The 121,148-nt window shown below is 42.8% G+C and overlaps 9 protein-coding genes and 1 long non-coding RNA gene across 15 annotated transcripts; 5 read left to right on the top strand and 5 right to left on the bottom strand.

Moving 5' to 3' along the window:
* Positions 1-10,303: 10,303 nt before the first annotated feature.
* slc16a2 (solute carrier family 16 member 2) lies at positions 10,304-32,980 on the bottom strand. The gene is made up of 7 exons (XM_048231930.1): positions 31,333-32,980; positions 25,181-25,325; positions 22,559-23,036; positions 18,962-19,105; positions 17,278-17,506; positions 14,743-14,989; positions 10,304-14,296 (listed from the first exon to the last, which is right to left on the bottom strand). The coding sequence occupies exons 1-6, from the start codon at positions 31,832-31,834 to the stop codon at positions 14,766-14,768; spliced, it is 1,722 nt and encodes a 573-aa protein (XP_048087887.1). The 5' UTR covers positions 31,835-32,980; the 3' UTR covers positions 10,304-14,296; positions 14,743-14,765.
* A 2,384-nt stretch (positions 32,981-35,364) lies between these two features.
* si:ch1073-303k11.2 (LRRN4 C-terminal-like protein) lies at positions 35,365-38,456 on the top strand. Its single transcript, XM_048231737.1, has 2 exons — positions 35,365-35,501; positions 36,932-38,456. Exon 2 carries the CDS (start codon positions 36,940-36,942, stop codon positions 37,657-37,659), a length of 720 nt encoding a protein of 239 aa, XP_048087694.1. The 5' UTR covers positions 35,365-35,501; positions 36,932-36,939; the 3' UTR covers positions 37,660-38,456.
* Positions 38,457-41,457: 3,001 nt separating this feature from the next.
* On the top strand, positions 41,458-63,705 carry sec24b (SEC24 homolog B, COPII coat complex component). Of its 6 annotated transcripts, none has more exons than XM_048231669.1 (24): positions 41,458-41,727; positions 42,910-43,551; positions 43,904-44,062; positions 44,770-44,895; positions 46,802-46,885; positions 47,405-47,562; positions 48,467-48,648; positions 49,372-49,474; positions 50,759-50,882; positions 51,598-51,707; positions 52,208-52,320; positions 52,859-52,977; positions 53,144-53,199; positions 53,468-53,674; positions 53,937-54,060; positions 54,606-54,764; positions 55,064-55,237; positions 55,382-55,492; positions 57,361-57,536; positions 58,310-58,447; positions 60,646-60,750; positions 61,193-61,285; positions 61,902-62,005; positions 62,248-63,705. In XM_048231669.1, the coding sequence occupies exons 1-24, from the start codon at positions 41,634-41,636 to the stop codon at positions 62,360-62,362; spliced, it is 3,576 nt and encodes a 1,191-aa protein (XP_048087626.1). In that variant the 5' UTR covers positions 41,458-41,633; the 3' UTR covers positions 62,363-63,705. The 6 variants fall into 6 exon arrangements, with proteins under 6 accessions (XP_048087626.1, XP_048087623.1, XP_048087625.1 ...); XM_048231666.1 differs by having other exon boundaries at positions 49,372-49,483; XM_048231668.1 differs by having other exon boundaries at positions 41,459-41,727; positions 50,756-50,882.
* Positions 63,706-70,453: 6,748 nt separating this feature from the next.
* On the top strand, positions 70,454-74,390 carry hopx (HOP homeobox). The gene is made up of 2 exons (XM_048232054.1): positions 70,454-70,862; positions 74,045-74,390. Exons 1-2 carry the CDS (start codon positions 70,719-70,721, stop codon positions 74,120-74,122), a joined length of 222 nt encoding a protein of 73 aa, XP_048088011.1. The 5' UTR covers positions 70,454-70,718; the 3' UTR covers positions 74,123-74,390.
* A 2,908-nt stretch (positions 74,391-77,298) lies between these two features.
* Positions 77,299-80,475, bottom strand: LOC125286781 (testicular haploid expressed gene protein-like). Its single transcript, XM_048232053.1, has 7 exons — positions 80,442-80,475; positions 80,029-80,123; positions 79,773-79,910; positions 78,911-79,036; positions 78,034-78,175; positions 77,715-77,849; positions 77,299-77,525 (listed from the first exon to the last, which is right to left on the bottom strand). The coding sequence occupies exons 2-7, from the start codon at positions 80,100-80,102 to the stop codon at positions 77,412-77,414; spliced, it is 729 nt and encodes a 242-aa protein (XP_048088010.1). The 5' UTR covers positions 80,103-80,123; positions 80,442-80,475; the 3' UTR covers positions 77,299-77,411.
* Positions 80,476-81,556: 1,081 nt separating this feature from the next.
* Positions 81,557-85,520, bottom strand: arl9 (ADP-ribosylation factor-like 9). Its single transcript, XM_048231501.1, has 4 exons — positions 85,079-85,520; positions 83,050-83,227; positions 82,773-82,948; positions 81,557-82,323 (listed from the first exon to the last, which is right to left on the bottom strand). The coding sequence occupies exons 1-4, from the start codon at positions 85,283-85,285 to the stop codon at positions 82,147-82,149; spliced, it is 738 nt and encodes a 245-aa protein (XP_048087458.1). The 5' UTR covers positions 85,286-85,520; the 3' UTR covers positions 81,557-82,146.
* A 384-nt stretch (positions 85,521-85,904) lies between these two features.
* On the bottom strand, positions 85,905-94,861 carry srp72 (signal recognition particle 72). The gene is made up of 19 exons (XM_048231968.1): positions 94,714-94,861; positions 94,028-94,148; positions 93,782-93,905; positions 93,473-93,616; positions 93,093-93,204; positions 92,456-92,487; positions 92,165-92,289; positions 91,920-91,977; positions 91,694-91,825; positions 91,278-91,406; positions 90,893-90,965; positions 90,737-90,801; positions 90,533-90,628; positions 90,155-90,258; positions 89,966-90,043; positions 89,641-89,778; positions 88,975-89,012; positions 88,375-88,534; positions 85,905-86,649 (listed from the first exon to the last, which is right to left on the bottom strand). The coding sequence occupies exons 1-19, from the start codon at positions 94,811-94,813 to the stop codon at positions 86,475-86,477; spliced, it is 2,004 nt and encodes a 667-aa protein (XP_048087925.1). The 5' UTR covers positions 94,814-94,861; the 3' UTR covers positions 85,905-86,474.
* Positions 94,862-95,392: 531 nt separating this feature from the next.
* On the top strand, positions 95,393-99,260 carry leprotl1 (leptin receptor overlapping transcript like 1). The gene is made up of 4 exons (XM_048232278.1): positions 95,393-95,528; positions 96,653-96,728; positions 96,843-97,029; positions 97,233-99,260. The coding sequence occupies exons 1-4, from the start codon at positions 95,513-95,515 to the stop codon at positions 97,347-97,349; spliced, it is 396 nt and encodes a 131-aa protein (XP_048088235.1). The 5' UTR covers positions 95,393-95,512; the 3' UTR covers positions 97,350-99,260.
* A 1,737-nt stretch (positions 99,261-100,997) lies between these two features.
* On the top strand, positions 100,998-110,948 carry LOC125286509 (hyaluronan mediated motility receptor). The gene is made up of 7 exons (XM_048231656.1): positions 100,998-101,101; positions 102,107-102,264; positions 102,943-103,157; positions 104,976-105,176; positions 105,576-105,716; positions 109,108-109,210; positions 110,227-110,948. The coding sequence occupies exons 1-7, from the start codon at positions 101,011-101,013 to the stop codon at positions 110,263-110,265; spliced, it is 948 nt and encodes a 315-aa protein (XP_048087613.1). The 5' UTR covers positions 100,998-101,010; the 3' UTR covers positions 110,266-110,948.
* Positions 106,381-107,609, bottom strand: LOC125286510. Its single transcript, XR_007192191.1, has 3 exons — positions 107,544-107,609; positions 106,878-107,133; positions 106,381-106,751 (listed from the first exon to the last, which is right to left on the bottom strand). It is a non-coding gene; the product is annotated as an uncharacterized LOC125286510 (long non-coding RNA).
* Positions 110,949-121,148: the final 10,200 nt, after the last annotated feature.

Genomic DNA, 121,148 nt, shown 5'->3' with positions numbered 1-121,148 from the left:
GCCCTGGACGCTGGTTGCCCAGCTCATGGTTCAGGATACCGCTATACGGTCAATGTTAACTGCCTGATCCCGGACTTCGACGCAAGTTAACCTTACACAAGGGTACACATCCTTGTGTACACATCCCTACGCAAAGAATGGTAAAAAAATGTAGTTGTTACAAGCTGTGGCCAATGTTCCACTTACCATTGTGTGACCGTCTACATGAACTATTTATTGGTGTAGGGGTGTATTTATAAAACCATCAACTGTGCATAAGGTAAGACAACAAGGCTGAAATGACTAAAAGAGGAATACAATAATCTGTTGGAAATTTATCTTAATGCCTCAATTAAAAAATGAGGAAAAAATCCAACCTTTAAACACACCAATATTCTTTGTGAATGAACCAGGTATCGTAAATTAATAAATGTTATTCCTTAAAATACAGGAGGCATAAGTAAGGAACCCCCTATGTTAAAATCCCATAGAGGCAGGCAGATTTTTATTTTTAAAGGCCAGTTATTGAATGGACTCAGGATACTATGCATCCTGATAAAGTTTCCTTGGCCTTTGTAATTAAAAGATAGATACAGTAGATAGCCCCACATCACATACCCTTCACCATACCTAGATATATCATGGTTTTATTTCAGTTAGGCTAATAGCTGGTTTGATTTGCATGCTACAGATTCTATTAATTGCTAAAGAAATGTTGACTGGTAAGTTATTCATGACCGCAGATGCTGACTTGCCTATCTCTCGATCCCTTGACCGCAGCAACGCTACTTTCCTAGTTTACCTGGGTTACAAGAATGCCCTTTCACTCCTGTTACAATATGTAATTTATAGCAGGTTAAACAAAAGTGAGAACATATTGTGGGGAAAAATATACTTACCATTTTGGTACGCTGTTTGTTCAGCAATTTGATCTGATGGTCTAGCGTAGAAGCTAGTCTTCCAATTTTTTAAGAAGCTGCCGGCCTCTTTTCAGTGGAATTGAGCTGGAACCAGTGGCAATAACGTTAGCTTCGTCATCTTGACTGACATCCCAAAGACATTTTAAAATTCCGTGCATTTTGGCTACAGCATGGCTTAACACCATTCAAAACATACAGACTAAAGCTGTATAAGGCAAAGTAAGCTAGCAACGTTAAATTGTCTAACGTTAGCTTTATACAAGCGGCACAGTCAGTCTTACAAGTAGCTAACATTAACTAGCTAGCTAACTTTATGTGCTGCTTCGTCAGGTTGTTCAATGATGTATTGAGTCTAAAAATATGCAAGAACGTTAACAAATTACCAAAATGTTAATGTACCTTCTCTGAGTTTTCGTGGTGGCAAGTTCTGCACAATCCTTCATACCCACACACCGTTTCACTTGGTTTCACTGGGCGCCAAATCTAGACTGCATTTTCTGGTAGGAGTCTTCTGCATGCGAGTTTGTCACGTCCGACCATCATAGACCTCTGGAGTCTTACTTGATTTCTCTAACTTGCTAACAAGTCGCAAGTTAGCTCTGGGGTAGCAAAAATCAAAGTGTGCCGCCTTCACGAACCATTGATTATAATATCTACTCAAAGGTTGAAGATAAAAGTGCGTTCAGGAAAACGTCGGCGTCTCCGATTTCCTCGTCTCCCTGCGCGGAAATTTAACAGGTGATTAATCTGCTCCTTATATGGGCATAGATGGTAGCTTTTTTGTAGGCGAACTTCAGAGGTCTGTCAGAGCATCGTCATGTGTGGTGGTCACATCACATGGTTAGGCCTACTGTTTGCAAATGTGAACTTGAAAATATGTGCAATTAAAACAAATAAACCAATGAAAATCATTTGAGAATTGTTGTACAACAGCTAGAGCTCTTACAGATCAGACTAATTTATAAAACAAATAGGTCTGGATGAGCATTACTTTAGTTCACTTAGAGTGCTCTCTGATGGATAAGCCTGAGTAAAATATGAGATATATAAATTGAGCAAGTCTGAGTATTGTATAAGCCTTTGCTGAGCTCTCTTTTGTAAATCAAAAAAGGACTAAACTGAGATGACTAGAATGAGAATGGTTCAAGCTTGTGAAGAGATCTCTTTTACAGAACTGATGGAGCCTAATCTGAGATTTACCAAAAAAGATCTGAAATGAGAATTGCATGAGTTTACAGAGAGAGCTCTCTGGTGGATCAGCCTGAGTAAAATATGAGATGTATAAATTAGACAACACTGAGCATTATTTAAAATATTGATGAGATCTCATGAAAGGAGTCAACACTGAGAACTTAACTCTTTTGCTCCAGAGACAAACCTGAGAAGCGGGAGACAAAAGCAATAATCTCATTTTTATATCACTGTGATCTCATTATTGTCTAGGAGAAACAATTGAGAAAGAGAGGAGCTCTCATTTTAACATTTTCTTTCCTCTGGGCATAAACACAAAAAAAAACACAAAATAATCAGTACTACCTAGCTAGTACTACCTAGAGTTGCTGCAGCCAACAGCCAGGGATATACATGTCTGATACATAAAATAAAAATTTGTATTTTATTTAGTTGGGATAAAATGGCATCATATTTTGTATCAAAATACTTTATAGGTGTGCAGTTTAAAAATACTGCCAAATACATTTGGTAAAACCAATAACCTACTTTTGGTGATGTGATTATAAAAGTGCAAAACAATGAATGCAGCATGAATGTAGAATAAAATGGATTATATTTTAATGTCCCCATGATGGAATTTGTTTTAGCACAGCATAGCCCAGGAACAGACAACTTAGATAATTAACTTTAATATGTATGTCAAATTCAAATACAAAGAAATTCTATGTGAGTAAGGTATTTGTGTTTTTTTTTTTTTTATGAGTATGGTTTTTGTGTCTGGTTTCCCTAATGTATTTGTGCTAATTTCACATCTTGAGCCTGTTTCTGTTTATCTGCATGTTTTGCCTCATGCCACCCTTGAATTAATCAGTGCCTCACTAGTGCCACCCTTGTTAAAAATGTCTAGAATCGCCACTGGTCATTCCATAGCTCTCTGCCTGTCTGACATCTCTAGAATTGAGTCAATCATGACTCTTAACGGCCATACAACATTTGCCATGTCATCATTTTGTGAGTCTATTGGGAAGTCTGATGCAGTAGGCTAACATCATATTAATGTGTGATGGACTTTCTTTGGTATCCTCCAGCACCTTAGAAGTGACCATATCTTTCCATAGCTCTCAGTTTTGCAGACATCTCTGTAACTGACTCACACACATTACTCTTAACGGTCATAAATTTACCATGTCCTCATTTTTGAGTCCACCATGGGAAGTCTGATGCATTACACGTGTGCATGAACTAGAAACTTTTGTAACTTGTTCAGAGATGTTAAACCCGACTTCAGAACATAAAAGCCCTTACAGTGTTGGTTCCTTTCATTCATTAAACCAGCTGTTTCTAATTACTGTAACTCTTCAGGTTGATAAGTAAGTAAGTGACATCGGTAACACCTTATTTTAAGGGGTCCTTTTCTGTGCGAAAGTAGAACCAATACACACTTCTGTCACAGTTACGAATGATACATCAACGTGAGGGGAAACGTCTGACATTTGTTTAGAGACAGACTATCGCAGCAGAGCTGACAGGGTCGTTCAGCGTGACAGATGGTATGTGGATGGCGCTCATCACAGGCCCAGTCACCCAGTGGTATTATTGCTGGAGGGTCCCTCAGAGGAAGGAAGTAGGCGTAATCTCCCCCATGGCAAGCGTCTCTGCTGTCCTTTCTTAATGTGGCATTACATCACTCCCAGGACTGGTAGGAGAGCAGCCAGGATAATACACACACTCAGACAATGGGGCTCTGGCAGGACGACTGGACCATTGGAGGGGGTGTGATTGCTTCAGCTTACTGAAGTGATGGATGGAATGAAAGTCTTTGGGTTACGTTTCCTGAAAACATCTCTAACGGGTCTCTTAAGCCCTCTTAAGGCTAATTACATGTTTCTGGCATCAATTATTGTCATTCATGTAGTTTTCAGCATGCTTGAGACTAGTTTGATGGGCATAACAGTGCACTGATCATAACATCAACACGAAATATGCAAGTCAAAATTGAATAATTTATCAAATATGAGGTGTGTAGGCAACCTAAGCTCTACCTCAAGGTTTTGACATGTACTCAGAAACGTTTGTATCCATGTATACCTTCAAATGCATGGATCAAATATCATTCTCATTGCTGGGCAAATATACATATTTAAAGGCACACTATGCAGGTTTTTTTTAGCTTAATATGCAAGTTTTTTAGCTTAATTTACCTTCATTTAACAGCTTCAGAGTCATTGGAATGGTTATATGACTTTTTTCGGGTTGAATGGTGGCCGTCTCGCTTCCCCCTAGCGCCTGTGAGCGGAAAAACCACCCTTGCAACTGTGGGCTGGCGGGCCGATGGTCTCAGTGTCAGGAAGTAACGAGTGTAACGAATTGCTTTACTGCATTCAAATACACATACACACCAGGCACCGGCTAGAAAAAGGTAGCGATGGAGTTTCTCAGACATTCGTCATGACAGAGCCAGCAAAAAAGAAGCAAAAATCGAGACAGTAAACAGTAGTATACATACGTTTAAATACAAACACACACACACACAAACACGTGCGCACGCGCACACACGCACACACACACACTCGTTCATTCATTCATTCAACCTTTATTTAGGTTCATTGAGAGTATTCAATTCAATTCAATTCAAATTACTTTATTCTTCCCCAGGGGGGAGTAGTTCTCATTTTCAGTGAAGCCGAGATTACAGTTTTTGTTTTGACACTTAAGACTTCAAATAAGCAAATATGTGCTTATATACAGTATACATTGACACAGCATAATTATTTAAACATATTACTTTACAAGAATAGTAATAAAAGTGAAAAAGTAAGAAAGTAATAAAAAGGCTGCTAAGTATAGTATAAGTATATATACTCTTTTGATCCCGTGAGGGAAATTTGGTCTCTGCATTTATCCCAATCCGTGAATTAGTGAAACACACTGCACACAGTGAACACACAGTGAGGTGAAGAAAACACTAATCGGTGCCTTGCTCAAGGGCACTTCAGCCATGGCCTACTGGTCGGGGTTCGAACCGGCAACCCTCCGGTTACAAGTATAACCAGTAGGCCACGGCTGCCCCTATAACCATTCAATTACATCTCCCCTAAAGCATTGCAAAATTGTAAGCACAGCTCAAAGACTGTCTGATTCATGGACCACATTAGACACATTTACACATGTTTTTCTCCAGGGCAAATACTTGGACTTGGACTTCCATTCTAAGATGCACTGTTCGTGTATCTAGTAGTCACATCACAAGTGTCCTCAGTGACTAACAGCGGCAAACACTTGGGACTTAGTCTGGAAAGGGAAGGAGGGGAAAGTCTGATGGCTGACAAGGGCTTCTTCAGAAAATGATTACACTGGAAAAGCATTCATGATATTCTGGAGATGGAGACAGGCCATAAGGCTTCTTCAGGCAGAAATACAAGTCAGTGTATTTTTTTTAGAAAGTGCACTCTAGTTTATAGTTTTGTAATAATTCCCACAGGCATTAACGAAATGGAATGTTCTGCAAGCATTAACTGGCTCTACCTCTCTGTCAGATGTTTGTAAAAACCTGATCTCAACAATGACTCAGGCGTCACATAAGATCGTTTATGGGGGCACTTCCTGAGGACTGTGATTCAGCAGGAGGCCACAGAGAATTTCCAAGCTTAGGAGAACTCTACACACTCATGCCTAACCACAAGCTGTAAATAGAGTTGGTGTGTGTGTGTAAAGGGTTTAGTGCATGAATCAGACCTGTCTATTCAAATGCTTCTGTTCATGCCACTGCAAGTCACTTGTTTTACAGAAGACTTGGCCTCTTGGATTCAATTACAAGTTCTATACTTGTGTCCAACATAGAGGTCAATATTAGATGTACTGTAACTGCTAATTATCATTATGTGTCAAGGAGAAAAAATAGCTAAACACCATACAGTACCTAGTCAGGGCATTTTTATGAAGAGGTTCATGTGAGATATTTCTCTATGTTGCCATTTCTTAACCTCAATAATGTTCATATGCATATAAATGTGGTTTACAAAAGAAATGTTGGTATGCCAGGTGATAAGGAATCTGAACCTGTTCCATTCAGGAGAATTATTATACTGTACATGATATTCCCCATTCATTTATTTGTTCTTTCCCTGTCAGTTTTTTTTTTCACCTTTCCCCAAACATTTCCCCCCATGTAGAACATGCCAAGAGTCCAAGGCCTGAGCCCTTGGGTGACAGTTGGCACAAACCCAATGCCATCCTCTGATTGGCTCATAAGGCTGCACTGTGGCTGTGTCATCAGACCCAGACAGACAGTTTATGTAACTCCTGGCCATCAAAGTGAGAGAGAGAGCGAGATAGAGAGAGCGAGAGAGAGAGACAGAGTAAGAGAGAGAACTAGAGATCTGGCTCCATCTATTGAACGTGCCCTGCCCCTACAACCCCCTGGCTTAGGCTAATGCATGCTCACAGCATACTGGCCAGTGGCCTCGTCATGATGTCACTGGGGAGGGGGGGGGGGGTTGGCTTGCTGAGTTGCCAATATACATTAACATCATAATGTCATTACGAGGTTGTTTTTCATGCTTCTGTCTCCAGCCAGGGCATTTATTTGAAATAACAAAAGAGATGATAGAAACCCTCCGTAAAAACAAATGTTGTCTATATTGATTTTGCCATGCAGTAAGGTAATGTGACACGCTATGCTTAGTGAAAATCATACCTCATGATTCCTTGCTTAAGTGATGTGTTCTCTGTGTGCTCATGAGCATGTAATGCTGTTTTGTGTGTGCAAGGTGCAGTGGTTGGTAAGATTGAGAGAAAGAGAAAGGGAGATAGGAAGAGAGAGAGCGAGAATTAAAGTTTAAATATATAATGAGGCTTTTTAAATTGTCTTGATTCGACATGGAAAATAGTCCTCAGAACTAATAAAAAAATACATAGCAATGCATATGCTGACAGAACATATTAAAATGTTCACATTCGCATATGTCAAATAAGCATGTTCACAAAACATGCTTATTACCCCTCTCCCTCTTTGGGAGGCCCAGTGAATCGGCCCAGCGAATGTATGGAACAGTATGGGGAGCACCATGCTGGCAAAGCATGGTCATTGTAAAACTGGGTCATTCTTCCCTAAGCATACATCGGGTTTGTGCGTCGTCAGAAGTAGGTCAAACGACGTAATCACACCGGGGGCTAAACTGACCCGACAGCAGTCCGCCACAGCCAGTGTTGGAGGTCTGGGTTCGTCTCATGGCTGGGGAGAAGCATGTGTTCATAAACAAACAAACACACACACACACACACGCATATATATACTGTATGTATGTATATATTTATACATATATACTAGGGCTGTCAATCGATTAAAAAATGTATCTAATTAATTACATACTCTGTGATTAATTAATCTAAATTAATCGCATATATAATTTTTGCTGTGAAAGTATTTTAAATATTTAAATTCAAATGAATCATTAAATAATCAGCATTAGTGACATTAAATTTCAAAAATACTTTTATTATTACTTTCACTGTTCAAATAATGGCCATAATAATCTATGATATGACCTAATATGCTGAGGAAATAAATTCAAAAGTGCTTCAGGAAGAAGTTTTTTTTTAACATACAAGGCATTTCAGGCCACAGATATAACCTAGGGGACACAATGAAAATAAATGAACACTCCCCTCAATGTCAACACTATTTCTTTGCATTGATGTGCAACTTTCGAGTTGACGAACACCGGTGATATGCAAATTCCTTGCTGCAGACATTGTAGAGGACTTTATTTGTGTTTGAATGTGTTTTTTACCTTGGATTTTGGCACAAGGGATTATAAAACCTAATCCTGTGTATTAATGTAAAGTTACCTGTGAGTACTGTTACGATCAGAAGACGGCTATGTGAAGCAAAGTTATCAGCTAGAAGCCCCCGCAAAGTCCCATTGCTGAAAAAAAGATATGTACTGAATAAGTTGAAATTTACCAAAGGACACATTGACTGGCTCAAGGAGAAATGGTGCAACATTTTGTGGACCCCCTTTTTTTAGGGGGTCTAGGGGCCGCAAGCAGTTCGTCCGACGACCCCCATGCACTTAATTCAAGCCACACTGTGAAGACAGTAAAGCATGGTTATGGTAAATCGTGTTATGGGGATGCTTCTCATACTGTGGTGTTGGGCCTATTTAACGCATACCAGGGATCATGGATCAGTTCCAATGCATCAAAATACTTGTAGAGGTCATGTTGCCTTATGCTAAAGAGAAAATGCCTTTGAAATGGGTGTTTCAACAAGACAATGACCCAAAACACACTACTAAGTGAGTAAAGTCTTGGATCCAGACGAACAAGATTGACATTACGGAGTGGCCAGCCCAATCCCCAGAAATCAATCCCATAGAAAACTTGTGGGGCGACCTCAAAAATGCTGTTTCTGAGGTAAAACCCAGAAATGCAGAGGAATTGTGGAATGTAATTCAATCGTCCTGGGCTGGAATACCTATTCACAGGTGCCAGAAGTTGGTTGACTCCATGCAACACAGATGTGAAGCAGTTCTATGAAATAATGGTTGTGCAACTAAATATTAGTTCGATTAGTTAGAGTTTGTGAAGAAACATGCAAACACTGCTATTTTTTGAACAGCCTAATATTCCTTTTTCTTCACTTTGTGTGTGTGTCCTTAGAAAAGCATTTAATTCCATAATATCAATATCAATTGCATTGCACATTCAATTACAAATCAAAACATAACCAAAATTGATCAAGTTTGTCTTATACCTTTACAGACACACACACACACACACACACACACACACACACACACACACACAACACACCACATTTATTCGCAACATATTCGAAAAAAGGATGGTTCTGTCCAACTAGATGGCTGTCTTTTTGAAGCCACAGCTTTGTTCCTATATGACAGAATTTTACCTTTGGAGATATATGTACAGCACTGTGCAAAGGTCCACAGCGATTTTTGCTTCACAAAACAACATTAACGTAACTGCTCTTTTCTATATCAGAAACAGAATCATTCATTCGCCAATAGGCCTACTGGAAGTACAGGGAATTTCTTTTGATACAGGTGTCAACATTTCAGCAAGGCCGTAATCATAATATATACAATGGTGACTTTATTGCCACGGCCTTGGTTTACAGACAGTAAAGGAATGGTTGAAAGGTCTTTGTCAGGAGGATTATGGACTGAAAGAAGCTAGAGGTAAAAAATACTTTTATGTTGCATTAGGATATTTCACCACAATAACATGTGTTTTATTAACATGGCCAGGATAAATCGATTGTCAATCTTTATGAAGCTTTATGAATGTGTTGATAAAGCTTTATGGAGTTCACAGAACGTGTTATATGATAAAAAAATATCTGCAATAAAATGTCTGATTGAGAAAATATCCTGAAAATGTGAGACTTTTTGGATGCACTGTACTTGCATGTAGTGCATACCTGTCAACACTCCCTTTTTTCCCGGGTTCCCCCGTATTTCAAGGTCATCTCCCAGCACCCTCCCGTTTTGTTATTTCTCCCGGAAAACTCCCGTAATTTGCATGGTCATCAAACTAAAATCATTGATCCATTAATTTTTTCTATTAGTCTGACATCTCTCAAGTTGCCAAATTGTTTATGAAATACACCCTACACATACACGATCACTTAGTTTAAATTTAACCGTTTTGTCATAGGCTAAAACCTGGCAACCCAAAACCCAAATAAGGAAGCGGGTGCCGACTGCGCAGCCTGAGTCTCGTCGTAAGCAAGCGGGCTAGTTAAATGGCCTACTCCAGAACTAGCTGCTGTGAAATTGTTGGGAATTTAATTGATTAACACATCACATAAACTGTTATTGAGTGTTGTTGATACACTGAACTTGTGCCCTCGAAACCAAATCTGACAGCAAGCAGCTTTGGAGTTTTGGAAGTAGGCTGCAGGCAGGCAGCTGGTGGATACATAACTGGCATGCGTAAGGTAATGGTAAGGTAAAAGCAACGACCGAAATGCAGTGTTGAAACCATAGGTTGAAACACGTGTATGAAACGTATTAAATATGCAAACACAGATCCGGCATAAAACACCCCCCCAAAAAAAAAAAAAAAAAATCTCCCGTTTTTGGAAAGCTAAATGTTGACAGGTATGATGTAGTGCTGTGTTTTGCATGTAGTGCTAACCTTTAAATAAAAAGTCAAACGTAAACAACACAGTCGATGCAACAAAAGAGTCAAAAGCCACATCATCCGCTTATTGTTGGTTTATTAGAAAAAAGATGTATACTATTGAGGATCAAAAACTATTCACATAAACACAAAATTACTCATCCCTAGCAGCAGAACGTCTTTGAGCGTAGGCTTCCTTCTTTTTGTTGTGATGGGGTGCAAAAACCAAAAGTGGTATCAAAACCAAATGATATCAAAAGATTGAGGTTTGGAGAAGAGGTGCCCAAGTTGCACAGACAATACACAGCGATAGCACTCGGTCAGAGAGAATCCCCAAACAAAAGTAAACTCGTGCACTCTGGTTCACAGAGAACCACAGCCCAAGTCTTGGTAGAAAAGCCTTCTTTGAGTTAGAGGACTGTTATCAACGTTCCGTTCCAAATACTCAGTCTGTCAAGAAAGGCTTGGCCCTAAAACAGTATTTTAAAAATGTAATTTTACATCTGCATTTAAAAGATGTTTAATTTGACAAGCAGAACATGAAGAGAACATGTTTCATCAGATTAAAAGCAACAGCCTCTAGGAGGATAGTTACAATATACATACTTAAAGAAAGCTTTAGATTTATATTTATATATATGATGCATATATGAGCTGTGCTCCACAGAGGATTCTATAAAGATTATGTAAACTGTTATATGTTCATTTGTGTGTTACAAAACATTTATCTTCTGTAGAATTAATACAGCATATATTTTCTATGCAGGCACTGCACTGTCATAAAATATTTAATTTCTTGACAGGAGAAAAAGAAATCAGTTTACAAATTAGTCACAAAAAATTGACATTGATACAAACACACTGCCTTGGCAAAAAAAAAAAAGAATAAAAATAAATCCTAATTCGGCAGATTTAAACTGTAAGTGACTAAGTCACTAGAGAAATAAAAAGATAACACCCAGAACATCATCAAATCTGCATGTTACTGTGGATATGATATATCCATTATGTGGAATAAAATTGCTGTGATTTCAGTCATTTATCGATTGGGTCCTATTCCAAGGTAATGCCATGGCAACTCCCTGCAAATACAGGGAGGAATTTCAACAGTTTCTGAGGTAATAGCTGTGAGATAATTTTGTGTTTTCCCTATAAACTGACAGTAACATTTTTGAATGCTGGAGATTTGCAAACTTAAAAAAAAAAAGCAAGTGGAGGCCATAGAGAGGCATCGAGAGGGAGTGGTTTCTACGGAACGGAAACATAGACTCCACAGGGCTCAGAAATGCTCTCTTCCTTTGCTCTCTCCCTGCGTCCTGCTCGCACTGAAACAGTGCAACCACACACACACATACACAAACGCAAACCACACACACACACACACACACAAACCACACACAGACAAAAAAACACACACACACACACACACACACACACACAGCCACACACACACGCAGAAACACACACACGCACACACAGCCTGCGTTACATTTGGTAAAAACATAAACCATGTCATGGAAGACCGTCTATCACCGATTTGGGAAGTGCGGAAGAAATACGCTCGAGCTACACAAAGCAAAGAATGTGGACAGCTGAACTCAATTAATGGCACATGTATGCTGTTTTCGCAAAGCCTGACTTAAAAAAAAAAGAACAGAAAAAGCAGCATACAGTTGATTTTTTGTGGTCTTAGATTGTACAGTGTCTCTACACCAACACCGCAAGAAAGCAGCAGGCTCTGTTTCCTATTGTGTATTTGTTCTGACCCCATAGGGCGGAAAAATGCTACAGCAAGCACAGGAGAAAGTGACCTGAAGAGAGAGAAGGTAACAGAGCATCTGGAACTATCCAACAAGCAGTCCCTGAGTTCCTGAGACATTCTACGAAGTGAGACGAAACACAAAATCTGAATCTCAAATGCACAACCCCCTCCCCACTCTCTTAAAAGTCTGACTGAAACATGCATTCTGCCTTTTGTGGGAGATAGAGATAAGTGCAACGGCATTTCAGAAAAAAGAGAGAGAGAGAGTGTGTGTGTGTGTGAGATATATATATATATATATATATATATATATATGTATATATATATTTTTTTTTTTTTTTTTTATCTTGACTTTACCTAGAGGAGAGGGCAGTTGAGGTATGTTCTGACCTTGGCACACTCCTACACACACCTATTCAAGGTACTATCACAGAAAACAGGAAGTAGTGAAACCAGTTATCAGGAGAGGTACATGATCCATATGGTAAGGGAACAGTGCTGAATTACTGTCTAAAAAGGGATCCCTAAGCACTGATCCAAGTGAGGCGATATTGTTTATACTATACTGACTCCAAAGGAAAAGCATGTCCAATATAAAAACATATAAAGCTCAGAAGATGTCAATTAGAAAGCTACTGTAGTCGCCTACTTCTTTTGACGGAGGTCAATGAATCAAGCAAAAGACGATTTGTTCACAGATACTTTAACTGGCACAAGCTTAATTTTGGGAGAACTAGGCAAGGGGTTGCTGTTGTTGTCCTTTGACAACATGACGGAATTACAACAATGATCCTAAACTGACGTTTCACTGAAAAATGAAGGGGACACATGCTACACTGTTTGTTTCTCATATCATAGCGACATACCATAATATGGTGCTGAGAATGTCAGTGGTATGCATGCGTGCCAATCCTTCAAAAACAACTCTGATTAGTCTTAATGTCAAGCCAATGCTTAGTGTTCAATTAATGTTTGTCAGGAGGTACTTCTTCAACCAGAAGATAACAAGCAGTGCACTGACCGTTTTGTCAAATAAACAAAAGAAAACAACCAAACAAACAAACGGATTTAAAAGGGACGTTTTCACACAACCACACACCATCTCAATATCTGATCTTTGCTCCATCTCATTAGCATTGCTTGCTATGATTCACACAGAGGACCTTGGAGCCATTTTTCACACAGAACAAGGAAAATAAAATCATTCTACGAGTCAGTGTTCTACATGCATATCAAGAAAATCAATACAAATCTGAAGCCAAAAATCATTATGCAAATCATATGAGGTGAGATGTTTCCTATCAGACACTGCCAAATGAATGCAATATAATGGGGGAGAGATGTAGCACTTATACAGAGGGAATTAAGGCTCTACATAGTCCATTGAGACTATGTATTTTTTCCAACATAGTAATCTAATGTTTATGTAGCCAATGGCACAGACTGCAAAACTACTGCATATTAATGTGTGCATAGTGGCATACGTAGGATTTGAGACTGGTTTTGTAAGTAATTAAAGATGTATTAAAACTAACTTATGCATATATAAAAACATGTGTTGCTTTTCTCGATTTGTCACCAAAATATTGTTATACAAAATAAATTTGAAGCATATTACAAATTTAACTTGGTAGATAACAGACAGAAAAAATAGAACATAAATGAAAACACATTTTTAAAAAAGGCTTTTTTACAAGGAAGTAATCAGTTATGGAGTAGTCCTTCAATAACTTCCAGCTGGATCTTACCCACAACATTATATCATATTTTGCATATGCAGAAAACAACACCCAGTTCCTGTTAAAAGGCATCTACTCCAGTCCACTGTATTTTCAACCAAACAAACCATTTGTTCTTTGACTGGGGAGAATCTATGCTATGAGTACATTAAACAAAATGACAGGGTATGACTGAACACCATCATGCCAACATTTGTTGACCCCCTCTGGGTCTCTATCATATATCCTACCTTTAGTCCTACCTCCGCTACACACACACACAAACGCACTCACGCACGCACGCACGCACGCACACACACACACACACACACACACACAATATCATCAAACTTTCTCTTTCAGTTAATATGTCACATCATATGGGACACGGGTTGTGTAGGGATGTGTGAAGGCATTCTCAAGGACTATGGAGGGCTTTGAAGCAACAACATTTCTTCTCCTATGAACATGTCCTGGATTCTAGTAACTTTGTTGACAGTTCTGTGACAAACTATGAATGCATAGTTGCCATGGTTTCGGAGACTCTTACAGGTCACAGTTGAGTATGTGCTGGTGAACAGAATCCCTCTGGACTGAAAAGGTGAAAAGTCAAACAATAGAAGGACATCGTTATGCTATTTGACAGACGTGTTTGACCGAAGTGACTTATAAAACAAACAGTATATTTTAAAAAAAGAATATTAGCACCATCCAAAAATAAAGCATTATGCACAATACAAGATTTTCTAAAGAATACGGATTATCAGATTACAGTAAAAATAACAACTATTACTACAACAACAATAATGGATGGCCCTTGAAATAATGCAGCAAGAGTCTCCAAAACCTCTCAACTCCTGGTTCTTAACATGTTGGGACCAGGCCCAACTAAGCACAACCAGGCTAGGCAGGGAGCATGGAAGTACTGCCAAAGAACATATCTGAACAAGTCACATCTTTGCCCATGACTATGATGCAATATGAATGATGTTGCATGAAGGGCTTTGTTTACGGATCTAGAGAACTGTAAGACGGGTACCTTTGCATGGCAGGCAGGAGCTCTCAGATGTGGGTCTCCATGTCGGTGAAGCCGGGGAGCATGTCTCCGTTGGAGCAGTTCTTTAGCATCCTGTCGGCGCTGGGGTCCTCCGGCTCCTTCTTCTGTGCCCTGGCCATGCGCTGGTAGACCAGGGGCACGCAGAACAGTACCATCCCGCCAACGATGGGCGGCACGCCAGCTAGGTAGAACGCCACGTCATAGTTGCCAAAATAGTCGTGCAGGAGACCTGGAGGAGAGGTGGAGATTTGTTGGTGAGCAAAGGATGCAGAAAAAAACAACGCCCAGTTCCTGTTAAAAGACATCTACTCCAGTCCACTGTATCTTTCACAAGTATTTTCAACCAAACAAACCATTTGTTTTTTGACTGGGGAGAATCTATGCTATGAGTTCATTAAACAAAATTGACTGGGTATGATTGAGCACCATCATGCCAACATTTGTTGACTCCTTCTGGGTCTATCATATATCCTACCTTTAGTCCTACCCTAGGTTAGGCGGGCTTAACAGAATGATTGATGGCAGAGTTGCAACGGTTTGGCTTGAATTCCCTGCTACTTGAAAACAAAGACGTTGGATGTTGCAGTTGGCCAACAGTGTGACACGAGTTAAGCTTGTTTTAAGTTGGCAAAAGTTTGAACTAGCCAACTAGCTCCGCTGGTGGGGAAACGCATGGGATTCAGCGCTGTCCTATTGCATGCAGAGGGAATTTGAAAGACAACCGATTATCCCGCCCTTCGGACTAGAGCACTGTGAACGGTGAGTGCCCAGACCCTACATTTTAATGTGGGTCTGGCTCGTCAGGCTAGTTGGTGCCTGCACCAAGGGCTTGTGTTTTGTCTGGTATGTTGCTGGATCATAAATGGCCACAGCAACAAAGAGGATTGGCCAAATATTTTAATTGAATGGAAATTTGTTGCCATTTGTTAGTATTTGTTGGTATTTCTTGGTGCCTGCATCAAGGGCTTGTATTTTGGACTCAAGGGTTTTGTATAAAGGCATTTGCGGTTATGCATAGCCTACAGATACTTTATTCCCACACAACAAAGTTGGTGGTATTTTTGTTACAGAAGGATTTAGCTCAATCCAGCGAAGACGAAAAGAAAGAAATACAAAGAAAAAGACAAAAAATAAAGAGAGAAATTTGATTTTATTCCGATTGAGCCATTATTCCATTTCTAATCGGATTAAAAGTGTCCATGTAAACATGGCTATTGTGGGCGAGAGTTAATGTACCATTTGCACAAATTTCAGTGGGTTATTCACATCTATTGCTGACTTTTCCATGATTGTGATTTCCAAAGCAATCGAAATATGATTACATAGATACAGTATTAAGGTATTGACTAGCCTTCCTTATAAAGAGGAGCTTACTGTATCTGTTAAAGAGGCCCCCTGACATCATGAATGTCTCCATTCAAACATCTATTTAGTCACAACAAGGTAGGTAAGTGCACAAAATAGGCCAGTGACAGGGGCTGAGTAAAAAGCTCTTTTGTGGGATGAGCTACGCTGTTATTGGCTGTGACCTTGAAGGGTGATCCAGGTAAAGGAGATCTACTTGAGTGGCATTGATGGTGTCAACATTCCATGTGTGAAAACCTTTTGCTTGGGGAAGGCTGTGTCCCCAGCATACACACACACACACACACACACACACACACACACACACACACTACACATCTCAAGCATATCCACCTACATGGCAAGCTGGGGAAGCACTTACTGTGAGCTGTGTGTGTGTATGTGTGTGTGTGTGTGTGTGTGTGTGTGTGTGTGTGTGTGTGTGTGTGTGCGTGCTCACATGTGTGTACCCTGGCTCAAAGAATTGAGAAAAATAGGGGGGGCCATGAAAATTAATTTATTTTTTCATTTTTGCACTGAATGAGTTGAAGGTGGCGGGAAATCCTGTCTAATAAATTTGATTAGAGACTTCATGCTCCCATAATGGATCTTCCTGTTATGTCCGTAGGAGGAACACAGAGAGAGTCCAGATGTTTGCATGATGTAACAGAAAAGGCTGCGTCAAAAGACTCTAACAATTATCATGTTCAGCATCAGTCTGAGTGTTTGCATTGTATTTGAACAATGCTTATTGTGTACTACTATTTCAATTCATTAAGACACCTGCCATCCGGCCCATTTGTAATATTGCTTTAACATCACACAAGATATGTGGCTCTCCACTGGACAAACTACAATTCTACATCTCAAACAACCTTCTTCAAATCAGTGAGCGACAACATCTGTTGTGTTTTATAACTCAATAACAATACAGAGTAGAGGCTGAAGGCCAAAACATCTTTCTCTTCTCTACTCTTCTCACCCAGACAAAATATCCATCTATGAGCATAATGAACAGTAAGCTTAATGGAGTTCAGAGTGCTTATTCAAACAAACCACACTGTCACTGGTCAGTACTAAGCGACCCTGGGTGTCTTGAAAGGCGCTTTATAAATAAAATATATTATTATCATTAATATTATTATTATTATTATTATTATTATTATTACTCACCGGCTATGGGAGGGCCAGCAGTCATGGGGATAGCCATGAGTCCGAGCAGATAGCCAATGGCCTGCGAGGCCTGCATGGGCCCCACGAGCTCGAAGGCGATGGGCGCCATGATGGTGATGAAGCAGCCGTCACAGAGCCCCAGGAACACACACACCACCACCAGGCCCTCAAACACACGGCACTGGGGGATCATCATGGACATCAGGCCCAGCACCATGAAGGACGCCACCTAGGGGACGACAATAACATGACATGACACAGACAGATGAAGGAGGTAAGCAAAGTAGGCTTAATGACACGGCAACAGTGAAAGCTATTTCTATAGCTAATGAAATTGTACTACTACGACGTCATCTACAAGTCAATAGATGAACATATAATTTACTGTTAAATAAATAAATAAATAATACATACTTAAGCAATATGGCAAGAGTGGGAGTCACATTGCTACTCTGGATGACTCATGGAATGCTTCTCATCCAATCAGAAATTAATACATATTTATACCTGTTGTATAAATACATACAGTTAGGCTCATAAGTTTTTGAACCCATGCTAAAGTTGACTAAAAAGAGGAATATAAAATTATCTTTTGCAAATTGATCTTAATCCCTTAAGTAAAAAAATGAGGAAATATCCAACCTTTAAGGACACCAATTTTCTTTGTGCATGAATAATATATCGTAAATAAATACAGGAGTCATACATATTCACACCCCTTATTAAATTCCCATAGAGGCAGGCAGATATTTATTTTTAAAGGCCAATTTTTTTCATGGATCCAGGATACTTTGCATCCTGATAAAGTTCCCTTGGCCTTTGGAATTAAAATAGCCCCACATCATCACATACCCTTCACCATACCTAGAGACTGGCATGGTGTTATTTCAGTTAGCCTATTAGCTGGTCTGATGTTCATTGAGCTCAATGCAAATCAAACCAGCTAATAGGCTAACTGAAATAACATCATGCCATGTCCATTTGACTTCAAACAGAATGTCAGCCTGTCCATTTGACTTCAAACAGATGTCACATGTCAAGACTTTGAAAAATGTAAGCATAGATTTATAATTATAATTTTCTATAGTGTTGTGTGTCTATTGCATTAAAATTAAGAGATACATCTGAATTAACTTTCATTACATCGTAATTAACAGGTCAGACCTAGAGCATATCATGTCTATGGCAGCCCAAGCCTATAGTAGCCCGTCATGATTGCTTATTGCCTTATAATAACATCATCATCCAGTTTTGAAAGCAGGCCTACCTGCGGGCATGTAATCGGGCTACAGGTTTTCTACAGGAATAGCATGTTTGAACGGGCACTGCACCAGTGTTAAAAACTATCAAATGAGCTTTGGACATACAAAGGGAAGTCAAAAGTAGCCTAGCACTCACAAAAGCTACCCCTCCTCTGTAGACCCTTGATCAACCTTATATAAGGTCGTTTCCATAACAACTTGCCATCATGCTAAGCCTAAACTGTTGCATTATATCACATAGTTTATTATTACAGTGGATTTCTGACCGCTTTGACCCTCAGACCCAGCCCAGAGTTTATGTGGAAAATTTCACTCTGGGCCAAAAACATCTTGGCAGAGAGCATGTTTGGCTCAGAAGTAGCTATTTGTGGGCCGCTAGTGTAAGCAGTACATGATGTATGCTGACATCTTGATGGATGTACCTGCATGTATATCTTCTTTACCCCTGGAATGAGGTCTCCCACTTTCCCAAAGATGAGTCGTCCAACTCCCGACGAGGCACCGATGCATACCAGTAGAATCCAGTCTTTCTCCGACTTCGGGAACTGCTCCTCCACAAACTCTATCTGTGAAAGGGCAGAGTAATAAGATAATAAAGTAAGCACACATCCCCACACACACAGCACACCAAGACATTTACATTTTCAGAGCACAGCGAGACATCATTCACGCATCACTGCTGCCAATATAATTTTGAAATTTTAATTTACAGATCATCTCCCACTCAGCTTTAATTAGTGATCGTGCAACGGCTCAGTTAACCTTTCATTTCGCACAAGCGTCAGCTCAGTGTCACAAATTCAAAAGAGCTCAGCACATTAACTGTAATAATGGTGATTTTATTTTGCAGCAAACCAGGCTACTGCCCTGAGTAGCTGAATAAATGCTTGTGAAGGGACAGCTTTTGGGGGGTCCATCTTTCCCTACCAAACGTTCCATAAAACTAGGCAATTCTCAAGACAGGGCTGCTTTAAGTTAAAGAATGCCGGTCTCTGTCCACTCCCTCTAACCCACCCTCAATACAGAGAAGAACAACAGCAAAATAATTCTAATAATAATAATACTTCCTGACCCCAAGGCCTCCGGCCTAGAGGAATATTTTCCCTGCTTTGAAACCTCCCCACATGGACACATGGTACAATAACATCAATGGCCATAGGGTCTCCATGTTTAGGGGCGACTATAGAGCAGGTCCCCTTCCTGCGGCGTTGGAGTGGATCGCGGCGTACTTCTCTGTTGGAACCACGACACGGTCTACAACAAAGGCCGGGAGTATTGTTTACATCTAAGCCACGGCCTGAAAAAACAGCACTGCAAAGGGATTGTCGATATCTGACAATTTCACAGCTCCGTGACACACCTCCTTTGCCCCTGGGTTCCTTCTGTATGTCAGGCTAGAAAAGAAAAAAAACACCTGCACTAGGGCGTGGGGGAAAGCTCCCATCCGTAATGCATAAGCGAGAGAGAGAGACAGAGAGACAGAGAGACAGAGAGTCATAGAGAGAGTAAGACAGAAACAGAGAGAGAGAGAGAGAGAGAGAGAGAGAGAGAGAGAGAGAGAGAGAGAGAGAGAGAGAGAGAGAGAGAGAGTAATAGTAATTTCATTAGATAGTAATTTCATTCCATCAACATGCAAAAAAGAGCCCTCAAATTCTGGATGCATCTCCAAAGAAGACATTAATAACTTCTCTCAGACAAGTGCTCCTTTCAAACTGAACACCAATAAGATCATTCAAGAATCTAAAGAAAAATATTTGGAACATTGGCAAAAGAAGACAAAAAAACAAAGCAAATTAGAATGTTACCGGTCCATAAAATCTGAATACCAATTGGAGGAATATCTCTTTACTGTTAGAGATATAAAGCAGAAAGATCCTGACCAAATACAGACTCAGTGCCCACAGTCTAGCCATAGAAAAAGGCAGACTAAGAATATCCTGGTTGCCAAGAGAGCAAAGAATATGTGGTCAGTGCATAAGAGGTGAGGTTAAGACTGAGGTGCACTTTCTTCTTCACTGTGAGAAATATGTAAGGGATAATGCATAGAACGCCGGTCATTACTGGGAAAATAAGTCGCGCAGCGCAGCGGAGGGGTCTTGTTCCGCCCTGAAGGGACTTATTTTCACAGTAATGACCGGCGTTCTATACATTATCCCGCTTTATTATACGGCTACTTGCCAAAACAAAATAATAAACTCCCCACGATATGACTTTAGCCTACATAACCTAGCCTATTTGTTACCGTTCATCGTGGCATTTGCTGAGAAACAAATAGTTCGCAACAACACACGCTGCTGAACTTGAATCAAACATTCTTTAGAACACAGCTGATCAACCGTCTGCTTTCACGTTTGAATGAAGTTCCAGTCCTTGCGTAGTGATATGAAAGACATTAATCAGAAGCACAAAACCCGTTGCCATTGACAGCGGTGATTAAATGCTTTGCCGGTGATTTATGTAGATTTAACATAGGCCCGAATGTTGGGAAGGCCCATTCATGTGAATGGAACTTTCTGCAGCACTCTGAAGAGCCGTGTAATAAAGAACTATACGGAAGTCATACTTTGACAGGCTGTGATGGAGTACCGTCACTAAAGTTGAGTATGCGCTCTGACTGCTATACTAACGGGCCTGGTTCTTTGGCGTTGCAAGTTGGTCAAGCTGCAGGTTTAGTGCCCCAGAGACCCGGGTTCAAGACCAGGTGGGGTCACTGCTCTCTCCCTTCGCTACATATGGTGTCAGAAGTGGGATGGTTTGCCGTGAGGTCACCCGAATTGGTTGACCCCAGTGTGAGGGACCCCAGAGATGGGTGAAGCAGGTGTGTGGGGCAGCCTGGGATGGGAGAAGTACAACTGGTGTTTGCGCGAGGGACGCCAGTGTGTGTGAAATGCATGGACAAGCTTCCCGAAGGGGAGGGCAGTGTGACGGACAGTTGAGTATGCGCTCTGACTGCCATACTAACTGGCTCTTTGGCATTGCGTTCAAGACCGTGTGGGGTCACTGCTCTCTCCCTTCGCTACACAGGCTAATCCCAGGGTTCCGGAATCTAGAAGAACAAGAAATAATGGCAGTACTTGGACAGCAGGGACAGACAGCAGGTCTTGCTGCCAAATACGTCACTGAATGCCATAAGGCAAAAGACAGTGGTTAAATAATTATTACTTTTATACGGCACCTATTGGTTAAATAATTATTACTTTTATACGGCACCTATCCGTATAATTACACACACACACACACACACACACACACACACACATACACATTCACCAGTTTGTTAATCTGGGATGCATATCTATTTGCCATGTACTGTATTCCAAGCATTCTTTATGTAAATGTATGTGTAAATGTATGCATGTTCTGCTTTGGCAATGCAAAAATATTTGTCATGCTAATAAAGCTCGCTTGAATTGAATTGATAGAGAGAGAGAGAGAGACTGAAACAGAGAGAGAGAGAGACAGAAACAGAAACAGAGAGATAGAGAGAGAGAGATCCCTGCTATTCCTATTTGAATGTCAGGCTACTCAAAGAAATTTTTAAAATGTCTAGATGTATTGACATGATCTTCATCAGAGTTGTCCTCATTACATCAATCAATATGAAGAGAAAATTCTGGCCCATTCTGGTTGTGTAAAAACAAAAGCACATCTGTTTTCTCTATTCCGAAAGGTTAAATTAGGATGCGTTTCGCTGACCACCCCAAAGAGTTTCAAAGGAGCGTGCGTCTCAATAATTAACCTCAGACATCCTATAATGATCAGCAGTGGTGTACATATACAGTAGATAGCATGGCCTCACCTCACTCGCTCGCTTCAATGTTTAATGCTATGCTCTGCTCCATGCTTAGGCATTATGTATAGAATGAATTAAGATGTAAGTACTTTCATCACCCCCTCACATCCCTCCTCCAGACCTTGACAGTTAGCTTCCATTCAATTCTTCACATTTTTGCTTCACTTTACACAGTTGGAGGATTTTCAAACTCAAAAGGTAGTCATGAGGGAGACGGGAGGCTCACCAGATGAACGTATGGCACGAAGTAGCCGAGCACTGCCGTGGCGACGCCGAACGCCCACACGCGGTACGTGACGATGCGGAACACTCGCAGGTTGAAGAAGGCCTTCACCGCGGAGACTCCTCGCCGCCACCGGCTTCCGCCACCCCCGGCCTCCAATGCCGCGCTTCCGGGCGACCCCATCGGCCCACTGCCCCGGCAGGGCAGGAGCGGGCGGAAGGTCAGGGCCAGGAGGGCCTGCACCAGCATGAAGATGCTGAGGATCTGGAAGGTGGCGCTCAGGCCCAGAGGCTCGGCCACCTTCTTCAGGAGCACCGGCAGACCCATGGAGAAGAGGCTGCTGCAGCCCGTCACCACGCCGTTGGCCAGGCCCAGCCGCCGGCGGAAGTAGTGGCCGAGGATGACCAGCGACGGCTGGAAGGCGAAGGACGAGCCGCAGCCAAAGAGGATCCCGTAGGTGAAGTAGCGGAGGACGAGGGAGCTGGAGAGAGAGAGAGAGAGAGAGAGTAATTCTAAAATAAACCTTCTATAGTTCTATACTGTATGTTCAAGACTTTGGCAACACGATATCCTTTTCAAGGGCCTTGCCGATAAAGTGTACTGAATTGAACTGAGAGTGTGTGAGAGAGAGAGAAAGAGAGAGAAAGAAAGAAAGAAAGAGAGAGAGAGAGAGAAGGACGGATGGAAGAGTGAAAGAGGATGAAAGAAGTGACGGCGGTGATAGCCTGGAACACACTAAACATGAAAACAGTAAAAAAAAATAATGTGCTTCATTTTAGCACACTTTCCATAACATGTGTTGCTCACATCAAGAAAACAGTCATTTGCCGGGTGATTAACTAGCCGTGCTCTTTAATTTACACAAAATAAATTAAGATGCTTAGCAAAATAGGAGGATGAGCAATATAAAAAAAGGACACAAAACTAAAGCTTAGCCTGCAGATGACTACATCAAAACACATTCCATATCTAGTTCATTAATTCTGCTGCTGATTCCCTCCACCCCCCCTCCACCCGACCCACAACCCCTGCCTCCACAGCTCATGATGAGATATCGGCATCATTTTTTTTGTTTCACTCTGCTTCTTCTGTTTAATCTCCACGCTGAAACTGGAGACTCTCGACACCACGGGGGGCTCGAGGAGACAAGCTTGTACTGGCAGGAGGCTCTGATCAAAGCCTAAAGGTGGGCTCAGGCTCTGCAGGGTGAACCGAGGTGGTGTGTGTGTGTGTTTGTGTGTGTGTTCCTGCATGTGCATGAATGTCTATGTATGTCTGTATGTGCATGTACAGACTTACAGATACAGTATGTGTGTGTGTGTGTGTGCGTGCGTGCGTGCGTGCGTGCGTGCGTGCATGCATATCTATGTGTATGTATGCTCTGCATGCAAGTGCCTACGTGCAGGCATGTATGTATATGTGTGTGTGTTTCTTTTATGTGTATGTTTGCTCTGCAGGCATATGCCTATGTGCGTGCATGTACTGTATGTGTGTGTGTGTGTGTGCGTGTGTGTGTGTGTGCGTGTATGTGTGTGTGTGTGTGTGTGTGTGTGTGTGTGTGCGCGCCTGTGTGTGTGTGTGTGTGTGTGTAAGTTAGAGAGAGAGAGAGAGAGAGAGACAGACTGTGCTCGAGGGCCATGTGTGGATGGACGAACTCCAGAGACGGCAATAAACCATCTCTCTGCACATCGTGGTGTCAGTGCCTCCTCAGCACAGCAGCCAGGCCTGGGAAAATTAACAGCCATTTTCCACTCAGCAGTCCACCCTACAGAAGAACAGTCCTAATGCTTCACACAGAGAGAGAGAGGGGCAGAACGAGAGAGGAGTGTGTGTGTGTGTGTGTGGTGGGGGGTTCTTCGTGCAGAAAACTGCTTCGAAAGTACCCCTGCAGGAAGTCAGTGAGAGCAATTCAGTGAGTTTAGATGTGCAAGTCGCCATGGAAAGGCTACGGAAAAAAAAGAGAGGCTAAATGAACGAGAGAGAGAGAGAAAGAGAAACAGAGGCAGAGGGAGAGACTAAAATAAACAAATAACGAGAGAGCAAATGAAAAGAGTGGACAGCCGTGCCAAGAGACTCATTACTGGAGCCAGGAGTGCCGAGGAATTTGATTGTGAGAGCTCTTTTGCTTAAACACATCAATTGGCCAGATCTGTGAACCACAATGTGTCTCTTGATGGTTTTCTATGAACAGATACTTTAGACCTTCTCTGCATACTGTTCTGGTTACATAAACAAAAAAGGCCTTTCAAAGGGTCCTCTATGTTTTTTTTTTTTCTTTTTTTATGTTGAGCAGAGGCTCGGCGAGACATACATTCACAATGTAAATGGATCCATTAATTCAGAGACTGCAGGGAAGGTTTGCTATCACTTTATAAACATGTCAACTCTACCAAAAGCCTTGCTATGCAACCAGCCGAGTCACCCTCGACTTTTTTTCCCCCATCATGTCCTGGAGGCAGAGTGTTCCTGGATGAACTCAACCAGAGGGTAGGAGGGGAAGCAGGGAACAGAATAATTAATGATTAGCTCCTATAATGTTACCAAAGAAAGAGAGGGAAAGAAAGACAGGGAGCAAGACAGAGAAAGAGAGAGAGGAGATATAGAGAGAGAGATAGAGCTGTTTACCTTGCAAATGAAGTGGCCAGCAACCCAAGGAAGGCCACAAACGCACCCCCCACCGCTGTCTTCCTGCAGCCAAAGTGGTCTGTGAACATGCTCACGACAGGAGAGCAGAAGAAGATCATTCCCATGGCCAGCGCGCCGACCCATGCTAGGGAAGGGAGGGTGGAAAGAAAGAAAGAAAGAAAGAAAGAAAGATAAATAAATAAATAAATAAATAAATAAATAATCAGGGCCTTACAACAAATGTGCTGATAACAACAGAGAGGTGATGTATTTTTCCACAACTCGTACATCACTTTTTCTCCACAGTGAACACATATAATTGCGGATAAGAGCGAAAACAACATAATATGTCGGATACAGGGCCTCATCTCACAGGTGGTAATTGGATAATGCCGTGGCAACAACACATCATGTTTTCGAACATTGAAGGCACACACTCCAGTAAACGACCTGATAAAGTACACAGACTGACAATAAATGTGTTTTTTTTTTTTCATGAAGAGTCAGACAGACATGGTGTTATTTCATGGTCCAAAGGTAGCTTTATGTCTGCAGCCCAGGCTAAAGTCAATGACAGTTGAGCACTCTGGTTAAACATTTGGGGGTGACACTGGGTCGAAGTTGTGGAGTGGTACGGCTGTTGTGCATCTTGGCAATAATTCAGATGTGTCGTTGCCCCCTCCCAAGCCTAGCCACCCACCCACGCAAAAGGAGTGCTAGGCAAACATACACAACAAATGGATGTTTACACACATTTCTTTTTTTTTGGAGGGAAGTGGGAGGTCAAGGTTTACATAAAGACAAACTGTACAATGACTTTGGCCTCAATGGGATGCCAGTTCATTTCACATGTACAGCCCCTATGCATTTGAACCCCTCTTGATTGTTTGTGCATACATTGGACTTTGTAGATATTCAATTTTGTTTAATGTTCTTTTCATGATGTTATTGTTTTCCAGGGTATGAAGAAAGAAAACATCCACCTAAAAAAAATCACATGCTAACCTACATATTGCTATGTCCTGTGACCGAGAACCCATTGTTGAATTATCAAATCAATTTCAGATGTAGACCTCTTTGAAAACTAGAATAGGAGCCACACATGTGGGTCTCTGGCATACATACATCAAAAGGGGAAGGGTTTGGTAAGGCACAGATTGTACGATATCAAGGAATCCTGGATAAGCTTTTTAGACCATTAAACCCAACAGGCTGCAGACATTCCTGTGAATATTAACAGCAGGATTAGTTGACCACTCTGTGTCGAAATTAAGAGTAGACACAAAGATCGAATGGCTCAGAGGTCTAACATACTTGTCTGTACATACTTGAATGCTCCAAGGTCACACTTAATCGTGACATTTGAACCATTTTGTCATGGTCATTTGTACCTTGCCTGTGACTGTCTGAATTTACAAGCATCATTCTCCCCTGATATGTAGTGGTGCATATCAATGACTAAAATGAACAATACAATGTATAAACACATCAGTATATGAGTAGTTTATCTAGTGGCAATTAATGCATAAGCTTTGAGAGATTTTCAAAGGATCTATAAAATTATAAAAATTATGAATGCATTAAAAAAAAAAAATCAGGAATACAGTCAAATAAACAGTGGCAGTGACAACAAGCCTGAAACAGTACTGAAACAGTAGTGGAAGTATCAAAGGCCCGACTGTGTGGGTCGGTTGGCAGGTCTAGGCTGGAAGTGGAAGCAGCAACAAACAACACATCAAACTAGTCATTCAGGTCATTAACGAGCAAAGAGTCAAAACGTTGCCCTTCGTTGTGCACCAGTGCCCCCGACTACCAGCAGCATGTTCATAGCTTTTTGGTCTGTCCCTTTTTGTTTATTTCATGGAGAAGCATGGTTTTGCCTCTTGTTTTATACAGTGAACTGCCTACATTCTTGACTTTCAGACCCAATTTTCTTGTTGGGCAAGAGTATTAAAGCATCAACACGAAACTCATTAAGTGGAATTAGGTCTGAACGCCTCATAACAAAGAAGCAAGAGAGAGAAAGAGTGAGAGTGAGATAGGGAGAGGGGGAGTGAGGGAGGGAGGAGGGGGAGAAGTGGAGAAAAAAAAGAGAATAAGAGAGAGAGCAGGCTCTCTTCTAGGAGTGCGACCCACTAACAGTGACAGATGTACTCTGACAGGTTTTGGGAAGAGTTGGGTCAGCCCCAGGGAGTGAGAGATTGAACAGTCCCACCCCCCCACCCCCTTTTTTTCCTCCCGTCTATGCTGCATATTGCGGCGACGGCTTCATCTCTGTCGTCAGAGATGCCTTACAAAGCACACACAAACCAACCAACTATCAAAAACCTAGAACAATCTCAGTGAAAAAAATTACACTTTTCTCTTGCCCTAAATGATTTATTGATTTCCTAAAGATCATTCTGTTTGAGGTTCCCACAGAGACAGGAACAGTATGGAGTAGGCTACGACCTATTTCAGTTTCCCGGGAGGACTTAGGTATGAATTAAGAACACATGTCGAATCCAAAAGACAAAGGAAGCAAGCCAAAAACACTCTATGAACCTATATCCTCCTATTTTTCGAGTTTTAGTCCCTGTGTGCAATGCCCCACAATGACAGTTACCACAAATGCATGAGGCAATTATAGAACCCCCACCCCCCTCCCCCCCCCTCCCAAGCAACCCTGTGGTCTATCATCAAAGTCATCTCGAGCTTAATGAAAAACCCAACTAAAGCTCCTGACAGAGTACATACAAAAGCATTTTCAGCACTTAATTTCAGCCAGAATTGAGCTCTGCTGGATCAGAGCCACATAACACACACAGTGCCAGAGAGCCGACTCGGGGTGGCAGAAAGAAGGATGCAAGACAAAGAACCATAATCCGATTGAACACATTTCAAAAGTTTTTTTTTTTAAATGTTTTTTTTTAAAACCCAGTGTGTGTCGATGATAAAAAAAAAAATCAGATCAGAAAAGGCAACGTTCGGATCTGTGTGTTTAAGAAACCACCTGGCTGTTTTGGCAACACGACAACATGACATTTTTCTGCTGCCGTGTTTTCTGGTCCGGACAAGAACATCTAAGCTCTCATCCATGACAAAGATTAAGGACCAGATTCTCCCAGGCACTTGAGTAAAAAAGAAAAAAAAAAGTGTGCAACTACAGTACACTACGTACATTTCAGCCTCCACATATTCTACCCTTGATTTAAGTCACTTATGCACTTTGGGAGAAGCAACTTTGAAATATGGACATTTCTTATGTAAACTGCTCTTACATGTATTCTTGATCTGACTTTAGTGCTTTTCCTGCTTTGCACTTCTGAGGGCTGTATCAAGTCAAGCACCACTACAAGGTGAAACACCATATTGCATTTTGCATATCCCAAAGCCATGGATCTCATTATTTTTCAAACCCATGGCTATGGCCATGAGCACAAGAACCTTATTTTGAATTCCTCTATTGTCAACTTTTCCCACAATGTCTCTATCTCCATGCTCCACCAGCGCAGCCTGATACAGCTGTGGCAAGTAGCACAGGCTATATCCTCTAGTGATTGTAGTTAGCCAATGACATTTTAGAAAGTAGCTATTACTTTAATTTAAGCATTTAAGTGATATTTCCCTAATATGTGCACACTATATATGCACATTTTTTCCAGCCCACTTACAAATTATCTGAATTAATCATATTTTTGTTTGACTCTTAACCTCAGGTGATAGGTCTGTCTGGTATTGTTATGCCCATTGTCTCATAGCCTACTGTAATCTATTCAAAACCACAGGTGACGTGTCAGTCTACAGAGTCGTGGGCAAGCAAGAAATAACTTGATATCCTAACAAGAAGCTACTCTCATTTGACTGAGAGAGTTCCAGTAAATACAGTGTCTACCTCCCATGCGGTATTACTGAAAAAAATACAACAGAGTGACAGTATGTAAACCATGAAATTCAATGGCCTATAATGTTCAGATGTTTTTTTCCATTGGGGTGGACTTTGACTCTGCTTAGAGAAAACACATGCAACTAAGCAAAACAGGCTTTAGATTTGACAGAAGTCAGACATGTTTTTTTTATCATTAATAGTACAGCAGGCTTAAAAAGCTCAGCTATAACAATCTAGTGAATTTGTGTTTATAATATCCATGCTATAAAGCAACCACCACAATCAGAGAAACGATATTCTCACATTATATGAATTAACACACTAATAACAAATTCAAAGAGGTGCAGTCTGTAGTTTGTTAATTAGTAATAGAGTGGCACACCATATCATATTAACTTTTCTGCCTCGTTTCAAAATCAATCTTCTTTTTCAGATTGATATTTGATTTGTGAAAGAAAAACAGAGAACAATTAGCCAAGATTAAGCAAACAAGCAATACCAGCAATTTGATGATGATTGAATTATTGTTTCTTGGCCACTTAAACTGCAGCAATATCTTTAACTATAGCAATAACTATATAGATAGGATACACTGTAATTACTCTAGTCAATTACTTGCATGGTCTAGCGGCATGGTTTTATGAGTTATAAATCCCACCAGAAAGCACAACCATGTTGTAAAAAACATTATCTTAACCTTAACAACATTTTGCCGATGCACTTTCAGATAAAGAAAACTGCAATACTGTTATGCTCCAAGCTGCTTTCAAAACTATATGCAGAGCTCAACTTGTAAGATCATCGATACAGACAGACTTCAACAAGGTAATGCCCACACAAGCACAGAACAAGTAGAGACTTTAGGTATTCTCGAAAGCACTTTTCTCAGTCCACTTGTACGATAGAGGGGGCGTTCACATACAGTATATTCTTCAGTTCAAAGAGGATATTCAAAGAGGCATTTCTGTGTGTCAGGCGGCCCTTGAACAGGCACAATGGAAAGTTCCTTATTTTAATTGCAACTTATTGCATTGTCTTCATAGACATCTAAAATGCCCTTATCACAAAATGTTGACATTTTCTTAAGATTGTCTTATAACAAAAGACTCATGTCTTCAATACTAACACAGTATTTAGAGATACTGTCTAAATGGAAAGTGTTTATTATTGTATTATTATTTTCTCAAACGATACATATTTTTAGCAAGAGCATTATGAACGTGGGCGTTTCCCTGACAACTCACACTATGATCAAACAGTGCTGTTTCCGACCTCGCGGACTGAGCGCGACACTGAGTGGGCAGTGAAAAATGTGCCTGCCCCCTTTAAGGCCTCTTTTTGCCTCCCTTTCTCCTTTCCCATCTCAATCTCTCCCTCTCTATCACTCTCCCTCTCTCTCTCTCTGGGATGGATGTGTCCCCAACCAGTCCAGTTACTGCACACCCCCTTTGATAGAGGAACATTACAGGCTAGTGTGCAGCCATTTCACTCTTCAGATTAAAAAAAAAAAAATGTGTGGAAAAGCTGAATAAACTAAATAAATAAACTAACAAGAAACAATGGAAAGTCCTTTCCACCTATTCCCTGCAAGGTCACTGTAAGAGTTAGTCATGCCATAGTCTTTCTCATGGCAGGGACTAGGACTACATGTGCACAGGAATCTCCATTAGACAGATTATCTTATTCCTTCAACAGAAAGTACTTTGGACTTTGCACTAAAAAGCATATCATAGGAGTGATTATAGAATATGGCCTATGTATCGCTTTATGTTTAGATTTGGGGGTACAGCCTAGCTACAGGACTAATCCACATCATGTGGAAGGACCCAAGAACATTCTCTGCAGTCTTAATGCACACACAGCAATTCACAAGGTCCGAAGATGCTGGTCAGTAGGTGCACCAAGCAAACTGTCAGAGACATCTGAATTCAAGATGCTCCATATGGCACACACATGGCCTAACCTGCTCCATGCTCCATGCTCCAGGCTGAGGCTGAGATTGAGTCTATGGTTTTGTAAATGTAAGAAAGGTGTCAGGTATGAGCAACTGTTGCTTAAATGCAAAACCTTTCGGAAACCCTTCTGTGGTAATTATAGGTATTATAGGGCATGTCAAATGGAATGCAACTCTTGAATGAAGTGCGTGAACTTATTAAGTGTAAGAATTGTGACTCACACCTATGCTATGACTCACTTGTTTGTTTGTACTTGCGACTTACCTGTTTATTACACCATCAATACCGTGAAATAGTAAACTTCCAACAGGTGCACCAGAACAACTCACCTACTTTAAACTGCGATGCTTTGTCGTCAGGGTCCACGTGCGCTTTTACCAACATAGAGTGGAGAATGCCAAAGGAGTTTTGTATGCCGAAGATGGACCCGTTGCACCAGGTAGCGGCGAAGACCACCAACCAGCCGAATCCACCCTCGGGGGGCACGAAGTCCGAGCCATGCATGGCGCTTGGCGCCTGACCTGTCTGTGGCGAGAGTGGCCTTTTCTCGGTACATCCCGTTTCGATGAGTTGTGCCGTGCTATCCTCCGGGGCATTTTTACTCTCGCTCCCCTCACAGCACTGATTCGCCTCCTCGAGTTTGTCTGGGACATGGACTGCCTCTTTATGCTCCATCGTATTCTGAGCAGACTGATCTCGCTGTCCAGTCTGCAGTTCGCAATTTGATACCTCTGCCTGGTCCAGTCCGTTCACCTCAGCCCTCTCGTGGGCAGGACCACCGGCGCCTGTTGGCACATTCTCAGACGAGTTACTGTTGTTTTCTGGGTGCATCCTTTGCAGAAAGGATGCAGTTGCCGACTCACGCGTACAAAAATAGCTTGATATGTGGCTGCCTTTTCATCCGTGGTAAATTTGAGCGGAACAACAAGCTTCAAGGTCCAAATTTCACTACTGCAAAGGAAACTTGTGTCCCAAATATGATTTAAAGGAACCCTAATTAAAATGTAGTAAAAAATATTGTGACAGGTCTCGAGTCGTATCTGTCATGTTGTGCCTCCTAACTACGAGGAGATAATAGCTTTTCAAGACCAAGAATCTCAGCCTATGTTGAGTTTCCTTGCGCGGTGCAAAAAATCAACTTGCGCAAGGTCTGGCGGCGTTTAGTCCCATCTCCAAGTGGCTCCGGTCCCCTTTGTAAATGCGCCCTGCATCCCTTTATCCATAAACAAACGACAAACGACTCCTCCTCTTTCATTTGTTTAATATTTATATATACTAGGCTACACAGAGATACTCCCCGTTAAATTAGTCATGGTTGGATCTCATAGATCAATGTCCACACGTAAAGTAACCAAACAACCCAATTCAACAGATTTGCCCTCCGCCTCCGCTCACTCACAGCTCCTATGGCAGGTTGGAAAGCGGATTTAAAATTCCTCCATCAGCACAGGATTAGGGAAAGAATCGGATGTCAGAGACCAGACCGGCCCCTCTTTCTCTCAGCACTCATTCTATTGGCTTCGTACAAGGAAGCGAAGCGCCAAGCAAATGGATGACGTTAGTAGCGTGAGCCACAAATGACCTCCTCGTTCATCGTTCGAGCCTGAGGTACTATCACCTTAAACATACACTATCATCTACACAGTGACCAAAGAAATATGTCCAATATGTTTTTCACTCCCATCCACTTTACACCATGCATGCAACGAACAACCTGGCCAGATTATGCGCCACTCACAGCAAACAACTTCCCCATGTAATAATTCACGGCAAATGCACACTACTGTGTTAGAAATGCGTTTCTGTGTCCATGTAGTACTCTTGACTTCATAATTTCGCAAAGATTATGTCAAAATTAGTTGCGCGCAGAGATGGGCGCAGTCCCGCGCCCACGTTGCTGGCATATCCCCTTTAAAATGCGATGAACAGACGGGGTCGCGGAGTTGACGTATAGGGAAATGTCCATGGAAGGGAAGCCATATAGCCTAGTTGCGAGGGGGTAACACGAAAGGTTTCAGGTTCTTGTTCAGTGGAAGAAGGCATGGGTATGTTTAGCAAGTTCGCATATTTCACGCTCGTCTAGCCCTATGTCTTTCAAATCTGATAGGAATTAAACACAAATGAAAGCTAAACAAACATTTTCCTCATACTTTCAGCATCGTAGTTTAGGCAAAACACATTTAATAACAGTGTTAAGAAACCACTTAGAAGCTTTGGAAACTACCAATTACACTCTATATATCTATCACTTATCTATCTAAAGCTAGGCTACTTGGTAAAGTGCAAATTACTCTCTTTAAAATTACATGATCATATTTGGTAATCCACATGTAAACACTTAAAGACTTAAACAACAGTCCTGCATATTAAATGCAAGTAATTCCTCAAAAGCTGCAGTTTGACATGAATGCATACATCTTAAATACTGTAGCAAAATGTCGTTTAACTGTTACTTTAGCCTTCTACCCTGGTAATGAATCTCTTCCAGTATGTCAGCTTTGATGTAGCCTAGGTTTAGGTTTGATGTATGGTATTCCCACATGCCATATCTAGGTGGCAGGCCTACCCCCCTTGCACTCATCTTCCACTGGCATATCCTGTAAGAATTGTGATGAGCAAACTGCAGGAGCGATACACTGACTAATTATATAACTAAACAAAACTCTATGAAGTCAAGTCATTCCGATAAACACTAGGCTAACAGACATGTTGTCCAACACCATAAACTAAAGCAAAATCTGGTTAATGACATCATTAGAAGTGGGTCTGTGGGACACTAATGAATTTAAATGTAGCATTTCTTTCTTGGGTGGAAGAAATGCTGTGATGTTGCAGGTGCACACTAAATACACTAGATGGCGCAGTAACCATCCCAATAAGCAGCTTGCCAATCAATTTGGACAATGAATTCAGAGGATCATTCTCTTTCTCTCTCCCTCTCTCTCTCTTTCCATCTGTTCTTTAGTTTTTCTTTTAGTTTGATTCAGATCTATTTGAATTTCCTCAATCCTTTAGAGTTAGCCTTATCAGCCTCTTTCTTTATTGCCCACTCTTAGAGCATACCATATCTGTTATTTTAGCAAGCCTTTATAGTGTCAAAGGTAAAGAAGTTGCATGCCCCCCTCCCCAGTGGCTCAGATTCCTTTAATCTCAAAAGACATTGGAGTGGGTGTGAAGGGTGAGTGACAGAAGTGGTGGGTGGAATGACTCACCTACTGTAACATATATGTGAGGTGGGAAAGAAATGGGGAAGATGTGGGTGACAGGATGTCCAGACAGCTCTTTTTAGTCCCACTTATTCACTGTGTCTGCATTTTTTAGTACGATGGATTGAGACAACACAGGGACATAGATAGGGGCGATCTTACTCATGCCTGGCGTGCTTGAACTTGAACTATCAGAGGGACTGTTTGCTCAGTGTATAGGCAACCAGCTCCCACCATTCATGGCAGCACTGTTTTGTCTATGGCTTTTTGGAATTGTTCCAGACATGTAAACCAAAGTCAGGTTTTTTGTCTTCAGATCTACATGGTTTCTATGTCCTGTGTACCAGCATATTTGGAAAAAAATGATCAGTTTACACACTACTGCACATGTACATAAGTCACCCACCCACCAACCCGACACCACTTCCACATTCATTGTTGTCGTGAGTTGCCTGTTTCGACAAGTGATGAAGCGTATAAATCTGATGGGATTATTTGTGCCACATTGTATTTTGAACACGAATTAAGGATGATCTAATGAAAATATATCAGGACAGGGGCACTATACATGCTCTACCAGTGAGGTATATGCTATGAACTACTGAACTGTTTAATTTTTTAAACACATATATAAGGAGAGGGGTCTATTCTCTTACCCTTCTGTGTGGAAGGGGGTAGAAATAGCCCCTTCCCCCCACATCAGTACTCAATCAGAACCAACCTTTTTGCTCCAATGCACACACACACACACACTCACACACTCTTTCTTTGTAATACTTGCATAATTCCTGTTGGAATGTGTTTGACTGTGCTCCATGCTGTTTGGATGGACTCGTTCCATTGGATGCCCTCCATTTCCGTGCCTTGACTCTTAAAAACAGGACAAAAAAAAAAATCCTCACCTAGCATTTACAATAACAAGTTTCGACTGGCCTGTGATGTGCCTAAGAGGAACTTTTACTGTTACAGAGAGAGAAAGTAGTGCCCAGGGAATCATAAACATTTCAGCAGCAAATACATCCCTTCCAAACAATGCCTAAAAGGGATAAAGGAAGAGTGTGTGAGAGAGGGAGGGAGGAAGGTAGAGAGAGAGAGAGAGAGAGAAGGAGGGGGATGTGCATCAAGTGACATGAGGGGGTGTTGGAAGGGAGGAGAAACTTTTGGTGGGAAGAAAAAAAAAGTGTGTGCTTGAAATGAGCACGTCAGTCTGAGAGATAAAAGGCAATTCTTGAGGACGACATCTTTCACTGGCAGAGTAAAGAGGAAGTCATAGGGGGAACTTACATTTTCAGGTAGGTTATGGTGGACAATACTCCACAATGGTTACCTTTTGTTCTGCATTTGGTTGATTGCTATGACAGTGAGAGGAACTACTAGCTAGACTGACAATGTGGTCAAATAATCTCCTTTTACAATGTCTTGTGAGTCTTTGTGAGTAACATCTTTATGTAGTAACTAGTAAAACAAGACACTGTGTTTTTGATTGATATGGGAAAGTTATTAATTGTGCTTTTAAACGGATGCCATTACATTCCCATAGAAACATTGGCTCCAAGCCATTCAATTCGTTGTTACTCACAGGCGGGTGCAAAGTAACTTGAGAAGCCAGACTTCACAATTTTTACAGCTGGGGCTTGTCAGCTGTGCGGTTTGTGGTTTCATCTGACTGTCCATTTTCCTGTGTTTTGATGTGAAGAAGTAGCCTACTTATTGTCAGAGGTGGACACAAATTCATCAAAAACTATTTTGTTACAAACTACAAATACTGGCTCATAAAATGTAACATAAAATGAAAATATGAAAAAAAATACCCACACAATAATCATGGTATACCAACTACAAGGCATATTATTGAAAACGTAGCCCCAAGAGACAAGAAATATTGGCTGGCAGAGGGTTATTAATTCTGTACATTGGGCTCCTATAAAGTAGATCTGGTAAAAAAAAAAAATGTAATCAGCGTCCCATATCAATGTAAACGATGATTGAACTGACAAGAAGCAGACTTCAATATGGGAATCAACTGTAACATAACAATATCCACTATCATTTCCGTAACCAATGAATGTAGTACGACAAATTTAACAGGTCAGCCTCTTTTTAATCTGAACTGCATTTCCCTTTATGTGCTATATAAATGCATGCCTATTGCCTACATACATGACTGGCAACATGGGGGACAAACAGAATAACATCCTGTAAGGTGTCCGAATATACAGAATTAATTAACTTGGTGGAGAAAACTCTTTTCGCATCGTGGAGGTCTTTGCGTGGAGGTCATGTCAAATCCATTAAGTGGTTTTAATAGTGTCCTGTAATGAGAATTAACATAAGGTCTGATTACTCGTTGAACCGAGTTTTGTTCTGTTGATGGAAAAATAAAAGTGAGTTATATGTAAATAACAATCTCTACTGTTTGAGTATTAGTGCCATGGTGTTTACATTTACATTATCTAGGATATTGTATAAGGACTTTTTAAAAGGTAAAACTGAGCTAAGAATGTACTTGTCTCTAACAAGTCTCTAGATTTGTGATACCTTTGTGTGGGTGGAAAAGCAGAATTTATTTCTCCTCAATCAAAAAAGACACAAAACAGGAATCACAAACAAAGATTAAATTGCTATTAAAACAACATTGTTATTTCATGTTACTTCTTGTTGTGAAACGGGCAAGGTTCTCGTATTGGAATGTTCATCGTTCTGTTCTGTTCTGTTTCCATAGAAGCAACCATGATCATTTGGAATCCCACCTTGCTGTTGCTGAGGCTTCCAGTCCTTCTCATCTGTCTGATAGAGAGCTCATCAGCCTCTGACGGTCCAATTCATCTGGTGTTTGATGATTATGAAGAGACAACAACAACGCCACCCGACAACAAATATCCAGATGTCACCAAAAGTGCTGGCGATTACAAGATATGTGACTACGACCTGTGTGTGGCCCAAGAGGAAAGTTGCCAGGACATTGCAGCCAAAATGGGATGCCTGTGTCCAGGGATCACACCCCAGACGGAGCCTCCCCACACGCCCCAGGTCACAGGTGTAAGTCCGGCAGAATCTGGACAGGTCACTGTCCATTGGTGTGCCCCCTTCTCCTTCGTGTCCCAGTATCGGGTCACTGTAGAGGGCAAGGAGGGGCAATCCCATGTATTTGAAGGGATGTCCCGCAACGTAACTCTTGCAGGCATAAAGGTGGGCCAGAGAGTCTGTGTGCAGGCCATGAACAGTGCAGGCGTAAGCTCACTTTCCGAGGAGTCCTGCTCCACGTACAGGCCGGAGAAGCATGCAAACACACCCTTGGTGGCAGGGGTCATTGCTGGGGGTCTAGGATTCATTTTGCTCCTCACCGTGACGGCACTCATCCTATGGAGACGGAAGGCATGCTGCAAAGGCGGGACAGACAACCCCCAGGGACTGAGAAATCCGTCATTCAGTACCGACGGGACATTGTAGCCTGGATTCTTTGGAACATCTATCACCACAGAAATGTGGAGCGGATTTTGTAAATCTGATGACTCATTTGAGAGATATGGTTATCACACAGTGATGCCTGCTAATTGGCATGTTTCACTTGAGGGTTATACTGTGGTTGTTTGAATGTGTGATTGTTTTACAGAGGGTACTAAGCTAAACTGATGTTACTAATGATATGTGCTGGTTTGAAAGTGAGAGCCTGGAGCTCCATTGTATTATTTTTTTGTGTATAACAGGGTCTAATTTAATTATATAGGATTTTATATTAGTTATATAAGGAAGAATGATAATCATCCACATAGAGAGGGAGGTTATAGCATGTGACAGAGCATGGGAGAGCATTATCTTATCTTAGAGATCAGATAAATGTGATACCAAAATAATAGTATTGAGCAATGTTTTTGAAGACTGTAGGAGAGAATTGAGTCACTATGTCATACCCAACCAAGGTGATAAGAGGTGGGCCACGGGTGTGACCTAAGACTTTGGTAATAGTGTTACACAACCACATTTTATTTCTTCTCTGTGATTTTCTGATTCTAATTTTAAGCAGTCAAATGCTTGGCAAAACTCTAAAATATCTAAAATAAAGATCTAAAATATCTAAAATAAAGCCTATTCATTTTGTAACTGTAACATCTTAGGAATAGTGTTGCTATGAATAGTTGGGTATGAAATGGGTGTACAACACGATTAAATTCATTTCTGTGTCTGATCATTTTAATTTTTAAAATATTTTTTTTATTGATTTTTGTCTTAATAAAAAGAAAAATATACATGGGGTCACTGATATTGGATGTTATCATGGTAAGGTACACAGACACAGCAGACATTTACTAATAGCCCTCGCCCATGGCTTAGGTTAATTCAAAAATGCACATAAGAGTCCAATAAAACAGTGGCAGTGGAGTGAAATCAAAACTGTAATCATATGCAGTATTTCAAAAGATATCTGTGAACAAAGAAAATTGATTGCACTGAATTTCCTATTGATACACGTCAATATGGCTGAGCCGCTCTATCATAACATTTGTGTATGTTCAGTACATTCACACACGGAGAGAGAGAGAAGTTTGAAATCCGTTGAATTTTCTCGGATTACAGTTGTGGGCACACTTATCAAGGCAATTTTCACTTATCAATGAAAGGCTAATTATGACTTCGCTTTGATAAGCTTTCTACTATTTTACTTGACAACTTGAAATAAAGCTGCCCCCCCTCCTAGTCCAAATAAATCAACTTCAATATAGTCTGAACTGAACCGTACAAAGCAATAACAGGCACATTATCCACTCCCTTGGTTGCTTCAAATTTTAAATCAATGAGTTGCCATCTATGTTGCAATGCATCAAGTTACCCTGGAGATGGAGGACATTAAACTGATTAATGAATGAAAAGTTGAAAAGCTGCTGAGACAGCCAGTTATCCTTTTTAAAGCTGTAAAAAAAGCTCTTTTGAAGAAAAACGGCAAACATTTTTAGGTGTAGCCTGCAATATAGAAAAAAAAAACCTGAATCGGTCTATGAGAAATTACTAGCCTACAGGACTAATAATCACACTGATCACACAGTGTTTTAGATAGGCCTACTCAGGGATGGGCACAAATACATAAAAATGTATTTCCAAATAAAATACCAAATACCCACCTTAAAAATGTATCAAAATAAACTACAAAATACAGAAAAAAATTATCAAAATAAAATGCTGTATTTTTGTATTTTCAAAATACTACAAAATACTTCTTTCTAGAAGCCTTTTTCGTCTATCCTTTCATTTGTACATCTAAAAGCAAGAGACTCCTTCCATAATCAGTCAACAGATTAGATATGCTAACCCCTCATGTTAGAGATCCCAATATAAACCTCTGCCCTGATAAATAAAAAGAAACTCAAAGAACCCTTCCTTAAGTATACTTATTTACTCTATTGAGATTGCCCACTATGAATCAGTGACAATAACTCAAAGACAAATAATCCAAACGGATGATTTATTTAGAAATTTAAACTAGGTAGCATTTTAACCTTTAACACCATCACTACCACACTTGGATTTTTAATGGTGAGTTTCATCACAGTTGAATAATTTTGTATACACCTGAAACTGGTGTGTGCACACAACCTCTATCAATGTAAATACATAAAAAAATCAGGTTGTCACATTAATACCATCCAATCAGTTAAGCCCATTAGAAGCCAATAATTATGACATTATCAATAATTTATTTTGTAAAATGTGCTAGAGGTTGGAAATGTCCTTGTTTGAGGTAAGAAATTATGTTGTCAAGCACTGAAATATTTCACAGGTCAGAGAACATAGACAAACTTAAAGTCTAGAACAAAACTGTAAAACAGAAAAAAGAAAGCAAAATAGCAAACTCAAGTGTTGTGATCTAAGATTGTGAACTCAAGCAGAGACTTTCTAATGAGGAGACACAGCACTTAAAAAATCCTCCATAGAAATGCATGGGGTTAGTTTGTTTGGCAGTTGTCTACACATATCCCACCCCTTCCATGGCATAATGTCTACATGTGAATACATTGAGCAAATCATATGGTGTGTTGTGAAGACATCGTGCCAATCATGTGTTGTGATCTCGCGCTGGAGCAAGGTTGGTGTTGTGAAGCCTTGCGCATTTCTGCCAAAATAAATGCCCGATAAGGGCCCAAAAAGCGTTGCAATATGGCCGTGGAGTGGAGGGACTTGCCTAAAAGGACTTTGACTCAAGTCCTTGTGCTGTCCTTGTTTGAGCAAAGGCAAAGTGTAATGGTGTGTCCTCAGTTGATGCCTTAAAGCACAACTAACTTCTTAAACAGTGTTGCATATATATAGTATAAGTATATATACTTTTTTTTGATCCCGTGAGGGAAATTTGGTCTCTGCATTTAACCCAATCGGTGAATTAGTGAAACACAAACAGCACACAGTGAACACACAGTGAGGTGAAGCACACACTAATCCTGGTGCAGTGAGCTGCCTGCTACAACGGAGGCGCTCGGAGAGCAGTGAGGGGTTAGGTGCCTTGCTCAAGGGCACTTCAGCCGCGGCCCACTGGTCGGGGCTCGAACCAGCAACCCTCCGGTTACAAGTCCAGAGTTCTAACCAGTGGGCCACGGCCGCCCAAAAGTATTCAGTCCAGCAAAGGAAAATAAACGCTCTACTGGAGCAGAAGACGGAATGATGTTATTGAACAACAAGGTTTTTGGTGGATACTGTTCCAAGGATGGCAAGTCCTTCCTTTGGAACGGTATCACAGGGGCTTGATCATGCGTGGGTGCCACAGACAGAGACAAAGATTTCGTGTTATAGATAGTTAGATAGATTTCATCACAGTGTTTCAAGTATTTTACAGTATTTTGAAAATACAAAAATACACACCACTGAAGTATTTTGATACAAAATACGAAGGCATTTTCATCATCTCAATAAAATACAAATTACAAAATAGTATTTTGTATTTGAAATACATTATTTTAAATACATGTATTAGAAATACTGCCCATCATGGGCCTACTCTGGAGGATCCAATGTGCATCTTGGCTGGCAGGCCTACACCTGTGGACATGTGTTTCACGCGTAACCTCTCTCTAATAGCCTAATATTGGCTGGTCATAATACATTGTCACAGTTGGTAATTTTAGTAAACTATTACTAGGCTACCATAGGCCTATATGCTGGCCTATCCAAATCTATATCGCATTTTAGCAGTGATCTGTTTGAATCTCATGCATAAGCCTAGATTCCATTGTAGTCTTTTATTTTGAAGAGCAAAATGAGATCAACTGAGCTAGCTAGCATAGCAAGTTGGTGGTCTCTGCCTCAGCCTTAATCACAGTCAGCTCTGAAGCTAACCTGATAGCTAGGTTAGGAGGCATCAGTGGTGACAACTCTCCTTTCCCTGTCATAACGTTACCCGTATGCATATTTCATCGACATAGAACTTACTTGGCAGAGAGATGTCGGCGCCGGGGCACACGAATTTGAACACTTCTGTCAATTACAGTTTGAACGCAACCCAGAATGGTGGATCGGCTCCTCCGTATCAGAACGGTAAAACGGCCCTTGGTTGTGGAGATTAAGGCCTTGTTAAATGCTTGTTGAGATGGATAGAGAGAACGTGAGCTAACTAACGTTAGCTAACGATTGCTATGCTAGCTATGCACCTCGCTGTTCAAAGTAATGTATCTCAATGTGTGTCTGGTATAGCTGTCAGTTATTTTCATACCTAAATCTATCATTATGGTGGCCAATCAACCGAGGGCATACAATGTTTAAATGCATTATTTCAGTCTGTCATCCTTTAATTGTGCGAATAGTCGTGCTAGATACGTTGCCATTCTCAGCTAGCATCAACGAAGAGCCAGTAGCTTCTAATAGATTGACAATGCTTTGCTATGGAGGTTGCTAAGCACCCTGAGCTGCTGTGCAGTGCGTTAACGTTACCGTTAGCTGCATTTACAAACGAAGCTGTCCTCTAGCCAGGTTGACTTATCACAAAATTACAGTTGTGAAGACAAATACGAGCTTCATCTTCTGACAGTTTTCCTAAAAAGAGCTCTAACGTTAAGTCCATAAGACGCCAAGGGAAAAGCTGATGATGTTGTGACAGGTGTATGATGATGGCTAGCAGCTAATTGAAACTGCTAGAAGCTAACGTAAACCTTAACGTTAGACAGTGCCCACTAGCTAGGACTGGCTAATGTCATGGCTGTTAAAACACCCATTAGTGCTAGTCTGGGTAGGTGATGCATAATTCCACATCCTTTTAATACCTGGATAATCTTTCGCTGTTAGCATAATGTTAGTGTTAGGCTCGATATCTAGGATAGAAGTTACTAGTTAACTGTTAGCTAGCTATGTACCCTAGGATAAGTAAGCTAGCGGTAATTATGACTGCGTTATGATAAGAGAATGAAAGCAGAGGGAAAAAAACGTTATTCTTGAGTGGAACAAAAAACACGCATGTTTTAGATGGTATCAGCAAAGATTTCAGTTATTCGTGTAATCAGGGTGTCAGGAGTAACAACGTTTAACAAACTGAGTTAACATTGCAGATATATCCACTGTTTAGCTCTCTGGCTAAAGCCATTAGACTCCCCATTAATGTCATTTTGTGGTGTTTTGCATTGTGTAGACATGGAAATAAGACAAGTAATAATGATAATAACAAAAGTGCTCGAGAAACAGTTGGTTATCATCAGATGTATTCAATCATAAAATACTCTTTTGTAGGTCCTGCGCAATCATACCCCTCAACGTATCGAGCTACCCCTCAACATTACCCCTCAAGTACCGGACATTGTGTACCAGCCTCTGGCAAAATTCCAGTTATGAACAATGATTACGGTAATTACTATAGCCAACACCAACCCCCTTTGCCACCTGCTGCTGGGGCAGTCACAGCCCCCTCATCATATGGGGTTCCCCAGGGATCCCTGCCTCCTTCGCTGCCCTACAACACGGTCAACACCCCAGCCTCCACCGGAGCGCCACTGCATCCAGCAGCTTACCAGCATCCCTACACTATGCCTTCTGCCTATTATGGACAGCAATACCCAGTGTCCCAGTCGCAGCAACCAAATCTAATGCCGGTGTCCAGTGGAGCAAACAATGGAGCTCCCCTGTACCCCATTGTGTCATACCCCTCGGCTCCAGGAAGTAGCCAGTACGGCACACTCCGATCTTCTCAGGCCCCCATGGGACCTGGACCTGTTTCAGGCCCCAGTGCAACTGTGCCCCCTAGCCCAGCTACTGGACAGTCCATGCCCATGGGAAACGGACCTACTCCCCCCACATCAGCCATTCCTGCTCACCCGGGGTATGGAGCTGCTCATTATTGCCAACCAGCAACAGTTAATGGACAGACAAATGCACGTAAGTATCCGAAGGGTTGGTGAATGAATGAATGAAGCATGGCAATGTCAGTAGTGAACACAATGTCTAAAAGTCACAAATTGCTGTCAAAATTGGTTTACGGAAGGCTCTCTAGCCAGATCATTTATTTTGGGTGGAGCGTCAGCCGTGTTGTAGCGGCACCTTCAATTTTGTGAGGAAGCCGATGACCAACACAGAGGGACGCAGCAGTGTTTACTGACACTCCACCAGAAACATATGAGCTGGCTGAGGCATAAACCGAAATTCTGAGACACTTTAACAAACTATAACAAATCTTAGATGTGCACTAAGGAAAGTCCTCCTTTTTTTTTGCTGGGTTTCTTTGTGACAGTCCAAATTCAAACAATGCAACATTATGACCAAAACATCCATGGTCAAACGACCTATTCCTATGGAGGGATACCGCCCAAAACAGAGGGCCCTGACGGAGACCGGACGCTTTCAGGAACCCCATCCACCTCAGTACACTCCTCACCAGGCCACCAGCCAGGTAAATATAATTTAATTATGCTTAAAATGGACATACAAGGAGTTCTTTTAAATTTAGCATATTTGTTTCACAATTCCTTCACAAATGGACAAATTAGAAGAAGGTAATTATTATGTTTTCACAGGTGTATGGGGATGCTGTATGTTACCATTGATGTAGTTCTAAAATGCCATTTCACTACATGTTTTATAACAGTAACTCTATGTATGTATGTGACAAATAAAAATCCTTGAGACCTTCAACCTTGAAAATTGGGAGTCCATTGATGACTGAGTGTCATATAGAGATCATATAAAGAGTGTGTTTGTGTGCTTACCTGCTCATAACACAGGTGCACGCCAGATGTTCTACATGTAACAAACGATAGATATTTTCACTCCTCTCTCGCTTATAGATTTTAAAATATACTCTTACTTGCCATTATGGCAGGTACACTTTAGTTTGTTCTACTTTCATAAGTGGTCTTGGATGTGTGCTTGGCTTGGCACCATTCATATTCTCTATGAACTTTTTCTTGGGATACCTTTAATCTTTGCCTAACTCATGAAAAACCATTACCCATGAGGTGGCCGTCCTGTGTGTGTGTGTGTGTGTGAGAATAAACCTCCTGGCCCACCTGCGTCCATGTTGACCAAGCACTCCTGCATTTTATCCCCCTCACTCTACGATGACATCTCATCTGTTTTTGTGCCCTTCCTTTCCCACAGGCCTGCCGTCCGGATACATTACAAATAGCGGGGTTAGCTCCGCCCCTGTTGCATCCGCCACACCCGCTGGACACTCCTCTTCGAGCTCAGAGGACGAAGACGACGAAGATGAGGATGAGGAAGCAGGTCGGCTTCAGCTTGTTATCCCGATCCCCCTCTACCACCCCGCCTCATCCTCCTTCCTTCATCTTTCCCCTGACCCTTCACTTACCCACCATATGTTCACCGCACTGCATAGACATGTTCTCTGTTCCACACCAACTCATTGTTATGATTGTATCCTATTGCCGCCACCCCTTCATTCACATTGGCTTGTTTGCTTGCCGCCCTGCCTCCGCTCATGTTATCATCTCACCCCTTCATGTTCCCGCCTTCATGCTGTCTGTCACATGTCTGGGTCACGCCCATTTACAGTGGCCTCAGGAAGTTTACCGCTCATTTTTCACTGCTTCTTCGCCGCGCCAAGCCGACTGCTCTGGTAGATTTTTGTTCGTCATAGTGTTGGGATTTCTTGTGTGGGAGGGTTTGTGGAATTGGGTGTCCCAAGACAACAAAGAGCTCAAGAATGGAAGGAATCTTCACAAAGAACCAGGAGGGAAAAGAAGAAACTAGTGGTTTCCCACAACTCATTTCATGAGTCACTCTAAAACAGCTCCACTTTCCACCGCTGTTTCACCGTTACATTGGGTCCAGCTGTTTTTCCCTAGTTGAACTTGTGTTTTCAGACCAAGAAAAGCAACGATGGTTCATGTGAAAAATCCCACAACCTTTCGACCCCAGTGGCCGACACAGAAACGTATTAATGTACGGTTCATGTGGGTGGGCCATTCATTCCAGCTCTTTTTCCATCCGGTGACATTGTGTGTGTGTGTGTGTGTGTGTGTGTGTGTGTGTGTGTGTGGGGGGTGTTTGCTGGGACGGAGGGTGGGGGGTGAAGTGTTATTGCAGCCCCCCCTGGGACAGTGGGTCCTCACTGGGGTGTTTTAAATTTAGGCCGTCTCTAATGAAGCTCTTGTTCTGAACTCATCAAGCGACTCCCAGCGGGAATAGCTTCCACACGGTCATGCTGCCCTGCTCACATTCACCCTAGTTTAATTGTCATAAGAAAAGTGTTTGGTTTTGGTTTCCTTCACGCTCCATTAAGCCTCCAGCACCACTGGCTGTTTAATTACTACATGCACTGTTTTTTTGTTTTGTTTTTTTACACCTCCACTGTCCGACCCCCCCCCCTCCCTCCATTCTCCGAGCAGGGCAGTGAATCCACTAAGGTGATAGGTTTAGCCAGGGATAACTGGGGCTCAGCCAATGAGCACTCGTCTTCTTCGTCTTCATCTCCCTGATGTGTTTGTCACTCGCTCCCTCCCTCTGCCGCACTTTCTCGAACCTTCTGCTGGCTACTCTAACGACCTAGTCGTCCCACCTCTTTGCTTACTGTCTACACACACACACACACTCACACAATTACTGGATTAAGGAGCTCCACAGGTCTCTCGCAGCATTGGGGCGAGGGTGTCTGTATTGCTGTCCTCTCTGGTCCCTCGTCATTTTTAGAGAGAGGGGGTGCTGACATGGCTGCTGTGTGGACGATGGAAGGTGGCAGTATCCTGGACGCTGCATGTGGCTTGGGCAAGGCGCCCGAGGGGCTACGACAACCGCAGCCTGTGTTTCAGCGTGTTACTTATAGTAGTTTGATTGTAAATAGTGTGTGTTTGTGTGAGAGAGTGTCTTCTGTGTGAAGGTTTCTGTAGTGTACTGTGGAGTGCAATTAATATAATGGTTTGGGATGGAGATTAGTAAGTGTGGTCAGTTGGTCTGTATGTGCATCTCAACACAGTGCTTCACTTCAGTGCTATTGTGCCTTAATGTGTTTTAATGTAGGAGTGTGTTGTTTGTAGGCATGTGTTGCATAGGTTGTATGTGTGTGTGTTGGTTTGAGTTGAGAGATTAATATCTCTCTCTCTTTCTCTTTTCTCTCTTTCTGTGTGTGTGTGTGTGTGTGTGTGTGTGTGTGTGTGTGTGTGTTCTCTCTCAGGTGCAGACAGCTCCTCCAGCACTACTGGCAGTGCCTCCCCTGTGCCCAACAGCTATGAGTCCCTGGAGGGTGGGAGTTACGCAGGTGCCCTCACCTCACTCTTTATCTCTCCTCTCTCCAGCTGGTGTTGGCCCTCTGCTTTCTTCTGTGTCTATCATGTCAGCTCTCTCTCTTTAGAAACAGCTCACTCATTACATTTTATGCATGGGGATAATATTGCACTCTAAATTGATTGATTGGTTGATTATGAGGATTTCTTTTTATTGACATGAACCCAGGAGAGACTGTGGTGACAAAATGCAGGAATGCAAGATACAAATCTTGCTGTTGTATTGCAGTTGATAAACAAACGGGTGCATAATAACGCTGTGCTGTTCCCCCTTTTTCTCTTTCACTTCTCCAAGTCGCTCATCCACTCTCCCTTTGTTTCAAATCAGTTTTTTTTTTTTTTATATATAAGTTCACAATTAAGTTCCATGCAATGTATTGAAGGGACTCAAATGTCGACACAGTGTATGTATCAAAAACAGCATACACAAAGCAATTATTAAAGCTCACAACTCTCTTTCTTTCTTCCTTTCTTTCTTTTTCTCTCTCTCTCAGACCCAGCATCCATTCCACACCATGGGGATCCGTCGCGGCAGGCTCCTTTTGGCTACTCGTACCCGCCCATGCAGCCCAACTACATCCAGACAGCTCCCAGGTCAAACCCCACCCCCTCCTCAGGCTTCCACCAGCCTGGGTACCAGGACATGTCACAGGTGAGGAGGGGAACCAGACCAAGATCTCTGCTGGTCTGAACCTCAGTGCAGATATGAGTCATAACCAATTCATCTCTGCTGTCTTCACTGTTTGGTTTAGCGTCTTGGGGGAAAAAGCCAGCAAAACAATATCTAGGTTGCCATGGTTTTCTCCAGAAAATGTATTACTGCAGAATGGACAATTAGTTTCCTGATTTGAGTTAAACAATTTTCACTGGATAGTTTTCTCAACCAGTATGGTTTGAGCAACACTGCTTGATTGGCGGTATTGTCACACTATGTCCACAGTACGAATACTGAGTGAGAGCATATATGTAGGGTGATGTGAAGTTGCTGGTAAGGGTATTTAACAGTTTAGGGATAGACAAAAGTTAAGGGTGGTAGATGGGTGGTAGATAGTCTGTAGGGAATTTATATTAAACAGTAAAGCACTAGCCATTAAAATTAAATGTTAGTTCTCTATTCAAAGTTTTGTTTACCTTTGTATGTGAACTCCCATGACACAACCCCTTGAAAAGCAAGGAGCCTGAACTGACTGTGACAAAAAATTGTAAAATCATTTGACTTTTTAAACTAGCTTCTAAATGCATGTTATTGTGTCCCAAAATCAATGGTGCCTTTATGGCCAAGTCATGTGGATGAACAGTATATGATATAAATAATAATGTTCTATTCATACAAGTAATTGTAAAAAATAACTAACAAAGAGACTGTAATATGTCTCTCTTCTCTAAGGCTAATAGTGAAGTTTTAAGAGCTTGCTTTAAACTACCATCTGAGGAGGCTATTGTACGCACGACCCTGTTGCTGTGTTGCAATGATAAATGTAGGCTACTCTGGAAGCCTGCAGTAGAGGTTTGTGGTCCTCGCGTCTCTAAGTAATCGGTGTGTCTGGGTGTCCCAGCCTTTCCCCAGCATGTCCCAGCTGTCGGCGGCCCTGGGCGGCCTGAGCGCGCCCGAGCTCACTGTGGACAGCCTGCGGCCCGTCAACCTGCTGCAGGAACGCAACATCCTTCCCCCCACCCCCACCGCCCCGCCCGAACCCAACCTCAGCGCCGACCTCAAGAATGTCAACTGCCACCCTGAGTAAGGCCAGATGCCCAAAACCACTGTATGTTTGTGTGTCTGTTTACATCTGGGTTCAAGTATGTGTTGTGTGTGTGTGTGTGTTTGCTTCTCTATGTGTGTGTTTTCTTATTTGTATTTAAACTTGAATCTGCATACCTAAGAGCACAGTGTATCTAACACTCCTATCGAACCACTCATACATATTTAACTAGTCACAATGACGTACACAACTAGTCATTACTATGAAACAACTTGTCACCATTCTACGCTCTTGTTGTAACACGCATTATTAAAAGTGATAAAATGCACACCTGGTAATTATAGAAGAATTTTATGAAATCACTGAAATGCACACCCCCCCCGAGGTGTCAATATATTTTATTTATCTGGTACTTTTCCACACACACACACACACACACACACACACACACACACACACACACACAAACACAGCCTTGGCTTTCAGAGAAAAATAGTCCTGGTCTGATCATTAATTCATAGCACCTGGCACCCATCTCAGTACATTTCACTGACCAAGCAGAAATACAGCCGTCAGAATTAGCCTCAGGCTACATATTTTAAGGTTTCCATTTATCCTTTCTCTCTCTCTCTCTCCATTTCTCCCCCCCTGTCTCTCTCTCTGTCTCTCTCTCTCTCTCTCTCTCTATCTCTGTCTTTCTCTCTGTCTCTCTCTCTGTCTCTCTTCGTCTTTCTCTCTGTCTCTGTCTCTCCATCTCTCAGCACGTTCAGGTGCACGCTCACCAACATCCCCCAGACCCAGGCCCTGCTGAACAAAGCCCGGCTCCCACTGGGCCTCCTGCTGCACCCCTTCAGAGACTTGAGTGTGAGTTCTGTGAGTTATCGTTCCCTTTCAATCCCATTACTTTATACAACAGCGGGGGGCCACAGCTAGCTTTAGTGTCAGTTTGCGAGATCACTTTTAATGATGTGGCTCTATAGAATAACTGTGGCCCAGAGGTAGCTTTACCATGATGTTAATGAATGATCTTGTGTATTGTGTTAACATTATTATGGTCACCAAAGTCCTTTTAGGCAAGTCCCTCCACTTGGCCGCCATATTGTAACGCTTTTTGGGCACTTATCGGGCATCTATTTCGGGCAGAACTGCGTGCGCAAGGCTTCACAAATCACGACACACAAACCTCGCTCGAGCTGCGAGATCACAACACATGATTGCAGGACTTAAAGTGTTCAAGCACCGTGCCTGAATTCAGCTGTTATGCATAAGATTTGAAAATAGGCAATGAGACTACAGTATGGCGTCGTCATAAATACTCATATCTTCAGGCACAGACATTTTTATTGATTTAAGCCCTGTGATTGGCATGATGTATTCACAACATAACCACATGATTGCCACAATGTATTAACATGTCTCCTCATTAGAAAGTCTCTGCTGTCACATACATTTTTGTTGCTCTGATTTGGCAACATGGCTAATTGGATGGCAAGAAAAATGAAAATGTTTAGCCTGTGTAGTGATCTCCCCCTTTCTTAGTCTGTCTTTCACCAGACCAAGCTCAATCTTTTAAGATTGAACATTGGTCTGGGGAGTCCGCTATGTATTTTCTACTGCATAAGAGGTGTGATCAACAGGTATAGTTCAAATGACTCTGTACGTAATTGGATAGTCATTCACCAATCTGACCAACGAACCGGGTGACGTTTGCAGAGCGGCGTGAACTCCAGGCTCTCCCGCTATCGTCATTATTTTAAACCTGCCAATAGCGCGCCAGGTGGATAAGCCAGCTTGTGAAATTGTAACGGAAGCAGCAGAAAAAGATGCACAGGGTTCAGAAAAAGATGTACAGGTTTCCAGCCTGAGCTGCAGGGCGAAAAAGAAATCGCCGGCAGATCATGGTTAGTTCACCCAGCCTACCCCTTTCTCAGTGGAGGCAAACATTGAGACTCGGGGCTGGTTTTCCATTGATTAAGTTTAGTGCTTGACTAAGACCGAACTCAAGTGAAGATCTCTGTTGAAAATATAGATATTTTTAATCCATATATAACTAACTAGCCCTCGGTCACCTAAATTCTCTGCTCCACTCTTGTGGACCATCACTAGTGTCCAATGTTTTGAAGCCTGCCCTCTGCTTCTTGGCAGCAGCTACCAGTTATCACCTCCAACACCATAGTGCGCTGCCGTTCGTGCCGGACCTACATCAATCCTTTCGTCTCCTTCCTGGACCAACGGCGGTGGAAATGCAACCTGTGCTACCGGGTGAATGATGGTACGTCGATCTAAACATCTCTTCCTCTAAGACAGACTTTTGACAGTTTTTTTAGCTCTGGCTTTAGCGGTGTCCTGAACAAACAGGGGAGAGACTATACGTCTATACGTCAATAAACACTTTGCCTGAGGCACCATTTTAGAGAGCCTTAGACGGTTCACAGCTCTTTGTGTTCTCTTGGTGCTGAGCTGGGTGTTGGCGCTTGCTGTTTGTGTTTTGACTGGTGGTAGTTAGGGTTCTGAAAGGTGAGCAAGGTACCAAGCAAGAGGTGGTCATATCCTGGTTGCGGGAGGCAAGGCGCTGATTCATCTGGAGTTTGAAATGGGTGTGAGGGAAGTCAGGGTAATGGAATTAGAGAACTGATACATACATTGGTCATCTTGTTGGTAGTCTTTCTATTTAAAATGTTTTAAATGTAATTAAAATAATGATTTAAAGTAAGAACAGTCTGCTTTCCTGTGATTTATTTTAGTGTGTGTACTTGTATTTATGTGAATAGCAGGTGCTATGTCATTGTAGTTAAGGGAAGCCTTTGTTGTACAAATCGGTTGTACAAAACATGTGGAGATATTAGTCACCGCTGTAGTAGATGCATTTTCAGTGAATCGCCACACTAGTGATTTGCCATCAAAACGCTGTTTAATCTCTAACTTGGCCTAAGCCCTTTAATCCTGAAGCAGAGAAGCGTGACGAATAGATTGCTCATTTCTTCCAGTTCCGGATGAGTTCATGTACAACCCAGTGACCCGCTCGTACGGCGAGCCGCACAAAAGGCCGGAGATCCTCAACTCCACCGTCGAGTTTATCGCCTCCTCGGATTACATGGTGAGTCCTCTATGAGTCTGGCTCGCTGGAAGGGTCAGTACCAATTAAACAATACAGTCAGTCGGTCATTAAAGGTTTCTCATCAGCACTCTGTCACCTCATCTTTCACCACATGTTATCATACACCATCCTTTTTGGTCATCAATTTTTTTTTTTTTTTATTAATCAAAAAGTTCTACTTGTGTTCCTTTACGTTGATGAAATGATAACGTAAGTTTAATGAACAGATCGTTGCAATAGAAAAAATATATCAGCATCAGATTGACTGATAAGAAATTTCTCTCGGGTAGCAGCCTGCAGGGTAAATGAGGTCTACTCACTAATGAGTGTTTTAATGGTGGAAGACGTAGGCCACATCTCTGTGCTTAATTGGATAAGAGTCACGTTGAGGGCAAAGACCCTTTCTTCTCTCCTCACCTCCACCGTCATTCATTTCTCTTTTCACAGGTTTCATTTCTTACTCTGTCGCTTTTCTCATTCCTTTTCCTCCCTCTATCTAGTTGCGGCCGCCTCAACCAGCGGCCTATCTGTTTGTGCTGGACGTGTCTCATAACGCGGTGGAGGGAGGCTACCTGAATGTCTTCTGTCAGTCCCTACTAGACAACCTGGACAAGTGAGTGCTCCCACTCCAATATCTGGGATGTGCCGGAACCACAACCAGTGCCGCCCCCTATTTGCAGTGCACACAAGTGTGTTCTATTTATGAAAACTAAGGTTGCCTTCCGTTTAACGAGTGCGATAACTCCCCCCTAGCCCTGACCCAGCTGGTCTCATTACATTTTTGTTTGCAGACCTGGGTCCATTTATGTCATAAACTCTAGCTTCTATTTACCAATATCGCTTGGCAACGTCGCAAAAAGGGCAGTTTATTTCCAGGTTTTGGAACAAACCGTAGCCCAGACCACTGTTTTCTAATGGACCCAGGTCTGTAGACGGGTTCGGTAGTCTGCGTTCACATTACCAAAATTAACCAAACCATCGGTCCATACGAACTTGGGTACGGACCAAATGGTCTAGTCGTGAATGCGCCCGAAGAGCTGTTGTTTGCTGTGTCATAAGATGACTACGGAACATGAAAATTGGATGACTACGGAACATGAAAATTAATTAAGCTTACTTAACTTAATTTCCTTATGCCTAACATGTTCTAGGTTGCCAGGGGATACGCGCACGCGAGTGGGCTTCTTGACATTTGACAGCACCATTCACTTCTACGACTTGCAGGAGGGACTTTCCCAGCCTCAAATGCTGGTGGTCTCCGATATTGATGGTGCGTCACTAAAACTGGGAATGTTTGTTTGTTTGTTGTCCCTGTTCCTCATCTTCTGTTTATTTTTGATGAGTCATAGTGTTGTTTGTAATGTAGTTGTTGTGCCATAAGATATAAATGGCAGGTCTTGACTTATTCACTTTTTGGTTTTTGTTTTGTTTTGTAGATGTTTTCATTCCGACCCCTGACAATCTACTGGTCAATCTGAAGGATAGTAAAGAAGTAAGTTTATCTCATTGAGTTCCTCATATTGCCACCATCATTCAAATAATGTACTGTACTGCACCGGAGGGACTTTTATTTTATATATATATATATATATATATATATATATATATATATATATATATATATATATATATACATATACAGAGAAACATTTAATTGTATATAATGTACTGTATACTCAGCTGTCTCTATTGTGGTTCACGGTTGTGTTTGAGTGTACTAATCAGTGCAGTGTGTGTGTGTGTCCTTTTCTGTGTCCTAGCTGGTGAAGGACCTGCTGACTGCCCTCCCCAGCATGTTTGCTGAAACGCGGGAGACCCACAGTGCCTTGGGCCCAGCGCTGCAGGCCGCCTACAAGCTCATGTCCCCTACGGGCGGCCGCGTGTCCGTGTTCCAGACCCAGCTGCCCACCCTGGGGGCCGGCAAGCTGCAGTCCAGAGAGGACCCCAACCAGAGGTCCAGCACCAAGGTAAGGCAACGCTCTACTTCTACCACTACTACTGGTGCTGCTGCTGCTGCTTTTGCTACTGCACATGTGTGTGTGAGTGTCACCAAATTTGGCTGGCCAAGACTTGAAAGGTGTCTGAGATTGTCGCAATCACATTTATGCACACACTTATAGTATCAGTGAAAAGCCTTTGGTGTGGTGCTCCTACACATGCATATGAGCCAGAGAAATTCTGTCATGTCACTTATATATATATGTGTGTGTGTGTGTGTGTGTGTTGTAGGGGGTTCAGCACCTGGGACCAGCCACTGACTTCTACAAGAAGCTTGCCCTGGACTGCTCTGGGCAGCAGATAGCTGTGGACCTCTTCCAGCTCAGCTCTCAGTATTCCGACCTGGCAACATTAGGTACCTCTCCCACCACTGCCTACTGTAGATAGTGCCAACCTGCTTTACCCGCTCCCACACTCGGGTCAAAGCGACCTCAAGGACACACCCACCTTTCATTTTTTCTTTGTTTTCATATCAGAAACACATACCCATATACACTCACCCACACTCACACTCACAGACATCCGTATTTGTACACTCGTACTTACTCACACACACAGTATTAAAGGTTCTCTAAGTCTTGTTACACGGTTTCTGAGCTAGAAATTTTTTTTGTCACATACAGCAAACATCTACTCGTGATGTGCTAGCTGCCTGTCCCCTGAATACACTGTAAAACAAAACAAAAACACAGTCCCTGTGGACAGCCCAGGCTCCCAAAACTGCAACAAAAACAGCCTGGTCCAGCCTGGACCAGCCTGGACCATGAAACATAACAAACTGTGTTCCAGCCAATCACAACGAGATGCGCAATCATGACCGTTTCCGTTGCACGGGAGGGACTATTAACTATGACAGGAATTAACCAAGTGTTCTTTGCTTTCCTTTTGTTGTGTCTGTAGCTTGTGTGTCCAAGTATTCCGCCGGCAGCATCTTCTACTACCCCACATTCCATCACATGCACAACGTAGCCCAGCGGGACAAGTTCCGGAAAGATCTGGATCGCTACCTCACCAGGAAGATTGGCTTCGAGGCAGTCATGAGGATACGCTGCACTAAAGGTGAGCCCACCCAAGACCATCATTGGTATCCATAACTAACCTAACACCGTGCCCAGCCACCAGAGATGCAGAATGTACACATACGGATATTTATAGCCCACTAAGACATATAGGGCATGCTGTGTCATGGCAATTACTTTGTCATCAATCTACTCGACTAAATTGCACAGTACTCTGATATGCATTCCTTTTATAAAATGATGAAAATGTTTTGCACTGCTTCTCAGCTTGACGTAAATGCACACCGTTGTTGGTATTGTCCGTCTTGAGACATTTGTTCTTCTCCTGCTGGCTGACAGGGCTGTCCATCCACACGTTTCACGGCAACTTCTTTGTGCGCTCCACCGACCTGCTGTCCCTGGCTAATGTGAACCCGGACTCGGGCTTCGCCGTGCAGATGTCCATCGAGGAGAGCCTGGCGGACACATCGCTGGCCTGCTTCCAGGCGGCGCTGCTATACACGTCCAGTAAAGGTGAGGAGGAGAGGAGCTCTGAGGAGCTGTGCTGCCACCTGCTGGCCTAAGTTATGTAATGAACACTGTAACATGGTAGATATGAAGAAATTAAGAGAGAGTGTGTGTGTGTGTGTGTGTGTTTCTGTGCCACACTTGTTTCAGGGAAAAGACGGATCAGAGTGCACACGCTCTGTCTGCCAGTGGTCAGCCAGCTGAGCGATGTGTTTGCGGGGGCGGACGTTCAGGCCATCACATGCTTACTGGCTAACATGGGTGAGTGTAAAAACAAACAGGCAGCTCTGTGTGCATGTGTGTGTGAACTGGACATGCCCAGAACACTATGGCTGACCCCCCCCCCCCCCCCAGATCTAAGCCCTGAAACCTCACACACTGACATCCATCGTAAGTGGTCAAGTTTGCGAGGGTGTAAGGGTTCAAAACACTAATAACAAGAATGGAATGGGCCAGTATTAAATTGACAACACAAAAAACATGTTGCAAATACGTTTACGTACTTATGTTTTATGGCAGTTGTTTACTGAGTTTTTTTTTTCCAAGCTTCCAGCCTCCCTTTGGCTAACCCTGTATTTCACGTCTCAACACTATGAATTGTAGGCCCTTGAGTAAAGCGTCCGTAGATGCGGACTGATGGAAAGAGCACAGAAAGGGTGCAAGCGAGCCCTCAAGCACTTCACAATTTCTCTATGGGACAGCCCTAAGCCATACCTGTCAACATTTAGCTTTCCAAAAACGGGAGATTTTTTTTTTTCGGGGGGGTTAGTGTTTGTACCGGATCAGTATTTGCATATTTAACATGTTTCATACACGTGTCTCAACACTGCATTTCGGTCGTTGCTTTTACCGTACCGAAAACCTACGCATGCCAGTTATGTATCCACCTGCCTGCCTGTAGCCTACTTCCAAACTCCAAAGATGCTTGCTGTCAGATTTGGTTCCGAGGACACCAAGTTGCCTGTTGTGTATCAATAACAGTTTATGTGATGTGTTAATCAATTAAATTCCCTACAATTTGACAACAGCTAGTTCTGGAGTAGGTTTTGGGTTGTCTATGACAAAATGGTTGAAATTTAAAGTAAGTAATCGTGTATGTGTAGGGTGTATTTTATACACAATCTGGCAACCTGGGAGATGTCAGACTAACAGAAAAAAATGAATGGATCAATGATTTTAAAATGAAGTTTGTTGGCCATGCAAATTACGGGAGAAATAACTAAACAGGAGGGTGCCGGGTGATGAACTTGAAATACGGGAGAAACTCGAGAAAAAAACGGGAGTGTTGACAGGTATGCCCTAAGCCCTTATGAAGTTGCCGGGAACGCGCATCAAAGTGTGTGAGCGTGTAAGGGAAGACATTGAGATTCAGCCTGTCATCTGTTACTGTGCATCCTCAATCACTTAATAGAAGAATCAGTGACTGTTACGATAGGTTAGGGTCACATTGTAGGGCAAGCACTGACTTACAGGCAGGGTTTCAGTGATGTCACTACCTGTGGCTAATTGGTAAATTGAACTGTAACGGTAAATTGAATTGGTAAATTGGCCTGTTTTGTCCCCGCACGTTGCCGCCATTTGTGGACTATATTTTGGTTTTGGAAAAAGCACCATCAAATTATAATAAAAACTTGAACGTGTACGAGAACCATCACTTGGGCTGGCCATAGGGCTACAAGTATTGGAGTACCGGGCCGGGAGCGCGAGGATGCCACAGGTAGGTGACCGGCTCTCTGATTCTCCTGCCAAGTTGACATGCACACACACACACACCACAGTTAGGACCTACTTCCAAGTTTGTGTACCACACGTAGGGCTAGCGTGGAGGGTGGTTCTCAGGTCTTTCTGTGTTTGTTTCTGTTGGTTGCGAGTTGCGGTAGGCTTTTTAGTTTAATTGAACATACCCTAGACAACGAAGAGCTTGAGCCAGGACCGCCTCGTAACAGTGACCCATCACAGTGCAGTCTCCTATGTCTGCATTGGCTTGCCTGTGTGATGACTCTTTGGAGCTGTGTTTGAGGAGCTGCTTTGGGATTATGGTAAATCATTTGCTAAACTCAAATAACAATCTTGCCCTAAATGATTGTGTGTGTGTGTGTGTGTTTGTTTGTGTATGTGTCTCCGAGCAGCTATTGACCGCTCGATCTCGTCAAGCCTGACGGACGCACGGGACGCGCTGGTGAACTCAGTGGTAGACTCCCTGGCGGCGTACCGCGCCAACGGCTCCAACCTGCAGCCGGCCGGCCTCATTGCCCCCGCCTCCCTGCAGCTCTTCCCCCTCTATGTGCTGGCGCTGCTCAAACAGGTGGGGGCGCTCTCGCTCACCTACACACTCCTCCAGACAGACAGCACCACAACACATCACATCACAAACACTTAGTCAGTCTTGAGGTGTGTGTGATTATACTTGAATTGTGTAATCACATTGAGTTTTGCCTGCATTTCCCAACTGTATATTAGTTCTACCTGTCTGACCAGTTTTTAGCTGGGAGGAATCTCGATGAGTGTGTTGAGGTATTCAGATGGAATGCTATACTCCTAGTTGCCTGTAGCCATTCCTCTTTAATTCGCTCCTTTTTATTATACTTATATAATATAATAAAATATAATATAATACTTATATATTATATTATAAGTTATACTTATTGAGTGCCCATAGCGAATTTAGAACTTCCTTTCCTTTTTCTATTGAGACCATAAATATAGCCTTCCCAATAGAACACGTGCAACTGCCCCCAAGCTGCTCTATGCTCTATTTTGTTAAGGGCCTATGAACCTGGAGAGAGTTGACATTGATATCATTAATGATTAACATTGCACATCCAAACAGTGTCGTAGCCGGCACTGCAATGTCTTGGGTCCCCATTCATACACATTTCCACTGTGAAATGGATTGTGTGAAGGGCTCTGGAGATCATGTGAAGAATACACAATCAGACAGACAAAGACAGACAGAGACAAAGACAGACAGAGACAAAGACAGACAGAGACAAAGACAGAGACAGACGAAGAGTTGTTTGCTTCACACTGACACGTATACTACTGCCTTGTCTGCCCTCCGTCTCGTGCCTCATGCAGAAAGCCCTGCGCACTGGGACCAGCACGCGTCTGGACGACCGCGTCTTCAACATGTGTGAGTTCAAGAGCCAGCCGCTGAGGCACGTCATGCGCCTGGTGCACCCCGACCTGTACCGCATAGACGGCCTGTCTGAACAGGTGAGGGCCCCCAGGCCTCCCCAACACACCTCACATCTATACTTTTACATTTTCATATAGTCAAATGCGTTGTTGTGTGATTGAAAGTACATATGTGATTACTCCATTGGATTCCATATGTGACTTCTCATATGAACACGTTTTTTCTTGTCATATATAGATAGATACGTTAAGTGTGTGCGTGCAATTACTTAATTTGATGAGCAGCAAACCGTTTGGCCTCAAGGGTTCCCATGTAGTTCTAGAGTACTGGAGGCTGTTTTGACTAATAAATTCAAGGGTTCCCATACTCCTGGAAAGTCATGGAAAGTGCTTATGTTAAGATACTAATTATTGAACTAGGGCTGGCTGATATGGCTAAAAAATAATATTGCGATATATTTAGTCTATTTCACGATATACAATATATATCTCTACTGTATATTTAGAAATTTACTCTTTAATTCTTGAATTCTCACTTTCACCCTATGATGTTTTAAATCATACCAGTACGATGCAGTAGGCTAGGCGAAATCATACCTTTCCAATCCCTGCAAATAATGATCTGCATTAAAACAGGGCCCGTTATTTGGCTTTATCATCTTTTTTCCCTGCCTTCATTGAAAGGCCCCTCTGCCTGTCCACTCTTCAGGATAAACTGTTAAATCACTTCTCTTTTTGCATGGCTTCATGGCTTTAGTTACTTTTCCAAATACATTTAGAAAATAAATTTAATACATTTAGTTTGTTCAATTTGTTACTGATATGTCTCTATATGAATGATGATGGCTTACATCGGATAGAAGGTAAGGTAACGGTGTGGTGCATTACTGGTTGATAAATGACACGGTTGCGTTTTCGTTTTAAGACCGGTCGTCAGATGTACTCATAGACAGTAGTCTAATCTGCCTCAATGCGCAGATCTCAAGTTTAATTAAAAAGTCGAAATGGAGGAAGCAGAGACGAACATTTAGCACGACAACCACCACTGTTGAACTGAAAGTTTACTTCTCGTCTACACCTAGACGTCACACCCACCTCTGAATACCCTGGGAATCCAGAATTCTTGCTGGAGCCCAATATCAATTTGCTCAGTGAGAGACTCTGGCAATGAGTAATGATGCACGTTACTTTTGCCCCTTGTATCGCGGGAAACCAATCACATCTGTCTATCTGATATAGGCGGGCCAGAAGCAAACTAAACAGATGACAGTCGTAGTGTTATCCACGTCGAAGTCCGGAATCGGTCAGTAAACATTGGTCGTATAGTGTTATCCAATTGCGTGCAGTGAGATTTTCAAATGCATGCTTGGTGCCACCCCTCAAGTTGGGCCATTTGGGTCTGGAATCTCCAGGCTATCTTCTGAATAGACTGTTCAGAATTGGTTGGTGAGTGTGTGATGTGCGTTGTTCACGTTGTAACTGAGAGGAAGGGAGAATGGAGAGAGATGGGGACCCGAAATGCCAAAGCAAGTACTGCTGCTTAAAACAATTATGATGGTGAAATGCTAGATATTTGCCATATAACAGTTTAATGTATCTCACGTACAGCAAACTGCGATATATCGAGTATATTCGGTATATCGCCCAACCCTATATTGAACTTATTGTAGTTGAAATGTCCTGGCAAAGAGTGCACAGCCTTGCACATAGTGGTTTTTCACTCTGCCATGGGCATCATCTGGAAAACAGCAGGTGTCTGTGGCCAAGGAAGTGACCTAAGAATAATGTGCTCAAGAAGAGGAACCGTTGGCCTAGTTATACCACATTCACTGATTAGAGTCTCCCATACACAGATAACAGTTTAAAAACAGAAAGTGCAAAAAAAAAATTATTAAATGGAGGTGAAATGTGAGCTTCTTCACTGTGTGAAAACTATTTTGAATACTTTTACTATTAGGGCTCACCAAATTTTAAGCTGTGGGAATTGATTCCATGCAACCAAAATAGTACAATGTGTTTTAAGTGCCCACATTTTGCATAATAACACGTTGCATAATAATAAGACAGTGTTGCTCTGTGCGGTAATGTGTTTTGTTCCAAGGCTTGGGATGAGGTTATTTCTATGAGTAGTGGTTGACATGTTGTGTTATTGGACTGTGGTCCTCAAACACTCTCTGTAGTGGAAGCACACCCACCTCCTCTTGAGACAGTCACAACCTGTTTTTATTTGAAACGGGCCTTCTCACTCTCGCCTTTTTTCTCATCTCTACCTGCAGGGGGCGCTGCATCTGAATGACGCTGTGATTCCTCAGCCTCCCCGGCTGCACCTCACAGCCGAGAAGCTCACCAGGGATGGAGCGTTCCTTATGGACTGTGGCAATGTGAGTACCCGCCCCCGGCCCTTAACTGATGAAATGAATATGCTAAGCAACAGCTAAGATCTTCTTGAACTGTTCAAAGTGCCAAAGCTTTTGTACACCTCTTTTTGGGGATAGGTGCGTCGGAGATGACCATAGATCGTAGATCAGTGGTTTTAGAAGAGATCCCGCACATTGTCCATTCTGCATGCAAATATTTAGTAGAATATAGAACACAACGTTTCGGTCTCAGACCTTCATCACGTTGTGTTCTATATTCTAATCTTCTTGAACTGTAAAAATTAGTCAAAAAGTCAAAAAACCAAATGCATGATTAAGTAATACTGCATGATTGGCTCTTGATTTTGATCAGTAGGCACTGAAGGAATTGTTTGCCAGTTTTGTAAGTTCCCACACATAAGCCAAAACGCGTATTTCAAATCTCTCCTGTTGGCTACTCTCACAGGTGCTTTACCTCTGGGTGGGGAAGAGCTGCAATGAGATGTTCATCCGAGACTTGCTGGGCTGCCCTAACCATGCGTCTATTCCACCTAACATGGTAAGTCATTCAGCACTCATCACTCACCCAAGTGCCTTCTGTGGGTGTTAATACTGGGATCTCAGTCTCACGAAAAGTCTCTTGTCTCACCTACTAAGATATAAAAGCATTGGTATTAAAATATCGTAACATAACACAACTCTAACACATAAGAAAGCATAGAGCTTCTGGTGCAGTTATTGCATCTTTACCACAAGGATTTAGTGTGATGGCTTTTATAGCACATTGGGGGAGATTCAATGTTTGTTTTGGTAAGGATGGGAGTCTCCAATGTAATACTCGTGTGTGTGTGTGTGTGTGTGTGTGTGTGTGTGTGTGTGTGTGTGTGTGTGTGTGTGTGTGTGTGTGTGTGTGGCTGGAGTGGACTTACTCATCCTGAACCACATAATATTTCACCCAGCCACGGAGGAGGCCTGTGGGTTGTGTGGGCAGACGCCGTAGTCGGATATTTGGGATATTTGACATTCAACACCCACACGTTTCCTCCCCTTGGACCGTGGCAAGATAATGTGGAGACACGGTTGTAAAAACAGAGGCAGAAAGAAAGAGTCGTCGAACGCAGAAAAGAAAAGAGTGCGGTACAGATTGTGTTTGTGTTTCTCCGTTTGTGGCTCAGACGCAGATTCCTGTGCTGGAGAACCCGATATCGGAGCAGACCAACGCGTTCCTGAACTGGCTTCAGGAGTCGCGGAGCTTCCAGCCAGCTCTCTACGTGGTCAAGTACGTTCCCAGTATCTGTCCGAGTCTGTGTCTGTGTCTCTGTGTCTTTGACAATGGCATTGTTTGTGTGTGCAACAGCCTGTATGTGTTTATACATGAAAGTATGCACGTTTCATATGTGCATGTCAAGGGTCTCATTTCCACAGAGAGATAAACTCTCCTGGACATCTGTTACTCTGTCTTCGTCAGGCGGCCTGCAGCATTCCATGCATGTAAACACACACCATGCATTTCCTTTTCAGGGACGAAGCCTCAGCCAAGACCAGCTTCTTCCAGCACCTGGTGGAGGACCGCACCGAGGCGGCCTTCTCTTACTACGAGTTCCTGCTCCACGTCCAGCAGCAGATGACCAAGTAGAGGCGGAGCAGACACAGAGACCGAGGCCACCCACGCACACTCACCCGATCTAACTGCCCCCTCCTCTCCCCTGTCCTGCCCCGACCACCCCTCACCCCACCCCACCAGCCCACCCACCCTTTCTCTCCGGCGTTTGAAATCCTAGTTGACGAGGCACATGTTTAGCAGGAAGCCCCTTCTCACCTGAAGGGGACTTTAGTTTAGGAGATTGTTAGGTTGGGGCAGGAGAACTGGGGAGGACACTAAGAAGGACATTTGTGGAAAGAAGAAAAGAGAAGAGAAGAGAAGAGAAGAGAAGAGAAGAGAAGAGGAAAAAAGAAACCCTGCCAATGACTTTGTTTTTCCCCTTGTTAATGTTTTTGTGGTGAGTGGAGATGGAAACGGTACAAGCAAAGATGGAGGTGAAGATGGAGGTGGAGCAGACTAAGCAGAGCTCTGGGACAGCTCACTGGACCTCACCCTGGCACGCCCCCCTCCTCCATCCCCCCAACCACCACCACCACCACCATCATCATCATGTTTCCTTCGCCCACTTCTTCTGTCTCCCCACACACCTGCCCCTGTTCTCCATTCCAAAGGAAACATCCCCTTACCTAATCACCCCCCCCCCCCTTCCTTCCCACCAGGACGTGACTTTGAGGAAGGAAAGATTTCCTAACCCCCCTTGCGCCCCCTTCATCTTTTAAACACTCCCGTGCAGCTCCTAGTCAGCCCCTCGTCTCCTAGCTCTAACTCCTCGTCTCCTAGTTCTAGCCCCTCGTCTCCTAGTTCTAACACCTCTCCCACCTACTTTTGCTTTTCTTTCTACTACCCCGTCACCTCACCGTGAGATGTTCACATTATTTCAACACTTTCTAACTTATTTGATTTTTGTTATTTTGATAGTTTGTTTCTTTGTTTGTTTGTTTTTGGGACAGACACACACAGACGTTTTTTTTGGGCACAAGCACACTCTCCCACGAGGATGTTGTTTTTTTTTGGGGGGGTTGTAGCAAATTGTCACAGATTGCTTTCGGGGAACAAAAAAACAAAACAAAAAAAACCGACCCATCCATCCTGTAACCCCCACCAGGCCTCCTCTTCCTCCTCCCCTCCTCTGCTTCATCCTAGAACCATGTGTGTTGGTCTCGCCAGCTGCAGTACTGTCCCCCGTCAACGGCTCCATGTTTTGTTTTCTGTTGTTTTCAGAGACAGTCAGACACCAACCATCACAAGTTGCTACCCACTTTGTAACTCTTGGAATGGGAAATGCGGGGAGGGGGACTAAAAAAAAAAGAGAAAAACAGAACATATTTTATGTGCTATAATTTATGACCAGCTTATTGATTAAAATGAAAAAAAGAGATTATGTTATCATCATCATTATTATTATTATTATTATTATTATTGATGTTCACACAATTTGACCAATGCTAATGAGAGTTTAAATGTAATCAAGATTTGTGTTGATAGTGACAGAGGCATCATGTCACTGGAAAGAAGTATCACCTTCACACAGCTCTTGGCACCATAAGTGAGCCATGAGGTCACAGCATGAACATGCTCCATGAGTCAGCCACATGTCAGGAGGAGGCTGTGACAGGAACACAATGGCTCATGAATCATGGGGCTTGTTGAAGGATGCGGAGGACCCTTTTAAAGTCATAGCTTAAGTTACGGTGATTTGTATTAACAGTGGGAGTGCTAATATTAGTGATTAATAATATTGCCACAACAGAGCATGACACAATAGATGCTTGTGCAGTGTATGCAATGGATTTGCAATTGATGCTTGTATGCAGTAGAAGGTTTTGGGTTTTGTGGCTGCAGGTTCTTACACATACACATCAACATTTGGCCTTTCCCCCATTTCAAACAGTCTGTCTCTTAGAAGTGATGTGTGGGCCTTAAAGATGGCTGGTCTGGTCTGGTCGGTCGCTGGCTTCTCCCAGAGTGAAGAATCCCCTGCAGATCAGCGGCCACAGGCCACTTCCCACTGCATCTGTTTACTGCAGGGGCCACTTGGGGAAGCCATGTTGCTTGGCCCAGCGGCTTTCTCGTGCGTACCCCACCTGCACTTAATTAAATGCTAGGATAATTACCACGTCATAGCTCCCAGAGCCTAACATACCAAATTACACCATCATGTCAACTGTATATGCCTCTGGGACTTACTGCTGCTTCCACAGCTAAAACTAAATGAATAACAACATGTGTATGTATAAATGTATATAATAATATAATATCGTAACTATATGTATATATAATTATTTCCCATCTGACATGTTAAGGGGATGGTATGCCCACTAATTTCTCTCAGATGAGATGGTTCCGAGGGCTTGTGGGCAAGGGAAAGCAGTGTGTCTGGAAATGCCTGGGATTATGCCTTGTTTGCTTTGACTTGGACAAGGAAATTGAACAGATAATTTTGACTTGTCCGGTGCGCTGCTAAATGCATTGCAATTACCCCCTCTAGCTGATGCTAAAAATATAACCGACCCGGACTACTGTTATTACCCGTTCTCCCTGCAACATTAGTGTGACTTAAACGCTGACATAGCATTCAGAGACTTCAAAACAAATGTCTCCCTTTCCCTGTGAGAGATATTGATCTCTGTAATACAACTAAACCTTGCACTCTCAGGCACAGAAAAAAAGCAGAAAGGAACATTTCTGCATGTTTTTGCAACGACACGCTACTTATTGCTGCAGTGTTTCTCAAGGGAAAAAAACAGCACCATTACCACAAAAGTGTGAATGTGTTTTTTTTCCCCTCATTTTTTTTTTGGGGGGGGGGGCTTAATCACAGGAAGTCGCTTACATGGTAGAAGAAAAGAAACACACAAGAGTGCCTTTGAGCTGTGATGCACTAAATGCTCTGCAAATATACAATTAACTAATGAGGCGTTCCACTTTCTTCTCTCAGGCTCCAAGGGGCCTTGTGGGCCCATGTGCAAGCTTCTCCACTCCAACTATTCAGCCTGGCCTGCTCTTATACCAGGGAAAATTGTTCTCTGCGCCTCAGACCCAGAGCATTCGGAGCCAGTCCGTCCTTATGGAAACAGTTTAATCGTTGTGTTTGGGCCAGGCAGTGTCCGTTACTGTCAGCGTGTCCACTGGCTGGGAATGCGTGCCCAGAGTTTTTATCGTGTATTAAACCACTTAAATTGGTAATATGGCACAAGGGCTGCTAAAAGAGAACAGAGCAGTAGCTGCTTGGTAAAATATATGCTCAGAACGTCTGTGAGAGTTGAGAGTTGAGTTTGTCTTACATCCACATACAGATACAAGACTGTGTCTCACTCTTTTCTCTGATTTTATCTGTTCTTTTCACACACAAACTCACACACACGTTCAAAGGTTGCCTCCCTTCCTCTCTCTCTCACACCCATGCACACAGACACTTTTAAACACATACACATACTGGACATAGGAATGCATATTATGCAACACACAAACACAGACACACACACAGACACTACATTGAAAAAGGTACTGTAGCCTCTTCCTCTCATGCACACAGACACTTCTAAACAAACATATACGCACATAACATATGAATGCATATTGTTCAGCACGCACACACACACACACACACACACACACACACACACACACACACACAGTGAAGGGGTTTTCTTTGCCATCTACCATCTTCATTTCCACCCTTGTGGTGCGTGTGGTTTGTTAGGTGTTGCAACACAATTGCTAGAGTCTGTAGCAACAAACAAAAACTCTCACATGTTAGCAAGCTATGTTTAACCTCACATACAGCCGGCTGGCCTCTGCCCACACCCACTTCCACAAGCTCTCTTTCCACTACAAACCGTCTTTGATATTTTCATGGCCATGATGTCACTGTTTCCATTTCCCCCTGAGTTGAATGACTGCATTTTCCCAGAAACAAGGCCCAAAAAGATTTTTGTTTTCGGTCTGTTGTGCCTGCATTGTATAAAATCAGATCTGAAGCAGTAGTTTTGCTGATAAATCTTTCCTCTTCTCTCTGCCCCGCCCCCCCCAGCTTAGCACAACCATGTCCCACATATGGCCTATCATCAGAAAGCTGTCTCAAGTCTGAGAGATTATTTTCTTTAGTTAGGCTGACAAGCCATCGAGATTCAAGGTGTATTCTTAAGTTGATGCATTTCCTACGAGCAAACAATTGGGCATTCTTGAACAGGAAATGAATGAGATAGTAGTATTTATCTTCAGAGTGAATGCTCTGTGTGAAGCACAAGGGGGGTGGGGGGACCACTGCTGCTCCTTCCTTGGCCTTTCCCATGAAGAGCACTTAGAAGTGATTGAGGAACATGTTTCTAAACAAGCGCTTATCAGGGGTTAATAGACCTTAACCTCCCCTCACCACACACAGTCTCTCTCTCTCTCACACAAACACACACACTCACTTATATATATATATACACTTATTCATACATTAACAAACTCACACAACCTGGTTTTATGGTTGTTATTGTACGCAGTAGGCCTGTCTGACAACACTTTGCTTCGGAAATGCACATAGCCCTGTCACGGTCTTGTGCCTCGGCGCGTGACATTAATTGGCGCGTCCGGACCACGCTCAGTGGGCCCCATATTTCTGTGCCATCATATGCACATCATCACTCAGCAGCCCCCTATTCATCGCGGCGGGATCCCAGGGCCGTGCGTGAAACGTTGTATTTGTTCAGCTTTCCTGCAGCTCGACATCGCTCAAAGGCAAACAATCAGCCCCATCTGATGTTTGAGTAAGAGAGGGGAGGGGGGGTAGAGAGAGAGAGAGAGAGAGCGATAAAGAGAGAGGGGGAGAGAAAGAGAAAGCGATAAAGAGAGAAGGAGAGACGGGAGTTTATTTTGATGAGCATTCCTCTCGGTGAGGGGAAGGACTTTTTGAAAACTGGAGCCTCACGCAGGGCGGGTTTGAAAGGAGCTCCCGCCGAGCGGGTTGGCAGGCCCCACCTCTCCTGTCATGCTGACAGGCGGCGTTTTTATCAACTCTGCACTCTTCTTTCTCGGAAAATATCATATTTCTCCCCAGCCAGGCAGATTTAAATGCATGTTGACCAGATGGAACAATAGTAGCACCGTTTTTCCTCAGATTTATTCCCTACACATTTCTGTACGGCATTAAACTATGTCCTTTGATATACTAAAGGACCCAGGAGTGTCTCTTGTGTTAACAATGTTTTTCAGCATAACATCGAGTCATATGATAATTATTCTCATTGTGGCTTAGAGCCTTGTTACACTTGGCGAACATCACCAAACTTGAACAGCAACTCATTTTGAGACAGGAAGTACTTTCCGAAAGAGGACCCCGGTCTTGACATCACAGGGAATAAATCCCCTCTCTGGCCGCAGACATCCTGCTTGTTCTCCTCACAATGTTGGCTCCTCATCTGAGCCACCTTAACACATACACACAGTACACACGCCTCCTTGTGAATACGAAAGGCCATCCCTGACTGTATCCGTTAACCCACAGGAAACCAGTAGCTGCTGTTAAAACTTCGACCTGTGTGTGTGTGTGTATGTGTACACATGGTTAATGTTTTCCGGCATAGTGGCGTGTAAGAGAGAGTGTGCCACAGGGAGAGCAGGAACGACCGTCACTGGGCTCCGATGCCTCCCTCCCCTGCCCCGGCCGCAGATTCAATAACCAAGGAGCCTCGTTTCCTCTCCGGGGTTCCAGGCGAATTTGATTTTGACTTCCAGATGTGTCTGGCTTCTCAGGAGAGGGGGGGGCTGGAGATGGAGTGGAGGAGCTGGAGAGTAGGAAGACCAGGAGCAGGAGGAAGAGGAGGAGCAGGAGGAGGAGGCTTATATAAGAGCCATGTGCCTGCTGGTCTGCCTCAAAGTCTCCTCAAATAACTGACTCTGAGCTCCTTGGAGGCTACTAGGAGGAGGAGGTATAGTAATGGAAACAAGGCAAGAGGCAGCCCTGCTGTACAAGCCCCCCATGCTTGTGTGTGTGTGTGTGTGTGTGTGTATGTGAGTATGTGTTTGTGTGTATGTGTGTGTGTGTGCGTGTGCATGTGTGTGTGTGTTTGTGTGTGTGTGTGTGTGTTTGTGTGGGTGGGGGGGTTATGACGAGGGAAAAGGGGGAAGCATATGGGCTCTTGCTCCTGTCACCAAGGGGCCCAAGAAATGTATAAGTCGTACATATCTGTACATCGCAGATGGGCTTCCATTTCCTCTCTTCCAGCGTGAGGACTCACTCGCGCTCACGTGGCCCAGTTGTAAAAATATCTGGGTGTGTGGCTTTGGGTCTCAAATGTTTTGGCTTCTTTTCTGGTCATCGGAATTGTGTGCGTGTGTGCGTGTATGTGTGTGTGTGTGTGTATGTGTGTGTATGACAGAGAGAGAGAGGGCTTGAGAGCGAGAGAATGAGTGAGGCTTGGGTCATGTCCATCTGTTATGTACTGTACTGCGCAACTATATATTGAGCAATATGAATGCATGGTTTCAGCAACAGCCTATGGTAAATCCTTCACATCAGCATCTCCTATGCAAATATTTCACAATTTCACCAGAATAAATATTTCCTCATTTTTGTCACAAGTTCCATAATGAAAATTATTTTCTTCACCACAAGGTTGTGAAAGATTTTCTGGGTGTGTAGGCCTAATCACTGCTACCATATAACTAAAATCAGGACAATGTTGCTTGTGTGTGTGTGAGTAGGGGTTCATGTTTGTACTATTACAGAAATGTGTGAGGCTCAAATTAAGAAGAAATGTTTGCAGCTTTGTCCTCTAGAGCCCAAGTAGTGCTGTATTCAGATGTTGTATTTAAGGACATAAGCCCCTCTAACAGACACACGCGGCAGCATGTTTTGGATTGACATACCCATATTTGTAGTCAGCCATTACTGCAAGAGGGTGCAATTTTAATGCCAAAGAGCCGTAATGGCTCTGTCAACAGTTGTGTCAAAGATTGATGGTGCACTTTAAAATTTATGGATTCTGCATTTGTGTTTGTAAGTGGCAACACTAAAAAACAATGTTTATTGAGGTTAAAGGATAAATGATATGGGAAAACCTATATGTTTGCTCCAAAAGACTGGAAGAGTCTTGAATTTAGACACAATAAATCCTGTTAGGCTACTGTCTTTATAAAACTTTACTGCTCTTACCCATTTAAAGACACATGTCACGGTAAGAAAATCGTGGGTACGGTTGCAGTGAGATGACTAAACAGATCTTTGAGTATTTCTTAAATTAATTAAATTCACCGCTTGGGTAAACACCATGCCAAACATCACAAGACAAACATAAGACTGGGTTGAAAAAATCTGTCTGAAAATCTGTTTCAGTTATTGCTTTGAATCAAGTTGCATCAGAGGTCATTTTACATATTTCAATATGATTGAAACTGCTTGAATTAACGGTGTGACCTTTATCTTATTGCCCTGAATAACTTTGCCAACTTTGGTTAGCCAGCAACATTTGCTAATTTTTCATACCCAAACATTACTCAATAATTGCATAAATTGTTATAACTATCCTTCTCACTTACCAAATTAAACCACATTTAACAGTTTATTTGATAATAGGCTAAGATAACTTAGGCACTAAGATAACTAAGGCACTATGGCCTTGATCATATAAGACACTTTAGTCCTTAGACCTTAGACTAGGTAATGAAGTGTGGGAACTATTACCAAACTTTATTATGTAGCACAGACTGACATGATTCAGAATTTCTGATGTAATTGAATGATGCAGTCTTGCAGCACCTCTTCTCTAAGATCAAATGATTTAGTCTGGGTAATCTTGGAGAAACATACATGAATATCAATTTATGAGAGCATATGATTGTCTGCTCGGACACCGAACATGTTACATAATAACCAGACCAGTAGCAGTTGCGGCAGTTGGATCCAAGAAAATGACAGGTAGAGCCAGAGCGCCGAGGGCTTTAGTTATGTGAGAACAAGTTTTTCCTCCCAAAAGATTAAGACGTGGATTCCTTGCTTAGACTCTAAAACTAGTTCTGGATAGCAACATTATGATATTGCGTAAAGTGTAACGATTCTTTTAATGGAAGAGGGTGGTTACTGTGTATTATGTACCCTCCAAACACACCCACTAACGTTTATTTGCAGCGCTGGTCTTTCACACGGTCCAGGCTGAAAAGGACTCACCCTACTACTTGTTCGCTTGTTTCGGACTGGCTGCTGCTGCTGAGCGACTTGCTATTTGCTCTTATCCACAGCATTTCCTCGTGGACGCTGTTGTTTACTTGTAAACTCTGCCTGGTCATCATTTGCATGTGAACTTCGACTGAGCGCGGTCTGCCTCACTCAAGTGCCCGTTACAGCCTGAATCAGCAAACTTCAAGAGAAAATATTGACAATCTTCTACGAGAGAGAGAGGACATGGCTTCAGATATAGGAATGCAACTAGCAGAGGACCAGATCAAAGTATTGGAGGAGAACTTCACTAAAGTCACCAAGCATCCAGATGAAACGACGCTCATGCTGATAGCTGCAGAGTGCGGGTTGTCCGAGGAGGATACAGCTGTGAGTAAACTACCGTCTTTTTGTATAATTTAGTGAGATATCCGTGTTAAGAAATGAACCTGTGGGCATAAGATGTTTTCTATTTTTAATAATTTCCGCTGAACAACATGTTTGCAGATCTGTTTCAAAATGTGGCAGTGACACAATTTCATTATAAGTAGCCTAGCCTAGCCTCTATACCCACATGTTGGTATTTTATTTCTTAAAAACAGTTTAAACAACTATTTTTCACAACTATGTTCTCGCAAATTTTATAGCGATATTCCGTGTCTATGATTTGTGTGCCTCAGCAAACTATTCTGCGCCACTGAACAAACACTGTGTGTGTTTCAGAACTCAGCCTACCCTGTCAGCAAATGCTGATTAATCGTTTGAGTATTGCAGACATATAAAAAGAAACTACCAGATAATTCAGATGAATGAAACGTTATGTAGTTCGGTAGAATGACAGGCTGAGCGCTGCTATTTCACTGGCTTTCTGACGTCGATGTCAACAGAGACAGGGAGCGAGTCGCGTGCGATTACCAATGGTCACGCACGCTTACGCATACCGAGAGAGGCGTCTCTTCTGCCTTTTGTAATTCCCATGCCATACTCGCCGTCATGTCGCCAAAATAATGAGGTGACGAAGTTTGTGCCAGCAAATCCTGACGCTGGACAGAATTCATTTTGTTGTGGTAAGTCACATGGAATGTTACAATTGGAAGTGATGTTGGGAGTGTGCTCTCAACTGAGTCATATGCGCCGCACCTATAATGTTATCACGTCAGAACTGTGTCTTGGCTATATTAGGTCTTCATTCACTAAAAACATGACATTCTACAGCAGATGTGATGTCAACACAAAACATATACAAAGGCTTCTTATGAACCATTGACTCATTATGAAATGGGCAGGCTTAGCATCTAACACAGTGGTTTGTAGGCCTATGAGGTTGAAAGTTCTCCATATGATGAATCGTTGAGATATAGGCCTATCCTTTTCTGTATTGCTAGGTTTGCATATGTACAAGTCTTGAGTAGTTATCTATACATCAGTATGTATTGGGTGTTGCTGACAAGATGAAAAACTGAATGATCCTGTAACAATGACCAAAGAATAGCATTCATTTACGAGGCAAATTCTAGTAGGGCGGTGTTGGTGTGTAGACCTATGTGTGTGAACAATGCATCCATGGCCTGGAGCAGAGTTGGTGCTTCACCTTGTTTGAATACTGGGGTTATGGAAGCGTCTGAAAACATGCGTGTTAACAAACTGGGAGGTGACACGCAGAGCAAGGAACAAACCTGTTTTGCCAGATCATGCTCCTCAATAGTGAAAAAGAGTCCATGGACACGTCCATTGTGAATACACAAAGGTGGGAGATGCCTGGCCAATTTAGACTGGGCATTGGAGCTCAGGGGTGAGGTAGAGTTCTTGGCCTCCAGCCAGAGAGTTTGCTAGCCCAGTCTGGCGAGAGGCTTGATTCACTGCTACTGTTGTCTATGGTTACTGGTATTGGATCAAAACAAGTCTGAATGGCGAGGGTTTGGCCTTAAAGGTGAGGGCTTGTTATATATTGTTATATAAGGCCTGTTCGTAGTATGTGCCGCCCAACGATGTCCAGTGACTTCATCCTGTGAGTCATATGATCTTGTGTCTGAGGGGTTGTCATTGGGCAGCAATGCACAATAAATCCGAGAGGATGTCCCACATGATTCATTTCAAGCCCTAGACATACTTATCACTGTTGCATGGTGCATGCTGCAGACAAAACAATGCAGGCCTCTTGTCAGCACATGTATGTTATTTATTTATTTATGGCAGAGGTAAGATGTGCCTGATGTAAGGTGTTTAAGGTGTGAACCATAAGTCTCTATTGGGAATGTTGATTTTGTTCTGGCCCTGTGTGAAGTTCAATTTCATTTGTTCAAGGAAGACTGAACCAAGGTATACCTGTGAAGGATTATGTACCTTGAGATGTATTATACAAACAACAGAGTGGGTTCTACTCATATAAAGCACCCAGCTTTAGATGTCCTGCTCTTTGATAAGGAGCACACACATGAACATGTAAGTCTGAAATACAACTCCAGCTTGTTTTCAAGCTGGTCACTGTACTGCGTCATCAGCATCAAATGCAAAGCAAAACCTAAATGGTTTTGTTTTAAATTCAAGGACCATTAAGAGCTCTTAGTTCACTGGCATCTGATGATGGTACTTGGTACAGCCAACCTAGGTAACTGCCAGTGGCACCATTTAGGGGTGTTGTGGGGGATATGGATGCTTATTACATGGGCATCTTGAGGCACAGAATGGTGTGGTATTGCCATGGGAAATGCATGGGCCAGACTGCTACAGCCGGCAGGCCTGTAAACAGCAGACGTCACCGATATGTGACAAGATTTCTCTTAGACCTTTAAGATTTTCCCAGGATCATATACATGAAGTAAGGCCATGACTATAAATCTAGGGGGAAAGCAGTTGAGTGTGACATTAGCTTAAGGCAGTAGTAGACGCCCACCCTGGCGCGCCCTCTTTGCCTTTTTCACATTTTGGTCTGTTTTCCTTCTCTCTCCCTCCATCCCTTGCTCCCTCCCTCTCTCACTTTCTTTCTTTGATAGAGTACAGCTTCTGTTTCCTAGCCACAGAGGGGCCACTGTGCCCCTGTTGAGTATTTTTTTTCTGCCTCCACCCCTCCTGCCTTGGCCCTTTGTTTAGCACTGAGCTCTCAAACGAGGTGTTTGGGTCGACAGCAGCCCTTGAGGAGCCCCAGGGTCTGCTCCGGCCTGCCAGGGTCTTAGTCCGATTAAATCTGCAACGGTCAGCCACAAGAGAGTTGCCTCAGTCAGGGAGTCTGCACGTCAAAAACACAAAGCGCTTACTTAAACCCCTCTCCTCAGCTGGGCAATGTTGTTCCAGTCACATCACTAGAAAGAGACTTAAGACCGAAGACTAAAGACCAGACTTAATGGCAAAATCATTGAAACAGAGGCGCCTTTCATATATCATCCCACCAGAACAGTTGGATTTGCTATTGATACTATATTTCCAAGGCATTCGTTTATCATTTGTTTATCAGCCAGGCATTTTCTCCCACTGGACTTGCTAGTAAAATGATAAAGCTGATTCAATACAATTCCCTGCAGTATCAACCCTCCTTTCACTGACTCCTATGTGCCTGTGGCTGTTATCTCTTGCAGAAATGGTTCAGGCTACGTAACGCTCAGTGGAGACAGGCAGAAGGACTGCCCGCTGAACTGGGATCAGTGAAGGACTGAGGAAAAGGAGTCATCCTTCCTTTTCCCAAAAAAGAGCCCCATCTCCTCTGTCTCCATCTCCTCCACCCTCTTCGGGCTGCGGTTATCTGGTCTACGCTGCCCAGAAGCTTGACGCCTCTCCTTGCCCCCTACCTTATTTTATATCAGAGTCGAATATGCTAAATGTGAAGTGTACGTTAAGTCACATTTGTGTTGTGTTATGTTATTTTATTTAGACTGTTTTTGTGCTAATATTACGTTTACATAAATAAAATATATTCAGTCTCTATATTCCTTATATGGATTGTTTGAAATGGATCCACAAACAGGTCATAGATTTAGTTATTAACAGATATTAACAGTGGCCTACTAAGCTGGAAAGTAATCAGGTATCTCTCCAGAAGGACACTGGAGCTGTGTGTGTGTGTGTGTGTGTGTGTTTTAAAGAAGTTGAGAGATTACTTATGTTTTGACAGATTAGTCTGTGATAAGTAGGCCAATGAGTGCAGTGCTGTTCAAAGGCGGAGGAAAGACAATTGATCAGGTACACAATTGGTATGATGTGTGGGCCAATAAAAGCAGCAACTGTCGTTTATTCACCAGTGGAAAACAGTGCAAAAATATAATTGAAAGATTGAATAATGCTAAAATGGAAGAGGATGCCAAAATATAAATTGACTGAGCAATAGAGACCTAACCAATCAAAATGTCTTGTTCTGAAAAGTGTAGAACTGGAAGAACTTCTCCTGAGCTCGTAACTTTGGTATGTGCTAAACACAGGTGTGTGTTCTTTATTTCCAGTTTGACTGGGGTGTGAGGAAAAGAAAACATGTTTACATTTAAAGGGAACCCAATGAATGGAGTGTTGTAAGCGTGAGCCGGCAGGACTGTTGCCCAATTGGCTGGTAAATATGCCTTCACAGTTTGTGGGAAAAAAATAAAAAAAACCATAACGTCCCCAGATGCAGCTGTGCTTCGTGCTGCAAATAAAAGAAAAACATTCAAATGAAAAGCAACTGATGAACATTCTTAGGCTTCTCCGTTGGGCGTGTCAGGGTTTAGATCATTGAATGCTTGACATACATCATTTGCATAATGATGATAGTCATGGGAACAGCATAGCCACAAATTAAACACATAAACAAAACAAATAACCCCTTATTCAGCCAAAGGACCTCAGCTGTTGATGTGCAGCACTTACAAAAATAGAATAAAGTGTTTTTCAAAAACATGCTTGGCAATGTGTCATTTAGCCTAGTGTTATCATGGGTGAACTGGAGTTCATTTGAGTAATGGGTCTCCAGGCTTGTCAGACTCAGGGTCTTGTGTACAGAATTATAATTGGCAAGGGAATTGTCTGTTGCCACGACGAACCCACAGACATCCAAGGAATTTGTCACCCTGCGATTTAAGACAGGCAGAGAGCAATTGAACTGATTTAGCCTACAAGTCCGGTGGGCTATCTCTGTTACTGCTACTGAAGAGCAGACGGTCACTGAAGGCACTATTTCTGTTTACTTGATTCAACAGCTGATGTGAGACCAGCAAAACATAGTGGTCAGTGATCCACATAAAGTTTACGCTCACAGACTGGTTAACCGTATTTAACTCTGAGCAGCTCCAAATAGGAACACTCCTCGGGCCAGTGGGAACTTTTACCTCACATGCTTGCAAAGAAACTATTAAAAAAAATATGAGGTGATGTCTTCCACAGTTGGACAGGGTTTTACTTCCAATATATAAGACCTGTGCAAACTCCCATTTTATAATAGGAAATGTATTTGCATAAGTATTTTGCATGACTCTGGAACATGGGGAAACCATCTGGTGCAAAGATTAGATCAAAAAACAGGAACTGAGCACATCTGCACCAACCTTGGATTCCAAACAGGCGTGTTATTATTGCCAGTGATTGGTCAGAGCTAAGTGATGTAGAGCTTTTTGAATACTGTTCACCCTTCATGAACTTCATAGTGTTCACATTCAAGCTAAGTAAAAAAAGTTAGTGGAAATAATATGATCAATGAGCATTCCAGAACAATCCTCCGTTTGTTAATGTCTATCTGCCAAAATCACCTGACAAGCCATGAAGGGCCTCCCTTTGGCAAGCCGTTGATGGCACAAGCTGCTGTTACGGTAAGTGACCAACACAACCAGTGAACCCCATCTAGGGCAGATTCCATGGGAACAGTTGGCATGGAAACGCTTATTCCTGAAACCTGAAGTTACTGATTACCAACCAGCTTGTCTCTGAATCTGACATCCACCAACACAAACAAACAATAAAACTGACCACAGACCAGTCCTTGAAGGACATCACAGACAAAACCTGCTCCATCTTTCGTCACTAGGACCAGGTCATGATCGTTGTTGGCTGATCCTGGATTACACAGAGTGTGGCGCCGGATATTATTAAGGCCTGGCCCTCGCGGCCAATCCTTTCTTGGCTCCCTCCAGCTACCAGTTCCTCCTGCCACTAAGCAGCACCCCCAACACACACACACACATATACCTCCCTCCCTGTCGACAGCACAACACAACACACCCAAAGTCCACCTCCTATGGGGATCTAAATCCTATCAACCCTTTGATATACGCGGCTTGCACCTTTCGTCCACTGCGCACGTGTACTCCCAGAGAAACCTGGATTACAGTGGGATTGGAGATCAGAGTGGATAGATCATAACCTCTGGCGGCACAGGCTCTTGAACTTCAGAGAGACTTTAAATGAGTCTAACAGAGTGAGCGAATAAGCGCTTTAGAAACATTATGCTTTGAATCCAGCGTTATGTTATGTTATCATTCGGCCTTGATCCACTGTTACCAACAACAACAACTGAACACAAAGCAGACTAAAACGACCGCAATGCACATGTGGATGGTTTTATAGCATCGTGTTCACAGATTTGAGGGAATGGGTAGCGGGGCCCATTCGGAAAGAAGAACACTCAAAGGTAACGAATTGGAAAACAACCCTGGCGGTTAAGTGAGCCTGAACTGGTTTGGCCGTATGCTAAAGACAATGTAATACATCAGTTTCGCTTGACAACACAGGAGAGAGAGAGCTCCAAGTAAAAGTCTGAGGGACCAGATTACAAAAGCAGAGAAGAAAGGACAAGAAGTGGCCAGTGTTGTCCAGGAGGCCCTGATGTTTTATGGATGTGAAGGGGAAACATTTAAGACTACTCTGGAGGCCCTTTGTGTAGATCTCAGAGAGCTTTTATTTCTGTCTTTGATCACGCCTTTTTTTTTTTTCAGACCTCTTTTGCATTTTGATAGCACAAGAGGGCTTCCACAAGGCTTATATTCTTCAGGCATTCAAAACAAGATCCCTCGGAGGAAGGTAGTCCTTGGCAAGCAGCTTGGGCAACGACAGCTCCACGACCCGAGGACTGGCCTTGGCGTTTATCGCGCTCTTTGACACCTGCAGATGCCCACAACAACACCAATCACGTCTACCAAAATGAAAAACAGTCCTCAAAAACAACCAGTCAAATCATTTCACAAGATTATACATGGATTCCAAATCATTTTACATTCTTGCAAAAAATTCTTGCGGTTAAGACAAAAATATTCTCGACTTGCCTCCTTCTTTATTTTGATTGTCACTTACCAGCCAAATAGGCCGCTCAGGGTGTCCTCTGTCATAGAACATCCCGTTCTCTCTTTTTTTGGACAGAGCCAGCAGATCCAGCCTCGACGTGGTCTGTGCAGTTTTAGCTATGCTTGAGATGTATGTCTCCACGGTCTAAAAGCCAAACACAGACACTGTAAAACAAACCCTATCTATCTCAAGCAATGTGTGGTGCCTCTTAGGAAAAATCTAGAACTCTTCTTTTTCAGGAAAGTCACATCATCATTGCTAATGCTGCTGTTTGTGTCGACACCTCCAGGTCATAAATAGAGCTACGTTCACAGGGAGGTTGTCTTACCTCCTTGTTGCTCTGGAAGCTGGGATGGAGGGGCTTGGGACTGGCCAGTTGTCTGAGGCGGGGTGAGACGTAGACGCTCTTGACTCCGGGGTCGATGTGCCAGATTGGGCAGCTGTGCTCACAGGAGATTTTGTGAGGAGGCCTGAAGGGGGTTGAGGAGGGGGCACACTCACACATACACACACACAAGGTGTAACATCACATACACACACACAAAGTGTAACATCACAAACACACACACAAGGTGTAACATCACAAACACACACACAAGGTGTAACATCACAAACAAGGCTGGGGGTTAAAGAACCGAGGGGGAGTTGGGGTGGGGGTGGGGTGGGGTTATGGTCACAGTTGACGGTTCCAGCTGTGGCCTACAGTACCACACTGTCATGGTGAAACATATCATCACTAAAGATATGCTTTAGGAGCTCAAGAGCTACGGTTCCAGCAGCAGCAGCATCCCATCACACCGCCCTGATGCGGCACGCCACTCTGCTGCTGCTGCCAAACCTCCACCGCTCCATCTGACCACAAACCCAGCGTCTGATGGGCCACAAGGACCCCAGCCTGTCCCTGTGAAACCTGAACACAAATACGGCGTGTGGTGATTTCAGATTTATAAAAAGACTTCCGAGACAGAGTGCAAGCTTCCCCGGGGGCATGGGCTTTGGACAATGGGGCCTATTGTCTTGGCAGCCAGTCTTCACTCCCTGCTGCAAACTACTGAAATAACAGATGTCAAAATATTGGCTTCCTACTCTGTTGAGGTTAAATTTAGACATGGCCCCGCCCAGTCGCTTTGATTTGGCTGCATTTCGCCAGCTGGGTAAAAAGCGCATTTCCAAAAGCGTGACCCCTACCCTCCCCATCCTTGTACCTCATTTCCTGGGAGCTGGTGGATCTCCTCTTAGGCGTTGACAGGCGGACAATGTGTTCATACTGGCCCGCCTTGCAGGAAGGACGCAGCGTCCTCCTAGGGGGGAGATGCTCTTCCTCCCAGGCCCTTTACAAACGGAGAGGTTGGAGCACAGGAATGTCTCAAGACTGCAAGGCAGATGCCTCTACTGAATGGTTCTGTTTAAATAAAACTGGTGCATGACTTCCTTGAGTCATTAACAAACTAAGACACACAGACACACAGCGGAACCGGCTAGAGCTGCTATTGCTGACACATTTCCCAGCTGATAGAGCTGATAAGAAACACTGTAGGCCTAAAGCTCACAGCTGATACTGATACTACTGAGGCACTAGAGTTGGTCACATGTTAATGGTTTCACTCATTATACAGGAATTATACAGGGTAGCTATGGACACTGCACACAACTATCTCAACAGTGGCATTTTATGTTGATAAGACATGTCTGTCTTGGCGTGTCTCAGCCAAAATAAAATTAATTTCTCTCGAGGAAGAAATGAGCAGTCAGCTTCTTTTTGTTCATTTAATTATATATAATTAAATGTGTGAGGAAGCCTCATTATGATTCATCATTGCTCATAAAGTCACAAAGGGAGGAAACCTGTAAGTTTCTGTGAAATTGTAGGAAAATCCCCACAGTGAAACGTTTGAATGTAGTCAGGGACCACCTGCAATGCCTTCACTGACCACCAGTGGGCCCCAGGCCACTTGTTGAAAACCCCTGATTGAGTCAAATAATGGTGCCTGATCATTAGCTATTTTTTCACTATAGTATACTGTAAATTAGTCTATGTAATGTACAATGGACACACACACACACTACCTGGTCTGATAGAGCCTGCTCAATCCAGAGAAGTCTTTCTTGGGCTTCGCCAGTGCTGAGAGTCTTGCTGTTGGAACAGCATGCAGAGCAGCGAAGGAGATTGGTACAATTTGCTCCTGGTTTCCCCATTTCACATGCCTGTTAAGTAATCATAATGAAAGGGCTTGCTCACTGAAATAAATACATGCGTGCACGCACCTTAAAGAAAACCTGAAGTGTAAGAGCAAAGAAATGTTTTATATTTAAAGGAACATACCATGGTGTAGTGATCCAGATTGTTTTGGGGTCTTTGGGTTGGGCAAGTTCCAAAACTCTACTGAGATGAACCATTGTCCATTTCAGTATTGGCACCTAAAACACAGGATCCTGGCAGTTTGTGCTAGAAAGGTAGGAAATTAGTCATTCCTAGAAACAACATCTTTTAAATCTACCTGTATGTGCAAACATTAGTCTTTTAAAGACAGTATTTTATGACATATAAACTATAATATGAATACTATTTTTAATACTATTTTTATGTATAGTCCTTTTCATTTCTTACTTTTTTTTCAAAGTGTTACTTTTAATGCTATTGTAATGTTTATTGCTATTCTATCCTATTCTATGTTGCTTTGGATAAAAGCGTCTGCTAAGCAAACATATGAAAACAAAAGGAGTCTGAAGTCTTACCTGCTTCTCCAAACCTTCTAACCACAAGGTTCTGAGGTCGGTGGAATACAGGACATTGACTATGTAACAATAGATTTCCAAGCGTCGCCAGGGCACCCAGCGTCCATGGCAACATGTCACATGGCCTGTCTACTTTAGAGCAGAGCAGCAGACTGAAACCAGAGTCGGTGGGCTATTTAAGGTGATATTCTACTCTTCACCATAAGACTTCCGAGACAGGAAGTCTTGAGCAATGTGATCTGTCTTATTTGGAGGAGAGTTCTAATGTCATTGGATGCATTTGTAGAGGCATTGAATATTTTGGACATGCTAAAGGAATAGAAATAGATGTCTTCGGGAGTGCAATCAGTCACAGAGAAACTGACAGTGTAATATGAATGTGAAGTGTAATATGAAATCGAATGTGACTATGGTTCAAGAAAACAATTTTCTTTGTTTATTTGTAAACATAATACAATATAGTCTACCACAAATACAAACCACAGAACTTCCTTGACAACCCACAAGTAGAGGTTCCAAACATTTAGAAAATGACACAGTTCTGGTTTAAAAACCACAAACAACACTTTATCTTTAGGGAAATGTTACAAAACTGTATTTTCAATATTTTACATTTCTTCAATGTCTGGAAATGTTTCCTGTTAGCAGAGTAGTGCACGGGAGAGATAGAGTTTTAGCTATGTAACTCCACCAACCAATACAATAAAAACATGACCGTGATAGAATATCATTTAAAACACAAAAGAGAAAGAAGTAACATTTTCCAAAGCATGTGTAAACAGTCATTAATTGTTTAAGCTGAGTGCTTTGGCATGTTTTTAGTATGCTTTTTTGTTTTATTTCCAAAAATAATTAACTTAAGTAGAATATAACAATGTCATGAAGACCTCACTGTGTAATGTCCTCTATGACATGCCTAACATTGTACAAGTCCCTTTCAAATACCAAATGGACACACATAATGTCCTTTACAGTACAAACCAAGATGTAACAAAACAATAATTATAATTAATATTATATATATATATATATATATATATATATATATATATATATATATATATATATATATATATATATATATATAATTATAAAATATAATTTTATAATGTACCTGCATGGCGAAATTGCCAACAAATATTATTCCACATTCCAAAAGTGAATACAGTAATCAATATCAAAGCTTGAAAAAGAAATGTCCACAGTAAGAGAAGGCCCTTAGAAAATGAAATCATTTTTGGACAAACTGCTTTCACTTGGAAACCTCTGCAACCTCACTATGAGACAGAAGCATGTGATACCACTTTCCTTTAAGCCACTGTTTACATTCAGGAAAACAAACAAAGTAACACATATTCTCTCGTTTGGATGAGGATACTGTAAAAATAAAAAAAGAGACTGACCAAGTGGACCATAAGGTATTGCTGTTTATGATATGACTCGCATAATGCTTAAACATAAACCATTTTGGTCATCCTCTAACTAGGCAACAGTCAACTCAAACGGAGTCGTTTTTCTATAGCAACCTGTTGTGCTATTGTGCAGAGCACCTCTACAACTCCAAACATAATTTAAGTGACTAAACAAAATTCTTTAATGTGTCATGCTGGTGTGCCACCACCATTATTTAGCGGTTAGCCAGCACACCTGTAGTTTAACACTCTGTTAACTGTAGGCACATGTGCTACTTACATGACTGCCAAGTCTAGCAGTCAGGTGCCACCATCTGAATGACCAAATTTCGAGCGTCCTCAACGCCCGAGTTCAGCCGCTCACCCTTCCTCACGGACGTGCCGATGAGGAAGAGTTTTCGCTCTTCACCAACTAGACCAAGATCCAGGGCTTCATGGAGGTCAGTGATACCGCAGGCGCCAGCCAAATCCTGTGGAGAGAAAAAGTACTTCAGCATGTACTAGGTAACCAAAATGGCCGTAGCTGTGCTGTCTGCATACCTGGATGAGAGTTAAGGTCATGGTGCTAATCCCTTATAAGGCAGTCCTTTGACACAAGACAAAAACAGCCTACTTAGTGTGGTAAGCAGCTACTGTGCCGCCTTGTAGGGATGTACATAGGACATTAGCTTATATAGATACTCTTTGAATCTCAAATGTAAGGGCTAGTTCCCTGTACATGATTAATCCATTGTCTTAGACTAAAAGAAAACTTCAATGGAGATCTCCATTGAGAGAAGGCCTTTAGTCTAGGACTACACTTAATGTGCAGGAAATTGGCCCTAAGTGCTAAATGCCAGTGTCGCATATTGAAAGGGAGGTTTTTTTTGTCTAAACTAAATGACAAGTCAAGCACACCATTGACTGCAAACCCACTCACCTGTTTGTTGGCCAGCACCACTAAGGGCAGATGGGAGTCTGAGGACAGCAGCTCATGCAAGTGCTTCTTAGCGATGGGAAAGCGGGCCTTGTCAGTCGAGTCCACCACATAAAGTAGCACCAGTGCCTTGGACAGATACTTCTGCCAGTAGGCTCGCAGGTTCTCAGTGCCCCCGACTTCGACAACAAAAAAAGAAATATTCACAAAGTCATTTACATTGCTGATTTAGCTGTTCATTTCTAATATCATTTCTGCACAATGTATCAGGTGTTCTTACTCTCGAGAAATTCGATCTGAAGGTCTTCTTTGTTGATAGAGACGGCATTGAAGCCCTCTGTTGGGGTGACATCCTGTTCCAAAGACCCGGTGGCAAAGCAGTGAAGCACACTCGTCTTCCCAGCTCCCTCCAGTCCAACCACGAGTACCCAAGTACCCTTTGGCTTGGCTGGCTGTGTCTGGAAAGAAACAAAGACTTAGTTGTAAATCATGAGCAAAAATACAATGCCAGAGTCATGGGGTTGTGTAAGTATGAAGTCAAATGGAAAGGGCATCTCTGGTCACGTGGTTCAACGTCATGGTTAGTGTTGCTGATATGTTCTGTTGAACTACGAAGTAGATTGAACATGGGTGGAACAGAATTAAAAAACTACAAATTAAAACATGAGCTGAAATTCCATATCCTACTGAGGAACTAATGCAAACCTTCAAGACCGACATGTAACGAATGACATAGAAGGAAGTAGGGCTGGAGTAGGAGATGGAAACAAATTGACAAGCGTGATTTATTTTTTTTCCTACTGCTGTTTCTGATATTGCTTCTACCACTGAAAACCGTGAGAAGTTTCTCAATTTCTTCATTGAAAAGATTGATAACATTACATCTCAAATTCCTTCCTTAGATTCTGATTCCTTGGTGATAAAACTCTCACCCAACTTCAACCTGTGTCATCCTCCCAGCTATATGAAATTCTCCTCTTGCAAAAATTCTTATTTTTCTTTTTATTACTATATCTTATTTTATTAGCACCTTGGGTCAACAGTAATGCGTTTAAGTGTGCTATATAAATGTGACTTGACTTGACTAGGCTACATGGAGGTCATTATTTTGCAGTCCAGTTGAATTAATGGGTTTTGTCATTTTCTGAGGCTCATTGTGGAGTGGAGTGGGCACGTCACTTCCATCTGCTTCGATCAAGAGCCAGCAGCTTCTGTCCTGAGAATCTAGAGAATCTATTTGTTTCACTAATTCGCTGATTGGGATAAATGCAGAGACCAAATTTCCCTCACGGGATCAAAAGAGTATATATACTTATACATACTTATACTAGAGAGCCCACTATGCCATAACTGGGATGACCCCTAAGCACACAACCAAGAGGGTACAGGAGTGGCTTAGGGACAACTCTGTGAAAGTCCATGAATAGCCCAGCCAGAGCCCTGACCTAAACCCAATCGAACGTCTGTGGAGAGACCTGAACATGGATGTCTACCCACAGCAACAATCCTTGCGGTGAATAATGGCAGAAAGTCCCCAAATTCGGGTGTGCTCTATGCCAAAGGCTGAGTAAAGATTTTGTCACTGCAAACAAGTGAAGGGGTTTGATCATTGTTAATTTCAGAATACATATCTAATGGACTTCATCAGTGGTCCGATTACAGAGAAGTAGCCCTTACAAGAAAGACTGCATGATTGCAATACTTGCATGAATGGCTGCATCATACTGGACTTTACTGCAGAAATGCAGTATTTTAAAATGGCATTGCCCTTCAGTCAGAAAAACTGCACAGTGTAACAATCACTTAACTACAGTTCTTTTTTCGTAAGGGAGGCTATGCGTGGACTATTCAGACCAACATAACATAAGCCATCGGATGATACAGCCCAGTACAATAAAGTCACCGGCGACACAATGTTTCAGATTCCATTGAGATTTCCACCTCCGAAGCACAAGGACAATGGCCACTTACCAATTCGCAATGAAACGCTACAATCACATTACCCACGTGACGGCAACTTTGTATCAATCTTCTTCTACGTCACATGATAGCTTGAGTGCAGGCTGCTATGCTTATTTGACTTTGTCTTGAAAGACATTACATTTTTAGATTTCACAGTAGGCTAACGGTTATGCAACCTCAATTGAATGTTGGCATGAGGACTACTACTTGCAGGATGAATTAATATTACAATACTTAATATGCACTCACTAAATGGCGCTGACAACCAATGGCAACCACGAAAACATCAAGTAGCTTTTATCACAAGGGAGGGGAATGCTGAAACGGAGAAATAAAAGAAAGCCAACCTCTAACACTACTGGTGCTTGTACTGGTGCCTGCGAGGTTTCATCTGCCTTTACTGCTTGTATTTTCTCTAGCTTCGGTGGGGATTCGTCTTTTTTATCGGGCTTCTTTTTTCCTGAAGCATACAACAAATTCCACACGATATACACCAGTCCACCAGTGACAGCCACAGCGGCGCCCACAAGTCCGACTTCCCTCAAACTAGCCATAACCTACTCGACGAAGTAATGTGCCGCTAAAAACTATTAAACGCTTTGCATCGTACTAGCATAAGTTTGCGACTGAACTGATCCACAGGTGGATTACGCGGAGGAGACGATATTTCCGGGCTAAATCAACGCATACAGGAAGTGCACCACTGTTGGGAAATAGTGAACCAACATGGTCTGAAAAAGTAGAATTCTCGATTGCTGACCTTAATCCCACTCACTGACAGCAGCCTAAACACTGACAGCCCATTACACAAACCAGGCATACTACTGGCTGGACTAATCCTGCGCAGTGTTTGTGCGTGATGGAAGGTGAAAACAAGTTCAATCTAATAGATTGAACTTGATATATTTCAAGAATGGTACAGAGAAGCGAGCAACATAATCTTATCACCACATATATACAAAGTACTTTTTATAATGACAGTAACCTCTTGTAATTCTTCAACCTTTTATGAATAAAATGAATGACTAAGACCTTCCTGCAGTTGCATATATTTGGCACTGAGGGGCGCCTTCACCTCCTTTTTCGAATGTGCCTTCCTGAGGCGAAGAGTGAATGGCATTCAGGTGTAAATGCAAGACATACAGACCACAACAAATCACAATAGCAAAAACGTGTGGTGCCAGGAACCATTTTATTAAGACTCTGGTCCATTCTGTAGCTTTCTGTGGTTCCTACAAAATGGCAAAATTCAGCCACTCAATAAATCGTTCTGAAATAATATTTAAGGTGAGCTCTCCCTGGGGGTTTTAAAAAAACAAATACTCTGACATTTGCATTTACAGCTTGATTTCTAGTTTTTTTGGTTGACAATACCGTACAGTAATGTTTCAATTTACAGGCTGCCAAGCGATGTAAAACAAATGTGATGGGTCAGTTTGTCCTGAAGATCACCATTAGTGGTAGATAAATAGGAACAAAGACAAATAATTCATATCACAGTATGCAGTTTTACAAACATTTCGACAAAGCTCATCAATGCAAATGACAAACTTAATTAAATGTATATCCACCCAATGATAAACTTTCAGCTGATGTCTCTGGGCTTGTTTAAGAACTGATAACAATACATTTTGGATGGTATTAAAAAAGAAAAAAAGAAACAAATAAAGTGGAAAAAAACCAAGTCAGTCATGATGAGTTTCCAGGGTCCATCATGGCTAATGTGGGCTTCATGATCCTCCTCTACCATCCTCCTTTTCCTCCCTTCTTCTTCTTCTGCGGCTGCTTCTTGCGGGTGGATGGGGCGGGCTTCTGCTGTCGTGGGGGGACCACGTTGCTCGATGCCGCCGACGCACTCGCAGTGCTTGAGCCTGGCCTTGGGGACGTGGGGGGGCTGCTGGCTGTTTTGCTGGCGTCCCTGGAACATAGAGGTGACAGGAGTGTGTTTACATGCATATACTGGTCACCTTTATCTACTTACATCCAGTAATTTGATTTTACGCTTCAAAAAATAATTATCTGCCCAACATAAGTTAAGTTATACTTTATTTGTCCTATAGGAAATGTGTCCACTATTCAGGGGTAGTGTACACACATACAGAGTTGGAGCAATGAGCTCATTAGAAATGAAAACACACACGCACGCATGGACGGACGCACAGCAATAGCTCACCCCAATTTGTGAAAAGAATCTGTGCAACAGACTTCTCTTTGACTGACGGGTGTGTGCACAAATAGCTTCAAAGATGAAAAGATTCATAACTACAGGCAATTCTACACTATTGAAAAAATAATTACTGTATCCCATTTCTGCTTATAGATCCCGCTAAATCCTGCACACTGCACCTTGAAGGGAACTTGATTTTGCAAACAATCTCTTCATTTGCTTAAGTCATCCAACGCATGTTTTTAATGATCCTTTCCAGGTGCCTTTTTTTTATCTATTAGGCTGGGAGTGGAGTGGGAAGCATAGACAGTAACTGTAATGGGCAGAGGCACTTTGTAGGACTGGAATGGAGAGAAGTGAAGTCGATTTGAACCAGTTTGCAGTTGGTCACTATATGTACTACACAGCCTAAAGATTAGTTTGGTGGCATTGGCATGACCTAGATCAGGGGTCTCAGGGGTGTTGGTGATTGCTATTAAAACATTACAATCAAATTGTCCACTGATATCCGAACTTAAGCAATCTTTTTGTGCAATTAATAATTTAGCTTACAATTTTTAGCATTGCCCACCATTAAAAATTTAGAGGCTTGTTTTAAAAAAATAGATTAGATTCTCCAAGGAAACTGAAATGAACAAACTGAACAAAAATGTTGGTAGTGTTGCATATTGATATTGAAGTATTGAAGAATCAGATGAAAATACAGTTGCTTAATAAAGGCTTAGAGGCCTACATAATATTGATAATTTAAATAAATAATAAAAAAATAAAAATCACATAGGCCTATTATTGAGGAGTATTACCCTCGCAAAACAGGGGTGAGGGTCTGTTTGTTTCAAATGAGTAGCCCTCCATATGATTTCGAGTCCTTCAGGTAGCCCTCATTCCTAAAAAGGTTGGAGACCCCCGACGTAGAACAACGGACTGAAACATGGTAGCACATCTGGTAGCCACGCCCAGAAATTTGAGACCGTACAGTTCGAGTGCAGCTTTTGGTAAGTAGACCGTACCGATCCAACAAAATCTCACTTAATTGTTTGTTTTTTTTCCTCCCCCGGATGCTTTCCTCTTTGGCCTTCTGTTGGGCTCTCCCCCAGATTGCCTTAGCTTCCTATTCAGACAATACAGTTACTCATCTCCTGTTGCGACTTCAGAATACGTTCAGAACATATTCTTTTTAATAGGTTTAGAAAAAAACATTTATTACGGAGCCGTAAAAGTGAGATAAGAACTTACCGAGCCAGTCATACAATACTGCATTTCTCTGGAAGTAAACAGTGGTCACATAAAGGCTTGAAACGGGTCAGATGTAAAGTTGTTGGATGATGTCAAAAGTGGCGCCAAAATGAATGGGAATCAATGGACTGCTAACTCTAGGTGGTCATGTATTAGCCTCAGTCCCTCCCAAAGGTGGTGGGACACTTTCCGAAAGTTTGCCTAACCCCTAGGTGGGAAATCTCATGTTTGTTCACTCACAGTTCGGCTGAGGCTCCCGACGTGGTGCCCTGTGTCCCCTTTCCGATCTGCTCCTTCTTCTTGCCCTTCTTCTTACCACGGTAGTACGAGCGCTCCCTCATGGGCAGCCAGCGCTCAATATCGGGAGTGGACTTGGGGTCGCAGTTTTTGGGCAATTTCCCTGAAAAGGGCAAAGGAATTGAAAGAAAACTGAGAAAAGGAATTGTGCTCTGCAAAAGAAAGCTATACAACGACTTGGCATTTGGTTACCATTTGGTTGCAAAATAAAGCACGGTTACTAGGCCATCTACTTGTGCGATAACACCACTGTAATTGAAACTCTGGCACAAATGATAATCCCAACTATTTGAACAGCTTCAGAGAGTACTGCAGCGGACTTGTTGTTTGACAGGCTGCTAGAAAAGCCTCATGGCTAACCCAGTCATTTGCTGGCTGGGTGAACTGGTCCAATATACAATTCGCTGGACACAGTTTACATACTTAGCGTATAATTTACATGATATCCTTCGTAAAACGCTGCATTTAATGACCACAAAATGAGATGCTATAGAAAGCACAGCCTTCCTGTCATGAACGTCACAAAGAAACGTAAACACACACCCTTCTTTTTCTTCCTCTTCTTTTTCAGATCCCCTTGACTACAACAGAGGAAACAGAGACGGTCGTTAGTGCAGGAATGGGTGTAGGAAATGTAGACGTGATGTAGAGGTAGGAAACATAAGAGTACTGCTTGGAGAGTGTACTGGCAGCCGTGGCCTACTGGTTAGCGCTTCGGACTTGTAACCGGAGGTTGTTCTACTGGTTCGAACCCCGACCGGTAGGCCACGGCTGAAGTGCCCTTGAGCAAGGCACCGAACCCCCTCACTGCTCCCCTAGCGCCGCTGTTGATGCAGGCAGCTCACTGCGCTGGGATTAGTGTGTGCTTCACCTCACTGTGTGTTCACTGTCTGCAGTGTGTTTGACTAATTCACTGATAAATGCAGAGACCAAATTTCCCTCACGGGATCAAAAGAGTATATATACTTATACTTATTTGTCCTTCCATACGGCAATATGGTAATATGCAGTGTACTACAAATGGCGTTCATGGTTTTAGTGAGATTGAAATCACTCTTACACATGATGGTACATGGGGCTTCGTTTTGAGTAATGAAGTCAGGCAATAATGTTCTGATTGTGTGATTTGCCTACTGATCATTGAAGTTGGCTACTCCTGATTTAGTTGTCCAGTGAATCTCTCTTTGGAGGAAGACGAACATGACTCACCCTTGCTCTTTAGGCAAATTCTCCCCCACCACCTTGGCTGCCTTCTTCCTGACGTAGGTGGCGCCGTGAGAGTTCTCTAACTCATCCACGTCCACGTTGAAGGCCATGGTGTCTGGAGAGGGCAGGTGCTTGCTTAGGCTGAGGGCCACACCGCTAAGGAAAGGACGGCATATTCTACGTGGGCATCAGACCAAAGTTTCTATTCAGTGCTGACATTTTGGAGCCCTACCAGCATTATCACTAAAGGTTGTGTCGTTCAGAAAATCACAGGGAAACAGATGAAATAAACAAAAGGAACGTGGAAAGTGCAGTGATGGAAGGATACGATTTTGCCTTGTCCGGATCCACTAGAGAGTACGCCGAGATCAGTTGTGCCAACGTGTGGACGTCATTAGTGTTCTGCCTGTTGAGGAGATGGCATGCGATGCATTTATTGTAATGAGATCAGAAACTATTTCCCCCAAACGGCTTCAGTCTGATGATTAGGTTACTGGCGAGGGAGCAGAGCACTCACTTCCACAGCTGTTCCAGGTCACTGATGGCCTCCTTCTTACGGCCGTACTTCAGCTTGAAGTTTGCCGCTTCTCGGACCAGGGACAAATGGGCCGACGATCCAGGCTGAGGACGATGAGGCAGAGGATGGGGGACAAAAGCAAGAACCAAACTAAGCCATGAACACCGCTATTGAAAGTATGAAAACAGCTTCCCAAAAAGTAAGAGGAAGCATAAGGTACACATTGTATGACAGGGTAATCACCATCATAAGGTGAGCACTATATTACCACTAGAAAAATACTTGATGCATAACAGCATACTACTCTATTTAAGAGGGTAGAAACTGATACCCAGAGACACAAGTGAAAGAGGTATATAAAACAAATCAAACAAATACCTGTTCCGACTTGTAGTACTGAATGGACTGGCTGAAAACATCAATAGCACTGTCAATATCCTCCTCATGAGCGTACATCGTGACCAGGGCAGAGACCTGGAAGAGGCAACAAGTCACATCACTTACATACATTCCAAATACTACAATAGCTTTTTCAAGCAACACGTGACTTATGACTGTATAAAAATGTACTTTTAGACTTACCATTCCTTGCTTGTGCTTAAATTCTTCTATAGACCGCAAGATATCACAGGCTTTTGTGACATGAGCTGAAGGAGGAAGCGAGACGGACACATTTTTTTAACAAAAGAAGACCGATGACTGTTCTTAGACACACCACTGGATGAGACTAGACATTACCTTGTGTCAAATAGAGTTGTGCCATGGTTAGTTTAATGCCAGAAGCCTTCTCAGGATGCTGGTCCGAAAAGTTCTGCAGAACAGGAAAACAAAATGATTTGATAGTTACTACTATATAATGCTATACAGTTTACATCTATATAGTATTTAATTACCATCTATTTCTTCTCTAAGGTGTAATGCAAGATGTGTAATGGGAATAGGCCAGCTAATCAACATAAAACAGCAGTTTTGTAGTTACATTTTTTGTTACACATTACTTTGTCTCCACAGCATGGCACATGGCTTCTAACAAACAGAACAACATTTTTGAAAGAGACCAGGAGGAGAACGAGAGAAAGGAAGATGGAGACGTGGTGCGATGCGACTCTACCATACTCCGTACCTGCAGCAGCTCTATGGCCTTAGCGTGCTGCTTCTCTCGAGACAGCTGGGCCACCTGAATCAGCACCGGTCTGGGGTGGCCCGGGTTCTGGGCCTGCAGGTTCGACGACAACTTCCGACACTGATCCGCCTGTTTCAGTAAGCAAGTAAGTCAATAAACATTTATTTAGTGCATTTTCTGGCACAAAAGGTCACTCAAAGCTCTACACAGACAAGGACAAAGGCAACATAAACAGTCAAAGTGAGGTCCACGGTCCAAGTAAGCAACACAGAGCATGATGTTCCTGATAGTAGACACACACCAGAACGTATTGCCTTAGCGACAGGTTACAAAGCCTGTTATTTCAGCTAAAAAGCAATTTTACAGTATGAGGATGCATGCACGGCATCAAGTGCTGTTCCGTTTCCCACTGTTACCTGATTGGTGTACATGGCCAAGAGAGCTTTGTTGAACTCGATGGTCTGAATCTGCTTCTTGGCCAGCTTGTACTCCACACCGTCTGCGTTCGTCAGTTTCACCTTCTTCTTGGAGTCAAACACATTTTGGTCCTATACAGAACAGAGAGCAGATCATGTGACAATCGATCTGTTAATTTCCATACAGTCAAGTACGATGGAAATCTGTACGTGGAGCATAACTAACCTTGTTAATGGTGATAATATTGTTGGCAGTCACAGCCAGGAGTCCCACATCAGTTGGCCTAAAATAGGATAAAAAATAATAATAATAATAATAATAATAATAATAATAATAATAATAATATAATATATGAAATAACAGAACTAGAACAAAAAATTTGCAAGCTGCGTTGAACTAGGCTGAAACACTAATAACTCAAGCTGACGTCTGTTGGCTGGGAGTGCGGTGCGTCACTCTTGGCCTCTTACTTGAGTTTGATGACTTGGTTGTAGAGCTGGAGCGCATCCTCGGTTCTCCCCTGGAGCTGCATGATGTAGGCCATTTGGGAGTGGATTATGGCCAGCTCTGACTCGATCTCCTCCTCGGTCACGTCCTAATGAGAATGAGGGAGAGCCAGAGAGTTTGGAATGAGGGGATCAATCCATCTTTTAACTGCAGGAATCCCCTGAGAGAATACACTGATTGGATGTTCCCATTTGGGAAAGTTTGGTGTCATGTTGCACACGTATGAAGTAAAGTGATAAGCAAGAGAAACTCACCGAGTCCTCAGCCAAAGACCTCCGACACAGATCTGTTAGAGAGGAAACAAGACAGCATTCTCAATACCTACTCCCAGTGAAATAAGTTCTATCAGCCATTTGACTAAACCAAAGGCAATGTATAGTGATTAAATCAATCTACATTTAGAAGGTACAGACAAACTTCTTATAGGCAAATCCCCCACTCAGCGACCATCTTACTTTGGGCAGTTATCGGCCAGTTATTTTCCTATTCAAGTGAATTGGGAGGCATACAGGAAGGGGTGGGATACGTGTAGACTACTGCCATATTGATGTTAAGAACTAACTCGCTACTATTTCTATGGAGGATTCTTTGAGCGCTGTGTCTCCTTATTAGAAAGTCTCTGGTACAGATACATGGAATAAAACATGCACTTAAAAGTCTAAGCTAGCCTCTATTCCTACCAGCACACAGAAAAGCCTCAATCTTCTCTATCACATATAGCCTGCTTTCCATATTAACTCTCCACTATGACCTCAGATTACAAATCATAGCATAATGATGGCAACAGTGGCTTCAGATGTCTTGCTGAGTCATTTCCTATTTGCAAGTTGCAAGATTGGAAGATGCCATTAGCAGAGCACTTGAAACAAGATACTGTCTGACCCCTCTTACCCTCAGCTTGACGGAGCTTGTTCATGGCTTCTGTGAGCTGGCCCTGGCCAATCAGAGTGCAGGCAGCATTATAGCACAGCTCATATGTGGTTTCAGGCAAACCCAAGTCTTCCTGCAGAAACAACACAGAGCAGCATCACACCAGTGTCCACACAATCAAATGCACAATAATAAACTAATGGCAATGCAACCAAATGCACCATAGGTGGAAAATCAGCTGACAGCTGAAATATAATTAGCATGCTTGTAATTCACAGAAATTAGAATATTGCCGCAAACATGTTCTTCAGAATGTACTGCACAGTCCTGCAAAATGACTTTGTGGTATAAATTCTACAAAAAAGCCTTCAGTCATTTGAGGCCAGGAGCACTGGACTTACCGGAGCAACCTTCTCCCATGCGCTCTGTGCCGCCACCACGGCAGACAGGTTTGTCTTCCTCTCCTCTTCATACTCGTCTACGGAGTTCCTGATTAGATCGTTGTACACCTCTTGGCATTCGTCATATCGTTCCAACCGGTACAGCTAAAGCAGAAGAGGACACACACACACTAAATCCTGCAGGGGCCTGACATTGGACAACGGCAGTTCCAAAGCGCAGACTATCCAATAGCCACACCAATCACCACAGAGGACAGGTTGCAGGTTAACAATTAAACAAACTCAATGATCAGATAGAAGTTGACTTACCACTTGGCCATAGAGCTCTTTCAGTTTGTTGGACTGATCTGCAGCGCTCTTGATAGTTTTCAAGGCATTTTCTACTCTGTTCAGACGATACTCACAGTACGCTTTTTCAAATACTATTGCCTCACTTTGAAGAAAACAAAATAAAACAAAAAAAACTATGACAAAGTGTCATCACCACAGTTTGTTGACAGAGAAAACAACAACAGAAAGTCAAAGACAGCTGTACATTTGCAACGTGACACTTACCTTGGCAGACTCTTAGTGTGAGTGTTTATGACATTCAAGGCTTCCTTGAAACCGCCATTCTGAATGAGGCAGACTATTTTACAATGCAGGGCAGTCACATCATCCTTCACGACGTCAAGTACTGTTGGAGGAAATACCACATAAAAAAAAAAAAAAAAAAGTGATTTCGGCCTTTTAACCTAAAAAACAGTCACAAAAGTGTCTAATTTTAGACAGACGTCACTCAAATGGAATGACAGACCCTCTCACTAGAGTTGTTAGTAGCATGACTCCAAAACAACCCAAGCAAAACAGGTTAGCCACTGGGACACGTAATCATTCCCTTGATGCAACACTGTGCTTCCATGCCTTGCTTTGGGATAACAAAAATGCTCATGGAATATGGACGTTCGTGCCTTGCTCCACTGACAGACTAATATTTATGAAAGCTCTGCACTACAGCCTACCAATTCGCAGAAAACATTTACATACAAAACCTGCAGTCACTTCAAATGTGAGACAGCTGGATGGCTAACTCTGTTAGCTACAACTAGCTGCTAGAAAATTAGCATGCAGCAGCTGAGAACCTATGTACCATTAGCTACTATTACTTAGTTAGCAACATATGCTATTACAGCTGATTTCGCCATTCCGCAAACACTAAGACAACTGTAAACCAAGTATAAAACACAAGACAAACTATTTACTTTTGTTGACAGCTTTGAGAGCTCTTGTAAAGTCCCCATTTTGACCACACCGATTCACTTCGGTCCACAGCGACGCGACCGTCCCTGTGCCACTCGCCATCTTCAGCAGCGTGAATTTTGGGCCTTTGCCGTGACACAGGAAGTGATAAGAGGAACATTTACCTCTTTCTTAAGTAAAAGTATTGTAATATGTTAGATTTGCAAGTGTGCTGTTATTATTGACTACAGTGAAGAGTGAACAGTGAATAATATCCACAGTAATAAATGGCAATGAACCTATGCTGTCAATAACGAATGCAACCAAATGTTTTTATAACCTGAAAGGATCAAATCATGTCTCCTACTGAATTTTGTGTAACACACATTCACATTGTCTGGGTATTTTGTGTAATGAACATTTCACATTGTACAGTAGGCCTACTAGTTTCATTTTTTTTGTTTAAATAACCATGACAATCCAATCCAATATTCCAATCTTTTTTTGATAGGTTTTCGGTACTTTTTACTACTTATAACGTACTGGTTTTGTGTGGAAAGTAGGGAGAGAGGAGACCATTTTCATAATTTGAAAACGTTTGTACAAAGTGTTTCGACGTTAAATTAATGTCCGGGTTTTAGACACATTTTAGCCATTGCTGCTGATCTTCTGATCGAGAACATTTAATTTGGTCCGCTTTGGTCTTGGCGCATGCGTAATTTGAGAAGGCTAGCAAAGCGTTCTGTTTGCGAGAGGTTCTGTTCTTTTGCAGGACGCTGCTCAAGATCAAGCAAACCCCAGATATTTTAATGTTAGCTAACAATGGCCGGCATTAAAGGTAAACACTTAAGCCTTTTTCTTAAAGATGAACTATTGATACGGTGTTGTTTTTGGCGTGAACTAAATGCTTACGCTCCATATATGTCTTAAAATAGCTATCCTGTGTTAGCTATTGCTATCTTAACCAAAAGGGGTTTGGGGTTTACGTTAACGTTATTGGTTACTAGCCTACTGGGCCCGGTCTTAGGTTAGACCACAACGTGAACAACTTGTTCTATATAAACTGATATTTTGGAAAACTATAATAATGTGTCCGTGTATGAACTGTTACGTGACTTCAGAAGCAAAGGATGTAGTCGTTAATAGCTAACATGGACAGTTAGCTAGGTATACATAGAATAGCTAGCATAGAATAGCTAGCTGAAGCTAACGAAGTCATTAAGAGTACGCTAGCTTCTTGCCAGTTAGCTAAGAATAAAACATTATCGGATAAGCTGTCAAGCTAAAGGGCACATTGCACAAGTGCAGAGATATAGAGAATACTGGCGATGAACTTGTAAGACATGGCAACTGGCAGTCACGGTATAGTTGTTGACTACTAGCTGACTCGCACTAACGTTAGAGCTCCCAGTAAAGAGGAATAGTGATGTGAGTGGACGCTGCTTGCTTGTACTGTTACCAAAGTTACACAAATTACTTCCTTTTAATAATGTCAACAGTGAAAACAAAAGGTGCACTTGAATGGCCTTTGTTTATAACAAACTATGGTGTAATTTCTTATGCAACTGAACTAACTGGCATCAGTCTACAATTTCATCGTGGTCGACTTCCTATAGCCTTAAGTCATGGCACTTGATAATCCCTCTTTGAAAACCATCTGACGCATCACATGAGTTCTCAGCAGTTACTCTTTTAGCTGATGACTCCCCTTCATTCCCGACCCACAATGTTTTAACCTAAAGCTTTTAAGATGTCCTGTTTCTGTGATGAGGCAGATTTCCCTTTTGCTGTGGTAACACATGTCTTGTAAGTGTGTTGATTAAAGAACACAAGTAGGCCTACATTTCTGTATATGTTTATGTGAGGGGAAAGAAAAAAAGAAAAGCAAGTGTCCATTATCTTTATTTTGTTTTCATCTTAACCAAAACATTTTGTCCAAACCCTTCTGTTTTTCTTTTGCAGCCTTGATCAGCTTGTCCTTTGGTGGAGCCATTGGACTGATGTTTTTGATGCTTGGATGTGCATTGCCAGTGTACGAGTAAGTGATGACTATGCTCATTATCCAGTAATAACAATGGTCTACACTGTTTATCTGGGTAGCCAGTGTGTGATTACGTGACCTTATTGTTTATCTTTTCCTGTTTTTTTATAGTAAATACTGGCCCCTGTTCCTCCTCTTCTTCTACATCCTGGCTCCAATTCCCTACTGCATCTCGCGAAGGGTGGTTGATGACACAGACTCGGCCAGCAACGCCTGTAAAGAGCTGGCCTTATTTCTCACGACTGGGATAGTGGTGTCTGCTTTTGGACTGCCCATTGTTTTTGCCCGTGCATCAGTGGTAAGTCTATTGTTTTGGTGGCATAATGTTTTGCAATAATGTTTCATTCTAATTTGTTGTTGTGGTTCAAATGTGTTGTGAGCTAACCATGAAAAGCTAGCCATTTCCCTTTTTCTGTTGTGATTTGCTCTTGAACACTTCACTTGGGTTTTGTTCAGTGCTGTGCCATTTGTTGTCTGAATAATTCATGTTTTCCCGGACAGATTGCCTGGGGAGCCTGCGCACTTGTGTTAACCGGCAATGTAGTCATCTTCGCCACCATCTTGGGATTCTTCTTGGTCTTTGGATCCAATGATGATTTCAGTTGGCAGCAGTGGTAAAGTTAGGACCGGAGTCTGAACTGTTTTTATGACTCACATTGTAATTATTATTACTATTGTTGTCATTGTTGTTGTTATTTATGAGACCGCCCATCCATAGTTGCAGGAATACCGTGCAATAAGCTGTTAAAAGTGTCATGGAAATGTTGAACTGACGTCGTACAAACACTTTAGTTTCGAACTAGCCTGAGTGTCAGAATGTGACATTTTTTTTTTCTTCATGGTTTTTGGTTGGCTTTCATTTGGCATTCTGGTCATTGATACTCCCTTGGGCGGGTATCCCAGTTTGTGATCAGCTTGGTGGCCGAACACCTTGCCATAGAGTTTGGGGAGAATGAAAACCAGGACATAACCTCAGTCTCCATGATGCTTTAAGAGCATTCATGAGTGACCTGTTAAATTCAGGCTGTAGTAAATCTATTTGGAAGAGAAGTCCAACATATGAGAATAATGTGTTGAATAAGTGGCACAAAGGGATACTCTTAAATAGTTTTGCTGCTGACCGGCAAGTAAACTACTCTGGTTAATCCTGCTTGTCATTAGGAACTGTTTAAATAAATGTTCTCCTTCAAACCTTGGTTTAGGGTCGGTATGTGTGGACAAGCAGTTGGGTACTCAAAGCTTTGCATCGCCATTGAATATATTGACAAAAATTGGTGAAAAGCTTTTGAGGACCGCTTGGCCTGGTAAAGTGTCACAAACGTAGCTTTTTACTCTGTATATGGGTGGCCGCCTCTCACATTCAGCGTAGTCAAATGCACTGTCTGCTTTTACCATGTAAAATGGTAATCAGTAACCAATCATGTAACATTCTTCTAATAATCCAGTTATCAACCTTATTTACTGTATCGCAGCATGGCACATACAGTATGTCATGGATTGCAGGGAGATGGATGTGGGGAAAATAAGAAATCAGACATTTGCTATAAATGCCGGTAAGTTGCTGTTGGAAGTTTTGAAGACGTTTGCGCAGAGTCTTAGCCGGGGAGTTAGATATTACATGTTAATGGAATTAGCTGAGGCTAGGTCAGGAAGCATCTGTTAGGCCATGTGTACTATATTAGCCGCCCTCTCTTAGTGACTTTGACCCATGTGTGGGTACACAGCACAAGTTCTCCAGCATTCACTTCTAGGTTCACTTTTTGTGCGTATTGTCTATGCTCCGTAGGAATTTACATATTTTAAAAGACAAAAAAAAAATCCCAAACAATATTTTCAGAAAGCACTGACTAGAATCTGGTACCTCTGTCTCTCTCTGTCTGTCTGTTTATTTATTGATTTTATTGTTTTATAACTTATCTCTTTTAGCCATTGTGTCGCTCTCCTGCAAAGACCATATTTCTGTTACATTCTGGTTTGTTCTTGTTATTATGACGGCCCTTTTGCACCTTTTACATTTTTTAAGGAAGATGTCTTGATTTTGAAAGTATTAGTTCTCGTAGCAGTTATACCAGGAGTACCTGTGTTTTGTCCATGTGTGACAAAATCTTTCTAGTTCTGAGGAAATTGTTTGCCTACCTTCATGCATACCTAAATGCACAACATTTTTGTTTTCTCAAAAACAAATGGATACTTTAGCAAATAGATCATCGGCTTTCGTAGAGGCACTGACATTGTTTATATGAAGAAGCTATAATGACATTGAGAGAACATGTCAGTTTGAATTGCATGAATCCGAACCTTGATTTTTGGTCCAAATATTGAAATGAAATGAACTGAATTGCTCGGCCTGCTTTATGGAAGACCGTAAATGTGTCTCTTGCCCATCAAAAAGCTCAGAATCTAATCGATCCATTTAACAAGAGGCTTTATGTTTATGTCTGATGCTGTTTTATATCTATAACTTTGTGTGTTCAAGGGGCTCAAGTCAACATGGTGATTTCTTTTTTAAAATAAATGCCATTTTTGAAACTGTCAGGTGTGTTCATTTCAAAACAATACCTCTTTGCTTTGTGCCTATGCGTTAAAAAGCAGCACTTGCTTCATGATTCTTCGTTTATTAATCGATCTACTGTAATTATATTTTGGTATGCCATTTCTAAAACTGAAGCTAGTTCAAAGAAGTGAAGGCAAACTTCACCCCAGTGAAACGGTACAGTAGACCAGTGGTTCTCAAATGGGGGTACGCATACCCCTGGGGTACGTGAAGGCACTCCAGGGGGTACGTGAGATTTTAAAATATACATATATTTAAAAAGTAGAATCCATGCAAAAATACTTTATAAACAATTATATTTTAGGAAAATATAAGTTCATAAAATGAATTATATTTCAGTAGGCTATTCAATTTCATTATCCTAAAAACCTAGAGTTCCCCCCTAAACCAGGATGTTTTTTTCTCAACTAAAAATGCTTTGCGCTGGTTAGGGGGTACTTGGCTGAAAAAATATTTCACTGGATGTACATCACTGAAAAAAGGTTGAGAACCACTGCAGTAGATGTTGATGTGGCCTGTGGAGACCAGGCTTTTGTCTCCCTCAGCTGGCCAAACATGCACAAGGCCTCAGGTGCTGCACTGAGGTGGAACAGGATACCGCAATCCCTACACTACAGGTACGTGTGGTCACAGTGTAGATTACATTTCCCTCACCCTCTCAGTGTGGCTTCACTCTTCATAGTCAGACTACCGGTGGTTAGTGGTCGCTATGTTGCTTAATGTCGAATTAAAAAGGGAAAACAGACTTCAAAGAAACTTTAAAATGACTTGAGAATTCAGCAAGACTAAGTGAGCTAATGTGATTTTTATAATTAGTAGTGCCTAATGTACAGTTCTCTGTGATGCGTACATTTTATATGGTTTATTTATATGCACAATTTACTGGGTATCTTGACAGCCATACAGCCACTTTAACCAAATTTTCAATATTTAATTGAAACAATAGATATTCTTGATCAAAATGACCAATCATTGTATCAATATGCAACTACTATACATTAAGACCACTCGAGATAAGATTTTGCGGTTGATTTACAGAGCTAGGGTCGACTAAGTAATTAAAAGTGTGAGCGAAAACTAGTCAATCATACTCCGTAGTAATAGTAATAGACAGCTGTCTGAGCAGCATTTGCATGTACAAACAGGTAGTAATATATCCCCACATAAAGTGTTCCAAAGGTGATTAGATATCACAAAACGAAGATCATGCTTTGATTCAGGATTTACAAATAGTCTTGTGCAGTTCTCAGTCTTTACTTTGGGCTAAGGTGTGGCTCATAGCTTGGTAAGAGTGGGCCAAAAACGGCCAGCTCCAGCTTGCCTACGACACACCTCAGCCTGAAGGTAAAGATTTAGCTCTGGTGACAATTTGCATATTGGAAGCACGCTGTCGGCTACAATGCCTGAATGTCTCAGTGAAAGCAAGATTCTTTCTGCATGTCTATGGTTGTGATGACCTTTGTGTTTGGGTGACAAAGACAATGACCTGAATTCGTCATGTCTGTCTGGTTGGCCTACAGCCTACCCAGTGACCTTTCTCTAAGGAAGACTATCAAGGTAAATGCATGGACTTGTCCCCCCTGCGTCGGAGGGTGGGGTGGGGGGTAAATCAGTGACCTAACGCTTCCCTCTCCCAGAGACGCCAAGCCGGTACCGAGCAGCTGGCAGAGGTTGTAGGTAGAGGAGAAGTGGACAGAGGGCAGAGAGGGGGACAGGAGAAGAGGAATGAGGAGGTTTTTCAGAGTCCACAGGAATGAGGACTACAGCCAGATCCAGTATCTCACCGCCAAGTGCACCCGCCTGTCACAGGAAAATGGTAAGTTTACCAGAGTCTGCAGATCATAAAGGATTGCAACTCTGTTGTCCTTGGAGCGCCTGTTTAGTTGTAGGGAAATATCAGATGCTATGGAGACAGTGGTGTTTTTCTCTAGGTGCTGACTTTGTTGACAGAGATTTTGCACTGACTGTGAAGATTCCTTTGTGCACATGGTTTTCTTTCTATTAATCTTATCCCCTCTGTCTTGACATGGCATTGGGAACCTTGTGCACTAACTGACATTTAATGCAACACCTCCCACTTAACTGGAAAAAAGTATCAAAGTTCAGATTGTGCCTGGGATGTGCAGGAGTAACTAAGTTAGCCATCTTGAGATGTTTTGAATGTTATCAGAGTTTAATGTATGCTAGAGACCATGTGCTGTTCTGAGACTGAATGACAAGTCAAACAAACCTGTCAGCTGGTTTCTTCAATCAGAAATGGCATCTCTGAATCAAAAGCAGCATGTGGTTCTAGTTCTTTTTGCATGGTGCTATATGAGGTTCATAATCTTGAGACATATTGAGACATAATTATATTAGTCAGAGCTTGTGTCCTGTTTTATCCTCTGGTCTTTCTTTAGTGTAATTATGTGGTAATTATGAATTTGAATATTTCTTCCCTTTTTAGTTTCAAACATATACTGTATATAAGTATAAGTATATATACTCTTTTGATTTGGTCTCTGCATTTATCCCAATTCGTGAAATAGTGAAACACACTCAGCACACAGTGAACACACAGTGAGGTGAAGCACACACTAATCCCGGCGCAGTGAGCTGCCTGCAACAACAGCGGCGCTCGGGGAGCAGTGAGAGGTTAGGTGCCTTGTTCAAGGGCACTTCAGCCGTGCCTACTGGTCGGGGTTCGAACCGGCAACCTTCCGATTACAAGTCCTAGCACTAACCAGTAGGCCACGGCTGCCTAACACTATTATTATAATTAAAATAGTAAAATGTTGTGGTGGATGATGATTGTGGCCTGGGCCCTGTCTCTCTGGTACAGCAGTGCTGGAGAGGGAGTGTGTGGCGGCCAGGGAGGGAGAGAGGGCACTGCAGGCTCAGAAGGACGGTCTGACCCTTCAGCTACGGCAGAAGGAACAGGCCATCCTCGAACTGAGGGTCGAACACGACCAGCTGGTTAACCAGGTCAACCAGGAGAAGGTATGTTTGTGTTTACTAATTTTCTTAAATACCCAGGTAGTAACATGAGAGGGTATGGACCTCTAACGAACTACGGGCACCTGAAAATAATCCCTCACATGTCCTGGGACTGTGCACAGAAACATTTTGTTTCACAAGTTGCACATTAAGACATGATTTTGCTGCATAGCAAGGAACAGCATCATTTTAATGTACTGTATTGCCGTTTCATGTATTTTGAAGGAATGCATTTTTACATTTAATGTATTGTAATGTAGTGAAATTATGTTATAGTTAGGTATTTAGGAGATGCTTGGTCCAAAAGGATGTTTGTGGAAGTTGTATTATATCATTTATTCAATCTTATTTTTAAGATAATCTGTCGTAGCAGCTCTGGAAAACTGGTACAGCCTAGTGTGTTTGCCTGGGCTGGTTGCCTTTGAATGCATTTAGCAGACATTATTCTCACTATCACAATGTGTCAGTTGCCATTTATAAATATTTTCTTGAGAACTCAACACAGATGTAAGGTTTTGGCATTTGGAAATACCATTTTTTGGCACATCACACAACTTCTCCACATCCATTTTCAGAGAAAAAAAAGTTACCAAAAAAGTAACATTTCCTCAAAAAGAATGAAACCTCACACCCTTCCCTGATTCTGGGCACCCGACGTTGCCCCCCCCCCCTGCCCCACAGGAGCTGGTGGAGATCCTAAAGCGCCGCGTGCGCTCCATGGCGGAGGAGAGCTGTAAGGAGGCGGCCCTGCTGGGGCTGCAGCTGGAGCAGGTGGGCAGCGAGCTGCAGCTGCTGCTGGGCTCTGAGGCGCGGCTGGAGGGCCTGGTGGAGACCCTCAGGGCCCAGGCCAAGCACAGAGAGGCCCAGGTCAAGGGGCTCAAGGCACAGCTGCACAGGTACAACTGCAGTGATGTGTTTAAAAAAAAAAAATATATATATATATATATATATATAACAGAGTATTTATTATCTATATTAATCATGTTGTATTGTGTTTATTAATGTGTTTACTGGAATGATTCCGGTAACAAACACACTCAAATTACTCTGTCATACACAGATGTACTTGTTAGGTACACATACACTATCTCTAACATATCCACACACAAACACACACATTTGGTTCTCCTTGCTGTAATTCCTTACCAGATTGCTTTTTAGCCACAGTTTTGGAACAGGGCTGCCTTATCATCTTTACAGAGATATAGCTCTCCTGCTGGGAGTATTTTTGTAATCTGACTCTAACAATATAGATTTCATATAAGGTTAGGTAAATATACTGGAATCATAAACCCATTACACTGTTTGGAATGTCAATGTCAGGCCCACAACATGCCCGAGGATGCTTTAACATATGCAGGCAAGTCAGGTAAAGCCCCTAATTGGTTGTTACGTAAATTGCACAGCATGGGCCCCGGGTTTACATAAATTAGTGCTCTTCTGTGATAGTCAGGGGTTTTGTAGGCTAAGAGCGTTCTTGAAAAATCCGATCGCCTCAGGCTGTTAACCGGGGTTTAGCATTGAGAATGTCTCCAGTGCAGTCAAGTAGGCCTATGTTGACATTGCACATTGTGTAGAGTATTTCAGATATAAAAGCCATATTTGACCTTTGTCTTGGCTCATTCCCTTTGTAGCCTATGAAAATAGTGGCAAATGAATAGGAAAACTGGTATTTTCATATGTCAACAATCTCAATAGGGAAAATATTACTGCAAATATGCACATAAGCACAGGCAGTGGATGGATAGTGGGAAACCTGGATGAACTATTGAAAGGTAACCGTTGTCTGGACTGATCTGGGGATCCCCTGATGGGCGCGCGATCACTCGACGATACATCCGAAAACCGATATGGCCTGACAAATGGTTTTGAATAGGAAAAATGTTCCTGACAAAACAGGAGGGTCCACCTAGCCGAGAGCCTAAAACATGGATAAGCATCTCCTCCAAACATGTGTTCCGCTGGCCTGTTTTAACACAAGTTTCATCCATCTCGGACGTCCTGTATCGCTAAGCGTAGAACAAAAACACACGAGTTGGGATTTGAAAGTCTAAGTCAGCGAAAGCGCACGGTGGCCTGCTGTGCCAGTAATTTGCTGACTGTAGAAGCCTACGCTAACTTGGGGAAACTTGGACATGACTCAGGAAGCGTTATCACCCTGTGGTGACTGCTAGAGTGCTGTAGAGCACTGCCATGATGCTGATAAAAAGGGGGGAGCTTGAAGTTCAACTCCCCCCTGGAGGCATGTAGCACATTCCAGATGCTGGAGTTGAGGTAGGGGGGGGGGACGACTTATATTGCTTCATGGTCCTGTGGGGCATAATAGGCTAATTTAATGATGAATCATGTCTCTTGAATCTGTGTAACATAAGCTTTACCTGACTGTCCAGGCTGTAGGTCATCTTTGTTGTTGGAAAAAAAAAATGATGTTGTGAAGTGAAAAATTGACCTCTGTGGATTGTACCTCAGTGGGATATTTAATTGCACACAGTTCATTATGTCTTTGTAAGGACTGCCAAGTATTTATAGGCCTACAGAGGTAATAGATGGGCGAAAAGAACACTGAGCTTCACTTGTTGTTCCTTAATATTGTAGGCCTGTACTTAGCAGAGGGGCTTTCATAAAGCTGCACAATGCACATACATTCTTTTTAACACGTTGGGACAATTTTCCTCAAGCATTAGCCTAACATGCCCCTCTATCTTGATTGACAGCAAGAACCGGGAGTTGGAGGACGTCCAGGGTGACTACTCTTCCCTTACTCAGGAGCTACAGGACATGCGCAGCGCCTACCACAGGACGGTGGAGGAACTGCAGCATGAAAACGAAGGAAGCCTGCAAAAGCTGCGTGAAACGGCTGAGCAGTTTGAGTGGCTATGTGAGCAACAGCGTATCTGGATGTGCGGCTTCAAAAGGTAAGAGCAAATGGCAACTATAGCCTACACTACAGGTGCCCTAATTAAAATCATGGGCAAAGTGCAAAATCTATCAACACGCAAGGTTCTTGTGCATGAACTAGCTACATTGTGTGGCATGAGAAAGTTTTGAGGTCTTGTCAATGGTGTTCAATTAGCAAATGGATTTAGCGTAGTTATAGAATTAGCTTTAGTTTGACTAAAGCTTAGCTCAGTGGTTAGAGCGTTCGACTCCCATGCCGGTGAGTGTCGAGGTGGCGGGTTCGAGGGCCGCGAGCGGTTTTTTGGAACCCGGTTTTTTGCACTCTGATGCTTTCCTGAAGCAGGTCGGCTTTATTTGAAAGCTGTGCATGACAACAAAAAGACCTAAAACTGGTGTGTTCTGGTGTGTTATTGCAGATTCAAAGATAGTCTCTCCGAGGAGAAGGAATCCTTGATTCTTCAAGTAGACAGGTTGCAAAAGGAGGTCGCTGAACTGAGGAAAAGCTCGCACTCATCAATCCAGGACCCAGAGGATGTGGACATTCCACTTTACAGCCGGTCAGCGAGGTTCATGTTGTCATTTTGTATTGCTATTTCTGTGTACTCAGAAGGGTAATAAAAGCTGAAATGTTGTGCTTCGTTACAAACCCTTTGAATGAGGAGTAATAACAGCAACTGCCAGAGACATATCCAAAGTCACACATGCTCCAACCCACACAGCAAAAGGACTCCGCGGCGGAGGTATGACAGCTTCCGGAACGGACCCGCGAAACGGACCCGTATCGGCGTCCAGATGCTCTCAGGAACGGATCCGCTACGAAGGCGGATCGCTGACCCGCCGTGGCTCCGCACTGCATCCACTCCGCATCCGCGATTAAAACCTTACCTCCGCGGCGGGTCCGTTTGGGATCCGCAAATCGATACAAACATCCGCCGCGGACCCGCAACGGACTCAAAGGCTCATCTGGCCCGGGTCCGTTTTGGACCCGTTTATCTCATTTTCAAAATTCCTTCTGTTCTTGCTGTAGGATAAAACTAGGCAACTATAGGGTAAAAGTAAAACTATCACTAGGCCTAGCCTAGGCTACTACAGCAATATAGGCCTACGATTAATCTGCATTGCCTCGTATTTTTAACTTAACAATACTGTCAATAAACCTAACAGAAAAGGTTTAAGTCAAGACATCAATTTACTGTACAAACGTGATCACTACTCAATGGAAATATAAAATGGACATTTATGGAAAGTTACAGGTTATAAGCTATTCTGTTTTTGTTAAGTAGCCTACATTGCCTAGGCTACTTTACATTCATTTTGTGGTCAAAACCTAATTTAGTGCTTTATAGGCCTAGGTCAGTGCAGACATGAAATATTTTATCTAATAGGCTACAACTTCAATGAAATACTGCGCTATGCACAGCTAAAATATCAGAAAATGAATAACTGGTGAATGACAAGAAGTTCAATAAAAAGATTGTTTAATGCTTATTTCTCCTATTACTCCATTTGTGTGGATGGAGGCGGAACACATCTCCTTGTTGCCCGATCCACCGCCGGTTGAAACCGTGTCACCATGTTTTTCCTCACAGCACCTGTAATCAAACAGACAGATATGTTTATGTTTATGGTATGTAGCATCCAAAGCCAAGTATGCTTACACAATACAATATATGAGATGGGTATTAAGGAGATTAAATTTAAAAAGAAACATGACTTACAAAGCTCCTCTGTTCGCTGCACGTTGAGGGCTGGTGTGGGGGTGGAGGGAGTTGAGGAGGGACTGCCGTTCCTGGCCCATAGTGAGGTGGGCGGTGTGCGAGAGGGGGAATTTTTTTTTATTAAATGATAGTATAAAATTGTATTAAATCTGTTAACCATGACTGATAATACACATGGGGCGTATGTTAAATGCAGGTGCAGGTGCAGGGAGTTGAGGTGGTGAAGAGTGTTGCGGTCCTGCCCCATGGTGAGGTGCTAAGGAAGATAAATGGTTGTGATCTGTTAACCATGGTAGGCTGAGAGCTACAGGGCCAAACAATGGCAAACAAAAACAAATCTCTGGTCATGCTGGACATGCATTTGTATGTTTCAATATTTTGGTATGCACTATCTATATCAACTCCATGAATGGATTGACATTGAAATCAATGTGTTTCAATACAATCTGATAATAATGAATGAACTTTTCAGGCAATATTGCATGAATGCAGATGTTTTAACTGACAAAATATTTGGCTGAGATTTTGAAAGTAATGGATAAAGTATGCAGAAAATCTCAGATGGTAATGCAGATGCAATCTGTTGATCTGAAATGGAGTGACTACTGCTGTGTTAATATAGATGGGGCCACTGTATTCAATATTATTTCAGAGATCAGTCTTTACCTTAACAGTTTTCTCCAGGTTGAGGGGTAGTGACTCGGCTGCCTGGAACTCGGCGAGATGGTGGAGCTGGAGGAATAGATACAAAGAGAGGGGAATGTCTTTAGCACTAAGAATGTTAACCATATCTCTAATATTAATATTATGATTTAGTTATTTCAATGTTAAGAGATTATTACTTACTTTGCCAGTGCAATTGCCTTGGAAGGTACCTCAGAGATGCAAAGTCACCATTTTCTGGCTCTTCACTGTCATCAGAGTCCCCGAAACGATGGCTGTTACATAACGATATCATTATGGAAGATGGGGACCAAGTTCCATACAGTTAAGTTACGTTAGCATAATAAATCACAAACCGATGCCAATAGTTGTCTGAACCGACTTAAACCGTGATTAAAATGCCGAGGCTTTCATTACAAAGATGGCAGATAGACACTAAAGTTACGTATGAGACCAAACTTGGCAAAATGCTAACGTTAATGCACAGCTAGCTAGAGGCTAGGGCTAAACCATTATCAGTGAGTCAACATGCTAAAGTTGTAGGTAGCTATCATAGCAGAGTGCTTCACTGACTTCATTGACTGAAATACCAGTGCCAATATCACCTTAATCAAGGTTTGCATCGCAAACGTGATTTCAATATATGTATAGCACTAATAGACATTAGCAATTGCGCCTAGCAGCATGCTAGCTAGCAGCTATATGCCGCTAGCATAGTAGCACTATATGGACAACAGCGACACATTAAAACAGACAAGACCAGACTAATGTTAAATAACAATGTGTGTTTTTTAAATCACACTACCATAACATATTCTGCCGAAATTGCTATCCCATTTTAAATCAGATAGGCTACAGACTCATATGAGCATCACAGCTAACAATAACGTTAACTTTGCACAAACTGTTGCACAAAATGACAAACGTCTCTGGTTGCACTAACGTTAACGTTAGTCCTAATATCAAACAACGTCATTACAATTAATAAACATGATGATTATAAAACCACAAAGGCCAATGTTTAGCTTTTTGTCGCAATATATTAATAAATATCACTTACTCGAGAGGGTTCAGCGCAACCGTGTCCCAGCAAAGAAAATATCCACTAGTATGACTCTTCTTGGCTCTTGGTGTACAGTCATGGTCAACCGTTACAGTAAATCTTGGCGTCAGCGCTACCAGTGGATCCGACATGGGTCCACTCAGGATCCACTGTTTGACAGTAGAATTTACTGGGCAGAGCTGATCCTCTGTGCGGCACCAAAACGAATGCGACAGTCACGCGGATCCGCCTAGGAGTCTACTGCTGTGTGGGAAGAGACTGTACAGTGTACTGATTTGTGTTTCCTGCCTCAAAGCACTAAGACCTGAAAAAAAGGTCTGGAAATTGGAAAACTTTTATGCATTGGAGAGAGAGAGAGCATATGGGCTATATTTAGACAATCAGGGCTACATTTACTCAAGGAGAATCAACACAATCAGGGGCTGGGGGAAGAGGCACTCCACTGATCTGATTGCCTACCCGTTACCCCATCCAACATCTCCCCCCTCTTTCTCCCTAATGCAGAGAGACCCCCTGGGACGTGGACGTGATGTCCGGCCTGCAGGCCGAGGTGGACAGGTGGAGGGGCATGTACGAGGAGCTCTTCAGCAAACTCACGCCAACCCAGGTGAGGATAGGACAGACAGAGATGTGTCCAAAACAATAACTGCCATCCACCGTGCTACATATTTAGGGTCATAGAACAGAATACACTTGCATCAACTACATTAGTAATAATCATCTAGAAAGCATCAACTACAGTAACCGATATAATGCTTCATACCTTAACCTCACATTTCTCACATTAACCCAATCAATGAAAAATCAATGGAGGTTGTTAAAGGGGAATCCATCCGTTAACACTTCACAGACTCCGCTATAAATCAGTGTATGATGTAGACTGAAGGCCCTAGTGACAAATGACACAGTTGCTGTATATTGTACGTATCTATATAGTCATTGGGCTGACAGTTTTATCCTAAACGTATTAAAGCTTTATATTTTATCAGTAGTGGGCCCCTTGAGAACTCCTTACTGGAGTGTACATAATGCTATGCTATACCTGTTGAATCATGGCTAGTGCATATATATCTTGCTACGCATACCTCCCATGTAGCGTGATGTTTTTCTAACTCTCTCAAAGGACACAAATAATACGATGAGCACTAATGACATCAGCATGTCCCCCCTCCCCCAACCCCCCACCCCCCCACCAGTAGTCTCTGTTCCGCTGCACGCAATTTGCCCCGCAGTGCATATCTTTGGATGGTTACTTTTCTAACGCGGGGCAGATGTGACGGACTGTTCCACAACGGCAGCCTCTGCTCTGGAAAGCGATGAGAGGATGTCTGAGGATATAGTATATCTCCCTATTTCATATTAGCCAGCACCGAAAGGACATACAAGAAACAGAACAGGAATTATGCCTCTTAAATTAAAGGAAGATTATAAAACAACATTGTGCGCCATACCCACATTTCACATATATCTACTGTGCATAAACATACATAAACTTGGACTGGAGCAGCTGTAGAAGTTTCCATGCTGCCTCTTTTTTTCTCACAGTAAATTGTGAGTGCTTTGTATGGTTTATGTTCATTGCTTTTGGCCTGCTGCACCTACAGTTTTATTTTGAGTTCTCAGGGGGAGGACGCTGTCAACGGATACCAGAAACCCCCGTGAGGACCCCGTGGAGAACCGACGTTCAGCTCTCCTTTTTTTTTTTTTTCGGTGTCCCGGTGTCAAACTTTTTCTCTTTTTGTCTTGGAGGCACTCCTAATGCCGAGGCTGCTGTGGGTGGCTGAGTTCCCGGTGTAGTGGAAAAGCCCATTCTCTTGGACTGTCCCTCTCTCTTTGTCTCTCTCTCTCTCTCTCTCTGTCTCGCCTGTCATTACTCACCAAGCGTAAGATGAGCAACTTGGCCTCCGAGGGGCTCTTCTGGGCCTGCGTCCCTGTAACCCGCGGCCTTGCGATAGCGTGGACCTAATGCACTTACCTCTGTATTTATCTGTTTGCTATTGTCATGTGTTGACTGTCTAATAAGGATTATAAGCGCGTCCAAGACAGCCCAGGGACCTTTCTGTGGATTGCTGTGCTTCCAAGTGAAAAAGCAGACACACAGTGGATAACTTTGTTCGGAGATGATGTGACATAGCGGAGAGTAGTGTTTGATGTGTCTTGGCTAAATGTAGTCCAACAACATTGTCATGTAATCCTTTAGATCCTTACTTGGCTACTTGAGATTTGTTAAATAAATAAAGATGTTTATTTGAAGAGTACTATGTCAGGAGCTACATAACAGCACACTGCACATTCTACTATTTATACAATGCAGTGCTTAACTAGTGATTTACTCTTTCTTACATTGACACAGGTTTATAAAGCAGTTTGCTCAAAGGATCATGTGGACATTGGATTTGTTTTTCTCATCTTTTGGTCAGGTACATACTTACACTGATATATGAATGTAAATGTGAATGTATGCAATTCATGAAGTCTATGTTATTTTCACAGACATAGGAGTATGCAACCACACATAGGTCTTTATGAGGTGTTGATACTGACAACACAGCTGCATTTAGGTTCTTTTAATCATCGGGTTCACCAATGTTTCGACAAACTGTCTTCATCAGAATACCCCAATGAAGCTACATTGAGTGTGCGGAACTCTGCTTATATTCACAGACACCCATACATAAATATATCTACACACGTACATGTGGTGGCACGACATATATCCACTCATGCATATCACAACCTGTTAGCCTGACATATAAAGGGGTTTACTTAATAGGTTTACGGGAATAGACTGTTTACATTCTCCATTGACCGCACCTTGTAAAAAGACATTGCATAGGCTATATTCAGCACCAGAATTCATTTATTAAGGTGGGGCCAGCTAGAGGGAAAAGTGGCAAAAAGTCATTATGGGAGCTATGTGACGCTCATTCATGTGTCTGCTCACCTGCAGGTCCAAATGTGAGCTCCGGGGTAAAAATAGCCGAGGTGACCACGGATAATTGGTGTAAATAGGGATTTTATGGGGACTCGGGGCACCCTCTCGACTGGGCCACACGAAACACAACGTTCTTGCACTGATTTACAGCTTTCACTGCCAAGAAAGTCCCCCCAGAGAGAGAGAGGGAGAGAGGGAGAAAGGGGGAGAGAATGCAGGGTTCTGTCTGTCTAGGAAATCTTTTCCCTTCTCGCTTGTCTCGGTTAACTCGGCCGCGAGTTTACAGCAGGTTCTCAGGGAAATTCCACTCACACCAGTATTGCGTCCAGTGTCTCTGACAGCGAGGCTTTTTTTGGCAGCGAAGATGTCCCGCTTCTCTCCCACCATGGAAAGATGAATAGTCTCGGTTTCTGTGCGGCTGTGGATGAGTGGACCTCGCTCTCTCTAGTGTGGTTCGCCGATGTTTAGGTTTTTCGAGGAGAGGGGATGTAAACGTTCGCCTCGCGATGTTTGTAGACGTGCACAACAGCGAGGTGTTGGTGTACGGGAGAAGGCGGCCGTGTCCTCGGGGCCGGAGCGGTCACACACACACACACACCACCCACTCCGTGCCCTCCTCTTAAGGTCCCCCGAAGTCCAAACACTGCGAGGAAGTGTTTTTGTTGCCTCAAAGACACAATGACATCATCCCATGAAAGGAATACCACAGAGGGGAAAAAAGAAACATCAGGGTGCACTGGTCAGGTGAGGTTCTGTTTGTCTAGCTGTTTGCGCACCTTGTGTCTGTCTCCGTATGTGTGTATGAATGTGTGTGTGTACACGTGCGTGTTTGTGTGTGTATAAGTGCGTGCGCTTGTCTTAAAGTGTTTGTGTAGTGCGTGTGTCGAGTCCAGTCACGCGTATCTGTCGAGCAGCTGACACCCAGCTAGTGTCACGGAGGCCCTTGTCTCATCAGCCTCGCTCCTCAGAGCAAACAGAGAGAGGGGCAGCTGAAGCCAAGCAGTGGCGGGCAGCAGACAATGATGTTGACACACCGTTGACCTCCCCAGGCTGAACCACGGTGGATACTTAACCGCGTTCCAGGCCCCCACGTGCTGCGATTGTGGGGGGCTACCAGCACACACTCCAGTTATGGGTCCTCAAGTGGCCCTTGGGGTGGGGGTGGGGGGGTTGTATCCACAGGTGCAGCTGTTGGAGGTCACTCCATAATCAGCTGTGGAGGAAATATTCCCTCCACCACCCCCCCATCCCTAGCATTGCCCCAGCCTCCCATCCGGACAGTGAAAGCCATAAGTCTGCTTCACAGATGTCCGATCACAGAGGGGAGTTTGTTATGCTCCGTGTTTAATTCATATTTTTATGTGAATTCTGTCACATTTGGAACACTAGGACGACTCCGTTTTAACCTCACAGAAAGTGGGACTGACACCAAACGTGTAGTAGGCCCTACAGCATTGCAGAGAAGCATTTATTTGATTTAAGGCTAACTTTACTTTAGGATAACTTACTAGGTCAAGGTCTCACCTGGAAGACTTATCAGGGTCTTCCATAGTTTAGACTTCTAAGAGTTGAAGCCAAATCACCAAGTTTCAACCCTCCCTCCAGAAATTACTGGGACATCTGCTAAGCATTTTGCCATGGGCTTAAACGCGTTCATGCTGGATGGGTTCGGTCATGATTTTTACTCGATGGTCGCGTCTCTTTTCTCTTGATTTTGAAGAACTTCCTACCTCACCGTCTGCTTACCATAAAGAACTAGACAGTTCACCTAGAGCAAACCGAGTTCCCTGGGAAACTTGTCAGCCATCACTGAAGACAGGGATGTCTCCTTATCAGCTACTTCTCCCATACACCTTAGGTTAGCCTCAGCCTCCCCTCTCTCTCACACACTAACACACAGACACTCACACACTTCGTTTCACTCTCTCTGGGAGCGTCCATCTCTCTGCCTGTCCAGGAATGCTTGCTCTGCCTCACTAAATCACGTCTTTCATCCGTCAAATGGGTGAACACTGGCCCAACATGAAATCAGGAGGAGACCAATTCCAGTGTTTTCACAGCCCGCGTTTCCCCCGTCATGCCAACAAATGGACGCAGGTCATCTCTTTGCTCTGTAATATTTGTCTGCGCTGATTTCATTTGGCAGGCATTGTCGAGGTAGCAGTCACAAGCTGTCAGTTTGTGTCTAATGAGTAATATGGCCACCAGAGGGCGATCTTGTACAAGCATAGCAGATTCAGAGAGCCTCTTTGGCACCCGAATAAGCTTTGAAATGTGTCTTCAATTATGGGGAGCACAAGCCATTCTGCTCTTGTAGACTGATGTGTCAGTCGAATCCAAGATACTCTCACTGTTGTAAGTTTCTCACAAACTTTTACTGCTACATTCTACTTACACTGGAATCACTTCATTCTGTGCTCTTTTATTTTAAAAAGTACAGAACAGAAAAATAGTTTTACATTGCTTTAAAGAAAAAAAAACAAGATGGAGACTATTACATTGAATTGCTCACAGTTCAAACTCATGGCAAGACTCAGGTGTAATTGGTTCTTTTTGCTTTTTTGGGGCAAGACTTTTTTTCCAGAATTTTCTTGTGACTGCTGCTTTTGCCACAATCTCATTATCTCTTAATGAGGCACGGAGACGAGGAAATGAACTCATCCAGCCTTCTGGACGATCCAGACAGGCCAGGAGCAGCAGGCAGCGCACTTGAAAGAGGGCAAGTGAAAGTCGAAACCATGGACACACACACATCACAGACACACACACACACACACACACACAGGCGTGCAAACACATGCACATATATTCACACATGGACACTACATCCTCATGTGTAGTGAGTGTTGTTTTTATCCCCAAGTTCATCAACTTGTCGGTTCTTGTTGGATTTACAATGTCTCCGCCCTCCCAAACCTCTGCCCGCCTAACACACACACACACACACATGCGCACACACACATACACACACGGCCTTGCCAGGCGAGGCACTTGAACAGTAGCCCTCCCTCACAGCAGGAGGCTGTCCTTCAGCCTGACATTGACCATCTTCCACACCGCTGGAACGCTCCTCTGCGTGGCGGCTAAAATTAGCTATGACAATAAACCGTAAACATTTGGAAAACAATCGGAAAAGTTGAGCGTCTCTGATCTGGCCGATCCTAGAGGGGGCAGGGCACGCCTGCCCGCCTGCCTCTTCCTTTTCTTGTCTTTTTTTCTCTTTGAGAAAGAAAGAAATGTCACAAAAGAAGAAGAAAAAACCCTCTAAAATACGCCTCATTCGCCATACAGCGCTACTTTCCCACAAAATATGTTTTGAATAAAAAAAAAAGAAAATAAGTGAATGAAGGGGCCTAGGATGGTGTGTGGCACAGTGACTATGGCAACGACATGAAAAGACAGGCCTACTGTGAGGAGTGGGGTGTGGGTTCTCCTGCTGTTGCCACGGTCCCTGCCACGCAACAGACGCTGTAAGGACGGGGACACCAGAGCCCAACCATCTGCACTTGAGTGGAGGCCGGCAAGAGGCAGGCTAGCAGCCGATAACTCACGCCATCTGGCTGCAGCAGAGGAGATGCTGCAATCTGGTGTCAACACACACATACACAGATTCACACACACACACACACACACAACACACACACACACACAGAAAGACACAGACCCAACACAAACTCTCAAAGTCCCATATGCACATATGCATGCAGACACACACACACACACACACACACACACACATACATACATGGAGGCACATACATACAGTATGTACACATACACTCACACACACACACAGCATATAAAACACTTTCATATGCATGTAGATACATATATACACACACACACACACAAGCACATACATCTACACACATGCATACAAAACATATGTACACACACACATGCAGGCATTCTACACATAGTCACGCACATACAGGGACAGCACATAAGAAAAGAAGATACAGATGTTCGTCTCCTCTCCTCTCCTCACTGTTGGAGAATTACTCTGACTCTGGTGTTGGCTGCTTCCTCGTTCACCCAGGAGACTCGCATTGACCCCAGCATCGAGCCTGCCATCGACACGTCTTTTCACAGCTACTGACAGGATCTGATATTGTGCATGTCCCATTTGGTGATGCACACCACCAGAATGCTCCCATCTCTGTCTTCCTTTCTTCTCGTCTCAATTTTCTCTGTAGACCACTGCAGATTAAAGGCCTGAAAGACCCCAAGTAATGGAAAAAAAAAAATATATATATATATATTATATATATATTATATATATTCCATTTTGTCTCAATTCCACAGCGAGCTCCTTGCAGATTTTGAAGGGAAACAAAGGGATTATGGCCAGGGAGCCTTTTCAAGGTTTTTTTTAAGGGTAGCGGATTGATCCAGTCATCTCAACCAAAGGTGGCACCTCGACTTTTTTTCGTGCGCGGTTCACATCATCGTTATTGCCTCACCTCTTGAACACGTTTGTGTGCCTCATTAGTGACGCTCGCGTGCAAATATTGGGCTGTTAATACTATCCAGTAACCATGTGTAAATCCAAACGTCCGATGACACCTCCCACATCAGCCCCTAACTCGTTCCAGCTCGCGTGAAAATGTCACCGTGACATAATTCCCAAGTAGAGGGGCCCTCTTCACGTTCAAATCATGTATGTGTCCTATACGTTCGCCGTAATAGGGTGCGCGGTGAGTGTGTTGTGCAGTTACCAAAGAAACAAGTGTTTTCAAAGAAACAGTCACGCTCCAGAATATAATTTTTTGACGATGGAAATAATCACCGCTGGTTTGACTGAGAGCCAGACACTAACATATTGAACACTGCCGAGGGACCACGGACGAGGCCTAGGCTGACTTTGATGTTACACGCATTGGAATTGACTGGAGGAGATGGAGTACTGGGAGGTGGCTGTGTTCCCACATAGGTTGTGAACCCCGCAAGGGTGTCTGGTTTAGGCGGCTTTGTCGATTTTTTTTTTTGTCCTCTCTCTTTTTTTTTTTCACAGCATGCCAGGACGTCCCAAACTCCAGTGTTTCCTCTTGGCTCGGTGACTGGTGCCAAGAGAGCTTTAACTCAGGGCCGGCCGCCTGTATCGCCTGTCAGCTCTCCAGCCTAGGAGGAGGTCTGACACAAACAAAAAAAGGGATTCATTCGCTCATTGCGATAAAAAAAAAATTCCCCCAACATCCATGACACACGCCAACTCAGCTTTATACATGCTCAAACTTGGCCTCCGACTCGCACCGCAGAAAGAGCTTAGCGCCTCTGTGCTCTTCTGCTAGTGACGTGATCGATCCAAAAAAAAAAAAAATACAATGGCAGCGGGCTTGCCTCGCCGAGCATCCGGAAACAATGAAGTCTTGGCTTTTGTAATGTGGAAAACATCCCGTGTCTGAGGATAGCACCTACCGAGCGGAGCTCCTCTCTGAGGCCTTCATCCTGATGGCTCTGAACACGCTCCTCTCTGCGAGGGAGAGAAGCTCCCCGCCCGGCCGCAGGTAAAGTGAGAGCGCAGCTCAGTCTCGGGTGGGCCCTTTCCTTCCTCTTTCAGCTTTTCCATCGGAGAAAATGTGTGAAACCAAGGGGAAAATTTCACCATTTTATAACTCTTGGAACCATCGTGAACGCAGATGAATTTTAAGTGATGTTAGGATATATAAAATGGAAACGGGGAATTGGGGGGCTACCAGTAAGGATATCGCTGCAACAGAGCTGCAATGCTAAACAGTATTCCATCTTTTAGCAAGAGCTCAGTGTTCAGAAAGCTTCCAAAAGCCTATAAAGTTGATTATTGGACAAACTCACTTTTCCTCGTTTCCTTTTATGCAAATGTGTTCGCCTGACGATTGCGGCACACAAATGAACCCCTGGTACTAAAGGCTGGTCAGGCAGCTTTGGCGGACAGACGTCTCAATGAGAGCATTGCAGTTTGCTTTAGGAGCACCAGTGATCTGAGGACATACACACAAGTAGCTGACGTGCTGCTGGCATACGCATTGGTGGTCGAATGGAAAAAACAACATACTACGGTAATGATTGTTCAGTGTCCCCACACAACCTTTATTCTCCTCACGTAAACCTGGTGCAAACCTAATAGTCTTAACCACTTATGGGGCTAAAAAGAATCCAACAGACGCCATCTTTCTTTACTCTTTTTTTTTTAACCAGGAAACATTTTGTCTCGCTTCTAAAGCAATAAACAATACAGCTCAATATGATCTGGGACAGCCAAGAATATGGAAACAATTATTACAGGGAAAGAGGGAGTGAGGGAGGCGTGCACGCACACACACACACACACACACACACACACACATGCGTCCACGTCCTCAGCGTAGCCCCGCATTGGGTTTATCATTATCTTTGATGAATGTAAATATATAACCCAGAAGAACAAAGACTGTGGGATGACCCAGTAGTTGTTATTCAAACAATCAGATTCTTCTTTCTCACCAGCATGCAATGGAGAGTTTAGGGTGGGAGTCAGGGGGTGGAGATAAGGGTGGGGGTGCTGAGGGAGCTCCACTGCTTTCTCTGATACGTCTGACCCACCCACTGCTTTGGTCCAGCTATCGCGAAAATCTGTTTCCATGGAAAAACAACGGCGTGGTCATCCTTGGTCTCCCGACAAAGGGTTCACGCTGACCGTTCAAGGAGATGTAAACACAATGCAGAGGCATCCCATTGCGGCAGATGTTTGGTGGACCTTCGTTCTGGTCCACAGGTGGAGAGACCCAGCATCCAACAAATGGGGATTTCCTTTCGAGATTGCTCTTTCATAGCTGAATATTCATCAAGACCACCAATGGCTAAGGTCGTCTAATAAGCGTGCCCACTTCTTTGGGTACTGATGGCGGACCACATGCCTTGCAGGAAAAAACAGTGTTCTGTCTCATTTCATGCACGTGGCTCTCTTAGACTACACAATATCCTTTTCGTTGTCCAAACAACCTATAACAAATGAGGCCTAAAACTTGAGAAAAAAAGTGAAAACTGTATAACTGCCCACTTTGTGGAAATGGGACAATTCTGCTTTTCTGTGGTCTATTAATGAGAGCCAATACTTTTCTCTCTCCCTCTCACTTGAGCTCCTTGTGTCGTCCAAAGCCAACCAGCCTATTTTTACCCACCCAATGGGAATGAGGACTTCCAGACTAAAATAATTGCTCAGCTTTTTTTTTTTCTCTGGGTGAGGAAATTAGTAATAGGGCATTATTTTCCCTTCCCAAATCTGAATCACCCCCTTTTGCATTTATTTGGTTTGACTGGACCCTGTGGTCAAGAGTGGAGGCTCCATGATCCTCTCATTTGTAAAGAGCTTCCTTCAAAAATACACAGAATGGATGGTCAGCCTCTCTCTCTCTCTCTCTGTGCTTTGCAGACATATCTGCACTGCCTGGAGATGAGCTATACCAAAGGCACTTATTGGGCATCTATTTCGGTAGAAATGTGCGTGTGTAAGGCTTTACGACACCAACCTTGCTCCAGCAGCGAGATCACAACACATGATTGGCATGATGTCTTCACAACACACCACATGATTGGTACAATGTATTCACATGACGACTTTTTGCTGCGGAAGGGGTGGGATATGTGTAGACAACTGCCATATAGGCATTACAATCTTAACCCCATGCATTTCTATGGAGGATTCTTTGAGTGCTGTGTCTCCTCATTAGAAAGTCTCTGGCTATACAGAGACAGGCCACTGTATGAAACAAAGACATTCGCTTTTCGTGGCCCTGAGAACTCACAGGTTATGCCGGAGAGGCAGGTTGAGAAGCTGTGTGGTCCGGCCTGCTGAGTTGCCTCATGTTTCGATCAACTGCTTTGACACGTTTGTATACGCCAAAGTGCTACACAGACAAGGATGGCTGTCAGGGGCTTGGATGGGGGTGGCACAGGCGAGAAACGAAACAGACAAAACCGTTTAACCTTTTAATACAGAATGGCTCCCAAAGAACAACAAATGAATCCAAATTTCAGAGGGGGTTGGGGTGGAAGGGTCGAAGACTAAATAAGCAGGGTGCAGCAGACACCTACCGACACACACACCAAACATGGTGTCAGCTTGCTCCCTAATCCTGGTGTCTGGCCAAGGAAATTGATTGGCCGACATGAAATGGGTCTTTAATGACAGAGATGTCTCAGGCCTTGGTTAACCAATCAGAGTGAGGTCAGTTGGCAGTGAGGTTCTACTCCAACAGAACAGAGAGGGCTGGCTAATGAGAACAGTGTGTCGGAGATCATCGCATTGAAATGGACACCCCTGTATCAGAGGTAAATGACAATAGGGTCATTTGGATCTCTTGCCAATCATTATTTCACCGACAGGTAGATTCAAGGGGCTTTGGCAAAATTGATTTAGGTGGTCCTCACACACACACACACATACACACACAGAGACAAGCCTAAGAATACATTCATCATTTCTCAGAACCACACAGGACCCCAATGAAATTAGCCTCAGTTAGAGGGTCACAAGCAATCTTAACAAATTTCAAGAGAGGTTGCGACTACTCTTTATTGGCTTTTATTTTAAACAACTACCCACCCCCCCACACCATTCAACCTTTGGAAATTGAAACACAGCAGTGCACAGCAGACAGAAGATATGAGCTGGAAACGTAGTTTTGGAAGTACATTTGGTTTCTTTGTATCACTTTCAGTGACTCTGTTGAATGCGCGGTTGGGACTCTTGCTTGCAGAGGAAGCCACTTGAAAGGAGGCTCCAGCTAAAGCGTAACAGCATCTGTTTGTCTAGAAGTTGGAAGCCAAAATATCAACGCGCTGATTGCCTCAAACAGATTTGTGGGATAAAAATGTTTAAATGTCTACTTCATGAACATTGTATATTCACTATCTATTCATAACATTGCAGCCTAGAAAAGATAGATCGTATTTTATATTTTTATGGTAACTAGAGAAAGACTGAATACTTTCAAACTTCTATTATACTGAAAGTGTCCAGGGTTGACCCCAAGATGGTGAGCTGATGACTAACAGACTCTTTCATTTGAGACAGTTCAGATGGTCAGTTAGTTCTCAAGAAAAAATATTATTTGAGCCACCCATACACATAGCAAAAGCTGCCATTTCAAACAATAGCTTGGACAACGCTACACTGCTGTTGGACCAAATTCTATATCACCATAAAAAAAATGTCCGAACCATTTGAAAGTCCCATGGTGATGGTTTCCCTGTAGTGTGGTTTCCATGGCAATGGTCACCCTTGAACTCTCTTAGGAGGGGAGGGAAAAGAGGGGCTTGATTGAGAAACAAGCCTCAAACTCAGTAGCCTCCGTGCAGCACTCTCTATTAAAACAAATAACTCAAGTCATGTGTTCTCTTGGACCCTGCCTGAGCCCCCCCCAGTTGTCCAAGGTTAACACCAGCCTTGCATTTGAGTGTGATATACGGTTTCATGTTCGCCATTTCCAAAGACCCTTCTGCCCCATGGGGTGACAGAAGGCCATATTGCCCAGGCCACATGAAACCATCAGTGAGGATAACTGCCCCGTAATTGCTCTCCTTCTGGTCCTAATTAGGACACCACGGTGGGTTGCACTTTCTAATCCCATGTGTTAATTTGTTAATTCGG

The sequence above is a fragment of the Alosa alosa genome, chromosome 21, assembly GCF_017589495.1.
Source record: "Alosa alosa isolate M-15738 ecotype Scorff River chromosome 21, AALO_Geno_1.1, whole genome shotgun sequence".
Classification (NCBI taxonomy): Eukaryota; Metazoa; Chordata; class Actinopteri; order Clupeiformes; family Clupeidae; genus Alosa; species Alosa alosa.
This window is presented reverse-complemented; position numbering and strand designations above follow the sequence as displayed.

Coding starts and splice junctions, on each gene's coding strand:
- slc16a2 (XM_048231930.1), bottom strand. CDS start 31,834: ATGCACCCAGAAAACAACAGTAACTCGTCTGAGAATGTGCCAACAGGC. Junction 25,326..31,332: donor AGCATCGCAGTTTAAAGTAG/GTGAGTTGTTCT, acceptor TCCCTTCCCTAG/CATGGGTCGGCGCGCTGGCC. Junction 23,037..25,180: donor CTGGCCACTTCATTTGCAAG/GTAAACAGCTCT, acceptor CTCTCTCTCCAG/CTCCCTCGTCCTCCGCTACT.
- leprotl1 (XM_048232278.1), top strand. Junction 96,729..96,842: donor TGTGCATTGCCAGTGTACGA/GTAAGTGATGAC, acceptor GTTTTTTTATAG/TAAATACTGGCCCCTGTTCC. Junction 97,030..97,232: donor TTTTTGCCCGTGCATCAGTG/GTAAGTCTATTG, acceptor TTTCCCGGACAG/ATTGCCTGGGGAGCCTGCGC.
- sec24b (XM_048231665.1), top strand. CDS start 41,634: ATGTCGGCGCCGGGGCACACGAATTTGAACACTTCTGTCAATTACAGT. Junction 55,493..57,360: donor ATGCTTACTGGCTAACATGG/GTGAGTGTAAAA, acceptor GTCTCCGAGCAG/CTATTGACCGCTCGATCTCG. Junction 61,286..61,901: donor CGTCTATTCCACCTAACATG/GTAAGTCATTCA, acceptor TTTGTGGCTCAG/ACGCAGATTCCTGTGCTGGA.
- LOC125286781 (XM_048232053.1), bottom strand. CDS start 80,102: ATGGTTCATCTCAGTAGAGTTTTGGAACTTGCCCAACCCAAAGACCCC. Junction 78,176..78,910: donor ACCAGCTCCCAGGAAATGAG/GTACAAGGATGG, acceptor AACCCCCTTCAG/GCCTCCTCACAAAATCTCCT. Junction 77,850..78,033: donor GCTTCCAGAGCAACAAGGAG/GTAAGACAACCT, acceptor TTTGGCTTTTAG/ACCGTGGAGACATACATCTC.
- arl9 (XM_048231501.1), bottom strand. CDS start 85,285: ATGGCTAGTTTGAGGGAAGTCGGACTTGTGGGCGCCGCTGTGGCTGTC. Junction 82,949..83,049: donor TCAGATCGAATTTCTCGAGA/GTAAGAACACCT, acceptor TTGTTGTCGAAG/TCGGGGGCACTGAGAACCTG. Junction 82,324..82,772: donor TGGTGCTGGCCAACAAACAG/GTGAGTGGGTTT, acceptor TTCTCTCCACAG/GATTTGGCTGGCGCCTGCGG.
- srp72 (XM_048231968.1), bottom strand. CDS start 94,813: ATGGCGAGTGGCACAGGGACGGTCGCGTCGCTGTGGACCGAAGTGAAT. Junction 93,205..93,472: donor CATGGGAGAAGGTTGCTCCG/GTAAGTCCAGTG, acceptor TTGTTTCTGCAG/GAAGACTTGGGTTTGCCTGA. Junction 90,802..90,892: donor ACAACTCTATTTGACACAAG/GTAATGTCTAGT, acceptor TTCCTCCTTCAG/CTCATGTCACAAAAGCCTGT.
- hopx (XM_048232054.1), top strand. CDS start 70,719: ATGGCTTCAGATATAGGAATGCAACTAGCAGAGGACCAGATCAAAGTA. Junction 70,863..74,044: donor TGTCCGAGGAGGATACAGCT/GTGAGTAAACTA, acceptor TATCTCTTGCAG/AAATGGTTCAGGCTACGTAA.
- LOC125286509 (XM_048231656.1), top strand. CDS start 101,011: ATGAGGAGGTTTTTCAGAGTCCACAGGAATGAGGACTACAGCCAGATC. Junction 105,177..105,575: donor TGGATGTGCGGCTTCAAAAG/GTAAGAGCAAAT, acceptor GTGTTATTGCAG/ATTCAAAGATAGTCTCTCCG. Junction 109,211..110,226: donor GCAAACTCACGCCAACCCAG/GTGAGGATAGGA, acceptor TTGAGTTCTCAG/GGGGAGGACGCTGTCAACGG.
- si:ch1073-303k11.2 (XM_048231737.1), top strand. CDS start 36,940: ATGATCATTTGGAATCCCACCTTGCTGTTGCTGAGGCTTCCAGTCCTT.